Consider the following 144179-nt stretch of genomic DNA (forward strand, 5'->3'; position numbering starts at 1 on the left):
TTCTTTTAAATTCTACTCAGTTCTAAAAGATTTTGGTTGTATTAAAAATGAGCAGCGTCTCTTTCTGATTAAGTAAAACAAAGATTAATTGAAATTCAATTTTTGGTTAGACGAACATTCATTCTATTACATTTGATGTGAGTTAAAATTCAATTTTGAACAATAAAAGTGAAGTGTATTGCATGTATTTCTGCCTTAGCCCTGGCTACAGGGCCCCGGTAACTTACTTAATATACCATGCCTTGCCTTCAATCTTCGAGTTGAACCGAACCATTGCTTCGGTCACTCGTCTGGTCTGTGTTAATTCTATATTAGCTACCAGTTTGTTTGGCACTCTAGGCTTCCTTGAGAGGTTTTCCACCTCCAGCTCACTCACTTCCTATGCCGGACTGATGAGCGCTAATAAGCACGAAACTGCAGTCCTCGGATGAATTTGACTGAGCTGGCGGTGAATTTCATGTAAATTTAATTACTGTTTGCAATTTAAAATACTTTAGATTTAGTGTCTGACAAATTTTAACTTTTAAATGCCAGAAAAAAAATTTTAATTTAACTACTAACCTTTTAGATACTTGTAATTTTTTTGATTCATAAAATTATTTTATGGATCTTTTTTTTTATTATTACAACTTCAATGTAGCATTTTTTCTTTAATTTGTATCGCGTTTTACTGCTGCATTACTGAGCACAAAAAGATAGAAGTTGAAACAGTTGTTTTACCTTTGTTTGAACATTATTTTCTCAAACATCGTTTTTCTATTTTCGATAAACTTAAGCAAAAATAAAATAAAAATAATAAACCGAGTAAAAATGAACTCAAAAGTTTAAAACTTATTCCCCTTCAAGTGCTTTAGAAATATTAAATTATATTCAAGCTAAAATATCTAAAGTATAAAATCAATGTTTTTTGCTCATTGAAGCAATAATGATGCTTAAGAAGCGAGATGTCGTATGCATTAGTTTTTAATTCATAATAAAATAGTTAACATTTTTTTAATGTAACTTATCTGTAAGTCTAAGTTCTTTAGCTGACGTCCGTAAAAAACTAGATATTTTATCAATCATAAAGTTCTAAATTAATTTTTTTTAATATTCGTGACATAAATATTTAGTTGGATAAATATTTTTTTCTACTAATTTAGTTTAGTTTTTTTTTTTTTGGAGTTTATTATTTTTTAAAGTTTAATTACTAAAAGTGCAAATGACGTGTTATTAAAAGAATTCATTAAAGAAAAGAATAACGGGAATTCTTTTATTCTAAAAGTTTGTATTATTTCAATGAAAGGTATACCGAAAATGATTATGGTTTACTTATATAATTATGATTAAAAAACTTTTACCTTACTTTACCCATGCAGTCGTCTCCTCTAACGTTTGCTAAAATGAAATTCAAACGCGTCGGTTTAGTATATGTAGGTCCAGGTCAATCAAATCATGTTCATAAAATATAGTTGAAGTTGTTTTGCTGTATATGAAATTATTCAATATTCCGTATGTTACATAGAGTGCGCTTGATACATTTTTTAACACTTAATCTGTGGACGATATTTTAAAGCAATTTCAATTTCACTAAAGTAGTTACTGTTTTTTTTCTTTATATTAAAACGATTGATATTCTCTTAAACAGTAAACACTGGCCTATGGGAATTCGAAGTTGTAACGCCGGATCTCGACAACATTTTTCAAATTTGGTCCCTTTCAACTTTTTATACTGTTTCTTAATCCCGTTCTCCGTTTTAATTAACCCAAACTACATGTATTATTTTCAAAACACCATGTAAGAAGATTTCAGCTTTCAAAACGCTAATGGCAAAGTGAAAATTACTAGCAAACTTTAGAAGGAAGAATAACTTTTTTAAAGTTCTAAGAGCAATGCAAAACGGGGGGGGGGGATATCAAAGAAAATAATGTAAGGGAAATCGGCAAAAAGTGAAATAGCGGGGCAAAGTAAAATGGTAAAATATTTTTAGTCTGCAGGGCAATCATCAGCATCTAGCAATTATTTAACTAAGTTCTTAAACATATAGTTGATTACAATCAAAAAATAAATATATGCAATCATCGAGGTATATGATAATACAAGTCATGTTTGAAATCTGATATACATATTGTAATGTTTTAAAAGTTTACAAAAAATATTTTTTGCTATTATAAAATTGTAAAATTTTTGAAATTAACATCTTGAACAATTATTGAAATCTACTGGTGTCCAACGCAGTATTAAAATTATTACAATTGGGCTTGTATTGATTTTCAAAGTTTAACACAATTTGTCAAGTGCACAAGAGGTAAAATAAAATAGTTCATTTCGGTTAGTTGGTAATACATTAATTAAATAACTTTTTGTTCCTTCATTATAATTTTTATTATTTCGTTTACTTTTCTCTCGCATATTAAGTAATTTATTTATTATTTTATTGTTTCATTGTCAAATAAAAATTTTTTTATTCATTTATTTGATAGTAAATATTTTAAATAATCAAATTAAAAAAATCATTAGAAGAAAAATTTTAATGTAAATATTTTAAAATAATATTTCAATGTAAGTTTATTCTAAAGAACAATGCTCTTTCTTTAAGCACTGAAACTTTCAAAGCAAATTTCTAGTTTTATTATACTTGAAAACATTGGTTAACTTAAGTTAACTTTTTAACAAAATAATTTTTTGCAATTTCAGTTAGTTCTTCTATTTTCACCAATTCATATTCTTTTACTTATAGGCAATACATATTGAATTCCTTTAAAAACCTAATGAAAATGAGGTTGTTTCATCGATAAAATACTGGAAAATCGCCCGTCAAGAAATGTCGTATGAAAATTGCTTCTTCATTTGACCGAAGCATTTGCCTGTTTGGTGATATTTTGATAGTTGAAATTTTTGCCCTAACTCCAGTGGATTAACCCTAAACTCCAGTAGATAGCATTCATTGTTGACCACGTTTTCGCTTCTTCATTCCCATGAAATGACAGAGTCTTACCAGTAAAATGGTTAAGTTACTGGACCCAGTTCAGTCTCGTCAAAATAAAGCATTTTCCTATGTGTCAAACATTAACAAAAAATATTATCATGTGTGTCTCGATTTTCATTGTTGGTGACGTCAGGGACGTTACTCGATTATTCGCTATTATATATATGAGGATTATCAAATTAAGGAAGGAAAACGAATGTTCGGATATTTTATATCCATAAATATTATTTTTTTAATGAGCAATATCATACGGATATTTTCATTACACATAAGATAAAATACACTATATCAGGATGAAAACAGTGATAAAAGTAGAAAAGTTTAAAACTTAATATGAATGTACCATATAACAAAGATATAGTTCTTTAATAAACTACAAAAGATTCACATACCAACGTAAGTACATTTCACATTGATTCTTTTATTTGTTCGATGTTTCTCTCTTTTTTTTTAATGAATTGTCATGAAGTAGTTTTTTCTTCCTCGCATTTGTTTCTTGTTTTAAGACACAATTTAGCCACTTCAGTTAATTGTTAAAGTATCCACTTTCTTACATAAGAGATACGTCCTTCCTTAATGGAGAAAATTTTAATGTACCGTAAATTTTACAAATTACCCAGAAAAAATAATGAAAAATATGCAAAAAATAAAGAAAAACGAAAATAAAATATTTTTCAGTTTATTAAACTTAAAATAACATTTACGAATTCAAAACAGTAATAAATATAAAATTTCATTGTCAAAATATATTTCATTTTTCTGAAACTCTTTCTTTTTTTGTCTATGTCTTTTTTTAATGTTTCAGAAAACCTGGATAGGAAACGCATAATGAAATTTTGTAAATTCGGAAGCTGTGTCGTAAGAGATTAAGTATCTGTGGGACATATCACATGCACTATCTCATCAGCGCATTAGACCATGAGGAAATAAAACGAAGGCATTTCAATATCATTCGAAAAACAAGAATAAAATATTAAATAAATAAATGCATTGAACATAAAATAAACTTTATAACTTTTGAAAATAGAAATTATGAAATTTCACCGACTAAAAATATTACATTTCCTGAAATTTTATTTTTAATCTTTTGTTTTCAATGTTTCAGAAAAACCAGAAAAGAAACGCAGAGTGAAATTTTGCAAATTCGAAAACTGCGTTATAAGAGTAAACTTCTCTGTGAAACCTGCCAAATGCAATATTTCATCAATGCCATGAAGGAATGAATCGGAGGCATCGCAATTCAATCGAAAAACAGGAATAAAATAAAAATATATACACGCATTGAACTTAAATAAACTTTAAAAAAAATTGAAAATTGAAAATTTCATTGACGAAAAATGTTTTATTTTTCTGAAATTCTTATTTATAATTCTTTGTTTTCAATGTCTCAGAAAAACTAGAAAAGAAACTCATAGTGAAATTTTGCAAATTCTGAAGCTGTGTTTTAAGAGCCGACGTCTGTGTGGAAATTGTCAAATGTATATTAAGACAACAGTTATCACATTGCAATTAAATCGATAAATTAGAATAAAATAACAAATAAATAAATGTATTGAACTTAAAAATAAATTTTATAAACTTTAAAGAAAAGAAAGCATAACATTTTTATAAGGAAAAAATGTTTTTTTTTCTGAAAATTTAAATTTTTAGTGCTTTGTGTTCAATGTTTCAGAAAAACTGGTAAAGAAACGTACAATGAAATTTTGCTAATTCGGAAGCTGTGTTGTAAGAGGCGACTTCTCTGTGGGAACTGTCAAATGCATTATCTCATCAGTGCCAATGCCATGACGGAATGAATCGGAGGCATTGCAGTTCAATCGAAAACCGGGAATAAAATGATAAACAAACAAATGTATTGATATCAAAACAAATTTTATAAACTTTAAATAATAGAAAACATAAACTTTTATTAACGAAAAGTGTTTTATTTTTCTGAAACTCTCACTTTTAATGCCTTGCTTTCAATGTTTCATAAAAACTGGAAAAGAAACACATAAGGAAATTTTGCAAATTCGGGAGCTATGTTGTAAAAGCCAACTTCTCTGTGGGACCTGTCAAATGCATTATCTCATCAGTTGCAATGCCATGGCGGAAAGAATCGGAGGCATTGCAATTCAATCGAAAAAATAGGAATAAAATAATAAATAAATACATGTAATGAATAAGACAATAAATGGACAATAGAAAATTCCATTGACGAAAAAAGTTTTATTTCTCTGAAAATCTTATTTTTAATTTTTGTTTTCAATGTTTCAGAAAAACTGAAAAAGAAATGCATAGTGAAATTTTGAAAATTCTGAAGCTGTGTTATAAGAGCTGACTTATCTGTGGAACCTGTCAAATATATTATCACATCAGTTATCACACTGCAATTCAATCGAAAATTTAGAATAAAATAATAAATAAACAAATGTGTATTTAACTTAAAACAAATTTTATAAACTTAAAATGAGAGAAAGCATAAAAATTCCATAACCAAAAAAGGTTTATTTTTCTGAAATTCTAATTTTTAATGTTTTGTTTTCAATGTTTCAGAAAAACTGGAAAAGAAACGCATAGGAAAATTTTGAAAATTCGGAAGCTGCGTTGTAAGAGCCGACTTCTCTGTGGGACCTGTCAAATGCATTATCTCATCAGTGCCATTGCCATGACGGAATGAATCAGAGGCATTGCAATTCAATCGAAAACCGGGAATAAAATGATAAGCAAACAAATGTATTTAACTTAAAACAAATTTTATAAACTTTAAATAATAGAAAACACAAAATTTCATTAACGAAAAGTGTTTTTTTTTTTTTTTTTTTTTCTGAAATTCTCACTTTTAATGCTTTGCTTTCAATGTTTCATAAAAACTGGAAAGAAAAGAAATGCATAGGGAAATTTTGCAAATTCGGAAGCTATGTTGCAAGAGCCGACTTCTCTGTAGGACCTGTCAAATGCATTATCTCATCAGTGCCGATGCCATGACGGAATGAATTGGAGGCATTGCACTGCCAAAAGAAGAACACCCTTCGGCTGAACTTAAACAGCCGGGCGATGAAAAAAATATTCGCGGGGAAAAGAACTGAAAGAAAATAACTCGAAAAAAAAAATATTCTACGCGTAGGGAGGGTGGATAATAAAGCAATGAAGAAGAAAGGGGGTTGAAGCGAAAGAAAATAAGAAGATAAGAGAAGGTAGGTAGCACGAATCACTGCAGTAGTCAAAGGTAAACCTGTCACACGCACCAGTTTCCGGCCTCGGGGTTTGTGTAACGGCCCCGCTTTTCGGATGGCCTCAGATTGCTTCGCGTAACCAGCTCGAGTAGCAGGTCTCTCCTCATCTCTCCGTGTTGCTGTTGTCCCGGCGATGTTTATGTGCCGAAACTTTTTCAAGATCGTACCGCGTGGTTGATGCAAGCAGTGCAAGATTCGCTCACAATAAGTTGCTTGAAGATTTTCAGCTGGATGGACATTGGATTAGTTGGTTGAAAATATTTATTGATGAATCGGGTGTGGTGGAGTGATTTGTGATTGAACGTTTGTGTCATGAATTTCAAAGTGAATCTTTAACTTTTTCAATTTGTGGTTCTGAGTAAAGTTACTGTTATGCTGACGAAAATGATTCGTCTTGTACTTATTGCGGTTTTGTGCTTCAGTTTTGTGGTGTCTACTGAACACGTAGAACATGGTGTTGTGCACGATGAGAAAGGACTTGATGTTGAAGCAAATATGAACTTAGAAACTCGTGGTGGGCATTTGGATTCTAGAACTGATTTAAGAACATCTGAAACTCCACATAGTGACCATAGGGTGATTGAGGAAGAGCATATTCCGACGGAAGTGACTATTCATGAGAATGAATCGACGAATGTTGATGAAAATAATAAAACTCTAGGTTTAACGACAGATAAAACCGAGCTTAAAAAGGACACGAAGAAGAAAAATAAGCCATTGTTCAAGAAAAAAGATAGGAATATGAGTGAAGAATTAACTACAGAAGTTGTTACTCCTGAACAAATTCCGGAAATTACAACAAGTATTCCTGATTCCGTGCATTCAATGACAGAAACTGAGGCTTCTCTAGTAGATTCAACACAGTTTGATGAAACTATGGCTAAAACAGCAGAAGATGAAGAAGTGCCTAAGACGTACAACCAAGAAATGACTTCTACAAATTTACCAGATGATACAACTACAATAAAAAACGAAGTCCTGGAAAACACTGAAACGGAACCTTCAAATGAAAATCAAGTTACAGAAACAACAACACTGTTAAGCCATCAATTAAAAACAACAACTTTACAAACAGAAGTTGAAACAATAGAGGATAGTACACATCCTACAACTCATATAACTTCCGAAATGCCATCTGATGATGAAACAACAACAGAAAAGCAGAAGGAAATAGAATTTACAACACTCCCTACTGCTGTAAGTACCACGGAAGACAATGCTCCAATGACCGTGACAGATACTTTGAATATTCATGAAGACACAAATAATGAAATGAAGAAATCTAACAATTTGGACAGCTCAGAAATGAAGTTTGATGGCTCCTCAACAGTTATGCCGGAAGATATTGTTACGAAAGATGATAAAAATATTACTTTGAGCAATGATTTAGAGGACACAAATTCATCCAAAAGCGAGGATGAAGAAAGTTTCATATCGCGCCAGAAGAAGCAAATGAAATTGGAGAATTCTGGTGATCGGTGTTTGTGTGATGAACCAAAGAGACCATTTGAGTCTTCGGCATGTGTAGGAGAACGAACAACTGCTGACCCTAACTGCCCCTGTAGATTTGTTTGTGCCGGACAATCAGGACAGTCCTGCTCTCCTGGAGAACCTTGTGACGAAGAGTTTGGACTGCAGTGCAATCCTCAGAACAACACATGTCACGGTAAGCATTGTTTTGAATATGTTTTAATTGAAAATAATTTTATAAATTCGCCTTTTTATAAACACAATTATTCAAAAAATATTTTTGAAATATGTTTTTAATCTATACTAAATTGCACACCTTGAAGCCCAGCAAAGTATGCAACTTTTTCATGGATGTTTGGGGCATGAAAATAAAACTTTTGTTTCATTAAAATTTTAGTGAAAAAGATTTTTAAATTCTAAAATAACCAGAAAGATTTATTTGGTAAAGATGAGCTTTAGCGAACAGTTTTTATAGAGCCCAGAACGTAGTATACTTAACCTTTAGTTACGCACATTTAGTATTAACTAAAAGCATAAAACAAAAAGAAAAACATCGCACAAAAATATTTCATTTCTTGCCTATAAATTTCTGGGATGCATTTAGACCTCCTGGGCAGTGTTTGATTTTCTCATTTTCCTTTTTGAATTTCAATAAACTGCATGCAATTTCAAAAGTGATTTTATTCTGTTTAAAGAATAATCTTAAATTATTACTTTTATGCGTTTATTGTGTGTCCAGGAAACTTTCTTTATTTCCCCTTTTGTATTTAGTACTAGTTTTAAAAAAATATTTTGGTTAATATTATAGATACTCATTTGATATAAGTTTTAATTATTCAATTCAGTTTAAAAGAATGTACCTGTAATACTTAGATATTATTTTTCATTGATAAACTGGTCCCTAATAAAATTCTGAAAGAGGAACTTAACTATTTTTCATGTCGTTGAAAAATTTTTTTATTGGATGTTACGTTGTACATCATGATACTTAGGTTAAAGGGTTAATATAAGATATTATACAAATGTTTGTGCACTGGTAATCTTTTATCATTTCTAGTCTTACTGATGTCAAACTATTAAGTGACTGTATACTAAGAGATTTTTATTTATTTAATTTTATAATTTGAACACAAGATAAGTTGAATTATCAATTCTGAAGCTGAAAATTTTAAATTTCCTTTGTCTCTCTTCCCCTTTTTAAACTCTCAGATTTAAATCGAACAAACTTTGTTGAAAAAAAAACACTTTACAACAGGCATGTACACTTTTTTTATTGTTATTCCGCTGTCTTAAGGATGTTTTTTGAACAATTTTAAATATTTTTACATTAAAATCTACGGACAAAATTCTAACTTTTTCGTAAACCGTATAACTATTTTTTAAGGCGAAATCTGTTTTTAAATTTTTGAGATTCTGTACATGTTTTTAGTTTCATGTTTCAGGACATGAGAACATAGTTAATCATATAAATCTCCTGTACGAATATTTTGGACAGGGAGGGCGGGAGAACCCTGAAACAATAAGAGGGAGGTTTTAAGAATAACACTAATAGTTAGATTTTAATGAAACATTATGCCGAATAGTTTGGGGAAACAAATCTTTTATTATGTTAACTTTACAAAGTTTATTTATGTCTCTAATTTTGTCTTAAAGAAACTTTTTTCGTCAATGTTTTTTCTGTTCTCTCAAAAAAAAAAAATAAATAAATAAATAAATAAATAAATAAAGGTGATTAAAATTAAATAACATTTAATTACGAGATACAATACAGAAATTACACACATAAAAACTAAAGTACATTCCACTGGTTCTCTATATGGCATAACTTATACAAACCTAACCCATATATCTTATTTATAATCCACGCAACAGCGTTAGCAACATAGCTAACATTTTAAAAAAATCTTCTAGTTTTGACATTCTATCTTATCTTTGATCTAATTAATCCTATTACCTCAAACACTTCTTATTATTAACTGAAAGTCAAGCAATTTGCATGTGCTCCGATGAAAAGCATTCAAACATTTAAATTAGGTGAAAATATATCAAGAGTTAATTAAATTAAACTCGAAAATTATTTAATAGAAATTGTATACCAAATGTGGCATCTTGCAATTTACTTGGTTTCGTTTTACAAACGTCAAGTTTTAGCTTCAGAAACTGATTTAACCTTCAAAAATTTGGTATTGGCCTAACGGAGCCTTAGAGAATCGAGAGAGAGAGAAAGGGATGTCTGCTGTTGAAAGAAAAGTCAATGTTGATTTATGAAATATAAGGCTCTCTCTTTTCATACTGAAAAAATAATATGCACGATGTGTAAAGAAAAACTAAGTTGTATCAAAATTAGTATGCGTGCACTTAAATTTTATGATGGGACCAAAAAATGGTGTAAAGCATATAATAAATTAAAATTATATTTGAATATCTGAATATCTTTTTTTTCCCACAAGCATGATGTTTTTACACTTTTACATCAGTTTCCAACCTCCTATAACCTATGTCATTTCTTCCCATAAAAAATTGCAGGATAATGAGTTGTGATTTGATTTTACTGATATCTAGAAAGAAAAATAAAAAGTTTTTGAATGACCCTGTAAAATTACCGTTTTTAATATAGGAGGTTTGATATCTTAAGCATCCATATACTTCTTCTTAGTTTTTTTTTTTTTTTTTAGTCTATCAGTACCACTAATCTTTTAGAATTAAGTTTTTGCTGAAACTGTAGCTTTTTGGTAGAACACATCAAATAAATTAAACTTGAGAAAAATAAATCAACTATTAAAATTTCGATAGTGCATCAAGTAATAAATATGTATATTTATCACTACTGGCACCCGCACGGCTTTGTCCGTAATAAAAAATTAAAAGGTCTTTTGGTTCGCCTGTGTATTTACAAATAATGTAATGTGAATTTTCTCGCTAATTGGCTTGCACCCATGTTACGGTTCCACGTTATGATAATTTCGTAATTTACTTGTCCGTCTTATGATAATTTTGTTCTTAAAAATGGAATCGAAAAAGAATCACATCTAATTCTCAAGAAATCTCTTCAAAGTGCGCACCCCCATACTACAAACTAACTTTGTGCCAAATTTCATGAAAATCGGCCGAACGGTCTAGGCGCTATGCCCGTCACAGAGATCCAGACATCTTACAGACATCCACATATCCTCCGGACATCCAGGCATCCTCCGGACATCCAGACAGAGAGACTTTCAGCTTTATCATTAGTAAAGACTACCAAGGCTATCAGTTCGTTCAATTGTCGAAAGTTTTACTTTATAAGCTGCTTTAAATTTTAAATATCATTACATATTATGTTGCATGAAATTTGCTGGACGTTGTGAGCAGTAATCGATTTTTCTGAATATTAATAAATTCACAACTAAATAAATATATCACGTAAACTTACTGGAATCAAATCTGATTGCTGTTTGATCGAAAGAAAAATCTTAATTTTCTTTGAAGTATGAAACCATCCTTGACACATTTTGAAGGAGTAAATTTTGTTTTGGAGGAGTAAAATTTACGAGAACAGTGAAGGCCATAATACGTAGTGATAAATTCAATAAGAAATAGATAAATAAATAACTAAAACAGTAAATTTCTATTGATGATTTCATCAATCGCTAGGAAAGAAGAAATGAGTATTATTCTGGTTTTGTACAATTAGAATGATTTAGATTTATAAATTATAAAAATAACAAAACATTCAAATGTAAAATTATAAAAACTCTAATTTCTTTCCCCCGTCGTTTTCCACGATGTGTTTTTTTTTTCTTTTTGCGAAATACGAAGCGTGAAATTGCACTTGGATAAATTTTTTATGCGTATTTCCGATTTTCAATGTGTAAAATTCGCTCATAAAAGCGTTAAAAATATCTCTGGTTAGAAATATCGTTTATTCTTTACTATAAGTTGTGTATTTACAAAAAAAAAAAAAAAATAATAATACGCTGAAAAAATTAACAATGATAAAACAAAAAGCAGGGATATGACTTTTACGATGTCGCGTGAAATCGTCGTGATTTTCTTTTACAAAATGCGTTTGTGCTAAAAATTTTAAGATATATTCTGATAAAGCTGCCTACGATATAAAGGAAATATTATTTAAAAATTATATTGAAGCTTTTCTTAAAAGCTTATTCGGTACGTCATTTTTGAGGATTCACAGATCTTATCTTTTTTTTCCCTCTATATTTTATAATAAAAGCTTTCCAACAAAATGCTTCAGATTATGTCTTTTTTTTCTGATATTTTACCACTTTTATATCATTCTTTGAAGTAACAAGGAATGCTTCAACCGAAAACTAATTTGTTTTTAAGTGATTAATTATGTTTTTAATAAATTTTGGCTCCAGTAAACAATATTTGAAACATGAAATATTTTAACTGATTGTAAAAACTTTTAGTATATAGTACAAAAACAAAAAATTGTTTTTTTGCGTTTTCAATGCGACTGAAACACGACAAATGAATTTCTCTTATGTAAGGCCCGAATTTTATGCAAATGCATACACATTTGCATATTTTCTTCTCTTTTGACGTTAGTGCATATAAATGCACAAAACCGACAATTTTAAAAATCATCACCGACACATACTACATTCTTCAATTGAGACTGGGATAGTTATTTCGCAGTTTTATATTTATTTATTGATGTTGAAACTTTTAGCAATTTCAGATTTTTTAATCTCTTGTTGAATCAATAGCAGAATAAATCTTCAGGAGTTTGGTCGGTTTTATGTTCACAGTAGAATATTTAAAATCATCATTCAATATTATGAACGTAACACATCATATTGTTTCAAGTACAATAGTATTTTCACTAAAAATCGCAGAAACCCTAATTGAACTCATAATTCTAACGGCAAATTAAATATAGTTAAATTCCTCTATCTCATTTTGAAGATAATTCAGAATTACTTTGAAATAAATACCACTTCCTGAACATTTTTTCCCTGCAGAGATATATACGTAAAATCATTCTATCTGTTCAATCAAAAAAAAATCAGAGGGGAAAGAAAAGGAATATTCATTTTCCTTTTTAAACAGGTGAGTATTATAAATAAATAAATCCTTCTTAGGGTTTTACTTATACCGATAGATTTTATGGCAAAATATTCATTTCATTTAAAATAAATTCAATAATATGTAGGTAATCTACTTGTGGAATAAATCTTAATCATGATACGCGAAACATTTCCTCCAATTTAAATCAAAATATCCAGATGATTTACTGATTAAAATATGCTCTTGGTATACGAAGACCGCGAGTACATTTTGTTCAAGAATATCTTCCACGCATGAGCAATGATTAGATGTAAAGCTCTTGCTCATCTCCGCACAGTTCAATGATGCCCATTCTATCATGGGAATGAACCGAAATTGCAGAACATTCGACATACCCGACACGCACCTTCAGCTCTTCTCACGTTGTATTGGTTTTTTCGAAGAAGAACCTTTTGCAACATACAAACATCAACTTAAATAGTTTCTGCTGCCTTAATTTCAGATTTCAAGGTTGTTCGTTTATTTCCTTAGTTTTTCTTTAAACTCATTTTAATAATATTTGTTTAGTTTTTAGTTGAATACTTGTGGGGGTAAAAATGATTCGCGACTAATTGTATACTAGGCACATTAGTAGATTCAGTTGTATCTGGAGCAGAGATTACTTTTTCTAATTTTCATTAAAAAATTCAAAAAATACATGAAAAACGTACCTTATATACTTCATTACTCCTATTTTGAAACATTTTGGTTTATTATAAAAGGAAAAGAAGCTAGTCAACATAATGTATATACATAAAATGAAGCAGTGAGAAGCAAAAGGATATAAGTGGATTATTAAAGATTTGAGTTCAAGCCATAGCTAGGCTTTCATAGAAAATATTTTTCTAGAGAAGGTTTAGATTCTTAAAAAAAGGTTTTACTAATGGCTATCCATAAAATATAAAATTGAAATTAAAAAAAAAGAACACATTTGCAGTTTCAGTAATTTATTTTCAAGAACCGACAGAGACAAAAAAAATTTAAAAACAGTTAATAACTGCATGGATGTCAAGTAGCATTCAATTTGTAAGCACATTTTTGATGTTGTGCGACTCCAAGCAGTTGTAATATTGTTTTTAAATGAATATGTTAGAAACATCTCTAAAAATCTAAGACATTAAAATTGATGGAAAATGAACTTAATTGAAATAACCAAAAAAATATGTATTTAGAGTTTGAAATAAAACTAGCAGGCGAAATTAAAAAAGAGTAAACCAAAATATTAAATTGTCAACGTTTGTACTCATATTGCCATTTTTGATATCGTTCAAATTTAAAAAAGCATATTATACTATAAAGATTTTTTGATTTTCATTTCTCAAATAAAGCAATGAGAAGCAAAGGAATGTAAATGACAAAACTAAAAATTTGAAGATAGCTAGCACAAATTGCAGAACCTCTACTCTGCTTTTGTGCAAGAAATAGTACGAGCAGCCCTGTTATATGTTGCTATAGAGCGCGATTTAGAAAACAAATCAATGAAACCCTACCTAGGATCTGAACTTTAAACGCATTTATTCAAAATTTTAAAAAGCCCCTTTTCATACCTTTGTATCTCTTTGCCTCAAATGTGCATTGACCTGCTCAATTGTTTTCTGTTAAAGAAAATATTCTTACATAAAATTCGTGCATATGTAGAAAATTTATTAAGTACCATCATTCAAAAAGTCCCAAGCTCAAAACATAGATAGATTGGTAAGCAAACAAATAAATGGAATTTAAAATTTACTATTTCCCAATTTGTAAGCTTTTTAGCAAACAATGACATTTGCATACAGAAAGATATAAAAACAATTTCATTAAAATGCACAATAGTCTCTTCTTGTTAAGAAAAACAAAGACATAGATAAGTTTTTTCACAGAATGTAGAAACACGTGCAAGCACACATTCAAATGCATGATTATCTTGCAATCATTGTGCGATGAACAGTATTTCCCGTGCAATTATCGAAATTGCCATTTTTCTCGCAACATCCAATGGCGTCTTCACGTGCGCATCACTGCCATTATTTTTACACGGCTGAGTTGTTTCCTTGCTTGTGCTATCGAAAAATTAACAAAAGACCATCCTCAAACTATTCTTTTTCCTCCTGCATGAGAACGTTATGGTTCTGGGGTTCCGAAAGTGGATTTTAGATTAGTTTTCCTTCTTTTAAATCACTTTGAAAGTATTGAAGGTGCTATACTGCAAAGGCAAATTGAATATTTTTTTGTTGGTGTAAACTCATGCTCATGGTATGAAGTCGCTAAAAGGGATTGTGATAACATGAATATTGTGAGAGATTTCCATTAAATAGGTCAAACAAACAAAATCGCTTCTGTTTTTTTTTTTTTTTTTTTTTACATCTTGTAAAAGAAATAGATAATGACTTGAAACTGAGCAATATCAAAGAAATCTATCTATTTTCGTAAGTGATGTAGTATTTTTTATCTTAATTTGATTTTAATCCCTAAAAGAGTCGTGGATTGAAATCAAAGAAATCTATCTATTTTCGTAAGTGATGTAGTATTTTTTATCTTAATTTGATTTTAATCCCTAAAAGAGTCGTGGATTGAAATAGCGTTCAATATGTTGGCATATATATGACATTCCAAATGGTAAAGTATGTAAATTTTTATCTGCTTTATCACTTTCTAACTGAAAGCACAATTGTGTAAAACGCCTACTGCATTCCGGTCAAACATTACGCACCAATTAAGTCTTTCAGTGTATTAGCATTTAGTTTAAGCAAAAATGTTCGTAATACTTTTTTTTTTCTCAAACTTATGTCACTGTACTATAAAATACGTCATGCATTTTTTTTTTTAAAAATCACAGATGGTTTGTTAGAAGATAAAATCTAATTCAGCAACTCAACAAAGATTATTAACTGCAGTTAACTACGTGAAATTCAATGATTTTTAATGGAATTTTAAAGGAAGGACAGCATTAAAAATATTGTTAAATGAAACGTATAATAAATTATATTAATCATAAATATTACTGCTTAGGGTTTTAATACTTGTTTTAAATAATTAATGGACTTGTATAGAGCGTTTTTTATAATATTGATTGGTTACTAAAAAACCTTTTTCAACTCTTTTATGCTTTTCAATGAAAATCTTTTGCTTTTTGTGAATTGGAGCTAATATTCCAAACAGTTTAGTTAATGTCATTTCGAAAACTCAATTGAGTCATGTATTCGAGTTTAATTACTGTTTGACTCATACTACTATAGAATTTGAGTTTAAAACAAATAAATACTTTTTTTTTTAAATCAATAATCGAAATTCAGTCAGAAGAGATTTCATACGATGAAGCATTCTGCTGATATAAAATGCACGGGTGTAATAATGTATGAATAGGTTGATATAAAAGAACACGTTAATAAAGAAATAGCAAAATAGAATGTATGATTCAAGCTTCTGCTGGTTTCTCAATGGAAAGTCATTGGGACTGTGTTTGTTATTTCTGTGCATTATGTTTTCTCATACTCAATCTTATACTACATGAAAAAAATAAGACCAGAATGGGTAATCCATTTTACTTACTTAACCTGGTAATTATTTGAACCAGCCTTTGGTAAATAGAGCAAGTATTTTTCGAATGTTGCATTGTTTAGTTATAGTAATTGCTAATAAATGTATGCGGTGTAATATTTTTTTTTAAATATGCAATGTATTTTTAAATGCAGTAAAATTTTACTAAAAATTGCGTATAAGCTGTAAAACTTTTTTTTTTTTTTGCTCGCTCTTTAAAAAGAATAAAAAAAAATTCAGTACATCTATTATTGCTGTTCTAACACCGCTCATAGATTGATGGGTGGTCCCTAATAAATGAAAAACATTTTTTTCCTTAAAAAAAATGCAATGTAATTTTCAAGTACCACAATTGTAAAAGTAGAAATTTAAAACATGTGACGGGCAGTTTTGTTCGGTTACTTACAACAAACAGAATATTTAAAAAACCTCTTCTTTTTAAGTTTTTTATACAACTTTGCTTTTTAAGGTTTTTATACAACTTTTTTTATTCTTTAAAATACACATTTTGTACTTAGCGATTTTTAGATAAGAATTAAATTCTTTCATTGTTGCGAAACACTATTCATTGCCGAAGCTATTATTATATTGGTCATTTTTCAATAAAGATTCGTCATTATAAAATTAATAAACTTTCCATTACTAAATGATGAATGTTTACGAATTTCTAAAAATTGCAGAGGAGAAATCAAGAATTCTTTCTTTTTGAGAACTACTAGCGGAATTGCACGAAAAGGGCTGAAATGTAAATAATGGTGGAATATTTTTTCTAAAGTATGTAAAATAAATGCTGCACTTACTAAAAAACATAAATTTATTGTCTATTCAAGCTTTATATTTTATTGAACTTGACGGGAATTATGCGAACACAATTTTTAAATATATTCTTAAAATAAAAATTAGAAATTTGCAAAAAATATCGATTGGATTTAAAGTGAAAAATCCCGTGGCTGAAATGTAAATAAAAGCTGTGTGTTTTGAAAAAAAATCAAAATTAATACATAATGCTAAAGAATCAAAATGAAACAGAAAAAAAAACGGGTTGTTTCTCTCTGACTCTGCAAAAACGAATAGTCTTTTTTAATAATTAGCGAATATCAGCAATTACAATATCTAAATACGCTCATCATTCTCTCAGAGGCATCAGACAGAAGCATAATTTTTTTTTAATTGTGTGCCACAGTACTAAGGATCCCTGTATACTCAATTTTGGAAAGAACTTTCAGTGTCTAATTTAGAGAGATTTTGCCCAAATAAAAATCCCGCCTTTGGAAACTTTTTGCTAAGAAAAGTCGACAGATGTGTGCTCCACAGCCCCCTACTCCTCCCGTGAGTCAGTGCTCATTCCGATTCGCGCTGCTCAAGCTAACAAAGGGATCGTTAAGTTCGCTTTTCATGAGAAAGTGTTGCATGGCGTACAACATTTTATATTACTGTTCTCTGCTCTGAAAGTAATACATCGTTATATTCTGCAACTAAAAATAGATTAACGACTATGAATTCACATTCAATCCTCATGTTTCACACTTAACTTTCATTAAAAAGATTTATCAAACGATCATAGTTTAACTCCCAGTTGTTAATGTTTAAGAGTTTTATACATTATGCGCAATAAGTAATTGTTCGTTGTTGTTTTTTTTTTTTTTTTTTTTTTTTTTTTTTTTTTTTGTAGTAAGTCTATAACTTGCTTCTTCAAATCAATTTCTTATATTCCTTCAAGCTTCAAGTACCCGATCCTTAGCACATTTGCAGAATTCTCTTTTGGGACACTTAATCACTCTCAAGCAATAGATACATAAGCAAAACAACTTTAAGCTAGAATCAGTCACAAATTGCTAAATGGACACGTATATTGGGTTATGAGGGTTCCGCTCATTTGTGGTTAAATAGTGAGGACCTCTTTCTCCGTGTGAGCTAGACTGAATCTGAATGTTTGTGTATATGCGCACACTTAACTGATATTGCAACTTCACAAAAGCTTTTCATGGTGAATTCAATAATTCGCCAATTTATTTTATTGTTAAGGCTGTAATAGTTTCCAATTACATATAGGCAACATTTTCTTCGTTTATATGACAGAATTTTTTTAAATACCATGACTATCGTGCGAGTCAGAAATTGGAGGCTCTGCTTCAGCTATTTAAATTATTTTTAAATCACACCAAACTGGAACATTTTGCCGACTGAAAAAAAAAAAAAAAACTAGGCGCGAAGGGTGCCTTATTTTTATATTCTAATTTCGAACCCTGCTGCCTGGGATTAGACTATTTTTCGGGGTAAATGATTTTTCCTACTGTTAAATAAAACAATTCATTTGAAATCATATGGAAACATTATGAGACGTAGAATGAGTGGATCAGTTTTGAACTCAACCTTAACAAGCACGAATCAAACAAAAGAGATCAGGTCAATGAAGCCTAATGTGTATATCCTAATTTCGAATTCTGCTGCCAGGATACAGATTATTTTCTGGAGTAAATTATGTGCCTACTGTTAAATGATACAGTTCATTTGAAATCATGGCGCAATACTGTCAGATACAGGAAGGGTGAATCAGTTTCTGACCAAACTTTAACAAGAAAACATCAAATGAAAAAGTTAAGCTCCAATGACGCCTAACTTTTACATCCCACATTCGAACCCTCCTGCCAGTCCTCTGATTATTTTCTGTAGCAAATTATTTCTCCTGCTGTTAAATCATGAAGTTCATTTGAAATCATGGAGTAATACTATCAGGTTCGGGAAGTGTGTATTAGTTTTGAACCAAATTTTGATAAGGAAGAATCAAAGAAACACCAGCGACACATGCCTGAGTTCCGAAAGCAGTTCAACGAACGTGTTTATTGTACTCGAGATGTCACTAACTGGATAAAAGCCGACTTCCTACTCGTAGTAATTATCCAGTGTTTCAAAGAAGAAAAAAAAAGGAACGAAAACTTCGTCATTTTTTACCGGAATGAATGCGTGGGAGATACTTTTGTATCGAGCTGTTCCATGCTTCACTGGAGAAGATGTTTATCATTTCTTAGATTGTTCCGATGAAGATGGCACTACGTCGTTTATCTGCTTTACTCATGGTAATTGTTTTGGTTGAAAGACTGCTCGACGGCCTTTCAGTGGCGCAATTCTGTAATTTGTGCCGGAGAACTAGTTGATTCTTTTGCCGGTGTTCCAATAAAGCTTGTCTCATTGCCTGTCCAAATAACCTGGAGGTTTTTGAGAAACTAACATTTACAATGGTGTCTTGTTTCTTTACCACTCTTCTCAAAGTTTAGGTCATGTGCATATATTATCCCCACATACAAAGATACAACTTTTCAAGCTGGATAGTTGTAAAGTAGTATAACATTTTACAAAATTTATATCTATCTTGGAAATAATTATAACAGTGGATGCTTAAAAAGACATTGTGGAATAATTTATTTTAAAAAAATCGAAAAAATCTTATACGAGTACTTGGGAAATTTTTACAGGAATTGGAAATGGAAGAAACTGGACAGATGCGTTTATTCTAATATAAAATGTGAAAAAAAAAAAAAAAAGATTTCTTGCTTGTCCAGTAGCTTTAGCAGTTTTAGACCCTTGCGCTATTCTACTCTGCCACATCAATAGCACAAACTAGAAATAATTTTTACCTTTTGCTTCGGCATAAATGAAGCTGTCCCATTTCATCTGCCGTCTTATTCCTCTTGTATGCTTTTTCAAACAGCTAGGAGAAAGTCGGGAAGAAACGGGACAAGAGGAGGAGTAGAACAACACTAAATTTAAGCCTAAATTTGTGAGAAAGTATTTCTAGCTTCTGCAGTAAATGTAGCTGCAAATGTCAAACTCTGCGACATCTACTGAAAAAACTAGCGATAATTTTTCATTTTGTTTCGGCAAAAATGCAGCGCTATCACATACCTTTCAACTCTCTTCTGTTAGAGATTGAACTGAAAATGTTCTCTGTTAGAGTCGCATACTTTGCAGTTTTTTAACCACAAAAAGGCATTCCAAGAATTTTGAAAGTATAAACTATAAAAAAATGAAATACGATTAAAATGCAATTAAATTCTGTAATTGAAATATTCTTTACTCGTACAGTAATAATAAGTAAACAATGCTATAATTTATGTTATGTATTCGGTAAGTATTAATGAATAAATTGCTAACAATACATAGCTTCTATGCAAGTAATATTCATATTCTGATTTACCCTGACTAAAGCAGAGGTGCATAACTGGAATCAGAAAAGTAAGACGAACGCCTTAGTATGTCAAACCATACAATAAACCGTGCAATTATAAAAACTATAAAACGCATTTCCTTTTTTTTCAATGACTTTGAAACTATCTGTGTTTTGATTAAGAACTCATTGAAAATTCCTCGCGCACAAAAGCTACTATATTTTTGTAACCGACTCAAACGTTGACTAAACTCTGAAAAGTATGTTAAAAAATACCAGTTCATCAATCTGTGTGTTGATAAAGTTTTCTGTCGCAGAAAGAACACACGAAAGAATAAAAAGTATAACAACATGATCTACCGAACTATTTCGTTAGGCCATTCGGCTTGGTATTTACGATAAAATAACTAGAGCATTGATCTACTATGTTTTTATGCAATAAAAAAAAACCGCCAATTTTCCAGATTTTATGATTTCCAACAGCATTTCTTTGGGCTAAAACTATAAAGTCTTTTCTTTAAACATATCCTTTTAGCTTACGCTTCGAGCGGTGCTCCTCGTTTAAAGATGAGTCCGATAACTTTAACTTATTTATGGAATGGCCTATAAAACCATAATTAATTGGGTTGATATTTTCCAAATATTTCCTTATTCTAAGTTGCTTGAAAACTAAGTTTTCCTCAACAAATAAACGTTGATTTTTATAAGGTGACGTTTTTGATTCGATTTTGGCACGATTTATGTTCACCTACTAAGGTTTTGCACCTATTACCAACATGGGAGTTTGTTTATTTTTATTTCTTAATGTATACACATTTATGCTTGGCCGTGATGAGAAACGACTGTAAGATAAAGATTCTTGTTGTTGATAAGATACTTCGTTAATTATTATTCAAAGTTTTGAAATCACAATAACTCGTAGTTAATTAATAAAACCGATCATATGTTAAAATTTTAAGATAGGAATGGCTGTCTTTGGAACACGATAACTCGTAGATTGCTCTACATTATTTAGTGAAATCGATGAAAATATTACATTTAAAATCTTAAAAATAGGAATGGTCGTCTTTGGACCACGATAGCTCGTAGATAGCTCTATATTATTTGGTAAAACCGATGAAACGATTCTATTTAAAATGTTTAAAAAATAGGAAAAGTCATCTTTCGACCACCATAACGCACAGATAGCTCTATATTATTTAGTACAACCAATGACGCGAATGCATTAAAAAGTTTAAAAAATAGAAATGGTCGTCTATGGACCAGATAAGTCGTAGATAGCTCTATATTATTTAGTAAACACGATGAAATGCTTTCATTTAAAATTAAAAAGGAAAATCAGAATGGTCGTCTTCGAACCATGATAGCTCGTAGATAGCTCTATATTATTTAGTAAAACCGATGAAACGATTTTATTTAAAAGTTTAAACTCTAGAAATGGCCGTCTTTAGACCAAGAAAATGGAGAAAATTTTGAATGACGTTTGAAGAGATGAACCTGTCTAATCGGTGGAGTACTTCAAGTATCAACTGAAAAAGGGCTAAAAATATTTTATTTCTTACCGAGTGTAGGTTGCGTTAAAATAACAGAGAAAAAAAAATGGATCAAAATGGAATGATGCATTTTATAATCAGTTTAGAAATTTATCAGATTATAATCAGGAATTCAAATTCAAAATATTGTTTCCTTCTCTGACCCTCTTTAGTCAGTGGCAGGTGCAGATATGAAAAAAAGGACTTTTGATTTTCAGTGAGAGGGGGAAGAGGAGCAATTAAACTCCCCCTTTTTCCTTTCCTGTCTTTAAGTCGAGCTATAAAGTTAGTGAAAAACTTAAGAAAATCTATAAAAGAAATAAAGTGAAACGGAATGCTTTGAAATGTATCTTTTTATCCAGCATAAATATGTAATATGATTCCAAATTACTCCTGCTAAAGACTTGAAAAATATTTAACATTTAAAAAAAGCGTTGCACTTTTGAAGATTTAATCATTCAGAATTTACGTTCTAAAGTCAGGCCATTTTAGGAAAACTGTCGCATAGAAAATCAGGTCACCCACCTAAAAATGTAATGTGTCTATAAAGTTCAGTAGAAGTAAGTTAAGGCGAATAAGAGATACATAGGTAAGACACTGAAATTGTAATGTCGTCACCCACTACAGCAAATGATTAAATTTGAATGTGTATGCTTGCAAAAATAATGGGAGCAAGCAATAAATATCGAATGCAGTTTCAACTACTTGTGTGAGTCTAGTGAAATTAAGTTACATCATTTCTATGTCAAAATTTTCTTCTCATTGTTATGTTTTCACATTAAACTCCATGTTAATCATCAACGTTTTACAAATATGTTATTTAGATTTTTACATACTAAATCAATATCTTGCTATAGTAATTGATGTACAGAGTACAGCCGATATTTTTATGATTGTTTTACCATGATTTCTGAGGTGTAAAAACGTTCAAAGTGAAAAGCTTCAAGATAAAAATAAATGGTGCAGTCAAATGAACTTTTTTTTTTTCTCTCATCGTCTCCCTACTTTTTATTTGAATGTCTTTTAAATTTAATCTATCTTATGTTTGTACACATAAGCGTTCCTCCTTTTTTTCAACCACTGGATGAAAGGTCAATCAAAAAGTTATAAAGGACAAAAATTAATTTAATCAGTTGAACTAAAACTTATCTGTGCCGCAGTTTTTAGTTAGTTCTTAACTGTTGCCCTACTTTAATAGATAGTTTTTATGTACTCTTAGCGTTAATTGAGAAAGCTCATTAAAATCAAATGAATTTTACCTGTTTTTCTTATGCAACAAAAAACAAATGTGTAATCATCAGCATTTTTTCTCTCGAAAATTTGTGCGAGGCCAAAGGACACTGACTGGAAGGCAGTTTGAATATTCCACAAATATCCCAGAGGGTTAAGCACATTTCCTTCTTTACTTAGTCAGGCCATTTACGAGCATATTTTATGTATTAACCTTGGCCTTTCGTTTTTCATTATGTAGAAGAAACCAACTATAACAAGGAGCTTTGTACTTTTTCGTGATGATATTGATCTAGATTAGGTATCACGGATCAAGCTCGTCAGAATTGGGTTGCAACTTTTGAAAAGAAATTAAATATACCCAATTAATGAGATATGACTTCAACCTGTGGGTATGAAAGATTTATTTTAAATATTTCTCTTTTTCAACATTGCTGAGGATAAAAATCTTTGAAATTGCAATTTTTGAGGTGTTTCCCCCTCCATTTTTGAGAATTGTCTGAATTTTGTTACTATAAATATTATTACTTAAGCACGTTTCATTCGTTGCTTGAGATATCATACATACGTTCATTAAATTAACTGTAACCAAGCCAAAATTTTGCAGTAATCATCGAATATTTGAGAATTTTGTGCATTTAATTTATTCAACTTAATACTTGAAACGATAGAAACTGCGAATTTATTCCTAAAAATAATTATAATAGTAATAGTAAAACAAAATCTGTTACTTTTAACAGAAATACTTACTCGGTTGGAAATACAGAATGTACGCGTTTACCTTTTGTCCCTCATTTATTTTCACAACATGATTTTACGAACAGAAGACAAAATACCATTCATTTTTCCAAATGGAGCAGTACATAAAAGTTTTATTTATTTATTTATTTAGGGAGTGAGAGAGTGAAATCATTTAATAAAATGCAAAGAAAAACGCATTACGACGTGGTAGATTTTAGCATTTTGATAGAAGCATTTTTTTTCTTTTTCTTCTCTTTTCTTTTCTGTTTTCTTTTTATTTTTCTTTTTGCATTCATTAAGATTTTTTTTTTGTCAATTTTGTGACTTCGAAATCAAATCTGAAATGACAATGAATTGACAATCTGAAATGAAACATTTCATGTGGTTCAATGAATCTGAGAGTAAAACCCGCGACTTCAAATTCTAACTAAGAAAAATGCGAACTAATTTGTGACTATGAAAAGGAAATGGAAATTAAGGAAATTGGTCTCTTTCCTTCTCGGTCTTGATTGAAAATGCAATCGCAGAAGAAAATTCACTTATGGAAGACATCCCAGCGACCATAACGGGCATCGCACAAGTGAGAATGTAATTGCGTACATTACAAGAAAAGGGGATATGCTCGAGTGGATACGGTGATCCCCAAAAGGTATCATTTTACGGAACTGGCAATGAAAAAACCATAACTGTTGGAATGTAATAGATCCTTGATCCAAGCTTCGCGAAGGTTTTGGCAAAATGGAATGCACAGATGGTTTACCGGATTTCGTCATTAGAAACTGGTCTGCGAAAAAAGTTGCAGCTCCTTTGAAACAACGAGAAACTTGATGCTAAAGTTAAGCGTTATGTTTGCTCGAAAATGCTTTTTATTAGAAAGTGTAAAAATAGAAGAAAAAAAACTTCTTTTTCCAAACTATTTTCTCGGGTAATTAAGAATGCGAACAAATGTTTATTTCTTTATTTATCTTTTTCATTTTTGTTTTTATTTATTTACATTAGATGTATTCCACCATATTCTTCTAAAGCATTAGAACGCTTTGACAATTTTTTACACTGTTCTAACAGCTCTACAGTTCATAGCTACAGCTCTAAACTAGGAATTCTGAATGTCACCAAAAAAGGTAACCACTTTTGTCTTTTGGTGGACATTTTTTTTATTTTTTAATATATTCAGCTCAAAAAATAAGTACAGAGTTAGTTTACTCCGAATTACGTTGCCAAGGTTTAGTCAATTGCTGCGCTGAGTGTCTCAGGAATTGAAGCATGTTGTCGTAGCACGATCTACGATATGATTTTTACAAATAAAGAAAAATGTGGTCGCCACTTTTGGCGACTGAGACTTGATGCTTTTGGTAGCCATTTTCGATGAAATGCTCGCCCGTTGGTGAATGGCGACCGCTAATCTACAGCTTCAGGCTCCGCGCTTGCTTCGCTCCCCAGATCTTCTTCGCTACCTATGGTGGGTTGGTGGCTTTTATTTCAAAGGTGTACCCAGGTTGCTTCAACGCCCTCAATGCCTTCGGTGGCTGAGACTTGGGGATATTTCTCCAAATTCAGCTACAACCCGAGAGACAATTAATGTTTTCAATGGCGTAGTTTTTATTTAGTACATCCGATACGTAAAGATCTTACGAGAAGAGACGGTCAGAATGTCTTCCTCTGACAGCCTGTTCACAGCGGTACCTAGAATTTCATGTATACGGTGTTGAAGATATTGACAGTTTGGAGGAGATAGGGTTAGAGATAGACGAGTATAGAGTTCAATGTTAACTTGCCGCCTGATGCGACTTGCGCAATATGGTCTCCATCAAATTGCTTCGCAATACATCATTAGAAATGTGTTCGTGTATACACAAAGTAAGGATACTAAACGTATTAAAAGTTATTATGACAAAGGTTACAATAAAAAATGTAATTTTTATTTGTTTACATTTCCTGAACATTCTAGAACTTTCAAAATTTTATTCCCCAAAACTCGATTTATTCCCGCGAAAAAATACGTTTTTTTCCATCCCTGGTATGTGTTTGTTAATGAGTTAGTGCATATAATGTCTGTTTACATGTATCTTGCACATCCTTTTTCTCTTTGAATCCCTGTCTTTCAACAATTTAAAATAAATAAGTTATTGAAACTGGCTCAAATAGATATTTAAACAACCATTTTTTCCCTAATTGATGCAAATTAGTTTTCATTTACAGTCCAATTACTTTCCTCAAAACCGTCAACATCCTTTTCCAAAACGATGTTAAATCTCTGCTAAAGGAAGCTACGGAGCTGTGAGGATACGCTATTTCTCTCCAACAAATATGGAAATGTCTTATAACCGGCTGACAAACATTATCGGCGATCGAACGCACTATTTAGAAAACATGGTCACTGAACTTCTTTACTACCGGGAGCCTTCTACCCCTCCGTCTTTTTCCAACTCTTGCCCCCCTCTTCGGCAGGTAAGGGAGGGGCCCGCGCTGCAAACGCCGATGACCTCCACGCTTTGCCCCCGGCGTGCTCCTAGCCTCGCGTCGAAGGCAGGGTTGCTACAAACAGAGTCACACGCGACGTGAAGCGAAATTTGGCGCGAGCGAGCTATTTAATTTTCAGAAGCATCTATAGAAAGATGAACATATGTATTGTGATATTGCACTGGCATCTGCAATGGGAGGGGCGTGAAAAGAAAAACGCTTTATTGTCCTGACTTCGCTACAGGGCCGTGGGGAATTCGTTGGACTCTTGGCCGGAGAGTCCAGGGTTCGATGCCAGACGGATTGGAGATCCACCGTGTTCATTAGTGGTGACTAGGACATGTTATATATGAGGCAGTGAGAAGCAAAGGGATGTAAGTGGACATTTTCAAGTTTTGTGTAAAACGAGTAAAATGATAATGTCCTAGGTAGACTTTCATTGAAAAGTTCTTCTAAATCATGCTGTACAGCACCAACTACCAGGGGTCCTATTATCATCTTTTGCCCCAAGACAGAGGAGAGGTTCACCTATCATGTGTACCGGTTATCTCCAAATTTTTAATTTTGCTACTTACATCCCTTTGCTTCTCACTGCCTTATATGTACTGTAAAATTGCACACGCGTCTGCAACGGCTGGGGCGAGAGAAAAAAAAAAAAAAAAACGCTATCCTCCTGTCTTCACTACATGACTTCGGCAAAGGCGCAGGACTCCTGTCCGGAGAGTTCTGATTTCGATGCCTGTCTGATCAAAGATCCGCCGTGTTCGCTAGTGATGACTGGGGAATGTTAGCAGTGTCGTGATCGCAAGGTTCTCTATGTTCCGATTAAAAATAAATACCACTAGAGGGTACTGGATCAGGGATTTCTCGTCCTTCTGGCCTGGAAAAAAAAAGCAGAACCTCTTCCAACCGGCTAAACCACGAATAGTGTTAGGTATGGGAAACTTTGTAATGTTTCAGCAACAAGTTTCCTAAATGGGAAAGAGGAACAGAAATAGACGTAAAAATTATTCAAATTGGCTGGACTGCAACTAACAACTTAAACGTTTTCTATTTTTTTTTTTTTTTTACTGTTGAACAGTCCTGAAAGCAAAATAAAAATGTGTGTGTGTGTGCGTGTGCTCGAAGATGGGTGGGTACTTCTGATTACACAGCCGTAGTGTACTCCAAAAGCAAGCAAAATATTAATCCACATCGGTGATAGTCTTCTTTCATTTCATTGATTTGCATTTTACTAAACTGTCGTACTGGTACTAAATTGAAAACTGACTTCAAGAGTCTTATTGGAAAGTCCAATTTTGGATCTAAAAAATATTAACTCAGAACGCTGAAATTTTCTATTTCATTTGGCAACTTTCTATTTCATTTCTACTTTGCCAATTAATATTGCGATTCTGTCATATGTGTATACAATACACATTTATATTAATTGTAAAATGAATAAGAAGCAACTAAAATATTTTTTTTCTTTTTTGACCTAAGCAGGAATTGACTTTATTATTATTACTTTTTTAAAAATATTACTTGTTAAAATTAAACATTAATCTGAAATTGTGCAAAGTTTCCCAGAAATGTTCAAAGTAACTCGAAATGGCTAATCAAAGGGTAGAATGGAACAAAAGCAAATGAGTGAGTTTTTTTCAATCAGCTTGCTTTTACCTTTAACATCAGAACTAAATAGGAATACTAATTTAAATCATTCAAAGAGAACAGCAACTAAAAAAAATACTTATGGTTTAGCGAAGATCTAAAGAACCTATGTAAACTTGCCCTCTGTTTCAATGAGCACCGTGGACTCTCACTTTCAGAACAAAAAATATAAATAAAAATAAAAATAAAAAACATTCCCGTTTGCGGAAAAAGCAAGAATTCGAAAAAGCAATTGTATGGAAAGAAGATTGACCATTAATAATCCTACGTGCACAAAGACACGCGCATTTTAGACTACTTTCACCTTTCCTTGTAAGAAGAAAATTTGCAGTTTCTTCTCCATTCATTCAGTGGTTTTCAATTGTTCCATTTGAATTCGGTTCCTTGTCTCGCCGCCCATAACGGGACGATAAACATTCTCAGACCAGAATAATGAACTTGAAATATTTACCGCTTCCGATGCTCTGGTTTCCTAGTTGTAAATCAGACGATGAGCTATCTAAAATTTTTCAACATTGTGTTCTTTATGTAAAAAAAGCAGTCGAAGAACTTTTTTTTTTTTGAAATGCCAAAAATAAGTCAAAGAGTATACTGTTACAAATAGAAGCAACTTAAAAAATTAAAAACTCAGCAAACAGCTGTTTCGTGGCTATTGAAAACAAGCCTCTTCATTGGTGTATAAAAGAAAGGAATGGCTCATGAAATCCAAAAACTAACGGTCAAGTGAACCATTATTATTTTTTTTTATTCACTGATGAGGAGGTTTGTTTTTAATAGCCTCAAAACAGCTGTTGGCTGAGTTATAAACTCCTTTTATTGTATTTACCTGTACTAATATATAATACGTTGAGTTATTTTACTCATCATGCTCTGTTTCAGTGGAGCAGCGAAGAAGGTTTTTTTTTTTGTGTGTGTGGGGGGGGGGAATACCCACCGGAGCAGTTGGTATCAGCATAAATGCAAATTCTAATACAGAAGATTATGCACATGAAAGGACTGTTTTGATCACCCCCCCCCCTCTTCAGAAGTTATTTTTGATCAAAAATTCCCTTCAGAAGGTATTTTTCATCAACAACTCCCTCCCAAGAAGGTATTCTTGATCAAAAAAACCCTCCAAAAGGTACTCCTGGCTGTGCTAGTGCTCTGTTTTAACATATTTTTGAAAAAATATTCTTGAAGTTTAACTTCTTAAAAAAACTCCTTAAAAGGGTGGTTAATTGAATCATTTATTTTAGAAACCAGTCAAAAACCAAAACTTCTAGTTTCAAGAAAATCCTTATATCATCATATTAGATCATTCATAACACATGAAGTTACGGGAAGAAATATAACTAAATGTGTATTAATTTAAGTTTAAAATATTGTAATCCATATATAAAATTTTGCATATTTTGTAAAAACGCTTTTCCGACATTTTCGCTTGACTGGTTACTGAAATAAAAGGTTTAACTACAGCATCAGGTATATAACTAAGTGAATCTTCTTTTCACTGTTACTAATTTTTGAAAGCCCTCCCCCTATTAATTTTATAAAAATAAAACCCTTTTTGATTTGAGAAAAATATTAATTTTTTCTAATTTATGATACAGTATCTTATTTTAAGAATTATATCTACTCTTTACTATCCTCGTCGGAATGTTTTATTATCACAACTTTATGTCCATTAACGACGTGTTTCCCGAAATAAAAGCAAATATTCATCTCCTGCCTTGGCTCACAGTAGCTGGCTTACATACTAATATGTGCACTGATCCAAGGCAGACATTTTTCTGACTAAAATAAACCTAACAGCAGTCAGCATACGATAGTTTAGACGCAGTGTGCATTGAATAATAGATTATGTTTTGAAAATATATAGTACATAACAATAATTTCGAACACATTTTGCACCACTTTTATGGTTGTAACATTTTAATGTAAGGGAAAGTTGCCCACCTAACGTTTACTATGCTGCCGTGGTGAGGTATACGACAGTAACTACAAATTTCTCTCTCTCTCTCTTTTTTTTTTTTTTTTTTTTTGCATTTTTATCATCTGTTGCACGTTAGTTTTACCATACAAGCTTGCTTATTTGGTATCCGCTGGAAAAAAAGGTGCGAAAAAAACCTGTAATGGGGTCGTTTCCTTCAGTCAAAAGTAGTACTTTTTGTCACTGAAATTGATAGAATAAGCAAAAAAATAATAATAATAACATGGACCCAGAAAATACTTTCATTTTCCCAACAGTTATTTTTTAATTAATTTTTTTAAATGTCCGATTTTTGAAACAAGGCGTGGTCTTGATGACGTCACAAATGATGCACTTTAAGGGCATCTTTCTACCGCGATTCTACGTTATTATAATCAAGAAGCGAATTGAAATTGCGCTTTATGCTTACTATCAACCATATCGTTGCCAATACACGTGAGTAAAGATGCGAATTAAATATTTTATTCTGTGAATGACAACATTGAATGGCATTTCATCATTTGTGATGTCATCGGACAGAAGCATAAACATTGAAAGCACGTAGAATTAAGTATTTTTTTAAAAACATATTAAACTTAAACAAATTATTTAAAAAATGGACACATCCTATGTTTTTAAGCATGCTCTTTCAGAAAAAAATACTTTTAAAATTTTGGAAACGGCCCCATTCCAACATTTTCCCCATTGTTAGTATCGAATCCAACACGCATTTCTTCAAATATCTCGAAAACTCATTTCTGCAAATACTGTCGTTTACCTGCCCACGGCAATATGCACACGCGCATTTGCTAGTTAAAAGGTAATTTTGCTAAAATTTAAAAAGCGTTTTACGCTGAAAAATTTTACTCTTGACTCTCCAATTGCCTAGCTTTTAACGTGAAGCTTTAGTGAGAATTACTTCTGACTATTTTCAACCATGTTTACAAGAGTAAATAAAATGAAGAATGCAAATAGGCTAGTTTCTATGAACGAAATGTTGTAGACAATATTCTTGCAAAAATTCGGAAATGCAATTTGTATTTTAACTTAAAAATCTATTGAAGCACCAAATTTAACAATGGCTTTAAGAAAAAGGACAAAAAGAAAGGTTTGTAAAGCAGCATTAAAAATACGATTTACATTTTTTAGTGATGTTTGTATTTTTCCTTTTTAGCACCACGACACTTAGTTATTTCTTATAAATCGTTGCTTTAAAAATGAGATTTTGTTTATGGCTTACAGCTTTTTTTTATATAAATGTCAAAGTTGACAGATAATCAAATTAAATTTATTGATTAGATAATCGATTCTCAACCGCTGGTCAGACGGACCGGCACCGATTCGGAGGAAAATTTGGTCGGTCAGATATTCTTACCTGCTCGAGCAAAAAAAAAGTCTCCTTGTCAAAATAATAAGAAATAAATAAAATAATAATTGAATAAAATACATACATGAATAAAAATTAAATAAGTAAATAAAAAATTGAAACATTCTATTAGATATTTTTTACGTTACTTTTGTGATTACTTTTCATTAAGTATGATTTTTTCCATTAAACTTTATACCAAGTGAATTGTAGTAAAATTTCAACAATTAACATGCGTAAAGAGTTTTTTTCCCTACAATCTGAAGTTTTTGTGCTAAAAAAACCGGTCCTCGAAATGTTTTTACAAATTCTTAATGGTCCACGGGTCAAAATAAGTGGAGAAACACAGGATTTTATTCAAACTTTTCAATTTTTGAGTGCTTTTAGAAATAAGCTTACAAAATGTTATAAATTCATTTTCCATTTTTCGTTATAAATTCAAAACAAATTATTTCATTAAGTATTTCAAATTCAAAATCTTATGGATTATACATTTCCTTCAAAAACGGGTTGTAGAAGTACAAAACTTCCAAATCTCAACTTGTAACACATAATACATCTGACAAAATAAAATACTTCGCCCATGTTTACTAGGCCAATGTTAAGCAAAATTCATTCCCTCAGTAACTGCAACACGATGGGCAGGGAAATGTGTTGAAGCGGGCACACCCTTCTTCATGTGGCGCAAGGGGCTGGGTGGGGTTCTCCCGCAGCCTTGGACTCGCTGTGCAGGAACTACTCTAGGATATATTTTCGATCGGAGATTGGCGCGAAAATCAGTAATCCTTCGATGGCGTGGCTTGTCAATATTTACCTACGGCTAGAACTGAGAAGAGGAGTCTAGTGTGTTGTTTTTTGAGATTTCACAGGAGGGTTTTAATAATTTTCGATGTGTGTCAAAGAAAAAAAGAGAGAGAGAGAGAAGGAAAAGAAAAAAGTGAAAAAGAGAAAGAAAAATACAAAAAAGCCAGAAAGGAAAGAAACTGTTGCCTAAAAGCAAATTCATTAATTTTCAAAAGCTTACTTTTTTTTTCTTTTTAGCAGAATAGAACAAAGGCAATAATTCTCAGCAGGACTAAGGACAGAAATTCCTTGTCCCTACGCATCTATAGCTAGGTTCCTATATAAAAATTAATCAATGCAAATTTTTGAAAAAAATCATTTACAGGTATACCTACAACTTAAGAATGCTTAAACAGTGAAATTTCGTTACAACGAATACCAATACAACGAAATTTCCATATCAACGAACTACATTTTCAGTCCCTATGTAACTGCATTACATCATTGAATTTTATTTCTTCTAAATTTCCGTTACAACAAACAAAATTTGCGGTCCCTTGAAGTTCGTTATAACGGGATTTCATTGTATGTGTCGAAAATAATTTATTTATGATGTAATTAAGACACCCAAATTATCTTTTTCCATTTATTTTGCTCAAACTACACCCAATCTGTTTTGTTATTATATTAGTCAGAGCCTTCTTGAGTCCTATTCAGTTGCTCCTGTTGCCTCCCTCTCTCTGACTTAGAGCCTGTCACGCATTAATCTTTAGCTCCAATTATATTAACAGAGATAAGAGAAAACTAAGGAAAGTGTGCGTATACATAAAGTGTGTATGCATATAAGAGATTTCAAAGTGCTTTCGAAAGATACAAAAGCGTTAAAAAAACAGCTGAAAGAGGAAACTGGCGTTGAAAAAGCTTTAAAAGGTGTAAAGTTCTGAAGCATAAAAGTTACAGGTAATACAGCTTAAAACAACGTCTCAATCGTATTTATCTGTTAATCCTTGTTTATGAAAAGTGGAAATAAAACTGAAATGACATTGTAGGTCACGTCTAAAAGCGTTGCAGCGTGAATATTACCGGAGGATTCACAATATCTTTTTGGAGCATTGTAGCATTAATTCTTCTAACGTTACATTACGAATAGAGTAATGCCATAAGTCACGGAATGACATTTTTAGAAAACATTTTCAGGTGATTGCAGGGAGGCCGAAATTCAGGTATTTTCTTTTTTGGTGGGGGGGGGGGGGAATATAAGTGGCAACAACTCAAAGTTAAAACATTCGACATGAAAAGAATTTCGAAAGTAAGAAAAAAAAATTATACATTAAAAAAAAACAACCTAGCGTATAAAAATGCCATTTCATGAAAAATCTCAGATTGTGCTGAAATATTTTAATAAATAGTACTCAAAAATCTTGTTTTTTGTGTAGGCTGTTGTGTTTTAGATATTAACACTGAAATGCAAAAAAAAAAAAAAAAAAGATTTAAACAGCTTTAATTTAATCATTTGAATCTCTACATTTTGTCAAAAAAGTCATTTCGTCATTTCTGAAATTGTCCAGCATATAATTTCAAGGTGAAATAACATGAAAAACCGAAACAATAAAATTGAATTTAAAAAAAAAATGTCATTTTTCACATTTTTGCATCTTCCCAATTTTCAAACTATTTCTTACTAAGTTTATATTTGTTCTTCTTGACTTTTTGCTGCCAAAATGTTTCAGAAACGAGCATTTTCTCCCAAATTCTTTCTCATACTTTCCAACTAAATTCTCTAACCGTATTTTTATATCGTATTACTTATTTTAAATTGAACAAAATAGTAAAAAATGCTGAACTCCAGATGAAAAAATACCTAAAATAAAATACAGTTTTGACGTAAAAGAGCTGTAAAAAAAAAAAAAAAACCTAAATTATTTCGTACGTTTAAAGTAGGCTGACTTTTGAAGCTCAATATTATCTCCGTTAAGCCAAACAAACGCTATTTATTGAATAGAGGATACTGGTTCCCAGCCATTTTTTATGCATTTAGACCTTTTTCACTACGCCATTTTTTCTCTTTTCCTAATTCCAGAAATGATGTTGTGTTTACAAAGTTTGCTACTCAGGTTTCAAACTGTTCTTTGGAGTCAAAATATAGAGCAATCCAAATGTTTTATGTCGCCAAACATTTCGATGGGATGGAATTCTAAAATGCTTTTTACGTTATCTGCACCCTTAAACACACTTATTTCGTGCATTTTTTTTAAAGATTGCCATATTTTGAAATTGACATGCTTAGACTGAAAGACCTGCATTAAAAATATCAAGCAAGCGTGAAGAATAGTAAAACTACACTTCAACTAGCCTACTCCGTATTCAAGGAACTATACCATGAAAACATCCCACTTAAAGATACATAGCTTAAACGAATCTAAATTAACTAACAAATAGGAGTTTTGTTTCCAAACTTTGACCTTACTGAGGTTACATACACAAACAAAAGACGCCAGAGCAACTTCATGGTGATGGTTATATTGGAACTTGCTTCCAGGCAAATTTTTGAAGTATGATTCTGGTCTAATGACAAAGTGCACGCTTGCTCGAATAGCATACATTTCCATGCTACTCGAGCGGAGTAATAACCGGAACAAGTTGAACTTCGGTTAATGCTCAGTAGGGTTAAATACTTTGTATACAATTTGTTTAATCCAAACAAACATCTTTCTCAATTTTTTCTTCAGGATTAGAATTGCAAAGTTCCAGTTTTTTGGTTTAAATTTTTATCTGGCAGAAGTTAGAATGTTTATATTGGCACGCGATAGGGTTTAAATACTATAAGAACAATTTGTTTGAAGACAAACCTCTTTCTCTATTTTTATTTTATTATTATTATTTTTTTTAATAACAATTGCAAAGCTGTAGAGTTTTGGTTTACATTTAATTAAACACAAGTCGGGGAGTTACTTTCACACGTGGTAAGATTGAATACTTTACGTGCAACGAGTTAGAGATGAGCAATATCGCTCTTTTTAATGATCCGCTAATCAAAGAATTGTTCATTGGTTTGACCCGTACACTGAATTCGTTCATTTGAACGACTTCTTTCATTTAAAAAAAATGCAAGGGATATCTCTGCGAGAGTTGCTGACGGACTGACAGACATTGAAAATATTTCATTTTTTCGTTGTATTCTTTTAAGAAAAATCAGCTAAAATTACCTAACTGTTAAAAAAAATATCACCAACAAAAATGTAATCAAAAAATATTATTTTAGGTGTGTATAAATCAATAACTTATGCAAATAGCAATTACAGTTCATTTTACAACCTATTTCTTTATAATCGAGTGGTAAGACATCTCTTTCCAATTAGAAAAGTCGATTCGTGCATGGTACAAAGTTAAAGGACCTTTATTTAATAAACATTAATAAAATTGGTGTGTAGTCAAAATCTTTGCGAAATCTATCTTAAAAATAAATAAATAAATAATTGCCAAATACTGTCAACAAAAAAATTAGAGGGTGGAAATAAAACAAAAAAAAATATTTTAAATATGTAACATGAAAGCAACACCAAAAGACATGAAAAGAAGTTTTAATTAAGAAATTAAACAAGAGAGTGAGAACTAACTATAAAAAATAATTATTCATCGTTCAAAAGAACGGCCGCTCATTTTTTAGGAGATTGTACTACTTCTTTCATTTTAAGGAGTCGATATTTCATTCAGATCCTTTCGTTCATGAACGACACATCTCTGTAACATGTTTCATTGAAACAAACATTTTTCAAAAGAATAATAGCAGCAAAGTTTTAATTTTATTATTTGATAAAGGGGAAAAAATGCAGTTGGGGCAAAAACTTAGCGTGTGATTTTCTTTATCAAGACACACATATTTCTTTATTTCTCTCAAATAAGAGTAGCAGAGTTTCAATTTTTGTATTTATATATTTATCTTTCAGAAGTTGGTTCAAACGTTGGTGCAAACGTAACTTTGTATGTAGTATTGTTGAGCAGTAAGGGTATAATTAAATTTATCTAGAAAAGCAGCTCTTGTATTTCTCCGAAGTAAAAGTAGCAGATTTTTTATTTTTTATGTCTTATTTTTTTTTTGTCTTTTATGAAAAAGAAAACGCTGTAAGGTTAAACTTTGTATAATTTTCTTTATCAAGACAAACATCTTTCTCTATTTTACTAGAGTAAAAATAGCAGATATTTAATTTTATGCGTAAATATTAATCTCACAGAAGATGGAAATTTAATTTTGCACAAAGTTGGATAAAATACTTCATGCGCAGCTTTTTTTTCCCCTTTATGTTCAGCATTAAATAAATAAGAGTCACCAAGTTCAATTTTTAGTTAACGTTTTTTTTAACAAAAGATACATTTCATTTCATGCATAGTAGGATAAAATACTTCGTGCACAGCGCGTTTCATAAAGACAAACATTTTTCTCTATTTTTTTGCAAAACGACTAGCAACGTTTTAATTTTTCGGGAAAATATAATTCAGCTGCAGAAAAAAAAGCATCGTATTTTGGTACTGTACAGGCAGAGTGTGTGTTCTGAACAAGTATCGTTTTCTGTTTCCACAAAATTATTAAAATCAAACCTTACCGCATAATTATTAATTTTTTTAAGATAAAAGATAGCAAAAAAAAAAAAAAAAAAAAGAAAAAAAAAAAAAAAGAAAACTAAAAATATAATTGGCTCTTAACCATTGCCTTCTATTTTTCAATCTACGATCTATGCTTGATTTTAATTTTAAAAAAAGGTTACTATTTCTGAATGAAATGCGCAAAAATCTTGAACTTCCATCTTGGGGGAACATCTATATGGCTTTAAATATTTTGTGATTTTAGTTCACACGAAGTTTTTATACTATCCATTTCTTCCTTACTGTATATAAAACCCTGTATATAAAAAACACACGCACACACATACATATGTTTGAAAAACATTTTCCTTTTGTTATTGCTAAAGTTGAAACATGCTGAAAAGTGCCTTTAATGGAGATCACTAATAAATAACAATTCGAAAAAAAGAAACACTTGAAAACTGTGAGTTAAAAATAGTTGCAAAAAGGAAATAAAGTTTGTTGGATATAGAACATTTTAATTTTCAACGACAAATGCCTATTCATTTGTATTTTTAAAGTATATTTCTTTAACTGATTGTGTTCTGATTTTATGCAAAAAGTAAAACCTCTGATTTAGCTCATCTCTCTGTCTCACGTAGATTAACATTTTAAGCGTTTTAAAATTTAGTCAACTAGGTTGAATTAAGCCACTTTTTTTCTGAAAATGAATAAATAAATACATTTGTGCTGATAAGTAAAAGGAAATTAATTCCTTTTACATCTATTAATGGATTTAGAATTCAGCATTTTTTAAAGTTCCTTTTGTTCTCATGGGAAAATCGTGCCCCAATTTATAACTTGTTAGAGGCATTCATTTTCCTCCCTACTTTAATAGTTGACGAAATCAAAGTTTTTTTTTTTTTTTTTTTGAAACAAGTGTAAAAGTACCGATTGATCAACAACGTTCGAAAAAAAAAATTAATAAGTGATAGAAATCAAGAATATTAACAATTAAGTAACAAGTTGATGACGAACCAATATTCGATTTGAAAAAATAACTAATAAGAAGAAAATGTTGAATTTTAAGAGCAAAACTAAATTTAGGGGCAACTATTGAAATTGAGATGGCTTTGAACGCAACAGTTTTAACTATTTATTTGAAATGATTTTATTTTTACATTCATACTACATTTTTTATATCTTGTATGTAATAATTTAGCTTTAAGATGATAATTGGGAGTTACATTTAACGAATTTAAAATTTGAAAAACACACACATATTACATGCTTTCACGCTAATTCTGTTAAATTACTACAGAACTTCAGTTTGATGAACTCTAAAACAAAGAATTTTTTTAATTGTATTGTATATTGCACAGTACAAAGTACCACGTAAAAACCAAGCATGTTTAAAGAATAACATTGAAACAATTCATTTAAGTAGAAATTAGCGTTCGTATTGAAAAAGTGCTATCTTATCACTACAAATGTTTCAGACAGTAAATGTAATTCCTATTTGTGTGCATGGTGTCTATGAGCGGTTCGTGGAATGGTTGTATATTTCGTTCAATTAGTTGAAGAGCTCTGTGAAAGATGGAAACAGATACTGGTTTTAAAAACACTCTAGAATCCCAAAACACTGTTTCAAAATCTCATTCTTAAAGATTTTGCCTATATATTTAACAGCATGTTGGAATCTCTTAATAATATTCCATACTTTGAATATTTTGTGGAGTATGGGTTCGGGATATCTTGTTCGTGCAAATAATTAAAGATGATATTTTCTTTGTACAGTCGAGACCGGTTAATGGAATAGCCTATTTACCACAATAAATAAATAAATAAATAAATAAATTCTAATATGCGGGATATTCCATTATCCGGGATCAAAATAACAAACTACTACATTGGTTTGATGCACTAAAACTTTTTACATTAAGCGGGATATTCTTTTAACCGATATTCTAATAAGCGGGCTCAACTGTAAAAAAATGTAATGTCTCAATGTAAAAAAAAGCCGAAAATAAGTGGAGCTGTCCCCTTCTTTTACCGACATCTTCAACTAGAGAATTGAGATTTTTCTGATTCCAACTTTCTAATCACCTGATGTGAAAGTAACTAACATTTAAAGTAAAACATATTGTTTTGGATTTCTTTCTTTCTTCTTCTTTTTAAAATTCTTACTTATTCATTAAGAACTATTAAATACTATAATAAATAGAAACTTTACGATTGTAATTTGTGATTTCTTTTCTTTTAGGTAAGTCCACGATTCTGTTTGATATCTGGTTAATTTAACAACTGCTAGAAAGTAAGTGAACCAAAGCTTATACTTTTGTTTTATGTCAGATTAAAGCCCGTTGTGGCTAAAAGGTACTGCCTGCCAGCTAAAATTTTAAGACATTTTCACAAAAAGTCACCGCAGATTGTTTGCAGAAAACATATTCCAACATGTTTTTAATTATTGTTGATAATCAAAGTGCAATAATGCACAGATTTCTAAGTTATGACCTCAATCATGTATCATAAGTTTTAAGCAAAATTTGGTTAACTTCCAGACTTTCCTTCACACATGAACATTCATTTATTTTTGCTCACAAAATGAAAATTTACAGCAGTAACTATCCCAAAGAAAAGTCCAGGGGCAAAGTCATTTTTTCAGTATTGATGACAAGACTTGAATATAATCAGGCCCGGCTCTTGGGGTACGCGACAAATTTTAGGGGCGGCAAATTTCGAAATTGAAATTTTTTTAAGAATACAAATATCTGTTTCAGCGCTATAAGATTCACTGCTTCAATGCTAAAAATAAAATTTAATAATAATGATAATAATTCAGAGTGCAAAGCATAGTTCGGAATTGAACTAGAAATCCAATTTACTACAAGCGGAAAATTGCGTGATTTAAAAATCATTTGAAAATACTAATATCTGTTTCAGCGCCATAAGATGCACTACTTTAATATTAATAAAAATATAATAAGTGTGTACCAGTGCTTGGATATGCAAAACCCAGTTTGCAATTTAACTAAAAACTATCAAATTGTGAACACTTTACTATTATTTTTATTTTATTGAAATATCATTATTTCTTTTACTATTATCATTATTCGATGGGGGGGGGGCGGCGGTACACTTGTCAATATCGCCTAAGGCAGTATCGCCTAAGGCTCAAATATCCAGTATTATTATACTCAGGGCCAGTACTAGAACTAGCCCTGAATATAATAATACTGGATATTTGAAAGAGTTATCAAATTTAATCAAGAAAGATCCAATGTTACCATAATCAAAGATATTTAGATTAAATATATTTCATAAGAAAGGGTTTTAATGACAAAAAGTGAAGAAAACATCTTTAATGAATAACGATAAAATTGGCTAATCTTAGGGTTAGAAAATATTATATACTTATACGGAAAAACATAAATTAAGAATGGGAACTCAAAGAACAATGACTTAATTTTTTTCAGTCATTTAAAACATACATGGACGAAACACATTTCTAGTTTCATTTTTAATTAATTATTTACTTATTTAGTTTTTATTCCGATTTTATCCGCAAATGCGCAAATAAATAATTGATCTTTTATGTCAAGGAGTTTGAACGTAAAACATGCTAGCTTACTTCGACGTTTATTTATTTTTTTTTCCCTTTTCGAATAAAGCGTTGAAAACACTTTTCAGACGCACTGCATTCCCACCTAAAAAAAACTCTTTTTTTTATTTTTTTTTCAAGAGACATAACAATAAGATGATGGAAGTTCTACGTATAAAACTTTGGTCCTGAAATCTTCCGATTCCCACGCATTTTGAAATACACCTGCTTCTGTAATTGAAAAAAAAAATGAGACTCTATTGTACCGTAGAACATTGAAGAGTTGTTCAACAACATCCATTAAAAGCGACAAAAATGTCTCCCACACAACATCTCTCCTCCCCTCCGAAAGATTGCCATCTTCTTAGCCCTTTCAACAACTTATTCCGCTCGGCAAGACCTAAATTCATGCAGTTAAACAGCAAAAAATAGACAAGTAAATAAATTTAAAATTTCCAAAATGTCGGTAAAAAGAGATTAAAACTGCTGCATCTGGCAGCAGAATCGCTTAACACGACGTGAGAACAGATGTGCTTGGCAGGAACGAGTCTTACATTTACTGGTTTTCTTTTCTTCAAACGAGTTCATTTACTCATGTGCTATTCAAGCTACCGGATAATAATTTCATCTTTAACTGTAATTATGTCAGTAGTAAAATCTTCATGAATAAGATCCGCATTTTTTTCGAATGCCATCTGAATTTGGACGATATACTTTATTTATTTATTTATTTTTTTTTTTTTTTTTTGTTCTTACTAAGAACGAAATTCTAATGTTTAAATAATGTGTGTTTCATCATTGATACTATTATTGAAAATCTGCAGTTCCGCTAAGACTTTTTACGTTCTTTTAAGTTTATATCAATTTCAATAAATTTTAAAATGAGCTTTTACCATTTACCTCTTTCTCACTTTGAAATGGCTATTTACTGCATTTTACTTAACATCTAAACATAATATACCTTACATCAAACCATGCTCAACACCAGATGTTTGATTTACTCGTTTTGTCACTCCATTTTGAGCCTGAAACAAAGTCCAGGTAATGTTGAACAAGTTTTTGGACAGCTTGGCATACCTTTTAGTTAGATAACTCAACTTGATTTAAGTACGTTTCTATTACATATAGGTCAACCACTTGGTTAATACGAGCTTTTATCTTTTGTGGCTTGGCTGGTATTTTCAGAAGTTCCTAATAGAAAATGTTATCAAAATGTCCATCACAAACGCAATGTGCACAATACAAGTACATAACGCAAAATATTTTTTATCATTAATTGAATTAGAAGCATACCTTTGTGCGTAAAATGTAAAATAAGAAATAACAACTTCAAATAGCACAAATGGCAGATTACTGCAGTAATCTGCAATTTGTGCAATTTGACGTTGTTATTTCTTATTTAAATTTTTAATCATATTTTCTAAATTGATATGTTATTTTTTCTCCTTTTAAAATAAGACCAATTGCTTCTCTAAAAAGCTACATACTGTGAGTCGTGATCTACTAATCTCTTTTCTGGAAATTGCCAAGCACATGGTTTTCGCCAAGAAATAAAAACACAAAATAGAATTCCTTCTAAAATCTCGCCAACTCCTCTCGCCAATTCTAATTACCTTAACCTTGTACCTGAGTCTGAGCCCAGGTGCGAGGCTGCCCTCCAGTAGAAAAAAAAGATGCGAGAGCAGAACATCAACAAAAGCAAAGAAATGCAGCCAGGAAAGTTTAGGGCAAAAAATATGAGGGGGGTCGGCTACCGTGCGACGCTCTATACTCTTCAAAGCTCTGCCCCCCTCCATCGCCCCCCACTGCCTCGTTCGACATTCTCAGCGCGAAAACAACTTATCTCCGCTCTCTCGTTCGTAATTGTAGGGTTGACAACAAACGGGAGTAGAGAAGATCCCTTCTAGGGGGAGGAAATCAAAGAAAGGCACCAGGTTGATGAGGGTATTTTTTTCCAACTGCAAGTTTGCTTACAAACAGATTTTTTATTCGTTTTTCCTTCTTACGCACTTTTTCTATAGTCATTACTGCGTTTTCCCTGTAGCTTTTGTATTACTCAACACTGACCGCAATGTTTGAGTGTGTATTTTGAAATTTAAATGAGGGTCTGTCAGTCACCCAGCACCGTTCAATTATTATATATTACTGTAAAGAAATGAGAGCTTATTATACTCCTGAACTATATTTTCGCTTTTTTTTCTTTAATGTTTAGCGGAGCAAACGTAATGAGGCACCTTACTTAGATTTTAAACGAAAAGCCAGTTAATTTATCTTCGTACATTAACAGCATGCCTTATGTATTGCTAAGCTACAGGATATATAGCAGGATAAGCTATAGGAATAAAATACAGGAGTGAAATCAGACGTCCCATTAAAAATGGTTGGTATCTCTTATGTCTGGGGCTATTATTGTTTTCTTTTATATTCCAAAATTCTTATTTCTGATGCTGGCTATTTTGATGTTAACATCTCTTTGTGATGTTCTCATGATCAGGGTTATGATCACCAGGCTTAGATAAAATAAAAAGTTTTCTGCGAACACATATCCTAACTGAAAGATTTTCTGCAAGTAATTCTTTTGCGTAACTCACCCTTGAATAAAGGATTAAATTTATATTCAAATATGAAAGAGACAAAAAAAAAAAAGCTTTAAATCATTTATTTTTTATTTATTTATTTTTTTGCAATAACATATAGTTAGTGCTTATTTTTCACCAACTGAAGAAAACTGACAAAACCATTATTCTTTTTATACATGTGCTTTAAATAATTTTGGAGAAAGGCTTTAACAGAAATAAACTGGGATTTCTTTTTTTTTTTAATTCCTTTATTTATTTATATTTTTTTTAAATTAACGTTTGCAGTTTCAAAAAAAATTCCGCATTGCCAAAAATTTTCTGCGAACGCGCGTTCGTCTATATTATGCAAGACTGATTATCACTCTCTTAGACATTTTGAAGCACAAATTAGTAGACATATCATCGATTAAAAATAAAACAATATTTTTGTCCAAGTAGAGTTAAAATATTATAGGGACATTAAAAATTCACATCGCTCAAAAAGAATTTGAGACACGTATTTCGGGATCCCAATGAACTACTTTTCAAATGCAAAAAGTAAGAGTTGATGGACGAGCAGACATACTACAAATGAGTCCGAACCTCAATGCACGACTGCACGTTTAATCGTGTTTTGTGCATGTTTGACTTTGTAATATTTTTTTCAACTAAAATTATAACAATGAATAATCAGAAGTAGTTATGTTTTAATACAGGGTGTTTGACAAATGAAAAATAGTTGTTCCGAGAAGAAAAATTCGCAACGCAAACACAAATAAAAGAGATTAAAGCTCCGAAGTATTATTATTTTTAGCATTATTACTGATATCTTTGAAAGAAAATGAATTTTAAAAAAAAAGAAAATTTCAAAGTTTTGTTTCAATTTAGTGAGAGAAAAATCAATGCATGGTTCTTACAAACTGTCAACTGCCGACCGTTATCTACCTAAACTTTTTAACTACCATGTACAAAATATTTGCTCTTTAATTTAAGTGTTTCATTCTATTTACTTTTACTGTTTGCCTTTATGTTTCAAAACAAAATTAGAGCATGGTAAAATCAATCTGAAAAAAAAAAAAAGAAAAAGCAGTAGAAAATCCTAATTTGTAGCTGTTATACTGAACATTAAATACTTTAAACACTCTGCATTCCTTATAAACATTCTCTAATGTCGTAGTTCAATTACTTTTTACTCGTTACTTTAATAAAGCGAAAGTAAAAATAATTGGCAACCTGAAGACTTAATGTATGGAGTAATTAATGTAACTACCTATCATCCATCATCGACGCAAAGGAATTAATTTCGTGCAATAAACGGCGCATATGCTGAAATATAATAACTACCTATCATTCAAAATTAAGACTACGTTGATGGATGGGACCATTTCCTGCATATGATCTGGTCAAGTTTTTTTTGCTAAAGCAACCCATATGCAAAATACAAAGCTTTATTGAGTAAGTCGTTGATATGACTTAACAAAGAAACGTTACGAATTATTATGAAGGCAATGTGATGTTCACTAGACATCGCAATTTTCTCAAAGCATTTTTTTATTAAAAATTTTATAACCAGTTATTAAATCAAGGAAAGTGAGATTTTTCATCTAAACATTTTTCTTGGTTTCTGAACAAAATCAAGGTTATAATTAAACCTCTACATTTTTTATGCTGCATATCTAAATAAGTACATTTATTTGAAAAACTCTTTTCCTATTCAGGTATTTTGTTTTTAATGCTTTCTGATTGATATACTTGCAATAAAAGAAAAGAAAATAATAATACTAATAATAGTATTATAATAATAATTTGTACTTAGTAAAGAAATAAAATTTATGGATCATTTCATTGTGAGCAGAAATGTTAGTATATAATATCGAAAAATTTAAATTGTAATTTTTTTAGCTAAGTGTAACTTTTTTACAATTGTTATAAAAATTGTTTAGAAGGAGAAAATTTCGCATATAAAGCTATTTGTGCAAATAAATGTATTAAAAACGAAGTATCAACTACTTGCATTTTTCGCGAGTCGTGTACGTTTAAGTGATGCTCTTTTTTAATAATTAAATTGCCTTGAAAATCTTCAATAACTATCAAACAGATATTACGCAAATTTCATTTGTTCACTTTTTGTACTATGATCAAAACTTCCGCAGAGTGCAATGATTAACAAAGAAATGATTTTAAGTTATGTTACAAGCGTATAACGGCTCAATAAATATTAAACCATATATTTGTTATGGCGGTATATTTAAGCCTAGTAAAACAATAAACAGTTTCAATGCACTTCAAAAGTAATAAGTCTTGATTATAGCAAGAATTAAGCATAATATTTAATCTTTTGACGTTCAATTCCTTGTTTTATGTCATCCATTATTCAACTTTTAAGAACAGTCATGTGTTTTTTATTATTTAACTAGCGTTCACAAGGATGAATTATTTGACACGAAATCATTAAAGCTTTAACAAATTAAGTGCCATTTCGTGTGCAACACGAAACCAATTGTCAAATTCTATTTCCTAGTTTGAATATTTGTTCTCTTAATTGTCTTTTTAAAATCAAATCTTTCATTTTTCAACTCAAAAGAAATTCTGAACGTTTGTTAAAACCTCGTTGCTTTAAATTGATTTCCTGCTAAGTTTTTTGCTGGGTAATAATGGTCGTTAGAGGAAAAGTTAAATATCATTTTATGCTGTTATAAATAATTGAAAGGTTCTTACAACTGCATAAATTACTTTTCTTGTACATTAAAATCCACGGATGTAATTTGAAAATAAGGTAAATCTCCGAAAAAAAGATTGAATATTAAAGGAACTGCTCGAAGCACCTCAAGAAGGAAAACTCAAGACGGGAGAAGAAAAAAAATGATCGGAGTCCAACGACTTCTGCAAACATCCTGTACTATCTGACCGCGAATTTCCACGAGAACTAAAACAAAGACTAGTGGCTGGCCAGAAGCAGTCGTCGGTTTTTTTGCCATCTGGAAGGCTCATTGGCGAAGGACGACATTAACCCCGCGTTCTTCATTATTTGGGGATAATAATAAAGCTGGAAGCAAAGATGGCGATGGTTCTTTTTTAATGGATTGCCCGGGAGTAGTGCGAATGAGGTGCAAGTGAAAATAAAAAGTTCTTTCCAGCATATAATGAGTCTGGCTGTGGGTAAAAGAAGCTGTTGGAATAAAAGGAACGATGCTCTCTTGGTAATCAAAATCGCTGGGAAAATATTAATGAATTCGGTAGACATGGGATATCAGCAGGGAAATAGTGCAGTTGCAGCTAGGTGTCTTATAGCCTAGTTTCAATACTTGAGGGATGAACTTTTTTTTTTCAGTTCTCCTTTTTTTTTTTTCAGTGGAAAGTATGTATGTCTTTCAAGAAAAACAGATCATTCCAATTTTTTAATTTGCTTAATAATTGTACAAGGATCTATAATTTTTAGCTACACTTTCTGCACACTATTACGAAAAGGACGCTCAGCTTAGAAACATTTATCACTTCATTTTTTTGTTAAAACTAAAGTGTTTTTTTTTTCATTCATTTATAAAATTTAATACCTGTTAAGGTTATAAGGAATATAATTTTCATCTTTAATATATAAGTACAGGTTACATTATACGAAGCTCGTTTATTGCAATGGGGTGAAAATTCTTGAAAAATTGTTTTACCGTACATTTGCAGTTCGGAAGTACTTTATATTTTGTGATATTAATTATTTTTTTTGAGTTAAAAACACTGTGCCATAACATTTTTTAAAGATTAAATACTATACTCTAATTTTAATACACTATAAGAAAAATATAAATGCATAAATGATTTTAGATTGCTCCATGACAAAATTGATTTTTTTTTTCGTTAAGAGCTTCATTCTGTTATTTCTAAATGATTTTACTTATTAGGGCCATTCCATGGAAAACAGTCATTTTGTCTCGCACGTGATGCCTCATATATTTTATAAAAAGCAATACTTTAAAATATTAATGAACAATTTTTTTCTGCTTAACAAATTACATACTTATGTATGATTTCTTAAGCAAAACATTTCGTTATTACCCTTTAAAATTATTACTTTTTAATGAAATGTATGAACCGTCTCGTGTGGGACAAAGGGTTTACTTTTTCGTGGAATAGCCCACTATAATTCCCAGAAATTCAAAAAAAAAAAAAAAAAAATGTAATTTCTTTATTACTGCACTTTTTCCCGTTCCAATAAAATATCTAATCATTTCGACTGTACGGATTTCGCATCATTTAAATAAAACTTTAGTTTATCTATTTTTGCAAAAAGTATGAACAGGTTTTTTTCTTCTTTGCATTAAAACTTTTCAACCAAGTGCAAATCGGTCAAAACATTTAACCATTTTTTTAAGTCAGTTCTGCAGGGGGGGGGGGTCCGGAACAAATCTTTTATTTCGCCATTTTATTGTATTGGAACTCGTACTGAGTTGTGACAAATCTAGACAACAAACGTCAAAAACACGTAAAAACTAAAAAAAAATGAAAGATTTTTCGCACAAAGTTAACTTTTTCCGTCAATTTGCATAAAAACATTTTTTTCCCTTGCTCGGAATTGAGGCAAAAACATTTTAAATAGAGCGTCGGCCTTCTTCTGTCTTTACGACAAGTCGAGAGCAGCGTTATTTTATTATACACATCCGGTGCTTCAGGATCGCTTCGCTGCTTTCGATCGTGTTGCCAGATTCTTGAACGCAATTTTACGGCCGCAATTGGGATCTGAATGTGAGGGATTGCCAATTTTACATAATGATGAGAGACATTTGAAGTTCGTGGAACTTGTTTCTAAAAGGCTGCCGTCTACAGTGATATGTCTCATTTTATTGAAGTAGCTGTGAGGTTGTCGAACTAAGAGTTTCGTTATTTAAAAAAGACCAGTTGCCATGACGTTCATAATTACTTGGAATTAATTTACCACCCACATTGTCGAGGCAGGGAGCGTGAAGAAAAGTAAATATTTTTCCAAAAAAAACTATACGTGAAGAAAAATATTATTACATAATTTTATGAAAAAACTACCTCAACATGTAGTTTATTTTATAATAGCTATCGATAGATTTAATAAATTCAGACTATCTTGAAAAAAAAAGTCTTATTAACCAGTTTTTTTTTTTTTTTTTTTTTTTTTTGTGGGACATTCAATACTTTTTCATCAAGCAATTTAAGATTTTGCAGTAGTGTTGCCATTTAAAAAAATCAATGATTTGACGCTTACATGTTAAGTCAGTGTGTAGTTTGGAAACAAATGGTAAATTCGATTGATGAAATTAAATTTTATCTAAAAATAAACTTCTATGTGCAAAATAAATTTCGGTATCTCATTTTTTTCAATAGCTTTTTTTAAAAAGATTTGCGAAGATATCTGCTAAGTAAATGTTACGATATTTTAGAATTTTGATTACAATAAGAGCTTAATTCGTTGAAATATATTTTAACTTTTTGCCACTTTAGACATACTGGAAATGATAAATGAGGCAGCGAGAAGCAAAAGAATGTAAGGGGCCATTTTCAAGTTTTAATAAAACGCGTTTAAAGATAAGATCGTAGGTAGACTTTCATTGAAAAGTTTTTCTAAATCATGCTGTAGTAACAGAAACTACTGTTAGAAACTACCAAGGCTACTAGTCCTCTCTCTTTCCCAGAGGAGAAATTCACCTACCATTTGTACTGGTTATCTCCAAATTTTTAACTTTGCCAGTTATATCCCTTTGCTTCTCAATACCTCAAATGTGAAAATTTTCTGCGTACGGCAATTATTTTAAAAACGTGTTCAACTGTTGGTAAAACATGTTTGAAAATTAAACATTGAGTTAACAGTATTTTTTGTGACGGTTTAGTACATATTTTAATACTAAAAGCGCTTGAGTTTGCAAGAATCAAAAGAAAAATTACAAAAATAGTATTAAATGAATAAAAATAAGTAGAACAGAAAGCACACACACAGAGCTGAGGATAAGAGATGATTGCAGAGAAGAAGGAAATCACAAGTTTATAGCTAGTATTTAATTTTGCGAGCATGGTTTGATAATGCAAGAAACTCCGAATGTGAGCATGTGATGCAAATTTTTGACAACTATTTAAACGTCAGTCAGCTAATTAACTTTTTTCATTTTTCTTGATTAAAATTTATCCGTTTTCAAAATAATATCAACTGTTTTACAATACTTATCAATATTGTTTTCCTTAAATAGTGAAGAAGAAATACGTACTTAGTAAATTCATGAAGGGATAACACTTTTCTGTTAAACACACTTATGTACAACATATTTTTTACAGTTCAGTAAATATTGGTCAAAAATATATTGTAACACTAGTCTTGCTCTGGTTTTCTACTTCTGATTTGTTTCGATTTCATTTCTTCAATGTAAAGTTCTTGAATGAAATTAAATTAAAAAATTAGAACAAAATGTAGATGCTACTTATGTCCTTTAAAAAAAAAAGTATTTCACTGCTTGCCGTGTTTAATACATAATTAAACACTAACTGCGCATTTTAGTTGCCCCCTCTCCTATGGCGTTTAAAGTTCGCTCCAGAATTTAAAAAATGTTGATCCAAGTTAAAATTAAAATTGGAATACAAATCAACCAATAAAACATTATATTTACCTTAATAATCCAATTTTTAAGCTTAAATGTAGTTTTAACCGTTTATTTTTAATTATGTATTTATTTTTTAATTTATTTAAACAGTAATTGTAAGAAAACCTTTGAATGTTTCTTGAAATGAAAAAAGAGCAAAAATTAAAATTTCATTGACAGTGTCTTACAACGAAATTTTATTATTTGCAACATTTCTTAATTTAAATAAGCGATTTAATTTTAATTTTCTGTTTTATATCAAAAACATTCCCTAAGGCTTTCTTTTTATTTGCTACTTTTAAAGGTACTGCCTATCTGAACATTATACAACTTAAACGTGTAACTATTTACTTTTTAAAAAAATAAAAAGAAAGCAGAATTTTTCTGCTAATAAATTAACTTTATGTTACAGAAAAATATGTTTTTTTTTTTTTTTTTTTTTTTTTTGAAAATTTAAATTATTATTCCCAGCAATGAACCTGCAAAATGCTTACAACAGCTCATTTTCAGTTTCCGCATTTTTGGTTGTAATTTAAAAATAGTTGCAATGCGGAATGAAATTCCTTTGCATTGTACTTGCTCTCGGAACATTTCAAAGGAACGAAAATCATTGAAGGGTTGAATGATTTTTGGACAGTAAGCCTCGAGAAATGAGCCTATTACTAAAGCTTCTACTAAAATGTTAAAAATAGCTGAATCAGAAATGGGAAAAGAAAGTACGCAAAGAATAGCACAGCCTGAATGAAAAATGCAGCATGTACCTAGTACTATTGAAAGATTTAACAAAGTGTTTGTAAAGTAGAATGTTTTCGTGAAACAAAGAATAGTCGTCTTTTTAAAGTCTGCAGCTTCGGTGTTGAAAAAAAAATTGTGAAATTTGTTTTTAAATGTCAATTTCTCTCACAGATAAAAATATTACTTTTTTTTCAATTGTTCAAAAAATACCCTTAAAATAACCAAATAAAACTATTATTTTCTGTACATATTTTTAATTCAACAAATCTTTCAAAAAAAAAACTTTGCCAGAATTCATATGTGAGTTTAATTCCTCCCTAGATGCTAATGTTCACTGTTTTGTTAGTTGCTCAAAGTTGAAAAAAAAATAGTTTAAGTCAAAAACTGTAACATAAATGCAAGATGTCCCATGAAAATTTGATCAAAAGCTACTTTCTCAAATTGAATTATTCCATCTAAAGTTGTCTCCAAGGAAAACAGTCAGATAAGCACATTTACCCACATCTCGATTCTGTTTTCAAATTTTTATTTTAAGATGTTATTCTTATTTTTACTTCTTTATAACTTTACTGGACATTTAGCCTACTTCAATGGGTTTTTTTACTGTAACAAGAAGACACGAAGGTAAGCTAAAAGAAAAAAAAGGATCATTCTAAAAACTACCGCTTCATTTTAGTTAAATCTGCCGCACAAATCTCTAACGCGCATATGTCAGATATGTAATGTTTATTTTTGTTTGTCAGAAAAGAAAAGCAGATATTGCTGAAGTACAAAAGAGTTAACATCTTCTACGTTGTCATACGACTGTTGGAAATTAAAAAATTTTTACCGTTGAGGAAAGGATTACTCTTCGCATAGATTATTAAACATGTGCATAAAATCTTTGTTGCTTTGATTCGATTCAGCCAATCAATTTTGAACTTTTCTGTCTTCGTATATCGTCGCCTCAGAACAATAGTAGGATATCTTACTTCTGTTTCTGGGTTTAGATGTCTTACGGTTGCTCTGAGGCGACGATATGTTGTGAAATAAATGCACCATTTACTTTCACAAGTATAAGCATAACTAATAAAATAATTAAAAACAAACTTGAGTCTACTTCTGAATCGCAACGTATTTTGTAATACAATAAAAAATTACATGATCTTGAAAATACAAACTATTACCTACAAGTAACGTAAAATTTACTTAATAGTAGACTAACACACTATTTACCAAGACTCTTAGAAAATACTAAACACTCATGCACTCTCAATACTTCAAATAATATAAAGAAAGTCATTAAATCTTAGATCTTCCTTTAGTTTTGTTTTCCTATAAACAACTACTATGTATTTTCTTTTTAGTTTAGGTCTTATATTTTTATTCAAAGATTTTTTCTTTCTGAATAAATAATTTCTCATTAACTTTCTGTAATTATTTCAGTGGTACATATTTTGTGACCTAATGCATTTACATAAACAATAACAGTATGTCATATAGCCTGTTACGTAAAAATTACAATAACATTTTTTTTTAATTATGGAAAAGAATGATTATCTATTATTTAAGGTGATAAGAATTATTAAAATTAATTTCCACATGCAGACGATCGTATAGGAAGAAATTATTATGAATGTGTCCTTATAGTAATGGTCTCACCTGTCTAATCGTACTGTGACTGGACTTCATGGTAAAAACTTTACATATGTAGCTAAATATGAAAACATTATTTTCTTCTTTTTTTTTTATTAATGAAACAATCTGTTGTTCAAAGTTTACTTTAAGCATTTATCATTTCAACTAGACATAAATCATCTGAAAAAAAAAGTTGAACAGTCCAGCTTAATTTGTTTTTACTGTAACTTCCTAGTTTTAGAAGACATTGTCATAAACATACTCAATTTTTTTCTTTCACACTCACTCTCTCCTTTGGATGCATACGTTCCATATTTGTCTTTAAAAATTTTAAGAATGTTCACAATTAAATACTTATTTCAAATTTCAGAACACCATTTGGAAATTGGAACTGAAGGGGAAAAAACAGATTTGCGTGCAAAATACTAGTGAAAGCCATCTGCGCCTAACATTTTCATCGCGAACGTTCTCAATTTTATTCTTTCCGTCGAGGAAGTAATATTCACTCAAGGTCGGAATGAAACTTTTTAAAGTAGGTGGCCAAGTCGCTTGCCGCTATCCGTAAGTAGGCCAACTGATATAAAGAAAAATTAAGGATAGACGATAAAAAAAATCAGTGAACAGTTGAACTGGATCTGTAGCTTTGGAATTGATAGCCTACGGAATAAGTTTTCGCTTTTTTAACACTATTTCTCGCCAACTTTCAGTTGTTTTTCGAAACTAATACCTCTGGCAATACTATCTCAGATGCAGCACGTATTAGCGATTGTCAGATTTTGAGGGCTAAATACCCATTCCTCCTCCCACCAAAAATTTTATAATCCTTACCTTATGCCTAGAACTTAAATATTTTGGTGCTACGTTTTTGTTGCGTCTAAATTTCGTAACATTTGGATTCAAAATGTTTTGCAGAAACTTTGGTGAGTTGGGGAGAGGGGGTTGAAAGAACCTTCTCCAAAAGTAATTTCTGGCTACAGCCTTGGGATGTTCTAAATTTAATAAGAAAAACTTAAGGAACTGAAGTAGGGCGCTATTCTTTGAGCGGCATAGTAGTACAATGGGAATGACAAACCTCCCCAAGGAGGAAATAAATAAAAGTGTGACCAGAAACTTTTATTTTCAAGTACTGCAAAAGATATGTAAACCGTTGTGACAGACATAAGAATCTCTTTTACCCTATATTTAACTAACAGTTTGACTTTAAGTGTCATTTTCTTCACATCTTTCTGGTTTGCAAAGCTCTGAAAATCACATTTCGAGACTTGTGCATAAGTCACACACAATAATATTACAGATCATAACTCCTTGAAATAATTTCAGAAGCATATTATTTTTGCTTTTTATTGGGCATTTAAATTCAAGATTGCTATTATAAAAATAATTTAGACGTAGCATGCGATCAAAAAAAAAAACCGCTAAATTGAGGACATGTAAAAACTTATCAAAGAGTAAGACATGTAGTGTAAATATTGCACGTAATGTGCAAAATAGACAATTTTATGTTCAGTTTATAAAATTAAGAATTTTACGTGGAATGTGTAAAAGTATCAAGAAAAAAAACTATTTCCTCCCCTTCCCCCACCTCTCTATAAAAAAAACCAACTTATGCAGTATTTCATACTAACACGTAGACTAATCATTTTTCAAAATTACATTATCTTGCTTATTAATTCATTAAACGTAACTTCATGTATGAAAATAGTTTGCCCTAATCTAGTTACTTAATATATTTCCATACGAGAGTAAACCTAGTTTTGTATCCCCTACCAGAGTACATAAACAGCTATTTTAACTAAACATCGGACATTGAGTTCGTACACATGCATCTTACACAGATCCCAGCGAAATCGAAACTTTCCAAACAGCAAACAGTTTTTTCCTCACTACTTCTAGGTACAACTGTAAGGTTAAATAGGCAGTCTCGCTTTTCCCTCACCGTTGGCGGTGGTCATTTGGGCGAGCACACTTTGCGGTTGGCAACCTGCACCCAATTCTGAGATTTCTGGTCAGAACTCGATTTCTTGGTGGAGGTTAAATTCCCACAGAGAGAAGTAGGAGTTCGAATTGCGCATTCTCGAAAAGTTAAAACTCCTCTTAACCTGAACTTTTGTTCCAACGCTTCCGCATTTCCGCTGCTGACGCATATTTACGTTGGTTGACGGACATTCAAGTTCATCAGCATCGGGCTAGATGAACCCGGAAAAAATAAATAAATGATTGCTGATTTACAAAAATTGAATCGATTAAAGATAATTTTTAACTCATAATTTCAGCATCTTAGCGAAAGAAAAACAAACAGCGTTCAAACTATAATGTTTCAAACAAAACATTGAAAAGATAACTTTCTTAGAAATATTTTCTTACAGAATGAGCACATTTTTTTTTTAAATTTTGTCATTGCTAAAAAACTATCAAAACTTTTTATAATAACTTGTTAATTATGAATTTTAAACTCAGGATAGTCATTGAAAATCGTCCAAACAATTTCAAGATTTAGGACTTGCATAAAAAATTTTGAAGCAAAGATTTTTAAAAATGTAAGCGACACAAAGAAATATTTTTCTGTCAGAATTATTAAAGTCTGTAAAATATTTATCATCTTTAAGAGAAAGAGAGAGAGAGAGAACTTAAGAAAAAAAGAGAAATAATTTTATTATTTTAGTTTTACACATTTTCCTTTTTTTACTTCGAAGTTCAAGATAATTCATCGTTTAGTATGACTCATCCACATTTTCTGCATTAGTATAATACGATAGTTAATTTCATACGGAAAACAGTGAAAACTTTAAAAATTATTTTCAATCAGAGTTTTAGTTTAAGTTTTAAATCCATTTTTTCACGAATCTCCACATATTGGGAATAATTTGGCACCTCAAAGCAATTTTAGTAAAAGTCAAAAGCATTCCTTAAAGTGTGAAGATGAGCAATGTTGGGAGGAGACACAAAATGAGTACTTTTCAAACTTAGGTTTTTATTTTAAGAAACATAGCTAATTGAAATATTTAAATAAACAACTTTGTTCAGCTATTTTTGTGGCAAAATGACGATGTTATTTTTCCGTTTGACTCTTTTGAATGCAATTACGAGATCTTAAGTTTATACATGATGCAACTCTACTTATTCGGTTGACTTTGAACCAGATTGAAGAAACTTCGCTACACAAAAAAATGAGAGGGAGGGGGGGGGGAATAAGAGAGAGAGAACCCATAAATATTATCTTTCCTCAAATGTATCTATATGTAATGATTAATACCAGAGCTCGGTATGACAAAACATACTGTAATTACGCTAATGAGATTGCAATTAATACTTATCTTTTCAAGTTCTCTTCTATACTGCCAACGTGGGACCTCCAATGAGAAGCAATCCAATTAAAAGCCTCAGTTAAATTGTTATAAAATTAACAGGGAAAAAATATTAATCAATCGTCAACTGTCAGTTTAACTGATGTAGCAACCATAATTAAATCCAACTTACGTAGTGCTTAAAAGTTTTTAGCATGTAAAATGTAATTTCTTTATCACTCGGAAAAATAATTGTCTGCTCTTTTTTAAATTACCAAATGTTTCGATTAAAAAAATATATTAAACATTTTTGTCGAAATAAAATGCTAGCATTTTATTTTTTCTTTTTTCTTTTCTAGTTTCTGAGGGGAAAAGTAAATCAAAAATCTAACTTCAAAAATGTCTAATGATGCAAAAAAGAAAGATGTATTTTCATCTCAATTTTTCTAACAGATTTCTTTTTAATGATAATATTTACTATCGAAAACTGTAACACACAAAGTACAAGAACAGTTGTTGAATTAAATACCAACTTTTCTTCCAATAAAAACCTTAACTTCAAGTAGGAAAAACATCTTTTGTTTTAGTTCGCACGGGAAATTCTCAGCAGAAAGAGAAAACCGCAAAGCAAAAACACGCCCATTAGTGAAAAAAAAAAAAAAACCTTACCAAACAGCGTTTCGAAAATATTTGGCAAAAAAAGAGTCAAGGCAGAAAAGAAAAAAAAAAAAAAAAAAGAACCCCAAGCTGAAACGTTCGAACACACCTGAGGCAACAGAGCATTTAGGTTCGAAGGATGGCAAACATTAACTACACCCGACGAGACTCTGGAGAGGCTTGTCAACTGGTCCACCTGTCACTTACCTGTAAGGGGCCCGGTTGGGAGAAATCTATATATTTTTTTTTTCCTTACCTGAGGACCGTCTCAAAAGCCTGGAGGGATGAACATTCCAACCTTGGAGAGAGTTCTCCTTTCCCCTCTCTGCGTGGATGATTTGTCACAACGGACCGAAAATTCCAGCTTAGATCTGGTGAGGTGACAAAAAGTTGAAACAGGATGTCGCCAAGACCCACATAGTTTGCGAAGGGTGGAACGGAATAAAAAAGGGGAAACCAGCGAACACCTGTGAGGAAGAACTGAGAAAAAATCTTCGGAACGTATGTCAGGTGCGAAAAAGATCCAATAAAGAAATCGCATGGCAAAGAATTTGTTTCTTATATAATTTATACTGCGAAAAGTCTATGCCATCTATTATCATATTTAATTGCTTTTCATTATGATTATTCGATCCCAAAAACGTAAATTATCATGGATAATGGGGTCATTTTCAAAATTTTAAAAGTATTTTTCTCTGAAAGAGCATGCTTAAAAATATAGGATCTGACCATTTTTTTAAATAATTTATTTTGGCTTAATATTTTTGAAAAAAATACTTAAATCGGTGCGCTTTTATTGTTTACACTTCTGTCGTGTGACATCACAAATGATGAAATGCCATTCAGTGTTGCCATTCACAGAACAAAATATTTAATTCGCACCTTTACTCACGTGTATTGGCAACGATATTGTTGATAGCAAGCGTAGAGCGCAGTTTTAATTCTCTGCTTGATTTTCATAACGTGGTAACGTAGTAGAAACAAGACGTGCCGAATTGCATCATTTGTGACGTCATAAAGACCAAGCCTTGTTTGAAAAATCGGACAAAAAAAAATTAACTAAAAAAAACTGTTGGAAAAATGAGAGTATTTTCCGGGTCCATGTAATTTTTTTTGCTCATTCTATCCATTTCAGTGATTAAAAGTAGTACTATTGACTACAGGAAACCACCCCATTCTACGAACTATTATTTCTTCTCAGTGACATAGCAAGAAAATTTGATTTCAATTTTACATATAAGGCAAAACAACGTACGTTAGATTGATTAAATGATGAAAAAAAATTAATGAAATGGAATAACTTTAACTTTAATTATTGCAACTAAGTTTTGATCTTCAAGGGAGGGGTCTGGACCCAAGGACCAGGAACCCTTTCCTACACCACTGTATTTCTCAACTGAAACTTAACTAAACGCAGAAATCAAACTTCCCGTGTTTATGCTCATAGAGATTGCAAACGTTAAACGTGCTAATTTTGGAAGTATTAGTCATTAACAACAGATTGGAATAAAACTTAAATAATGCATTTTGGAGTTGTTTATTTAATACTAGTGGTACCCACACGGCTTCGCCCGTAGTAGGGAATTAAAAGGTCATTTGGTTTGCTTGTATGTTTACAAATAATGGATGGTGAATTTCTCACCAAATTGCTCGCCCATGTTACGGTTTCACGTTATGATAATTTGGTAATTTACTCTCCCACGTTATGATAATTTGTTTGGTAAAATGTTCTTAAAATCGGAATAGAAATAGAACAAAATCGAATTTTTGAAAAATCACTTTGAGGTGCACACCCCCATGTTACAAAGTAATTTTGTGTCAAATTTCATGAAAATCGACCAAACGGTCTAGGCATTATTCGCGTCACAGAGATCTTGACATAGAGAGATCCAGACATCCAGACATCGAGAGATCCAAACAGACTTTCAGCTTTATTATTAGTAAAGAAGTATATACCACGGTGTTTTCTAGTGAAACAATAGAGTTAATTCCTAACTCGGTGTGGCAATGGTCCATTTAGCTTTTCGTATGTGGGTATTTTGATTCAATATTCAGTGTTAGTAGTGCTACAGAAATTCGTTGGACATTTCATACATGATGAGCATGCGTTAGGGCTTACACAGACTTACGACTGCGAGAATAATACTGAAAAAAGGGATGAATAAATGAGATTGAGTTTTCAGCTATTTTCTAACAGAAAACCAAGAGGCTTAAAATCATGAAAATGCTATTATAAAGAGAGCATTTCTTTCCAAATGAATCGCTCATCATTCTTTTACAGGATTTCTGTGAAAACTTTCAAAAGATCTCTTCTTCTAATGCTCAGAAAAAATATATTTTTGCAAAAATTAGTAAAAATAGATTAACAGTAAGCGTGCAGTTCGTGAATCCTGCGTTAATTCTACATAAAAGATAGCAGCGCATTTTGTTTTTTAAATGATGCAAACTACTCATCTAACAATTTGCAACTTTTATCTCCAAAATCATGATCCATAGAGACTGCTTGAACCAACGACTTCTTTTAAAGAGTCTAAATATAGACTGAAATTCGGAATAAAAAGGAATCCTTGTCTGAGAAACGAGGTCATCTTTGAATTTATGCAAACACGTCTGCAAAGTTTTAATTATTTTTATGACCTTCTAGACTTCGTGAAAAACCATGTGATGGCGATGAGAAGAATAACGGGAACACTTTATGAAAAACAAAACAGACAAAACACGGAGCCTCATAATAAAATTCCACCAACAAAATGGTGAAACAAGAACAATAAATTTAAATCCCGTTACCGTGGCTGAGCATGAGGTAATATTCAAGCTATGGTCATCTACCTGGCCTCATAACTTCACATAATCAACTCAACCCAGCTTTCAGCGAACAAACCGGCATCTTTTACTTCATCACGTTTTTTGAGTTTTCCCCTTGTGCTCCATGTGCTCCTCCGCATGGTCCATTTTTGAAACTCGTTTTGCAAAAAAAAAACTTAGTTTACTCAACTTGGTTTACTTGACAGCTTTTTAACTAGCTTTCATTTGATATTCCATTTAGGGTTGGTGTTATAAGTGTTCTTATATTTTGTAAAAGGCCAAATGAAATCATTTCTTTTCCAACAAAAAGGAGGAAAATATTTCATAAGAGCTAGTTCAAGGTAAAATGTTTACATCGTTAAATTCCAGTAATTTATAGAAAACATGTTAGGTCAGTTCACGGAAAACGGACATTTTATCCTGCACGTGACACACAACTCATACATTTTATTAAAAAAATAATAATTTAAAAGCGTAATGAAGAAATTTTATTTTGCTACGGAAATTACAAACATATGTGCGATTTCTTAAGCAAAAAATGTTATTAATTACATTTTAAAATTATTTCATTTAAATAAAATATGTGCGGCTTTTTCGCGGAATGGTATTATTTTGTTTTTTAATAAAATCCAATGTTTTATAATGCGTCTTATCTTGATACAACATTTCAACAAATGACTCTAGTTCTGCTAAAAAATAATAAATTTTTCAAGCTAAAACTTGTTTTTCATGGCTAGACCAACAACGTAAAACGCGTAGTAAAGCGCGTAATAATTCAAACGATGATCTCATGTTATTATTTTTATATTTTTTTCGGTTGGTAAAAAGGACAAAAATTTTCTGTCTTGAAAAAGAATAGTTCATGGTAAAATGTTCACAGCTTTAACTACCTGTATTTTGCCGAAAATGTATTGGGCCATTCCATGGAAAGACCCAATGGCCCAATGATCATGAAAAAGCTAGATGAACAGACATTTTTAGCCAAAATTATATCAAGTCTAAAACCCAAAATATCTAAAGCTAAAATGAATCGGTCAAGATCATTTGTTCCGATTTTTTTTTCTTTTTTTTAAATATATATATATAACTTGGATAATAGTCGTACCTGACTAACAAACGAAAACAGTGTAACATCTTATTTTGAGCAAATAGCTAGTGTAAATCATAAGAACAACTTTTCAATTAATGAAACACGTCGTTTCAAATATTTCACTTACATTATTTTACGTTGTAAAAGCGAACATAGATTTTACAAAATTAAAAGTGTTCAATACATTTTTCCATAACCATATCGCAGAAGTTTGCCATCTTTCATCATCAACACGTTATCATCGTCCTTTTTGTTTAAAATGTTTAAATCAAGAATTTCATGAATAATCACGAAAGCTGTTGGGCAAATTATTGCAATTTTGATCATATAAAAGCTATTTTTATCTATCATACAACCGCAATGTCAAGCAAGGCACCCCATATCATCATTTTGTGGTTTACCGCTTTCATGGGGTAGTGAGACCAGTTCCACCCAGACCCATCATTTCAAATTTTTCCAAGGAGGACAAAAGTCATATATTCAACCTAAATTAAGTCAAAAAAAAAAAAAAACTACACAAACCACTCCCACGTATAATGTAAAATATTTTAATTTCAAAAAAATGGGGGAAAAGTAATTGTCCCCCCTGACCCTCTAAGTGACGGGCCTAGATCCATCTATTGCTTCCATAGGGCGGGTCGAGTGTAAAATATTTACAGCGTCATAAAAACTTGGAAACGTGAAGTTGCAAAACATAAATACATACAAACATACAGTGTTAACAACGTAACTATGCAAGCAATACAGAAAGTACAGACTTCAACGAACACTGAACAACCGGCCAATAACACAACTTTGTACAGAACATAAAAGTAAACGCAACATTAATACTCTGTTCGTGTAAATCTTTTCTTACAAAACAATAATGTAATATTACAAAAAGTAAATGTTTGTAATCTTCTTTTTTCAAATAAAATGAAAAATATTGTCAGATTATTATGCTTATACATGCAACGAAAATTGTTTTCAAAATAAATATTTTGTACTGACTTATGAATTTTTGTTATAATGAACACAGCAAATTGATTATTACATGATCAAAAAATAAAATAAAGGAAAGTAAAATTTTATGCAAAAATAAAATTAGAAAAAAGAAAAATGCTCATTAAAGTAGGAAAATTAAGGTTATTTTCTATATATCTTTATCATATGTGTTTCTCTCAAATAAACGATGAAATCGAAAATACGTTTATAAAAATGAAATTCAGCTGAAAGTGAAGAAATGCGAAATAAATTAAACTTGCCACTCGTTTTATTGCTTAAGGCTCAGTGGGTCACTCGTTCAAGTGGGCGGAAAAAAATCTCGATTTGAAAACCAGTTGTTTTCTAAAGTCACACACAAAACTGTCACGTTTCGTTCCTATTTTGTTCTTTCAGACTGCAATATCATTCTTCAATATTTCAAATAGATAATGGTATTATATTTTTAATCAGATCGGTGTAGAATGCAATTTCTAGTCTTAAGAAATGATTAATAATCTTTCCAATCTGCTAAAAAGAGAACACACAAACCTTGTACAATTTTGTGTTTACTCTGAAGCATTCTATCATTTTTGAAAGAATTAATAGATCTATTGAATTTCCCAATGAAATTTCGTTGAATAAAGTACAATACATTTTGTCACAAGATCTCCCTTCATCTCCCTGAACCCACACAGCGAGTAACTTCACTTCTAGTCTAAATAAGTAATAGGTTCTAGGAATATCGAAACTTTGAAATATTTTGTTGTTACAGAACCATTTTGACCTAGTGCAAAATTTCATGGCGTGAAGATGAAAGGCATGTAGTACTTTGATCATTTACCCTTATATTTCCTTATTATCTCTTTAATTTCTTTTTGCACTATTCTGTTTGCTGTTATTCCCTCAGTTATTGGAATTTTTAAATAATAAAGTTAAAAAAATATAAACCATACTTTTTTACTCACTGATAGGTTTAAAAAGATCTTTTGTCGAATAATGTATAGGCATCGAAAAAATATTTTTTTTCCGCCTAGTGCTTTTCCTTGCACAGTGTGTTAACATTTCCTCGCAGTGCAAGAAACGAATCTAAAGCCAAAGTTTCTATTTTTAGAAAAAAAATATGTCAACACATTAAATTATTTTAAAAGGTTTGAAACGATTTCTACTGAAACAGATATACCTAAATATTTATCCTCTCAGTTTTCTAAAGCTTGATTATTATTTGAAACTGTATCAGTAAAAGAAATAATAATAATTAAAAAAGGAAAAAGAAAAGAAAAAAAACCCGAGAAACTCCGAATGTTGCCTAGGACTAGAGAAATTTGTTGGAAAACATCTTCCAAATGCACAACGTTCAGTAAAAGTAACATGCTTTTACTAACCCCTGAAAAGATACCTATAATAGAGTCAGCTGGAAACGATCAAAATTTTATTATATCATTACTTTCAAGTTAATTCTCACTCTAAACTTTTGTTAGAGTACATTTTCCATTGTGCCCTGCAAAAGTTTCTATAGAGTGATAAAAAAATAAGATAGATTCATGGACAATAATTTTGCAGTTCACCCTTCCACGAAGTAATTCGTATTCTCTTGGAAAGCCACTCAGAGCCTACCAACTCTCACATCCATTAACTCTGATCCTCCGCATCATCCTTAACAAAAACGTTTCTGTTCCAACTTAAAAGCCCGTTTTTGTGACCGCTTTTCGACCCTCCCCTTTCCCCGATTATCACGTTTTTCTCGGACTGTTGCCCCCCTCCCCCATATTAACTTATTACCATAAGACAGTCGATCCCAAAGTGCTCACGAACTAGCTCGTGGAAGAAGGAAACAAAACAAAAAAGAATCGTGACTGGACGTCCGTGGCACGCGCCCGCAACAGGTCACGTGATGTATCAGATCGGATATTTTTTTTTTTTTTTTGTACCTTTCCTTTTGCTGTGTTTTATCCCTCCGAGGAGGTTAATGTAACCCACCCGAAATAAGATTTTAACTGGACAACGTGATTTACTGTTTTTCGGTGCAGTAATGTTTGATGCATTTCCGCATCAGTTTTTGTTTTTCTTTCTTTATTGCTACAGTATTTCGAAACTCAACGCTGGCATTTTAATTATGAATAATAGAGTTTACATCGCTCTGTTTTGGTGCTTACTTCTACGCATGTTTAATAAATAAAAGCAAGTAAACAATAGATTAAACAATCCATAAATGATTCGAAAAATAATGTTTCACTAAACAGCTGAATTGCGTGTGATTAATAACGTGATATATCACAGTAAAAGACTTGATTGATCTCATTTTATATCATTCCATTTGAACTCCTTGATGCAAGAACCAGGCAAGTCCAGATTCACACATTTTTGGTACGACCAACAAGTAACATCAGTGGCCAATAACAAACTCTGTTATCTTTCCTACATTATTTACTACAAAGCAGAGGTCTGATCTTACATTTGTGTCCTGTTGTTGTACCAATCGGAACATCTATATTGTCCACAGATAAAAATGAATTTTTAAAAAGGGAAAAAATTTTGGAATTCCCTAGCTCTTGCATCAAGTCCCTCAACTATAAAAGTACTAATGACTAGCTAGAATATTGTATAGTTTGGAGAAATTTAATTTTCTGTGAGATTATCTGGTAATTCAGCTTTTCTCTACCTTTTACCATTTAAGACTCAGTGTACAATCTTAATTTTTATCGCACCACCCTCCTTACAAAAAAAGAAAAAAAAAATCTTAAGAGGTCTTCTACACACGAGGTGTTAGTGAAATCAACATTTCTAAAAAATTGTCTGCCATCTAAATATGTCTGGCGTTTTTCGTTGCCTTCACACGAGGCAACTTAATTAAATCAATTTTTCTTCTAATAAGTCGAAGTCATTGTAGCAGCTGCTCTAGAGCGCAGTAAAAACTGAACCGAGTTAACTCTCAACTAGTTAACTCGTTGTAGAGAAAACGCTTGGCAATGTCCCGATGAGGGAAATCGACTAAAATTTGACAACATACATGGGGATGAGAATGGTCTTACGACACATATGTTTGCCCACTAAAAACAACAATTTCAAAGACGTTGAAAAAGTACTCAAATTTGAGTATATCGCCAAATCAATATGACTCCGTCCGACGATGTGATTTTTAAATTTGAGGCAATCAAATACTCATTTTTGAAATCTTGCACTTACTCAGGAATGAAACAGTATGTTAATTTTTGAGGCATTTGTGCTCAATTTTGAGTATGTAATAATTTCAAAATTTAGTATTAACTGAGTAATGAACTCATTTTTAAGTATGAAATAGTTCAGCACACTATTTGAGTACTCATAATCGAATTACAAGACTTTAAGAAAATTTGAAAGCATGAATGTACTCATTTTTGAATATTTCATTTTTTTCACTGTGGTGTACAGGGTACACCTGGCACAGTTTACTGTCGTGTGAACGATGACAGGCGGTTCCTTCACTTTTCTACTAGGTTTCTACTTCCTAATTAAAGCTAGCTCGAAAGTTGATTTCCCTAAGTTAGTTGCCTCGTGTGATGTAAACCTAAATAATAATTTTTTTTGAGTATTTTAGTGCAAAAGCAACCTTACGATCTTAACTATAAATATTATTTGCACGTATGGCCTGAGTAAAGCCTCATAATCCAGATATTGGCACTCAGTTCAACACAATTCCTTTGTAAATAAACGTTTGTTTATGTTCATCCATTCCTTGAATTAGCACATGGTCAAGTGTAACATAAAAACAGAATCATCAACCTCTTTTTCTTGAAAAGCAAAAAAGTCAGGAATCCAACAATTGGCAATTGCGTATCTGGAATGCGAAGGATGATCCCACGGTTACACTGAAGATGAATCAATTTCTTGAGCCCCAAAGACGTCTTTCAATACTTATCATTGCATGTAGAACGCTGATTTTGACATCGTTAATTAAATGGGAGACGACGCCTCTTTTTTTACCTTCGAATAGCCTGATGGTCGGTCATTGCTTCAGTATTGAAGGATATTGCAGAGTCAAGGTACTTTCTTTGAAGTTATTCTATCGTTAAGGATCTTTCTTTGTGCCGTCAATGACAGAGATGTTAAGGTAGATCAGTGGGATGCTTTTATCTAGCGATCTGGGAAATTTCGGAGCGTATTTGTTATCAGGCACATTTATTTAATGACAAGTATTGACGGCGCATTAATTACCATCAAGAAAATTTCTACGTTGTTGGGAAAACCACATATTTTTAAATATTTTACTTTAGGGCGGAATATTTTCATAGATTAGAGATTTAGGGTTTTTTTTCTTTTTTGACGGTTTCCCTTTAAAGCTAAATTTTTTTCTAAAGTAAACTGAGAGGAAAACTTATGCATTTCCAAAAGCTTTACAAAAGGTACTGAAAAAAAGAAGACAAAATCTCAAATTTTCTTGCACACGTGTACACGTACAGTAGGTACACTTTAATTTTTTTTACTCTACTTTTTCATAGCAATTTTGATAAATTGCTTGAATTTTTATTCAGTACGAGTGGCAAACTGTTATTTCTTGTCCAGAAGTGGGCCATCGTACACCAGAAGTGATTTGTATCAAAGGTTTCTTGTAAGCTTTTACTTTTAATTTTAAAAGACTGACAGAGAGTTACGTTTAATGTCTACAGAATCTAGCACAGTTAAACACACAGGCAGATTTTTTCAACTGCCCTTCGCAAGTGAACTTGATCGCAGTGCATTTTTTCGAAGATTAATCACTGTATAATTCATTGCGTTGCAAAACAAGTTTACTATAAATATGAAGTTAATTTGTAATCAAACAAAAACACGAAAATGTTAACACTCACTTACAATGCTTCTTGTGCACAGTTTACTTGAACATTTAGATAAAGATCATTTTATTTCGGGAAGCACAAGGATGATTTTTTTTATAACTATGATCATTTCCTTAGTGTCGGATTTAAAAGGGAGCGAGTCGGGCCTTTGCCCAACAAGGCAACTTCTGGTTGTTGCAAATTCACCCTATTTTGTTCGGGGGGAGGGGGGGTTCTTCAAAACCCGATACAAAAGTTAGAGAAAGATAGGTAAAGGCGACAGCTTCAAAATTTGCTTCGGAAAAACCGAAGATCCGGTACTGCAATTGTATATGCTTACAATTCTGCAGTTTATTTAAGTTTTGTTTAATTTTCATGGGTTGTAATTTTTACTGACAGTAGTAAGATGGTTAGTGTAATTGAAGTTGTTTCTACTATCAAGGTTGTCTCTAGGAACTAAATAAGTTAATTCGGCTCTGAAACCACGTTAGACAACATCATGGAAAAGTTTGTCTCTTGAACATCTGAACACTGCACTCTTATCCCGTTTCTTACTCAACCATGTGGCTATCTAAAAAAAAAAAAAAAAACCTTTGTGAAAGGTTCTCTTACAGACCAACTAAAACTTCGTACAACCAGTGATTGAGATTTTTTCAAGTGAACGATTTGGAGGACGAAAGCAAAAAAGAAGCTTTGCCATTCCTTTGTGATGATTTTGTAAGGAATCTGGGACAGAACAACAATAACTATTACGAAGATCAAAGGAATGAGAGGCTTTTGTTCTTTTCAGTTCGGGGATAGAACGGCTTTATGGATTCGATGAGATTTTTTTACTCGATTTACGAGGTGTTGTTTTTGTTGCTCAACTAAAGCAGTTACCACAATTCTCCCATCCACTGACTGGTATCGTTGACTTCCGGTTGAAAATTGTCTGTTGAGGAGACAGATATTGATCGGTTGAATGAAGTGGAGAAATATATTGCCATGCTTTAAATTTATATTTTTTTTTCTCAAGAAGACTCGAATTGGCTTGTTTTCTACGAGTTGTCAATGTAAGCATCGTTACAATTTGATAAAAGTGAGGGCAAGTTTTTGACAGACGAAAACTGGCTTATGGTCATTCTTATAGATTCTAATTTCCCACTGTCCCTCGTTTTTGTAGAAAATACCAATTTAAAACGTCGACACAAGCAGCTTCAACACAAGCTCATCTAAAATTTAGGCATGTTTTCAAGTTTGTTAGCTTTACAAATAAACTTATTCAATGGCATTTGTCTTTTGAAATTTTCATTGACAATTTCCTCAGAGATTTTCTTTTGAATTTTTTTCATTAAGCAACGCTTTACTTCAGCTCCAGCTAGTAAATAATCATACTCCTGTGAATGAGATTAGGTAATTAGAAATTGCTTTCAGTTTTCTAAGAAGAATCTATGATTATGTTGCATTTTCACTGAAAATACTTCTTGAAGCATCAAAGTAGAGAAGAATATTTGTGTTTCCTATTTAAATGGTTCGCAAATTCAGGGCCTGTTTCCAGTGTTAAGTACCTTCAGTTTTCTCCGAAGTTACTTCGGCATCAGAACATTACATGGAGATTTGACAGTATTGCACATTTTACCTTGTAATGTGCAACAGTTAGAAAAAAAATATGTTCGGCGATCAAAATACATTGATTTGGAATGTATAAATCGTTTAAAGACGTATAGGAGGGATTTCCGAGAAGAAACAAAGTATCTTTTTAGCAGAAATTTAAAGTTTGAGTATTCATCTTCAATCATATTAAGGTCTGTGAAGGATGAAACGTTAAGCAAACTTTTTTACAAGTAACTCGCAAAAAGTAAATTTGAGAAGTAAATCTCTGAAGAACTGTGACCAATTTTTGATGAAAGGTCAAGAATATTACTATCTTCGTAATCAACTTTTTCGTTAAAATTATTGCCCTAAATTTCTAAATCTTTTCAATAGTTACAAATCCTACCCAATAAATTCTTTAATTACTTTAATGTTTTCCAAGCCAGTGCTTGAACACAATTTTGATACTGGCACTTGCTGGGTCCTTAAACATGCCCTTTCGTTTTTCCTTTACGAAATGTGTGGATGAAAAATTTTGCATTCAATATAGAATACCTATTACGTTCCCTGGATAGCTCGCATTATGTTGTTTTGCGCCAATTTTTGTCATTGTACATCCAAATTTACCAAAAGAAGAGGAACATTTCATCAATCAAATTTTATGTTTGGAGGTTAAAAAATTTAATTTCTGACTGTAGCTTTTTGTTCGTAACTATGTTATGCATTTTATTTTTTAAAATAATTTTTGCCACGCGTATCATGTATATTCCGTGGAATTTTACTTATTTATAATGAATATAGAAAAAGTTATGCTAAAAAGCTATGCTTTCACAAATCAAGTCCGGTCATTTTTCATGAATATTGAAAAAACTTTAACTCAAAAGCTGTTTTCACAAATCAATTGCATTCATTTTGCTATAATATTGAAAAAAGTTCTTCTATAAAGCTATGTTTTCAGAAAGCAGTTTCCACCCTGGCATGACTCACAACTTAGAATAGTAAGAAACCGTTTTCCATCAAAACTGCTTAGAAATCGACCATTTTCGTCTAAGAATAAAAGTTTTTTTGAAAGTAAGCGACATATATTTTCATTTTTAATGAATATTGAAAAAACGTTTCGATAAAGATAAAGCTATGCTTTCATAAATCAGTTTCCACCCCAACATAACTCACAACCGAGAATAGTGAGAAACCGTGTTTCATCAAAACTGCCTAGAAATCGACCATTTTCATCTAAGAATAAAACTATTTTTGAAAGTAAGTGACATATATTTTCACTTTAAATGAATCATAACAAGAGACAGCGCCATAATTCTTCCGAGACTATAGTTTAGAAGGAAAGAGTCATTTTCACTTTTTATGATCTTTCCTTTCTTTAACCTCAATTGCAAATCCAAACACTGAGCTGAATTTCAAATGAAGGTAGACTCCCAGATAACACCTCACAGCTTGCGTAAGACACATGGAGTCCTTTTTTCTTTCACTTTAGTGCATAGAAGTAGGATTTACATCCTACAGAGGCCTCGTTTAGGTACTCGAAATTCAACCCACCAACGAAAATACGAAACGCCTTTTCTGGAGCAATAGGGATTCCTTTTAGCAAACGGAAATAAGAAGTGAAACCAGTTGTTTTATCTGTGATCAGTGCATAGCACCCAACTTCAATTTTTTGGTGGGCCGAAACTCTCAATTTGCCAAAATTAACTCGAAATTTTTCAGAGTGATGATAATTTTGCCGAATGGAACTCCAAATTTAGAGAATGATGATAATTTTTCCCAATAGAACCCCAAATTTTGCAGAATGATGATAATTTTGCCAAATCTTCAGGCAAAATTCATCGAATAAGTAAATTTTTAAGATGTCACAGTGATCTCCCATTGGGGCGCCCCTGGATGAGAGACATGTAATTTTAAAGCATTTATCAAATTTAATTTGCTCAAAAATATTCAGATTTTGAATTCCTGAAATGTGCATTTGTTTTAGTATTTGAAGACTGGTTATTGTGTGTTGAATTTATTTGCTCAAATGAGATATTTTCACGAAACCTCCGTGGGGATCGGGGAAACGACAACAACAGAATGATATTTTTAACCACATACAGGTATATTCAGTAAGTTACCGCCCTAAAGCCTGGGCTCAGTGCTAATTCCAGTTTGTTACTCTTGGCTTCCTTAAGAGGTTTTCCACCTCCAGCTCAGCCACTCCAATGCCGAGCTGATGAGTACTAATAAGCACGAAACTGCAGTTCTCGGCAGGAATTGACTGAGCTGGCGGTGTATTTCACATGCAGGTGTCCTTCGTAATTCGTTTCGTGTAGTATCGAAACTGTGCGAAACGAGACTTTTTTAAAAATAATATTTTTACTTATTTTTAATACTAATTATGTATGTGCATGAGAAAAAACAGGTTATATAAGATGTATCGTGTTATATCGAAACTGTGTTATACGAGACTTAAAAGTAATGTAAATCAATGGATGTATACCGTGTTGTGTCGAAACCAAGTTTCATAACAACAAAGTAAAAACTTATTAGAGTTATCAACAATTAACTTAATGTATTAAACAAAAATGAAATTACATCTTTTTTAAATATAACATTTGAGTTATATCAAAATCATTAAGTTCAAATTTCGTACCGTGTAATGACGAAACCGTGCTATAATAATCGTAAATTTGGTACCGTGTAATATCGAAACCGTGTTGTACAAGTACCGTGTTATACAAGGGACGCCTGTATTTGCCCTTTGTTCCTGGAACAATCACGCCCACAATGCCTACATATCTTTTTTTTTTAATACAAGAATTTTTTTTTAAAGTTTTGATACTTCATACTGTGAGACATGGTTCCTCATATTCGAATATATTACAAAAGGCCAAATTTTAAAATTCTAGGAAAGAAATGCAAATTATATGCGTAAAATTGTCACAAATATGCAAATGGGTAGAGCATGTAATCAGTTCGAGAGAAATAATTTTTCATATTGCAGACCAAGAAAAAGGAAATCACTAAAGCTTTGAGGTCATATTAATTAACATTAATAATAAAATAATTTAAAAAACATTTTAAAAAGTATTAAATTTATTTTCATTCAATGTCCTAACAAGCATTTGAAAAACGAAAATATCAAGCTTTTTTTTCACGGGTTTTTAAGAGTTTTAGTAAATAAAAGCAAGAAAAATAAATTAAGGTGGTGGCAAATGTAAATCAAAATTTGGATGAAAAAAAATTAAAATCCTCTTGATCCTAAGCTTTTACTATTATACCCTCAAGTTAAGGGTATATTTCTCAACCGATTTCGCCATTTGGGGTTTAGAAAAGCATTGCAAAGTTCGTTTTTTGATTATTATTATTATTATTATTATTGAATTTTTGTATACAATTCCTGTAATCCAAATAAAGTTCAGTACTCAGTCAAAAAATTCTTAAAACATTTTTTCGGGATTATAAGAATAAAATGGAGGATCTATGCTCGAAATGTTCTTCATTGTTGTAATATTTGAGCAATACCATCTACTTAAAATCCAAACTTTTAACTCATAAATTTTCTAAAATTTCGAACATTGATTAAATTTTTGAACAGCTTTCTGTTGTAGAAGAGAAATAATTTAAAAAGCTATTACTATAATAAAATACCCAAAAGTCACCGATACCTTACACTAAACGTTACACATTTCAGAGGTGATGGTCTATCAGAAACTCGTCAACTTTGTGCATCTTAAGCAAAGTTGCATGTTGTTACGTAATTTCGTATGAATTTCTCTGAGTTAAATATTCAAATCGGGAAAAGTTTGTTCATTTATTTATATAAATATTAACAACAACTTACATAATTAGTTCTCATACCCGTCAAAGATAAACAAAGGATAAAAGCATCGAGTATGACGCACCTTTTGACTTTGAAGAAAAAATTATAACATTGAGCGTAACACTAAATTCATCAGGATTCTGAGGTAAAATTCAATTGAGTTTAAAAACGTAAACCAATAATTTAAGCTATAAATTCCAGCTTTTTTCAAAAATTTGGAAAAACTTTGTTTGCAAACAATGGTTCCAATTATGAAGCATCCCAAAAATATCACTGGAAAACAACTATTTGAATTTCCTATCAATTAACTGCCCTTCACACAAGTAATATTCTTTTTTCCATAGCCAGATTAGTCTATTCAGGGCGCAGAGGGCACAGTGCCCTCCCATGACTTCCCATGCTTGGAAATATTTCCCATGCTTTTCGCGAAATATAAGTTTCTCCTCTCTGCAACACGTTTCATAAAAACATGAAAAAAAAAAAAACTGAAGCAACATAACTGAAATGCGTATACTTGAAGAAGAAATGATGAAGACTGGGTGCGTAATGGAGAAAATTCCTTGCTAGTCAGCCAGCCACAGCCACCTCAGTCTCATTTCAGCAGCAAGCACATTACAGCAAAACAATATGGTGCTCTAGACTTTCAATCTCATCTTCTTTTTTTTTTTTTTTTGAGCTAATTGGGGTACCGCGGTACCCCTGGTGACCCCCGTGCGTACGCTTCTGTATGTCGGATACATATATTAAAACATACACACATGGGTGTCCTAGGAGGTACCATCATATTGGGTGACTTTGCCCAACTAAAAATGAGTACAATTCTGAAATTGCTAGTTTTGAACTTGAACGAGATAATACTTTGCTAATTATCATTAATGTTTAGAAAAAAAATGGTTTCTCGAATTGAAAAACGGATACTTAGATGGTTTTTAGAATCAATTGCCTCGGTATCGCGACATAATCACCTACATCCGGGATCGGAATCGATTCATTCTCTTATATCCAATCAATACAGCGTTTTTCTTGTCATCTTTATTGATGAGCGTCGAGTTCTTTTCCCACAATTCGAGTCCTGTGCCTCGAGCTAAGGAGGCAGAAAAACTCGTCGAATCTGCTCATTTTTGATCTATCTTCAAGGACAATCGAAACTGTAGACCGGGTGGTGATTAAATTCTTACAGCCGAGGGCTGTTGGGGACGTAACTTTGTCGCAAGCTGTTATTAACAGCCATGTTAAGTACCTAATGAAACTGGAAGACCCATCGTTTGTTCCATGTTTAGTTAGTCCGCTAACTGTGTTTAACGGTCACATAATATCTGAGGAATGTAATTTAGCGAGAATGTAATATCTAATTTATTGTAAATATTTTTAGCATCTATGAGAAAATATTTCTTTATTAATATGTAACAAGGACAAATATCATTTTCATCGTGATCAAATCTCATTTTACATGCAGTACAATCTTTTCTTTTTAATCACCAAACATTCTTTCGAAGAGCAGACATCGTACAATATGAATTTTTTGAAATGTCTTTAATAAGTGTATGTACATAGCATAGAATTTCTTCTGGTAAGTTCTCCAGACATTAATATACATAAGGAACTATATTTCATAAAGTTTAAAATTTTTATGAATTCAAATGTTAGGAATATTTCCCTCGTTGTTGGATCTTTTTCAAATTTTAGTCAAAAGCTGAGTATTTCTCCCCTTCTTCCATGTTCCTCAAAGAAAAATAAAATATAAAATAAAAGCTTTTTTTTTTTTTTTTTTTTTTTTTTTTTTTTTTGACCATTTGAATCATTTGATTCTGGTTTATTTTTTCATTCTGCGTCGGTTTATTGCGATTTCTTTGAAAATGCAGTTCAAATGTCAATGAAGAACAAATTTTGGGTGAAAAGAAAATTTTATTCAATACTCTTCCAAAAATGCCATTAGTGTTTCTGTTAAAAAGACGATCATCTAGTGTTACTAATAACTCTTCGCAGATGGAGAAAAATTTTAGAGATAAATGCAGAAAAGCATCGCCGTCGAAAGAATTGTTTAACCCTCTTTTTACTTTAGTTTTGTTTTTTTCCACTTGAAAAATTCTTATTAATTTTTTTTAAAGAACGAAGAGATATTTCAGGAAACTATGCTCTGCTCTGTTCTACTGTTTGCAATTACTAAATAGGAAAAAAAAAGGGTGTCTGTGGTTTGAAAATTTAGTTGAAATTTCTACCGTTTCATTATCCACCCTTAAACATTCGTTATTACTTCTCTTATAATCATTAAGAAAAGGATTTATTTCAACAGATAAACATCATTAAAATATTTTTTACTTTTAAAATGGTGAAAAAGCAGTAGCGGACGAATGTTAAACAAATGTCTTTTCGTAGAAATAACCACAATTTCCATGTCGCAATTTTTTCCTTTGTAGAACTTTCTCCCTAATACATATAATTACATTACAAACGACAAGCGCCAGCTAAAATACGAACAAGTAAACGCAAAAAAGCCGAAAGATGAAAATAAAAGAATAAAAAAATAAATATAAAACTTTTCTCAGGCCAAGCCTTTTTTCAAATTCAAGTCGTTGAAGCAGATCAACTATTTTCTTTTTTGCCCATTATTAGCGCGGATGTGTTTCGTTTTATTTTGTTTGATGCTATCTTGTTTTTTGACTTTTTAACAGGCTTTCGTCTCAGAAAATGCTCTTTTACCCTATGATTTATACAACTGTTCGCGGTATTTTGGCTTTGTATTATGTGAAAGACAGCATTTTCTCGAGCACACGCTTTCTTTTTTCTTGACTTTTTTTTTTTGTGTGGGGGTGGAACGCACGGGAAGCAAATGATTGACAATCAGTCGCAAATTGGCCCTAGCGCAAATTGGCCTGAAATTCGGCTGCTTGGAAATAAAACTAAGAAATTGCCTCCAGAATGTGTGCGGAGAAGATTTTCTGCCATGAATACAAATGATGGTTGTTGCTTTTTTCATTGGTTTTATTCCTATTCTCGAATATTCCTCGTTAAAAGTTCGCTTTGAAAGATGCCGCAAAATTCCAGCTTTAAAGATATCAGAAGAAATATTTGGTCCATTTAAAATTATTTTGAAGAATAAATAATAATTTAAAGACATCTTTGTGGTTATTATTATTGCCTCCGATAAAGTTAGCTCTTGTGCTACCATTGTTGTCGTTCTTTGGCTCTGAAATTAAGTGTAGACTGATCAAACTCTAAATTTCAGAGATTTAGCAAAAATTAAATTGCTATGAAACCAAAAAAAAGAAAAACGGTTAATATTTCTGAAGATTTTAATAATTAAAAACTGTAGTTGTTATTTGGTTATTGATATTTATTATTGTCACTAGAAAGTCGCTGTTTAAGATATGCGACCAGTGAAAATTGCTTCTACTCTTCTACATTTTAACGAAGCAATTGCCTGTTTGGTGATATTTTGATGGTTGAAATTTTAACCCTAACTCCAGTGGATTAACCCTAAGCTCCAGTAGGTAGCGTGCAATGTTGACCACTTTTTCGTCTTTTCACTCTTCTCAAATGACAGTTTCACCAGTCAAAAACAGTTACATGACCGGATTCAGCTCAGCCTCGTCAAAATAAAGCCTTTCCCTCTGCATCTAAAATATTACCAAAAATATTATCAAATTATCTTGCCGCGGAACGAGTTTCATTGTTGATGACGTCAGGAGCGTTACTCGATCATTCGCTATTATATGTATGAAGATTGTGATTAAACATTGTTAAAGCACTAAATTCTGCAGACAATTTTAAACTGCCAGGAATCAAGGATAAATAGCTGATGCATTAAGAGTTTTATTCCTGTTAATATTCATTCTAAATTATGCACTTAGCTTACGTGATTCGGAAATCTTCAAACAACCAGAAGAAAACTTCTTTGTTGCATTTAAATAGCTTTTTATTTCGCACTGATGGCTTTTGCTATGAACTGCTCATACGAAGGAGAAAAAAAAAGTCTTTTAGATTAACTGTAACTGCTGATAAATTATTAGGCAATTTAGTTCCAGAACGAAAAATTTTCGTTATTCACTGATTCTTGTGAATTTTTCAACTTTTTAAAATTCTTCTCAAAAAATACATTCTGGCAGAACCTATTTGCAACTATTTTCCCTTTTCTTTATTTCGCTTTAGTGTACATAATTGCAAACTAAGAGCAGTTCCCAAAATTATGTTAAGGATTTTTTTCTTTCTGATTTTTGTTGAGGAGCCCATGTTAATGAATTAGCAGAGTCTACTGTTCACATTCTGTTGACAGCTAAAGTGTTGCACGCTACAGAACGTACACTAATAAAACCACGAAAAAATACCTTAACGGGAAAACGACAGATAATTTCAAAAACAAAATTCAAAATTGAAATTGTACGTTCATACTGGTAAATTTATATGAGATGCCAATTCTAGTGTCGATTTGGTGAATTCCCATAAAACCAAATAAATACTATTGTCACTATTTCTAGTTAATGTCTGAAACTTGTTCCTATGAAACCGGTTATAACAAACGAATGCTTCTCTTCGCTGTATAAGGTCTTTTTATGTTGTATTTTTGCACTTTTTACATTTTTATTTAGTTATTGTAATTGCAATTTTAGGTGTCTGCAACAATGTAAAATTTCTAGTTTACAAATCCTGTTCTCTACATTCACTGTACGTTATAAACGAAAGAAAATGTCTAAAAACTCATTTAAAAAGTTATGAATTTAAGAGACATGACTTTGAAAATTCGTACACAAGTACACGCATCGATTTTTGAAATGTTTTAATTTTGAATGGGTGTACTAGGAGGGGTAACCCTGTGGTGTCCACGTGAGATTTTTTTAAATATATCTTTAAGGTAGGATAGGAGCTTTAAAGTAAAATGAACTCAGAAAATTAATTAATTTCTGTATTTTTGTGTGTTTATCCATTAACAAATTTTATTAAAAAATCATAACGTGGGGAGAAATCTACTATAAAAAGACACAGTTAAATTGAAATGGAAAAGCAAAAAAATAAGGGGGGGGGGTTGCTTAGTATGACTCAACTTTTTCTTTTTTTTCATTTTTTTTACTTAAGTCATGAAGTTGTCGTTCGGCAATGCCCCGATTTTGCTTTTTTTTTTCTTTTTTTTTTGCTGAACACTTGAATAAATAAAAAGCAATTATTTTTACCTTAGCGAGTCCGTCTCGGAATTTTTTATCTAAATGGTGCAAGTTATATACCGTCCATTTTTTTTATGACACAGATTCGTTCCCGTTTTATTTGTTCCTGTGTTAGTCGAACCATTTAAATGAAAATAACGTCATTACTTTCTCAAAGCTTCACTTAATGAAACGAAGTGAAGAGAAAAAACAAATAAAGCAATGTTGCTGGAAGGAAAAAAAATCGTCTGCAAATAAGAATCCCATCATATCCCGGACATAGTTTTGACAAATTGCAAACATAGGCCCGGCATTAGTGCTGGCGTCTCTAAACCAGTAGCTGCTCTCTATCACGCAGAATCGAGGTGGGTATTAAAGAGGGGGTTAGGTGAGCGAACAGGTTATTGGTAATTCTTTTTTTAATCTCTCCTCACTCATCTTCGCTTTCTCAAGGTCAAAGTAAATGAGTACCGAAGGTTGGATTGCATTTTGAAACTAAGGAAAGCCAACGTTGTAGGGGGGGGGGAGAGTAGTGGTGTGAAAAAAAAAGGTATATTTTTTCTTTGTCCTTCCTAGAAAATAATTAATGCAAAAAAATGAAGTTAAAAACTTGAAAAAAAAAAAAACTCTGGAAAAAAATTTAACTAAACTAAATGGGTAGCTCATGTTTAATCTTATCATGTTATTAAAAATTGCATTTTATCTTTTATTTTTAATTAACATGGCGTTATTTAAAAATGTTTCTCCTTAGATAGTCCTTCGACCTTAAAAGCAACGATTAGCTCTATTCTTAAAAAAACAACTCCATACCAACTAACAATTTTTCAGAAATATCTTTTAATGATAATAATAAAGGTTTTGGACTGCTCATATTCATATTTCCCTGATTAAATAAAGCATGTACCCCTTGATTTCATTTCTAATGCAATTTTTAATTAAGAAGAGACCATGTTGGTTCAAAAATATTACTTTGCATATTAAAAAGCATAGAAAATATAAGTAACTTTATTTTCAACACGACTGCCTTCTCCTACGCTGAACAACAAAAAAATTGCATCAGTTAAAAATGTCAGGGATGAACAAACTGCTAATCTGTGTTATTTAAGGTGTTCAAAAACTAATTGATAATAATTCAAAACATAGTTGTTAAAATTCTCAGTAATCTTTTTACGCTGTTAAACAACCCTTTCCAGTTCTGCTATTCGATCTAAAGATAAAAATAATAACTCCTTGAGTCACTAGACTTCATTTTGTGTACTGTTACATAAAGGGATGTGGTTCATGATAAAAACATTATAAGAATCTAAAAGATACAACTTCATTGTTTTAAAACACAGCTGTTTTCTCTCTTTTTGAACAGGATATGCATTACGACGTAAAAAAAGGAGAATTACACCAGAGTAAAGGATAAATATGCAGCACTTTTCGGTTTTTCTCTGACAATTAAAGGTGTTCAAGAATTAATGGTTCTTAATTCAAAGCACGAGTGTTGAAATTCTCAATCGAGGTGCCCCAATGGGAGGTCACGGGTGACCTCCCAAAAATGTCCTTATTAGGCAAATTTCGCTGACGATTCGGGAAATTTGAAGACAATGTTGCAACGTTGAGATTGTTTTATTATTTTTTTCAATTAAATTATTTTTTACTGATGCTTGATATTCCTTTTCATTTGAAGTTATGTGAGTACGATATGCGTGCAACGTGCATGCTTTTATGTTACCGTTCAGCAAAATTTAAAATTTCATTAAGCACATTGTGTATTTTCTCCCTTGAAAGTTTTAGTTCCGAGAGCGAGTGTTCTCAATAAATTATTTCTGCATATTTAAATACAAAAATATTTTCACTTACTTTTGAAAAATGCAATAAAACTCACTTTCAAATAATCATTTTAGCCCGTTGAGAATTTTCTCATTACTGAAAGTTTTAGTTCCTAGAGCCTGTGTTCTCAATAAACTATTTTTGCATATTTAAATACAAACATATTTTCATTTACTTTTGAAAATATCAATAAAACTCACTTTCAAACAATTATTTTAGCAAGTTGAGAATTTCTCCCTACTGAAAGTTTTAGTTCCGAGAGCCAGTGCTCTCAATAAACTATTTCTGCATATTTAAATACAGAAAAATTTTCATTTCCTTTTTAAAAATGCAATAAAACTCACTTTTCAAGCAATCGATTTAAAGAAAACTAAAGGATCCTTGATAAGTAGCAGTTATTTATTTATTTCTTTTTTAACAACCAGAAGAAAAAAAAGTGACTTTATTTTTTGTCAAGTTGTTGTAAAAGAAGAGGGTTAGGATTAGAATGAAATGTTTACCCACTTTCTTTTCAGACAGAATCTCTTTACGCTTTAATTACCATCACCTTATCGTACCCTGCTCTTTGACATGTCTTTAAAATATAGTTTGAAAGGCAAATGTACAGCAGATTTTCTTGTGCGAGATCCCATTGTTCTGAAAGAACTATCAAATTTACTGTTCCAACAATTAACAGCTTCTCCTATTACTGTCAATGGCAAACAAAAAAAAAAGTAATCCGCTTCTTGCGGTCGTTGCCAATCCGTGTACATAATTACCTAGTGGTAATTAAAGCAATATAAAAATAAAAGAGAGTGTAATGAAGAAAAAGTCCTCCCCGGCAAGGTTCAAGGTCAAAGATCAGATCAAATGCCGTAAGTCATTCAAATGGCAGTATATTTAATGACTTCTTAAACACTACTTATTAATTTGTCTGCCTCGCTTGAAAAAATCTTGGCAGCATTGAAGATAAAGTGTGTCATGTTCCAGAGAACGACCAATCCCCAAATCAAGGCCATTTACGAAAATCATTTTGTTCTTCACCGTCGCGATCATAATTGCAAGACATTCCAATAAGAATTTATTCCACTTTCCCCCCAATCTCACCCCCCCCCCCCAACGCACAGATTCCCCCCCCCCCCTCTCTTCTTCACCGAGAGCGAAAAGAATTATCACGCAAGCTACTGTCACGCGATTTTATCTGGCGCAGATGCCCTGGCTTCCGACCTGTCCTTTGCGTTTCATGCACTTATTTTCCGAGTAATCACGCCTAATACCCCTTTATCATTTATTTGCGATGTATTTTATGACACGTTCGACATTTTTATTTGTTCCTTCTTTTCCCCCCTTTTTTCCACAGCTACCAGTTAAATTATCCATGGGAAAACATATTACTGCTTATTTGTCAGAAGGACAATAGAAATGACAAGTGTTAGCGGGTAAGCTCATAACAAATGAAAAGCAATTTTATATTTGCTGTTTATTACCAGAGGTTCCCAAACTTTAAAACGCTGTTAGCCATTTTTCAGAAACGCCATCTGGAGAAACTGACTTCATTCCGGACGCACAAAAAGTTTTCTGAGATAGTTGATTTTTTGTCGGCTGTATAAGACCTGAATTCCAACCAGGAGAATTGTCCAATTATCTGAGGTCCGGGTTTTCCTAAACGCCCAATTATCCCAACACTCTTCCTATTTTTTTTAAATTGATTTTAAACACGGCTGAACATGAAATATCGAAAAGCATTTCTCCAATGCATAAGAGAATACGTATAAGAAAAAAAAGGGGGGAGGAATCAAGACATCAGAGTTAACATCCTAAATCAGATTTTTTTTTTCTTGAAGTTCCAATCCGTTTCAGTTTTTAGTTCGAAATCATAAAATTTGTTAAAATTGCTATTATTTACACAAGCATATTTTTTTTCTATCATTCGTTTTTTAAAATCATTTTAAAGATTATTAAAAACTGCATAAGAAGTTTTATTGAAAATTGTATCACGAATAGAAAACTTGAAATAATTGTTTCTTTTGAAGCAGAATACAAAGCTCATCTATACTCGCGCAGGCCACATATTTTATCATTGTAAAAATAAAAATAAAAATGTTTAGTAGTCTACTTTCACCCGAGATTAGCTAACGAGATTATACACCAAAATAATTTAGTTACAAAGTATGAGCAAATAACCTGATTAAAAATCATGGCCTTACATGAAGCGGATGTTGGCTTAGCATAAAACGGAAATTAACGTTGGAAGGAGGGAGAAGGACTCGCCGTAGAAAGCGAAGTTTCAGTAGTCATTAAAATGTTTGTCTGCTTGCTATAGCTTTCCTAAAAGTGAAATCGAAAACGAACGCCCGGCGAGAGAGGCATTTCTGCGAGAAAAGAGCGCAGCAGAACGCCCGGGCGGAGTTTTCGGATCGCCCTAGGAATCGCTTGCCACCCTTTCGAACCGGATCCAAAACCCCGCCGCGCATGCGCCCGGCTTGCTGCCGTGCTGATGACCCAGGCTAATGAGCCGATGAGAACCGAAACTTCCATCGGCGCCGTCATTAGGCAGCCAGTAGCAGGAGGCGGTTAGAACAAGGGAAGGAACACCGCAGACGATGCATAAGCAATGATATTCATAAAAAGCGCCCCTTGGTGCCTTCAGTGGGTTCCGAAAATTATACAAAAACATCCCAAAAGCATAACTGTACCAAACGCATGCAGTGTCGAAGAGGGGGAGGGGCCATGCCACAGACTGCATCGTTGACATTTTTAAGAGGGGGGGGGGGAGAGGCGTTTTAGATCTGCAAAATAAGAGGGGCAACCCTTATACTATTACATCAAGTGGCGTAAGAGAGAAATGTTTTTTTGGGAGAGGGAGGCTCATATGAAATTTTTTGAAACAAAAGTCGAAAAGCGCAATTTTAGGCCCTTGTATGTGTGTTCATTAATATAATTTTGAGCCTCATGGGAGTATGATTCCCTCCCCTACCCCTGGTTACGCCAATTTACACACTTACCAAACGTACGATTTGAATAACAATATCAGAATGAATGATCCCCTTGGTTTTGGACCGTTTTCGGCAATTACAAAATATGACTTTAAAAAAATTTGAAAATTTTAACACTGTTGACAAAGTGAAATTCTCTTTAACTTAAAAGTGAATATTTATTTCAAAGCCGATTAATTTAAAATATTAAGTGTTACAAAAATATAAAAAACAGCTGATTACTGGTTTGCATTGAAGAGAGCTTGCCCATCGAAATTAAATTATCGATACTGAGTTGCTCAATAAGAAAAATTGTTGTTTTTCACTCTATCGTTCTAAATGATTTCTAAACTCAGGGACCCAGGGGCAAATCCAAAATTTCTTGTAAGGGGGGTCAAATTGCAATGTCAAGCGTGATGTACCTCCTTGGTATAAAAGTATCAGTTAAGTAGGGGTGATCATCCCTCGAGAGGGATAGTGTACCCCCTCATATGCTACGCCCCCTACCTTTAATGTTTTCAAAAGCGCAACCATGGATTATATTTTCTGAAATTTTTATCAAAAGTCATATTTTTTCCAGACTGGCTGGTCACGTTACCGTAAGCTTTGAATATATGAGATAACTGTTAAAAAATAGCTGGATACATTTACATGCACATTTTATAGTATACATAGTACATGTGTTTTGAAGTGGAAGAGGGTTCTGTGAAAACGTTAAGCTCATTAGAGGTGATTGTTCTTTTGAAACTAAATAAAAAAACTCAAAATAGCAATTCCCCAGTAAACGAACCCAGTCATATCTTTTGACGCACTGAGAAGAATTACCTTACAGAACGAAGTAAAAAAAGGTTAATATTAATTCGATGTTCTCTTTTTCTTTTTTTTTTTTCGAATCTAAAAATTTGAAGTTTGATGATAATCATAATGAAATTCTTGTCACAAGCGGGTCAACTGACCCTTTGTCCCTCCCCTGGATCCGCCCTTGCTGGGACCAAATTATTTTATACAAAAAGGTGTTCTTTGAATTAATCAGATGACATACAGTGAGTGGAGAAAACAATAGGTTTAATTGCGTCAAAATACCATAACCTTAAGCATTAAGATGAATTCAACAAAGGAATTTCCTAAAAAATAACGTATTTAGTACATTTCAAATATTCCATGGTTGATCCAGATTTTGTATCATTTAATTTAGCAGAGAAATGTATTGTGTCTCATAATTTTTTTCTATATACGTTCCATTTTTCAAAAGAGGTCTATTTAGCTTATCAAAAGAACGTGCAAAATACACCATAAGATTTTCGATGCATTCCAATTTAAAAGAACATATCAAATGAGTCGCATATCTCGCAGTTCCAAAATAACTATAATTACGAAGATACTTTTTTAAGGGAAATAAATCTTACCAGTTTAAAATATTTTAAAGACTAGCAGCCTTCAGCACTTCACTGCAAAAGATTTTTCGTTTAGCCTTTTTGATATGTCGGTTCTTATGTCCGTTTACACTTACTAATGAAAAGAGTTCTTGGTACTCTGACACATATGTATGGAAATTTCAATGTAAATTTCTCCTCATGTTATACGCTAAACAAAGAAAACAGCTGAAACTTTCTTTTTCAATGCATAATTTTAAGCTAGTTAGGGATATCAACTTCTATCACACATGGCCGTTTCAGGATCTCATTCATAAATTAAAAATTTCGCTCATACGAGTTTTCATTTCTTCTTTCCACAAAAATGCGCTTATTTTTACAGCAACATGTTCTGTTCTATGGTGTTAAATATTGTTATTGCATAAAATTTGTTATCTGGAGTGAAAATGAAAGCGTATAGTGCACACACACACACACACACACACACACACACACACATTGGTAGAATGCAAATTTTCCTCTCCGTATTAAGTCACTGGAAAGTTTGCTGTATCAGATTGTTGTATCAACAATTAAACGCTTTCACATTTGATAATATTTGTACATTGAACGTTCGTTATTCCTGTGTTTTTGACATTTCAAAAATGCTTTGCATTTTTTCTTCTTTTTTTAAAGCAGTTTTGAGCCAGTTATTTCAAGTTCACATAATGTGGTATAAGAATTTCAGATGAAAATATGGCACTGCATTTGTGTAGCGGTAGATGAGAATCTGTTCTTATCTCTGATATTAGTCAAATTTCGTATAGCAATTTCAGAAATTTAAAATCTTTAGGCTTGCACTGAAATTTATACTCTTACATAGGTCTAAAATTAATCAAATTGCAAATCAGTATTTTTAATATTGAAAGTTATGCAGTTTTGGGAATTAAATTTAAAAAAAAAAGAAAGAAAGCCATCTTTGATCAACTCAATTCGAGGGATTTCATCTCGATTTTATTGCGAAAGTCCGTCTTTTGCTTTCTGTGTATGCGTTCTTTAAACTCCAAATAAGTCAACATCATCAGCACTATACATCAAAATAAAATCACCTTTCAAAATCTATGTCGTTAATTTCGAAGAGATCGAATGCGATAAACAAGAAGCAGGAGTTGGTCTAGTAGCTAAGCGGAGGCTGTAATTATCAGCCATGACATCCATGAATCACAGAAGCCATTTTCCAGTTAGGTAGCAGAGATGTAATTAACTCAAATCTTCTTTCACCGTCATTCAATCGTAAAGGTTCATCAGACTTAGAATGTCGTTCTGAAAAATGTCAAGGACAAGTTCGTAGAATGATGAGCAGTCGAAACTGTTTGCGGTTACGCCTAAGATGGTGACAGACATTTCGAAGGCGGTTTCATTGCTTGTTTCCAAGGTGAACATCTGTTGTTACAGGGATTGAACCATTGAACAAGATCTCGTCTATCACCAATTTAAGATATTATCACCGAAGTTCTTGCTTTATCATCCTGCTTACATGCTCGAAAATGAAACTGAAACTGAATGGAACTGAAAGATGATCACATCAATTGAGGTAGTGAGAAGCAAAGGGAGGCAAGCGGCAAAATTAAAAATTTTGAGATAACCAGTACAAATAGTAGGTGAACCTCTCCTCTGTCTTGGGACAAGAGATTGTACTAGTAGCCCTGGTAGGTGCTGCTGCACCGCATGATTTAGAAAAAAAAAATTCGATGAAAGCCTGCCTAGGATCTGATCTTTAAACGCGTTTTACTCGAAACTTAAAATAGTCCACTTGCATTCCTTTGCTTCTCACTGCCTTAATTAAGGAATTAAGCTAACAGTTAAACAATTCACGAATTGAATGACACGGATGAAGTGAGCATGGTAATATAAAAGACAATTTGCAGATTCGGAAGGTCTCCAGATTGTTTCAGGGGCTTAACAAGATATGGAAGGATTTGGATTCAAACCCGCCAAAAGCCTTGGCCTTAAGCTATGCTCACCAACTCTTACACGCAGGATATCCCGAACTTATTGGGAGAAAGAAAACTCAGTTTGTCGAACGAAACTTCAAATTTTACAGAATGATAAAATGCGATCATGGAAATATAACTATGTACATTTAATGAGAAGAGTAATTATAGGCATTAAAATAAAAACATCAGACAAAATGTGCAGAATAGAGAATTTTTTTTGGGAAGTCACAGTGACCTCCCATCAAGGAGCCCCAGTTGCATATTAATATAGAGCGATTGTTATGATCCAAAATCGTTTTCCTCCGGAAAAAAAAAAAAAAACAGTAATCGCTTCCCTAGAAGTTTTAACCTGTCGCCTGTGTTCGTGTTAATAGACATATGGAGACAGGCCCGCGCCAAGTCTGATCGGTGCCGTTGTTGCCATGTTTGAATGTTTAAATTTGGAATATCGTGTACGTTTTTACTTCATATCTCGAAACTATTTCGAGTTCAGCAGCTCCTCTGATATGCTAGTAATGCGTTTTGGAAAAAGAAAATACTTTGAATATCAAGTTAAAACGCCACATTGAATATCTATCTAATTTTTAAGTAATGAATAATTGATAAAACTTTTATGCCTCCCCGGAAAAATTTTGAAATTTGTAGTTTTAAAAGCACAATTTTAGACAGTCTTTGTTGGAAGGAAAAGGAACGATGGGCTCCGCGAAACTTTGTAGAAGTTGAAGCCTTAAAACGCGATGCATATTTATTGACGTTAGAATAAGGGCTGAAACTCTTGAACTCTCCCCGGTCGTTTTTCTTTCTTTTTTTTTTTTTTTTTTAATAGATAGAAATCAATTTCTTCTCTCCCCTTCAATTTTTCTAAATTTATCTTCCAAAAACGCAATTGAAGATAACTTTGAAGATTTTTACGGGAAGAGGAGTGTGGAGCTCACCCCTGGATTTTTTTTTTTTTTTTTTTTGAATTTAAGTCTTTCCTATGATGTTAGGAGGAGAGGTTCAGAGGCTATTCCACTTAAATTTTTCTTAAGTAATATTGGTTTAAAAAAACCTAATTTCTGCAAATTGAAAGAAAAGCGGTTCAGAGGCCCTTGCCCGAATATTTTCTGAAATTGAAGTCTAAAAAAAGGCGATAGTAAGACCATATTTGGTAACATTAGGGCCAGTAATCTTTCGAAATGAAAGTTCCCAAAACGCAATTTTAGGTGATTTTCGAAAGCAGTTTCAAGCAATGTTGTTTGTTAATCGGGGTTCTCCCCTCGAAATTTTGCGAAATTAAAGATCTGGAATCGAAATTTGAGATGCTCGGTAATGCTTTTAAGGTAAGGGGGTGGGGGGGGGGGGGGGGAGAGAGAGATTCAAAGGAGTGGCATTTCTACAACTTTCTTAATTTTAGACGAACTAGAAAAATAATAAGTAAAAAGAAAAAAAATAAGATGGGGAGGGGGGGGGGGAGGTAACAGACCAATTAGCAGTAAATATTGAAAATTTTTAATTCAAAGGCTGCTTTTTAAAAGAAACTAAAGTTTTGCTCCAACATCATAAGTTTACCCCAACAGAGCTTGGCATCTTTTCAGCTCTGGGGCCGTCGGGAGGCGCACGACCTTGCACATAGGGATGGCGCGGCCCTCCATGGAGACATCAATATTTGGTGTTTTCCCTCAATAAAAAAAAAATGTTTTCAGTCCTCACATTGCAATAATTGCATCACATGTCACGACATGAGCGCCTGAAATGCTGCATTGTTTCAATTACGTATCGAATCCTCGTTATTTGCAAGTGTAAAAATCTCACCCGTTTTGTACTGAAATCTGACCTAGTTTCTTTAATATTAAATTACAATTAAATTGGCTCTTATGTTCAATTTTAAGCGCTGTTTCTGTGAAGTAATTATATTTTAATTTAATGTATTTCTTGCCTAGCTTAATTTTGATAATAAAGATGAAAATTCAGTAAAATATACATTTGTTATTAAGATGATTTCATCAAAAACGTTATTGCACCTTTTGTCAATACTTGCATGATATGTCAGTGTTTTTTTTTTTTTTTTGAATCGAAAATATTATCTATTAGCTTGGCTAGCAGTAAAGAGTATGTCATGATTACAGTACTTAAAATTGCAGTCGCTCTTATTATCTTGAAATTTATTTTAATTTTAATGCAGTAAATTAAATGTAAATGAAATATCTTAGAGAAGAAGAAATTGCCAATACACAGATTTGTACGAAACCCTTTTATTTTCCTTCAATTTTTTCTTCTCAATTTTTTTATTTAACTTTTATAGATTGTTTAAGATCTAATATAAATTTTAAGATATCAAACGGAAGTGCTCAGTGCGTTAAGGTACCATATGAATCGGAGCTTTATGGCAAGCGTAGATTTTCCTCGGTGTACAATTTTGCTTCTTATTGCTTTCTTGTCGTGACTACTCTTTTCTCAAAACTCGAATATTTAGATGCAACAAAACATGTAAAATACCGGCAAAAAAAAAAAAAAAAAAAAGTCACCAAGAACGATAAATAAGTAGATTAATCACATCCCTATTTTACAAATCATTTTTCTTTAGACGAACGTACTTAGAGGTTATGAAATAAATGACAGTCAATCACTTTAGGCGTGAAACCAATAACCTGCGTCGGCGCACGAAATTGGTTTTTACTCCTTGATAGGAGAAGAAATCTTGTGGCAGACATCCCCGACCCACGTAACAACTGAATAATATCTATATTGAAAACTTTCTTTTGTAGAAAAAGGAAAAAATGATTGAAGACCACCAAAAGGCATTTTGGTTAACTTGACTATCGAAATCCAAACTAATTGATAAGCATTTGGTAAGGGGTTGTTTTTAATGTGCATATGATAGGTGGATCCTATAAAGCACAAGTCGACTAATACAGCATTTTGATGTCAGAAAACACGAATAGGATACTGTATCCGCAAAGTTATCGCATTTTTGCATCCCTTTAATTCTGAGTCATGTGGTTTTCAATGCAAATGTTGGCAAAGTATAAAAATCTAACTAACGATTAATGGTGTTAAGGAAAAACGGACGTATCAAAATAGCTGATGAGTGTGCTTGTACTTTTTGGAGCTTTACAGCGGCGCAAAACCACAAGTAAGAGAGGTGATGCTTTGTGCGCAAGCCTCATCAAATCGGAGCAGAAGCTAAAGAAGAAGAATGGCAAACTAGATAGCCTGTTGTAACCGTCACTGTTACCATAGAAACAAAGACCGCACGGATGACGGTTGTTTACGCTACGGCCATATTTACGATTAGTTTTTACACTTCATAACTTTTACATATGATGCGTGATTTTATATGGTTTCACAACTTACTTTTGCATCTGTTCAACTGTTTTGAATATTGATGAACACAGCATTTTACTCGTCATTGAATCGGACCCCGAATATCTGGTTGTAATCATTTTCTACTAGTTTTTCTAAAATTTTAGAACTATTTCGTAAGTATAATTATATGCTGTCTTTGCTAAAGCAACTTGCAGTTTTTTGATATTGTTACTTTTCATCACATTGTAGATTTTAAATACGAAAATTATTTGTAAAGCATGAATTGTTTTGCTGATGATGTAAAAGTTATGGGGATTGTAGAAAATGAAGAACAGGTCAAACAGCTTCAAGAGGATTTATATTAAATTACTAAGTGGGGGGGGGGGGGGGTATGGCAGTTAATGTAGGGAAATGTCAAGCGCTACACTTAGGTCATGGAAATAAGGGAACTACTTTGATATACCCCCCCAAATCGGAAATTTGGCGACTTTTTTTGTTTTTGTTGACACAAAACTTTGTTGCCACAAAAATTGTTGCCACAAAACTTTTAAAAAAACTCAAAAAATGGTACAAAATACATGAAAATACTAAATTTGGCAACAGTAAAAACCTAAAAGCTGAAAAAACCTGAATTGGCAACACCAAAATAAGGAACAGCAACCCTAAAAAGTCCGTAGGGAATGCCAGATTTGGCGCGTAATTTTTGGGGGTGTATATCAAAGTTATACCGAAATAAGCGTACAAGTTATCGTTTACAGGGCATTAGTCAGGCAGAAAATGTTATTGATCTGGGTATCTTAATAAAACAGGACTTCAAGTTTCTTCAAGTGTCTTGTTGCTGAGAGTGTTAAGCAAACAAATTGAATTAAAAAAAAAAGAATAATAACATCATACAACTTATACGTTATTAAACTTAAGATGTGCAAATGTTGTGCATAGAAATATTTCTTTCTTCCATTTGGTTAATTTTGTATTTATAGTTTGTTGTCAAAAAATGTAAATAAATAAATGAAAGTGGTTATTTCCCCTCTTGCACTCATAAACATTTTTTTTTGTGACTATAGTTGAATTGTTCTCTAAATCTAAGCCTTTTCTTTTTAGGACCACTGTCAATACAGGTATTTGATTTGTCGCACAACTCTGCTAAAGTCAGATGGGTAACATTTGAGCCTGATTTGCATCCACAAGCCTTGGTGTTCTATGCAGCAGCTTATAGGGGAATTCATACTGAGTGGATTAAAGTAAATGTAAGTGATGATATTTTAGTAAATTTAATTGATTTCTGCTCTTTTTTCTTTGTTTTTTAAAGCTCTACTAACATAATTGCATGTTATTACAAGTTGAATTTAAAATCTAAACTTATTCTTTGAAACAGGTTTTTCATTACTTTAAAATGCTTAATAGCAAATGAAACTTCAAACCATATAGGACAATAATAAATCTATTTGTCACGTTATCCTACTCTTGTGTATTAAAAAAATAATAACAAATGATAGAAAGAGTATTTTGAAAAATATCTTTTTTAAGCACATGATTAAATCAATCAAGAGTTCACAAAATGTTTATTTTTTTACAATTCAAGATTTTTTTCTCTTTTTTACTTAGTGACAATTTTAAATGTGTAGTACTTAATACTGAAAAAGACTAATCCTGTCAGTTTTGCTCACAGTGCCTAGTTTTATGTCAAATATCTTATTTAGTAATATTTATTCATTTATATTGATTTATTATTTTTTAATAATGAATTTAATGACTGAGTTGTTGCAAAAACAGAAAAGAATTAATAACTTTATTTCACTGAAAAGGCTGTATTAGAAGTTAAGGAAGTGGCGCCATCTTTTGACAGAAGTATCTTATTTAAAAAACTCCACTTAACTAAGTGATCATGTCTTGTTTTATTGTTACTTTACATTTTCCTGATTAAAATCACCATTTAAACAATTTTACTAGTAGCAAATTGTATTTATTAAAGACATTTTTTTGAAATTTCATTAATTTTCTGTTGTTTTTAACTTTTGTGTTGCTTGTTGTCAAGTAAATGTAAGTGAAATTATTATTTCCTTAAAATAATGAGTGCCTGCCAAAGGTTGCCGAAATTCTTGAAAATACTAAAAGGTTAATTTTGGAAAAAATACCAAATAGTGCACTCCTTACCCTTTTCCATGTTTACTTGAAGATATTTATACCATTTTCTTTTTTTTTTTTTTAAATTGCAATTTTCCCTCAACCTTCATGTTTCAAAAAAAAAGAAAAAAAAGGTTTTTCCATAGTCAGTGGCATTTCTAGCACAAGTGACACACGGGGCAGTAATTTGCCACTTCACTCTCCTGCCAAAAAAGAAAAAAAAAGGAAGAAAACTTGAAATGTTTTGAAGTTATAAATGTCATGAAGTGCAAACAACTTTCTGGTCCGGTAAACATATGTAACTGCCCCTACCCTAAATAGAAATAGAATCCTTCATTTTGTTGGAATTTGGTAGATTAAACTTAATTTAAGGTATATTATGAAAAATTTTTAGAATTGATGTATTTATATTTTTTATAAACACATAAATCCATTTTGGGTGTTGGCCCTCCCCCTCCTCCAGATGGGTGTCACTTTGGTATCGCCCCATAGTGCGCTACTAAACATGATAATTAGTTAAACATAAAATAAACACAAAAATGACAGAAAGAGTGCAGAAAGAGGCACACAAAAAATATGTTCCAATGGTTCATTCTCCCCTTGTCTTTAATTTTCTAGTTACTTGTTGAGCATTAGTGTGAATCTGTTCAAAGAAATATTTTATCTTTCTTTTTTTTTTTCATGAATCATTTGTTCCATATTGGAAATAATCATTAAAACTTGGAGATTCTTAAACTTCTCACACCTACTCATTGCATCTTAAAAACAAATTGTTTTGAAAGTCCTGCAAAATTGGACGTAAGCATTTTAAAAAGAATGTAAATAAATTTATTGAACAAGTTTAAGATTTGATATGTTCAAGCTCTTGAGACTGTTTTGTTTCTGCAATCAGAAAATTTCCAGACAGTTTAAGTTTTAGGTTTGCAACTTTTATAACCTAATTCCTTTTTTACAATAATATCCAGGGACAATCAGAGTTCAGTTTGCGATTAGAATGTGTGAGACAGTATGAGCACTTGGTATTTTAACTACATGTAAAGTTTATTGAATTAATGAAATCCCGCTAATTATTTTTTGAATCTTTTATATGTTTAGGATGTGAAACCTGTTGTAACACTAGAGAACCTTTTGCCTAATCGAAATTATTACGTTAAAGTTGAAGAAGATGGCCGACAAGAAATATCAGCATTTAAAACTAAAGGTGACTATACTTTTAATCCCTGCATTTAAATGGTAAAAAAATAGAATAAATAATAATTATTTTTCTTATTCTCTGTGAAATTATTCTTTTATCACTTATTTAGTTCTTCACTTTTTGTTTCTTCTCTTGCCTTTTTTTTTCAATTTTCATTTTTTGAAAATTGGAAGAAAAAAAAAGTTGCATATCATTCCTCTTCAATTCTTCAAATAACTTTGTCATTGTGATGATTTTTAAAAAGTACATGAAAACTTTTCCCCTTTTCTTTAGAACATATCATTGGAAATATGCCAAAGATTTTGGTCAAGCAAAAAAGCCAAACAACTCTTACTGTTGTGTGGGATGACTTCCGCTTGCCCAGTTACCATTCAGAATATATTCTAGAATATAGACCAGCTGAAGAAAAAAATCAAGAGTGGACAAAAGTCAAGGTTTGTTAAATTTGTAGGATATGACGTACAAATAATAACACCTATTGTCATAACATTTTGATTTGTAATTTGTCCACTGTTTTTATGTAAAACTATACTGCATTCTTTTTATATTCATTTAAAGATATTGGTGTTAAAACAGTTGTATTTTGAAGGTTTTTTTTTGGTTCAAGCAGCAGTATTTAACATTATCAGGAAAATAATGTTTTAAAAATTATTAACTTTATGATTTTAGAATTCAGTGTTAACATTTAATATACTGTTACCATAAATCTGATGGAACAAAGGATATAACATTTTTCCCCCTTTTTTTTTTGAAAGAAAAAAGATGAAAAGAAAAAAACTAATTTTGTAGTTTTTGAAATTTGAATTTTATTTATGGAGCTCTCATTTTATTTTCCTTCTTGATTGAGAAGGAATGAGTATCCAAGTATGCTTGTGCATACATTAAAAAAAAAATGTTATTATGCTAAAAAGAAAATTTTATTTGTTATTTCTCATTCTGCTGAGTTTTTTCTTACTTAAAAATACTTGAAATGCTAAGGATTATCAATTTAAAGCATTAAATATTTTAAGTTCTTTAAGATGGATCTTTTACTTATTGCTTGAGTTTGTATAAAAATAGAACAATAATAATCAATTTTAGAAAAAAAAAAAAAAAAAAAAGAAATTGTTGATTTTATGTGCTAGTAGAAAAAATGTTTGTAAATTTTAATTGCAATCTTCTACTTTTAGGCTGGCACTCAAACAATTGTGACTGTTTCAAATCTAAAACCCAACAGACCGTACCAAATCAAAGTAGCTGTTTGGGAGGATGAAAAACTTGATCTTTCTTCTGAAGTTATCACTGCTTATACAGCAGGTATGAGATGATTTCCTTATTCTTTTGATTTCATCAATATGTAGAAATGTTAATCATTTAAATTTTATATGCTTATTTTGAAAAAAAAAAAAAGCACTTGTGTTAATTTTGAAAGTAGTAAGACAAATCCTCAAAACATTTAAATTTCTCACTTTGTTGTACTATTTGCTCTCACTTCATTTTTCCACTGTTTAAAACTTTGAATGTTTGTGGTTCTGAATATGAACTGTATACAGTGGCAGAATCACCAGTTTGGGAGGCATCACTGTGCATTTTTGAGAGGCTCCCTTGTGTGCCCCAGATCTATGTCACACATTTACCATGTGAATTTTTGAGTCCCCTTTGGGGCCTGTAGTTACAGGGTCCTTTCACTATTACAACATATGTGATGTTTCTGACTTACTCAGGAACATGTACACTTTATCAGTATATTTATTGCTATTAGTTTCAAGAACAGTATGGTTTGTTTTTTTGGGGGAAAAATCTTGTCTAATGTCTGACTGACTGCATTAGAAGAACTGCCAACTTTTAAAAATCTAAATTAGTAAAGATAAGAAATAACAATTTAAAATTGCAGATTACTACAGTCACGTGTTTTGAGATCACAGGAAACCCCCTTTTCAATGCAAAATAATGAGTTTATGAATGAAAAGACTCATAACTCAAGACTTTTGTTCTTAGAAACTATGATTTTTTCGTAGCAGTTGGCAGCTCTGCATTAGTTTAAATAAAATATATCTTTTGCACATTCCAGAATTATTTAAAAACATTCTGTCTTAAAAGTCATAAAAAACAAATCACAATGTCAATTATTACTTGGTATTGTAATTGTGTTAAAAGAAGTTTTCATTCTTATAGATGGCTGTATAAGAAATAACAAGATGTACAATGTTGAAGAAGAATTTTTTGTGGAATGTGACTTCAGATGTGTATGTAAAGGTAGCAATGAGACAGATTGTTCCCCTAGATGCGATGCTCCATACATGAAATATGGTGTAACCAATAATGACCCAATGTGCTATGAGAAGCCTGTATCTTCAGATCCTTGTTGTGTACTAGTGAAGTGTGCAGAATCAAAAGCAATTGAAGATGGTGATGGTATGTGTTTTTTTTTTTTTTTTTTTTGAATTTTCAAAACTATATCATACAGTGGGACCTCAGAGATCCAAACAGGGCTCAGTTCAATTAGTTTGGAAAATCCAACCTACAGTCCAACCAGGGATTGCATGGAATTGGCAGACCCCCAGTTCTGATGAGTCGATCTAAATGAGGGGAAAAGTAAAAATTTGATGCGCTTGTTCCGCTTATTTAAATGAGACTCTGCTTAATTTAGATGCTAACATACATCTGTAAAAGATGGCATCCCTGAAAACTAATAGGTGCGTCCATTTTTGCCTGTAAATTAGATGTTTGCATTTCCATACAATTCGTTGTCAGAGAGAAATTGGAGCAGATCCTTGTTTGGCTTCCAGAATTTTTGGATTTACGGGATGGCCTATTTAATCTCCTGTTATCTGCTTAATGGTGATCTGAAAGTACTTATTCTTAGTTAATGACAAAGCAATTTTTCACTGATGAAGCGTATTTATCTATCTGTGTTGTTGTAGCAGTAATATAGTTTTAAATATGCACAATCTTTACTAATAATTAAGCTGAAAGTTTCTCTGCTGGATCTCTCTCTCTCTGTCTGTCAGAAACTCTGTGATGCACATAGCGCCTAGACCGTTTGGCCGATTTTCATGAAATGTGGCACAAAGTTAGTTGTAGCATGGGGAGTGATCCTCAAAGCGATTTTTTGAGAATTAGATTTTGTTCTTTTTATATTCCAATTTTAAGAACATTTTCCTGAGCAAAATTATCATAAGATGGATGAGTAAACTACCAAGTTATCACAACGTGGAACTATAACATAGGCAAGCCAATTGGTGAGGAATTCACCATACATTATTAAATATACAGGCGAACCAAAAGAGGTTTTAATTATCCACTACAGGCAAAGCCGTGCAGGTGCCACTAATATAATAAAGAAGTACGAAGTGAATGTACTAACACTAATGTTCATATGTATTGGTGTGATATACAGTTGTAAGTGTAACACGCCAGTTTATTTCATGATTGTAAGCATTGTATTCAAACTTTAGTTAAAAGTAGCTGTCATTGAAAAACTAAATTAGCTCTTAAATCATAGTTATTGGCCTTCCTTTCACAAGCTGTTCGGATTATTTGGAATTTGGGATCTGCAAGATTTGGATTTCAGAGGTTCCACATGTACTAGATTTTGTGGTGCAGAAATTATATCAAATTACTACAAATGTGTAACTTCAAAATTCTGTGATATTTTTAGTTAAATAAAGTTTTAAAAGTCTATTATCTCTATTTCTATGCTTGTGCAACCTTAAAATAAAGTTGTTAATTTTATCAACAATTAACTTTATAACTTCTAATACTTATTTTATTTTTCGCATCAATTAAAAAGTTTGTCCTTCTAACAATCCACTCAAGTCAAATCAAGTATTATAAAAATCATTATATTGTAAAAGCGTATAATTAGTTTAGAACTATTATTTTTTGAACAAACTCAACCTTCTTATAGTTACATAAAATCCTGAAACGAAGAACCATTAATCATGAATTAGAATGAAATACTATTGTTATTGTTATTGTTATATATATTTTTAAAAATCTGTTTAATAGTATGCTTTTTTATGAACTAGATATTAGTTACTTATTTTTTCAGCACGTTGTTAAGGCTTTTTCCCATTTATTTTCAGAAGCAAAGAATAAATCGGGAGAATGTCCAGAAATCTTTGAAGAATCAGGGTTTGAACCTAAAGCTTGTTTGTCTGATTGTGATCATGATGGGGATTGCAGTGGAATCTCAAAATGTTGCCCCAGTTCATGTGGTGGTGCAGTTTGTGTGCGTCCCTTGATCCCTGAAGGTAAATAGCAACTTATTCAAGAACTTTACATATAACGAATTCTAACATACTAATACGCTTAATAAAATCATCAAAATATTCTTGTGTATATTAAAATTTCATTTTTAATTTAGATAGTCCTGAAAGCAAGTAAAGTAGTTTTATAATTATGGAGAAAATATATCCTATCTCTTAAACTTTTGTTTCACAAGGGATTTTTGTTTGGATTTGAATACTTTTCTTATCTTGCTTGCAAAATGAATTTAATACATTTTTCTTCAATATATTTTTATGTGAAATGAAATCAAAGCATTAATGTGTTCTTTAAATTAAATTGTGATTCTGTGTAGTTCAAAGCTTTACAAAAGCTTCTTATGCTAATCATATGCAATGTATAGCTTTTAAAGTTGCTTGTTTTTAAAGTTATGAATTGTAAGATTACTCATCACAACTGAAACATCTACCCATATATTTATTCTTACATCTACTCATTTATATATTATTTCAGATGTATGCGAACATATTTATTGTGGACCAAATGCTAAGTGTGTTGCAGAAAAAATATCTTGTGTATGTTCTGATGGCTATGAAGGTGATCCTCATGACTTTTTAAAGGGATGCATTCAAAGTAAGTTTTCTGTTAAATAATGTGTTAATTGCAATGGCAAATGGTACAGCAAAAAACTTATAAATAGAGATGCTTCTCATATTAAATCAGCAAAACCTGAAGGTTTATCATTGACGTTTCTTTTAATTCTCTAAATTCTGTGAAAAAAGGGGGGAATTAATTATTTTTTAATTTTTTAAAAGCAGTTTTTGTGTAGTAAAACACACCAAAAAAAAAAAAAAAATCCCTGAAAAAATTTATTAATTTTGACGTCAGTCAAACCATTCTGGATTTAAAACTGAATTAACACCTTTGTGCTTGAAAAGTAAAAACTAAAAATAACCGTGTATAATTGCGAAAAATTGCAGAGTACTGCAAAATTGCAGCAATCTTAGTGCAGTGATACATTGTTATATTTTGTTTTTAAGATGGAAATTTACTTAAAATCTAGCTTAAAAACTTATTGTGTCAATTAAATACATGGGCAGATTTATTGGGGGGGGGGGAGCAGCTTTTGTTGGACCTTATACATAGTAACAACCTTAGAGCAGGAATTATCAATAGAAGGAGCTTGGGCAACGACCTCAAGTCATGTGACTTAACAACAACGAATGGTTGCGTAAAACTATCGAAAGAAACCTGATTTTTTCCAATGCTCCACTTTAAAATCTATCACGTGACTTGGTGTCTTTGTTTCATGAATGTAAGTCGTCACTCACTCCCTTTAACAAACCATGGTAACAACACACCTTCCAAAATCTTAAAATTAGAATCATGGGGTTTTTGAGCAATCACGATTGCTTTTTGCTTTTATTTGACTGTTTTGATGTCCTATGATTTTATTTTCCCACCAGCACTCTCGGCCGCCTCACGATGCTGCTCCTCTAACGAGCAAAGTCTCCAGGTTGCGTCAATATCCTACACTGACAGGCATACATACATGCACATACACACACATATGCACACAAACACATACACACACTCAAACACATACACACACCTACACACAACAACCCAGACACTCATGCCTGCACACACACACAAACACATATGCCTACACATATACACATTCCCCCTCCCCCCACACAAACATTCATACACACACCCATACCTGCACACAGACACAAACACACATGCCTACAAACACACATACACATAACCCCTACACACAAACACACATACCCCAAACACACATAAACACACACGCCTGCATACACACACACACACTCGTGATTGAGAAAAACATAATTTGAATTCAAGAGGTCAAAATTCAAATTAATTTTTCTTTTTTTTAATTTATTTTCTTTTTTGAAAAGTTCATAGGCGAAAATTAGGAGAATAGGTAATGTCCTTTTCTCATGGGAGAAAAGAATGAGAAAAAAAAAACACCATACACTGTATTACTAGTCGAAAAGCTGTCACTGGGGTGCTGAAAATGTGTTTAAAATGACTGTTTTGGACTTGAAACCATTTTGGCAAATGCATAATGAAAATATAGGCTAAAAGAGCTGTGCATTCAGCTGCAATACTTAAAATAATCGACAATTATTTTAACGAATTACAAGCTAAAAACGAAGGAAAAAAACTCCATTGAAAAAAATTAGATAAATCTTTGAAACTCCTAAGCAAAATATGCTTCAATTGTATTTCTTATCAAGTGCATAAATTACAAATTGTTCAAATGGGCAGTATGTTAACACTCTTGTTACCTATTTTCTTAATATGTCCACCATTTCTTTTTTAGCATTCACTACATTACAAAGCACATATAAAGTATAACTTTTAAAAAAATTTATTTGCCTATTTTTTCCATAGATTTTTGTCTATCTAATTACCCCTTATAAGGCTTCAAAATGTAGAATTTTATATCCTTTTTACAAAAATTTCCTCCAGGGGTCAAACCCCCAGACCCCTTAAAATTGGACGTATTCTATTATATCCTATTCAAAAGGGAGCCTTGTGTCACTCTTTTCATACCAGTCCCCCTCTTAACGTCAATTCAAAAAGGACAGCATGTAATAACATTAATAAAAACAACATTAAAAATGTAAAGCATGGCCTTATGCATCAAGGAAAAGACGAAAGACATGGGTGACATGGGTTGGGGGGTATTTAATGTTGCTGCACAAAAAAAAAAATCCTTGTCAGCCCCTGGAGGAACTTAGTCCTAAATCTGCCTATGATTAAACAAGGTTTTTGCAAAAAGATAAATAAACTGCCAGAAAAAATATCACTTGAACTTATTTTCATTAATGTGTTTCAGGTAACACGACAAATGCCACTTCAAGTGAAGCACCCAAGATAAGGACTGCCTTTGAACTTGATTTAAGTGACAAAAAAATTCCAGACAGTTTGGAGGAGTTAACTACAATCAGTTCTAAACTTACCACTCAAGATCCTGCTTCTGGAAATGAATTAGGTGCTGATAATGTGGACGTTAAAGAAAAAGAAACAACAGAAGCACCATTTGAATTAGATTTATCTTCAAACATTCATAATAATAGCAATTACCCATTGAACTTAAATGCTTCAACTGATGAAACGGTTAATCCTACGGAAGAGCCAGATGATGAAGAAAATTTGCATTTCAGAAGACCCCAAGATATTGAGTCAGCTCAACCCAAGATAAATGATCTTGATGATGAGAATGTAGAAGATGACCTTAATTCATTGCAAAATGGAACGTTAGGTAATTTCAAAGCCTTAACTTTGTTTCATTTGTATATATATCGTTCTTGATATGAATATTTCATTCTAAAATAAGAGTTGCTTACACTGTAGTTGAAGTTGAATGCATGCAAAAATAGCATGCTAAGAATATTTGAATTAAGTTGTCCTTTAACAGTGGTGAACTTACAGATATGGGAGGTACAATATATTTTGGGCAACTTTGTCTATTGCAGAACTAAGTAAAATATTTATCATGTGCATTTTTGAATCCCTTTTAGGATTCCCATAGTCATGCGTACCCTTCATGGATGCAACATTTGGGACATGGTAAATCCACCACTGTTCCTCTATAATGAAATATATGTATTGCATATTAATTACTTTTCTTTTATACTTTTTCTACTGAATGTAGAAACAAACCTGAGGTCATTGGTAAATGAAGTGGTAACCTTGAAACTTTCACTTTGTTTTATTTTTATTATACATCTTCCTTGAAGCTCAAACTTCATTCTAAAATAAGAGGTTTTTTACCCTGCAGCTGTAGTTAAATGCATACATGCATTAAAAAATAAATTAATAATAATACAAAAACACTCATAATTTATTATCATTTGAATGAGTTTTAAAAACCCTTAATCTTTTTAACACATGCACAATTCAAAGTTTTATTATTATTATTATTTTGTTTCCTTTATACTGTTTACATATCAAAAGTGCTTGAAAATATTTAATGCAAACTTGAATTCATTCTGCAAGCCTGATGTTCTACTTCTTTAATTGTTAGAATTATATTTTTGCATTATTTATGCTGAATCTGAAAATTTTTCCTGAATGTTTTATTCAGGTAATCTATAAACCCTCATCTATAAATTGTTCAAAGAACTTTTCTTTGGAATGAATTTGCTAGTAACCTTTGTAACAAGCAGTCCTTTTTGTATACTTCGGCGACTCCGTAGTTTTCCCCCAAGGACTTGTTTGGCAATTTAAAAAAAATAAAAAAATTGTATTGACGTCTTTATAAGCCTTTGAAATATATGTAGATACGGCTCTACAACAACACCTATATTATTTAAACCTTGCTGCCCTTCACTTATTTCATTATTGAGATTTTTTTTTAAAACTCCTTCCATATATTTTATGGTATCAATACTTAAGTCTCATAGGTACTGTCAGTAATTTTTGCTTACTGAGAAGATATCTCAATAGATACATGCGTATTTTTGGTAGTTGCTATTTGCTAAGATATTATCTGTAGCTTTCACCAATAATCACTTTCTGGATTCACAAAAAAGCATACCTGTTTAAAAATGTTATGCCTCATAGCAATAACTTCATCATGTGTGCTGTTAACTTGCTAACTATTCTTCAGTAAATTAACATAAAAACTTATTAAGAAGTAAAAGTGTGGATCATGAATGCAATCTATTTTCATTTGCAGATCAACCTGTTTTATTTGATGGATGTGAGTACAATAACGTCAAGTATGATAGAGGTGTTCAATTTGAAGATGGCTGTGAAGCTCGTTGCTACTGCGAAGGTCAGGGAAATTTAACATGTGTTCCTCGTTGCAATGTCCTCTCTACTGGTGGTCCGGCTTGTCGTGAAATACCCGATCCTGATGACCATTGCTGTAAAATCATGGTTTGCAGTTTTCCTGGTAATCCTGCAGAACCAGAAGGTAATTTTTTTCATTGATAAAAGTTTTTTTGAAAGGGGGGAGGGGGGTGACTTACATAATATACAGTATTGACAATGGTTTATGAGTTCAACTAAATAATTATTTTAAATAATCTTAATGAAATCTTACTCTAACCAAATAAATAATTTTGTTACATGTAAGAGGATTGGATAAAAGTCATATTTGAAAACTTGAAATTCTTGCTCAACGATTTGTGATCTTATAATATCAGTTAATAACTTTCTGCTGTTTCTGATCAATTAAACTTAAGGCTTTTCTATTCAATTGGAAGTTATAGAGATACCAGTCTTTATGTAAAATTTTTACTTTTTATTCATTATAAAGTCCAGTATCCATTGTTGCAAAAATTTGAGCCACTAACTCAACCGTGAGCAAATACTGCCTTACACAGATGCAATACAAATGTCTTAAAAGGATCTGAATGCTTCCTGGTGGAATAATCGAAATGTGTTTGAATGTTATTCAATTGCATTGGGATCAGAGCAGTTGCTTAAACTTAATTAATAAGCTCGATCATGCCAAATGTATGCTTTCAGAAAAGTAAATATAATAAAAAATGTTGGGTTTTTAGGTCAAAGTAGAGGTTTGCAAAGTCTGATTTTGTTGTGTTTTTCCCTTATTTTTTCCCAGATTTTATAAATTAATACATGTTTATAATATTTTTAGGTTTGCCTCTCAAAATATTGTCTGCTTTAGCTCAGAATGGTACTTCTATACGTGTTCGCCTGGGGTTATCCATGTCCCAACTTCCAGCTATGGTTGGAAGAGACATATTTGAAGTTTGGTATAAAAAATCTTCTGACAGTGAAAACCAGCTATCCCAATGGAATAAAAAGCTGATTTCCGAAAATGAGTTGAATGAAGTTCAGAAAGGAGTATTTGAATTTGATATAAATGAATTGATGCCTCAAACAGATTATTACATTAAAGTTGGTAAAGACAATCATGGAACAACTAGTCTGAAAATGAATGATTTCAGCAATACCGTTAATGTCAAGACATTTCCTGCTGGTAAGAGCTATTTATTTGTTTTTGTTACAAAAAAGTCTACTTTTTAACCAGTTAGCTTTAATTTTGTGTAACCAAGCTGGGCACACATAAAAATATAAAAAAAAGAAAAAACTGAAATGCATATAACAATTGATTTGGGGGCGGACACAAGGGAAGGGTGATGGAGGTCATGACTCCTGCTAAACTTATGACAATACAGTAAAACCTGTCTACAACGATACTGTTGGGACTTTAAAAAAATATCGTAATGGACAAGTTATCGTTATAGACAGTTTGATTATTCATGCTGACATTTTGCTGGGTACCAAAATAATATTGTTATAGACAGGTTATCATTATAGACAGTATTGTCATACGCAGGTTTCACTGTATTATCCACCTATTATTATTTTATGGAATCATATTTAAATTATTGCATTTAAGATGAATAGATGTAAAGTATAACATAAAATATGTAATCTTACATTGTGTTAAAATACTTTTTGAATGAAATGAAAGTATTTACTATAATCTGATAAATGATTTTAAAAAAAATCAATGAAATCCTATCTAGGATCTGAACTTTGAACGTGTTTTACTCAAAACTTTCAGAAGACCACTTACATTCCTTTGCTTTTAAGTGCATCATTTGACTCTCCTCGGTTCTCCTTGAATCATATTTAGCCTTTGAGCCTTGATGAACAAAATGTAGTTTAAAAATGCATGAAATCCTTTTTATAATTTTACAAGATTAATTTTTTTATGCTGTATTTAAAAAAAAATGATTCCCTGCATATAGGTGTAATTATTTATAAATCTTTTTTCTCCCATCTAGCAGTGAAGACGGTTTTCCAGGGTTGCTTCCACCACAACAAATCTTACAATTTGGGTGAAATATTTTATCAAGGCTGTGAGCATAAATGCATTTGCAGAGAGAAAGGATTCATTGAATGTCAAGAGCGATGCGCTATTTACATTGATTCCATTGGTTATGAAGGTTGTGATTGGATTCCATCCCAAGAAGATCCTTGTTGTACAATTCCTATGTGTAATCGAAGGAAAATACCATTGCTTCCAGATGAAAGAACACATGTTTTAGGTTCGAACATTATAATCTACTTTAGTTGTTAAAGACATAAGCATACAATTCCTTTATTTTTAGGAAAAAAAATCTTTTTGCTTTTTCATCAATGGAAAAATGCTACATTTCTGAGCTGCAGAATATAACTAACTTAAGGGGTATTCTAGTCTAGAAAATTCAAAAAAAAAAAAGATTTTTTTTCTTTTCATATTTTTAAAGTTTAGACCTTCAAGAATAAGCCTCTAAGAGGATTTACGGAAATATGAGTTATTTTCAAAGTTATAGTTAATTTTGTTAAGATAAAGTAAAAGTCAGCAAACGAAATCAGCAGCATGACAAACGCTCCGAGGTGTGAGTTTCTAAAGCTTCAAAAGAAGGCAGAACTGCTCTCATGGCTGAAAGATCTGCCAAAATGTAGCTTCTGAGGTATAGGAAGAAATAATGTATAAGGCAGGGATGGCTGTTCAAAAAAATATAAGTAAGCTTACCATTAAACCACTTGGACAGCCCGAAATGCGACTGCAAACTTTAAACGAGTTTTTCTCAAAACTACTTTTTCCAATACAGTTGACAAGATATCTCAAGTTCTAATGCACTGATTTATTTGAAATTTGGTACAGACTTTCTTTATACTATCAGTTTTGTCTCCACGTAGGAGTTTCTGTATTTTTGTTTATTTAGTATTTTTAAAAAGTACTAAAGTTGAAAAAAAGAGGCAAAAATGACCCTTTTTTTCAAAAAGATTTCAATTGATGCAAAAATATTTTTTTACAAATCGGCTATGTACAGACGATTCTACATCCTTGTTTAATAAGAATCAACCTTAATTTCATGTTTCCGATCACCAGGAGGATTGGAATCTTGTCAACCAGTAGACACCATTTTTTCCCCCCCGAGTCCCCACTTTGTCGGCCTCTACTGATATCAATTTTGAATTTTTTCCCCACTATTATACACTTTTATACTTTTAAAATATCAATACCAAACTGATAAAAAATTGATACTGAAAATGTTTACAGTTTTTTTTTATTATCCCACAAAATCACCTCGAAATCGAGCCGCTAGATTAGAATACCCCCTTAAATTAGTTTTCGAGTTATGAATTTGGCATTTTTAATCTGATTTAACCTGAATCCATTGCAACTTAAGGTTATTATTAGTCTGGTATAATTTTCAAGTATTTGTTTTGTGCATACAAATGCAAGTTTCACAGCCAATAAAAGGTTGAAGCCATATGCCTTTCACTTGTCTACTTCTCAAGTGAAGACTCAACGTTCAGTGGAAGATATGAATTTCATTAAGCTGAACAAATGTAACATTGAAAATGAAACAATCTCTTTAAACTGTCGTAAAACTTCTGTTTTGTAAAATGTGTCCTACTGGCCTTCAACCAAATACTGTAAACAAACTCTTTTGTTCAAAAGACAAAGTATGAAACTACTTAAAAGTTTTCTGCAATGTTTTTTTTTTTTTTTTTTGTGATGAAAGCTGCTGAGTCTCAGTGCTTCAGTCAAAATGAGATAACAGTTTTCCCCTGATTCTATGAAAAGAGAGTTTTTCTATTTTTAACTAAAATGTTAAGCATTGTTAGTTTCTTTTTTCTTCACAACTTTTAGATGAAAAAAAAAAAAATCAGTAGTGTAAAAATTAGTAGATTTTAATTCATTTACCATATTACTGAAATTATGTAGTCTGTTCATGTGAATAATATGAGTCACATTTAATAATTTATTTGCAAAATTTTAACTTAAATTTTACTCAATGCATTTTACAAATGAAATAGAAATTTATACAGCAGCTTTGCATATGCTATTGATGTGCATATAAGTTACAATGAAACTATTCCTCTCTAATTGTAAATCTATTAATTTACAAATGAGTGAATTTATAAATTTCTCATTCTTATAATATTATTTATTTAGGAAATACAGATAACCTATGTGTTATTGATTCAAATGAAGCTTACAGAGTTGGTGATATATGGGAATCTGGTGATGGCTGCAAAATGAAAATTTGCAGATGTACACTTCTGACCAATGGCAGCACAAGCATTCAGTGCCAGAGTGACTGTCCTCCTTTACCACCTAATGCTCATATTCCAACATCTAGGTGTCCTCATCCAGTTCTTATTAAACCTGATGGCCCTTGTGACTGCCCGTATGTTTCTTGCACTGAAGCTCCTAGACGTAAGTACCAGTCAATTTGTATTTTTTACTCTAAAGTTTCTTCGCATGTATTCATTTTATAATTGTATCAGCACATGTCCCCCCAACCCCTTTTTTTCAAGATCTTATACAGGAATAGACCCTAATTCGGGATCCCAAAGTCTGGAAAACCTAATGTCCAGTACTTTTTTCCTTAAAAATATATATATAAATTTTTTGCACAAACCCCATAAAATCCTCCCTTTTTTAAAAAGTTTTAAAAGTTCAAATTTGTTCATGTTCATCAATTACTTGATGAAAACACAGATTTGTCAGTTCAGCTATTATTTTCAAACAATTTTCGATGCCACATGTTATGTGTAAATGAGCGTTTTGCCGTTATCGTGAAGAAATCTTTAAACGTCCACTTTCGGTTAACGATAGTTCCTTTTTTCTTCTCATAAGTATGCGCTCTAAGAAGCTTATGGAATTATTATTTTTAGTTAAACCAGGATTTATTTGTTGATTTGATTGACACATTGCATAATAACAAAATTACAAAAAGCAACATCCGCGGACCGCTACAAATTATCTCCGACTTTTGTTTTAGTATAATGAAGTGTACTTACATTCAGATTGATCAAAAAATAAAATTAATTTAGCAGGAACATTAGCGAAACTGGAAAAAACGTGAAAAATACTGCAACGCATGAGAGTTATCACTATTTTTTGAGTCAGAATCCCAAATCCGAAAAATTCCAAGATCCGGAGTATTCCGAATTAGGGATCCTATACTGTAGTATCATTTTTCTAAATAATTTGTTAGCAATTTTTCCATTAATATTTGCGAGTTTATTCACATATCTGTATTTTCTATTAGGTATTGTTCAGCCTCCTCGCCCTCAATGTGAATTCAAAGGACAAAGATATGACATGGGCCAAGAATTTCATGATGGTTGTATTAATTTATGCCATTGTGGGCAGGATTTGAGAGTGAACTGTGCTGCAATTGAATGCCCATATCACTTTTCTGCTGAGTTTTCAAATTGCTTAGAGTGGGACATAGATCCAGACTTTTTCCCTGCACCACCTCACTGTTGTGCACCTGCTAAATGCAAAAATGGTAAATGTTTAGCACTAAACCATAAGTTTTCTGTTTGTTTTGAAAGTTTTGAAAATCCGTCATCTACGAACATCAAAAATTTTGTATATCCATATTTAATCAGTACAAATTAAAGTTTTACTGTTCCAAATAAAAGAAGAAGCTTTTATATTTTTCTTAAATAAAAGTTAAAAGTTATGGTAAAAAAATGTATTTTTAATTCAGCCTTTCTGTTTTCAAATATATATTGTATGGAAAAACAGTTTGAATGTTTTGCCTATAATGCTCCTTCTATGAAACTTTTTTGTCATAGTTTCATTGTGCTTGTAGTTAACTGTTCAATGCACAATGAGAGCATTTTATTACTTTTTTATTTATGTCACTAAGTTGGTAAATAAAATTTTTTAAGCTGTTAAGAAAAGGGCTTTCCCATTATAAAACGGTTTGTTCAGTTGAGATATAAAATTAAACACTGGACAGCTTTGTGATAAAAATGAATCTAGTTCTTTGTTTTATTTATATTTTCTTCATTTTTTTTAAAAACTTTTCTTTTGAACAATTCATTTATTTTCAGTAGAGAATTGAATTACTGTTCTCTTGACTTAATTGATAATATTTTTTTGAGCTATAAACTACCTGATGTTAATGGAACAAAATGCATGTGTTTCCTGTATATACTTTTTTTGTGTATTTATGTGCAGTGCAATGTAGGTGTTGTTTTAAATGCTACACATGTTTAGTTTCTGTAATAAAGGGTTCATTTTTACACTTTAAACAATCCATTTAAAGTCAAATCTGTAGTAGTTGCAATTTATGAGAAAGGATATAACAGTGTTTTTATTGTTTTCTTAAATGTTTCAGATGGTTCATGCTTATTTAGTGGACAAAAATTTGAAAATTTTGATGATATTCCCGCTGAACTGTTGCCATGTGGTGCAAGATGTGTATGTGTAAATGGAAATGTAACTTGTGAAAACAGATGCCCACCCATTGAAGATGTGCCACCAATTAATTTGCCATGTTCTCCAAACTTAGCTTACAAGGGCTATGCTGAAGGAGAAACCTGTTGCTTGCAATGGATGTGCAAAGAGCCTATGAAACAAGGTGAGTTTAATTATGTATTATGACACTGAAAGATACTATGAAATCGTTTGTATCATATCACTGTACATTTTAAAGAATATATATATTTTTTATTGGCTGAAAGTTTACTTTATTAATTGTTTTGGTCTCATTTGTTTTTAGAAAATAACCTTATAAATAAATACAATCATTTGTCAAATGTATACCACCTCATTTCTGTTAAATGGTGAATGTAAAAAAAAAAAAAAAAACATGAATTGCAAAAATGGTCTTGAGTGTCACAAAAAATTCAGAAAGCTTTGCATTTACGAACACAATTTTAATGATCCACTTATCTTTTATTAAAAAAGTTGTTTGGCCAAAAAACTTTTTTTATCCTTTATGTTAAATTAAAAAAAAAACCAGTTAAATTTATTATTTTCTAAAAATAGTTCTTAATGCGGAATTTTGCTTTATAGGCATTTGCTCTTTATAGTAAATAAAAGTAAGATTTCAAAGAAATTCTGAAAGGAAGTCTGTGGCGGACGTGCATCCAGGAGACCCCATAGCACCTACAGCCTTGAAATTTTGTACATAATGACTTCGAGCCCCGGGGGTGTGCACCTGGGGTTTTATTTTTTTAAATTCGAATTAGTTTTTTTGTAATTAATTTTTTAAGCTCAAAATTGCGTAAATTGCCTATTTTTGTCTATTAAAGGAGTGAAAAATTACTTGCAATTTTCATATTAATCTTATTTATATCGTTGGAAAGGGTAGAATTTTTCGCGTTCTATGCAATTTATTTCAATGCTCTAACCTAAATACAGCGGGAGTTATTTGTGTTTTTAGCTCGAACATTTTTAGGCTTAGCTAAAATTTAGGCACTACTTTCTTCATTGACTTTATCATTAAAAAGCAAAAGAATTGTCCCACAGTTTTCTTTTTGACACCACTAAGAAACGTGTTTTTTTACTCCAAATCTAACTTGACCTATGGTCGAGAAACTTAGTTTCTATCTCCAAAGGAAAAGAAGTTACAAGCTGTTGAAATTCAAGTTAGAATAATCGCATCTCCATTAAAATTATTGACGTTTTTTTTGGCGTTGCCATAGTTAAGTCTTTTCAGTTTGCATGTTTCTTCTTATTTATTATTCACAAACTTAAAGGGTTTTGATTTTAACGAAAAATCTTATGCTCAACTCAATTCAAGCCCCGAGCTAAAGAGCAAAATATATTTCTAGAGACCAGGAATATGAAAGCGGCTTTTCAAGCGTACAAAACTGCAGTTTTGTAATGCTCAGGAGCCCCTTTTCACTTACAGCTGTGCAAGTTGGTGCAAGTTATTTTGAAATCCAGCGAAGAGGTGCTTTCTGATCCAAACATAATACGTTTTTAATCTGTTTCTTTTTAATTGACGATTTTAATCTTTGCGAATCAAATAAGATTGCAAAGCAATCTTCAGGGGTTGGTGAGCGTTAGCGAGCAAGGTGCAGAGCCCCCTAATTAAATACATATTTTTATTATTTATTTATTTATTTATTTGAAGTTGATCAAATTCTCTATAAATTACTTTAAATTGAGATTTTTAGGCCATTATGAGATCAAAACAATGTGGAAATTAATTATATAGCTCTCTTTGGTGAAAATAAATGCTTGACTGGATAAAAATAAAATTCAGTGCAATTTATACGGAAATGACTTTTTAATTCACTGCACATTGTATTAATTTAGTAATGAAAGCTCTTTAATGTATTTATTGTATCTTTAACTTTTAACTGATTATTGATATTAGGTAAGTAGATTGATATTTTAAAATAAATTTTAGAATGTTATCAAGGATTTTTTTTTTTTTTTGAAAAAGCTATAAATATTTCAATTACATTTGGAAGAGACAGTGGATATAATTGAATTAATTAACTTTTGGAGTGCTTTGTAGATACTCATATTGTAAAAAAAATGCACTGAAATCATAGTTTATGGAACGTTTACAATCTATTGATGTGTTCAGCAATATTCGCAATATATCTTTTATAGTTGATTGTTATAGTATGTCTGTAGTAGCTATAGAAAATTGCTTATAAAACATACAAAATATCTTTGGTGTCAAAATAATTTTAATTACAACATGAATGGATATTGCTTGTAAAGTTGCAGTGGGTTGAATGCAATTTGTATGGGATAATGCAGCAAATTTATATTATTTGTAAATAAGGCTATATAGTCTTAATGGAAGTTGACAAATTTAATTTACTTTCTGTATTTTATTTGTTAATTGAATTTATATCAGATTTAATTTATTTTTTGTTTTATGTTTTTTAGCTCTCATAAACTACCAAATAGAATATGAGGTATAAATAAAAAATTAACAATTTGAATGAACTAGCTAATGCATTGGTATTATGTAGATTTGAGTTTTCTGTTCAATGGACCTAAAATTTTCTTTAGAAGTATCAGTAGATATAATGGCATGGTGGTACTTGTTGGACATTTAAATAATGTTAAGTTTTAAGTGGCATTTGGATAAAAACAGGAATGCTTTTACTTTTCTAACTAACACTTCTGTTTTATTATTTAGCCTTTTGCCTGTTTCAAGGAGCTCGTTATCTGGTGTCTGAACAATGGGAAGTTCGTAAGGGATCTCAGCTTAGAACTTGTATTTGCCACTTAAGTACTACGGGTAGCCCTGAAGTTGAATGCAGAGGTGGTTGTCCACAGATTCCACAAAGATTTCTTTTGCCCACAGAACAGTGTCTGCGCCCTGTCATTGTAACTCCAGATGATCCACTGATGTGTCCTTATGTTGTTTGTAACAACACAATATCAGGTATTAAAAAAGCTATTTGTGTCATGAGATTTATAAATTGTATTAAATGGTGTATGGCTTTAATGGTGTGTGATGCATTGAAGTAATCAAACTTTGCAGCTCTAGATTCAACACAGTAATTATCTACCGTGTTAGTAATAGTCTAGAATTGACTTTGTTCCAGTAATTATTATGTTTGTGGGGTTAAATAGTAAAGTTTTAATCAAAATGAAAATTTTAAAAAGCTTTCATATGCAGAGCAGAGTTCTATCTACATCCACATATTACTTTCAGTATGTTGCCACAGTCTCTGCATAAACTTATTATTATTATTTTTAAATATGGTTCAAATTAAGATAGCTGGATTTCAAGCAGCCAAAACTATCCAATTGAATGATTTGCAGGGTTCAAAGCTCTACTAAAGGATGAAAATAAATTGTAAAACTTGTGAAGGAACTTCAAACTCACATTTCTAAATTCAATAAAACTAAATCACTAACTCTTGTTTGGTACTCATGAATAGTTAAAGTAGAAACATTGAAATAATTATGGCTTAGTCTATATTTGAAATCAATCTACTCAAGGTGTTTGGGTCAACCGACTTTAAATTATAAACCAAATTGTAGTTGCATTTTACAGAGAACTTACTGTGCATGTTAACAGTGCAAGTTCCACATATATATGCATTTCATGTTTTGATCTTATTTTATTTCTTGCAGGACAAGAACTGTATAATGTCAATGTTGTTGCTTTGAACTCAACTGCTGTGCGAATCAGATTTACCTTATCAAACATTTTGGTTGGCTTAATTGGACATGCTGAATTACATTTCACCACAGATCCAACACTGCCTTCCAGCCAATGGCACGTACAGAAATTTTCAAGGCCAAAACGATTGTTTGACAGCCCTAATATTGAATATATTCTGAATGCTTTGAGACCAAACACAACATACTTCTTACAAGTCAAAATCAAGATTGATGCTTTGCAAGGTGGGCCGGAAAGCGAAGTGTTTAAGCTGAAAATGCCCGAAGGTGAGTATTTTGAATCAATCTGAAAAGCAATAAGAAAGATTGTTTTTTTTTTTTTTTTTTTTTTTAAAGCTTTTTCTAAATTAAAGTTTTTTTTTTTTTTTTTTTTTTTTTTTTGCTGAGGTAGAAGTTGTTGAGTTTTGTTTTATAACAAAATTTTATTTCAAAATATTCTTTTTGCAAATCAAAGCGAATTCATTTCTATATTATCACATTAAATTTTTGATTCAAATGTTAGTTAATCCATTTTTTCTCCTAAAAATAAGTAAAATTACTTTTATATAATCATAGAGTTATTTTTATTTCGATATAACTAGAGGACCCGACAGACGTTGTTCTGTTCAAACTTTGTCAATTGAAAAGTTGAAAATTTTCAATAAACTATTAAGTGTTTCAACCGTTTTGTTGAAAAAAATAAGTAAATGGGAAATGTTTTAAGCTGCTTGGTGTCAGAATACACTTATTTATTATAATTTGATTTATCTAGTGCCCACTGAGCAGTTGTTTTATCAACTATTTTTTCTCGCGTACTTGAAAGATTTTCATAGATTGTATGGTTTGTTCCTCCAGCCATTCTCAAAAAATAAAAATCATCCTCAGATATTAAGTATAAAAAAATAACTTTCAAATCTAGTAAAAACGGGAAATCGCGCTGCAACGTCCCCCATATGAAAAAAAACAAAACAATCGAGTGGATATCGTTAAAAAAATGATAAATGTAAAATCAGTTCCCCGAATAAGCGAAAATCAATCCCCTCCCCCCTCCCGATGTAAAATAAACACTTTCTTCAATTAAATAGACTAAACACTCTTTAAAAACCAAAAACAATTCTTTGCAATTTAAAATATTTCACCAAATGAACAAGTGATACAATGAATTACGTTAACAGTAGTAAACAAATAATCACGCAACCATATTGTTATGGCCAAAGGTCGCCAAGCCACCAAGTTCCTGTAATCCAGCCGATCGGTGACCGAAGCGAACTCCGACCGATTAGCGGTCCCATCTTTGGAACGAAAACTTCATATATTTGCCTAATTTGTTCTTTCCACCAAAGATAAAAAATCTTCCACTGCACTGATCTTGTGTGTACAGAACTCCCTGTTGTAGTTTATCTGCACGAAAAAAAAAATTTTTTTGTCATCAAATTCCACCAACTTTTCCTTTAATAATGTACTGATTAGTTTGATAAACCATAAAGTATTTTTGCCATTGGTGCCAAAACTCAGATGGATTTGAACTGAGAAACAAATGTTGCTATGTACAGTACTATCCGATCATTTGGTTAGGAATACCTAAAGCACCGACCCGGTTACATGGTTTAACTACGACGAAAAATACGCGTTTTGCGTGAATCTAGTGAAAGAAATCCAATTTCTTCCAGTACTTTACTTTAAAATATATCTATGGACCTAAAATTGTTGCTTTCAAGAAATGAAGGCTTCACTCACTCTCTCTACGTTTTACCTATTCTCAATTGACATGTCACAATAGGAAATTTCATTACCAAAAGCAGAGCTGGCTTTCTTATTGTCCTTTGGCAACGGGTTAAGTATTTATTTCAATTCTCGCTCAACAATACGTTAAAATAAATATTAATCATTTGGGAGATAAACCATCCAATGTTTAAATTAATTAATTAACTAACAAAAACGTTTCCGATTCGATCCATCGTGCTTCGAAACCATGCTTGCCACAACTTAATTACACACAAAAAATTTGATCAAAATCGGTCTAGCCGTTTAAAAGCTTTATGGTGACAAACGTCCGCACAGAAGATTTTTATATATTAAGATGGACATCTTAATAACATTGGCCTTTGCAAAATTGTAGCATGTACTAAATATATGTTTTTATGAAATGACTTTACTGTTTTAATATAGCAATTTAAAACTTTGATTTCAATCAAAATTTGCCTCATTTGATCAATTTTGGTGCTATAATAACCAATCATGCACATGTTTGTATATATCCGATGCTGATCAAATTTTACTTAACCATTCAAATCATTGTATTAAACATGGATCTTTCTAGTCACTTAAAAGAGGAATAATTTTTTTAACACTTTACAGGATTGTATAGTAATTGATTGTATTTTTTTTCCTGTAGAGTAAGTTTTAAATTATTTCAACTTTTAGAAGTTTTTGTAAAAATATTAATTTTTAATTTCAATTCCTAGATATCATGCCATTTACAATGAGCACTATGCCATCAACTACCACTACTAGTACAACTACTGCTGCAACAACAATCACTACTACAACTACTACAGTACCTCCTATGATGATAATTGATGCCAAAGCAGAGGCACATGTGATTGATGCTAAAACAGTAAGAATATCTTGGAGGAATTTCGATTCACAAGAAAAGAAGTACATTTATGCACTTCAACTAAAGTATAAACTGCAGAACGAAGCTGAAGATAAATGGATCACAACTCCTATGATCCATAGAGATGTGACATCATACTTTCTGCATGATCTGGAACCATCCGCAAATTATGTTGTAGATATGATCTATACGCCTCCAAGGGATGTGCCAACAAAAATTATTTCTGGGAAAGGCTTAGAATTCCAAACAGCAGCTAAAGCAAAAGGTAAGATTTATATTATAATTTGTTTTCATAATAATTATTGTTAAAGCTTTTGAATGTTTATCCATGTCTATGTGGGAATGATAGTGAAAATTGATAATTTAATGTAAATTTTATATTTTTCTTTTTGCAATATGTTTTTTTTTTTTTTTTGTGACAAACAGGGACAAAAATCCCATTTCCGAAATACGTTTGCAGTATTTTGCAATTTTTGTGCTTTATAAGGTTGGATTACTGATTTTTTGAATTTTCAGCACAAAGGTATTTATTCGTTATTTATTCGTTATTTATGATGTACTGGGTTTGATTGTGCTCTAAACCTTTTGACAGCAAAAATGTCTCATATAATATGCTTCCAAGATTTAATTTTAATTAACAGTTATTTAAAAAAAAATCAAAAATCTTTCAACATTCGATTACAATTAAAATGATAAAATTTACACGTTCAAGACGATTAAACTAAATGAAAAGGAAAGAATAAATAACATTATATTCGAAAAATTGCGTATAGTTTTCTGATGGTCATGGTTGTATTATGAAAGCAGACTATAACGATCAGTAGACTATATATGACTAAAAATCTGCTTTATTTGTGATACATCAAATTTATGCTCAATTAAAACAGTATTTAAGTAAAGCATTTAGTTTATGCATAACCATAATGATGTATGATTATATGCCTTTACTAAACTTATATTTATTGTATTGATTGAAACATATTTGTGAATAAATATTATTACACTAGCAACAGCAGGTACAAGACAGTGGTTGAGATAAAAAACTCAATGTAAATTTTTTAAATACTCAGCAAAAAATATCTTAAAATTAATCAATTACTTAATGAGTATTTCATAGTTCCTTAGCTAATTGTTTTTACTATAAGTTATTTTAGTAATGACTTTATTTCAGTAACACTTTAGACTTTTACATACTGCAATGGAATTTCAAAAGCTTTTATACCTGAAATTGTGTTTTTAAAAATTTGAATGTGATTCAAAATGATTTGTGTTTAACTTTGATTTTGAAATGTTATTAGTGTGATTTTCATAATTTAACCAACTACATTTTATTAAATTTTAGATAATTATCATCTACAAGTGTCTGTTGAAGAAAGCAAAATTAGTTCTGATAAGTCATCATTTTCATTTGTTGGTATTCCTGATCCTGTTACAAAATATGTGCATGTGGTTAAAGTTATCTATAAAACATCTGATGGAGAGCAAGCTTACAGTTTCAAAGTGCCTAAGTCCAATTACGTAACATTGGACCACCTCAAGCCTGGAAAAAAGTAAATAGTTTTTAATTTTTTGTTGCTTTGTTAAAAATTAGGTTTTGAACTGTGTGTTGCATTGTGTTTTTTGTTTTTTCCTAATGAAATATAAATAATGTATAAACTCAACGTAAATATTATCTTTTTGCATTGAAAAGAAAGCAGTAAGATTTGAATAAATAAATAAATTAATTAATTAAAATAAAGCAAAATGCTATGAGATATGAAATGCTGTGAGAGAGAAATATTTTATTTATGTCATCACACAATGTTTACAAAAGAAACTTCCAGTTTTCTAAGTTCTAAATTTGTTTAAACATTGGTTTCTTGAAACTTATATTGTTAAATCTGTATAAAAACTCAAATATCTATTAGTTCTTTTATCAGTTAGAAGAAAAATAGTTTAAATTTTAATTTTTAAATTAATTGAATTAGTTTCTTAAAAATGGCAATGTGGGAAACGAAAATTCTTACTCAAGACAAGAAGAGACTATTACTGTTGGTGAAAGTGGTGCTTTTCTCTATTGATGCAAGCACTGCTTAAATTAGAAATCTATCTGTTTGTGTACAAGATGATTTTCCAAGAGCAAGAGTTTTCTGGAATGAATTTAAAACTAAGAAAAAAAATTTAAAATAATAATAGTATAAAAATGAATGATGTGTTAGTTTAAGTTCTGGAACACAGTTCCAGTCCTCCAAAACTTTCTGAAATGTTGGAGCAGCTTGTTCAACTGCCAGTATAACTCTTATTCATATTTGCATTTTATTTCTGTGCATCAAGTCAGATAAAAGCTGAAACTTTTGTTGAACTCATTTGTAGTTTAGGTTTTCTTCTTTTAAAAGAATTCATGTACTTTTCATTAGGCTATTATATGCAATTCAGTGACGCAGCTCTTTTATTTCATCCTGAGAATTTATTCTGAAGGATCTGATGAACTTTATACTGAAACAGTGGCCTACATGCCTCAATTGCAAACGCCCCCCCCCCATAACATAGGGCTCCAAAAGGGATACAAAATTACAAATTTACAATGTTTATATTAGACTAAGCCAACCCCCCCCCCAAATGCATTAGGATGCCCCCCCCCCATTATTGTAAATAAGCCCCTGCACTGAAAACATTTTCAACTCCTCTTTTTAATGCCCATTTTTATTATCATGGTTAGTATTTTCATTTTCTTTCCTTCACTGCAGATGAATAGCAGCTGAAAATATCACGTTTTTTTATTTTTATTAATTTTTTTATTTTAACTTTTAGACATTTTGTTTCTCAATGAAAGGCTCTTTTAATTATTTTTCTCTCATTCATACATGTGTTAATTTGGTATTTAATTCAGTTATGGATTTTTGTGCAATGTTTCTTACTAATGGTAAATTTTTTTCAATGTGAAAAACGTTGTTTACACTAATGCTTGATTTTACAGATATTTGGCTCAATTAGAGTTATATCTTACAAATGGGCAAACCCTGACATCCAATGAAGTTGAATTTATTACCAAACCTGCAAAGGCTGATATGAATGTTGCTGCCTCATCAAATGTCATAAGCCAAGAAAGTCAAGTAAATGGTGAGAAATGTTTTTGAAAATCTGCTACATTCTCTAAATTTTGCATTTTCTTGTTCAACACTGAGTTCCTATATAATTAAAGCAAACTGTTTGTGTATGTGTGTGGTAGTCATCTCCTGGTTTGATAAAAAGGTCCAGAAATATGACATTTAGAATATAGAGACGTCCCTCGTACAGCACGGTTAGTTCATTCCATGTATTATCGAAACCATGTTGTACAAAACTTTTTTTAAAAACAACTTTTAAACTCTTTTTTTTTTACATTAATTAATCATGTACATAGTAAAAATCATGTCAATATGTATCGTGTTATATCGAAACCGTGTTATACAAGACTTAGAAATAATGTAAATCAAGGGATGTGTACCGTGTTGTATCGAAACCAAGTTTCATAAAAACAAAGTGTTAGAGTTATTATCAAAGATTAACAGAATGTATTATACAAAAAAATAAAATTCCATATTTTTTAAATATAACATTTGTGTTGTATCAAAACCATGAAGCATTAAATTTAGTACCGTGTAATATCAAAACCGTGTTATAATAATAGCAAATTTGGTACTGTGTAATATCAAAACCATGTTGTACAAGTATCGTGCTATACGAGGGACACCTGTACATGCATTGTAAAGACAGCAGTATTTCAGCTATTTCTGAAAAAATAGAAATTATAACACTTGTTATGACATAGAATATGCTGTTGTAGTCTAGTACAGGGTGGGCTGCTGGAACTTCCTTTTTTGAGAATAAAATAAATGCTTAAAAATTCTTTATTAGTATTCTTTTCCTGTCAAACATAATATGAGATCATGCTTTACATTGTTTTGAAAACAATATCGTGTAAGTGTTGCCCTGCATTTTCAATACACTTCAGTCTAACTCTGAAGCTTCGATCAATTCTTTGGAGCATGTCGACCGCTATATTAGCAGTTTAAGCTTGGATGTGGTTCTTTAGGTTTTGCAAGTTTTGTGGACGAAGGACCATCGTTATGAACCCGCGACTTCAGATAACTCCACAGGAAATAGTCACAAGGCGTAAGTCACATGGAAGTGCAGACGAAAGGCATGTTGCGCCTCGACGATCAAGCGGCTGTTAGAAAAATACGCCTTCACAGTAAAAGTGTGATGCTGTCTCAACCAAAGCATGATGGCAACTGAAAGCATGATGTAACAAAACTTCCCATTCAGATCTTTCCGTTGAGCCTCTTCCCACCACTCTGTGATGCTCCACACTTTTTGTGAGCTTAATTCAAAACAGGAAGTTCCTGTGTCCCACCTTGTATAATCAGGTCCAGATCTATAAATTTTATGCCCCCCCTGAAAAAATACTGCAGAGCACCTAACTGTCTTCTGGATTTGTATGCCACTAAAGGCCGTGTCCCCCCCCTGCAGGGTCTGCAAGTGCATTGATCCGGAACTGAGTATGATAGAAGTCCGCTGTTTAGAAATACAATCAGTATGCCCCCGTTGTTTGCTGTAGAAGTTTTGCCTTAAGAGACTTTATCACCTTTATAGTCCCTGTCTTGGGCCAAGTGATGCCCATTTGTTCTTGTACCTGTAGAAATTCCAGGCGGATCATCACTTTTGCACAGATAAAGACTGCAGATTCTTGTGACATGCTGCCTCCAATCCCTAGCAGCAAGCTTCTGTGGTACTGGATTACAAAAATGTATCCCACAAAATGACAAGTATTACAATTTCAGTGGCTCTTATACTGAGAAGTAGCTGAAGTAATGCTGTAGGTGTATCTCTTGTGGTAAATCTTTTCAGGTTTTGATGATTTTTACGAGGCATGCAAAACTTGCTTTACAGAGGCTCCCTATAGTTTTGCTTGATCGAGCTAAAAAGTTTACTTCATCGAATTTAGTTTGTTGACTGCTATTTCAGTATTACTATTTTGAAAGAGCATCTTTTAGATCTGGCACTATTTAAAACAGCAGCATTTTTGTGTCTTTACATTTTGAACTGTGACATTTTAGACACTAAAAAATTTAGAACAGATATGATCAACTTGTATAAAGCAAGTATTTGTGATGTCCATATATAGTGACTATTGTGTGTAAAATGAATTTAAAGAGTCAACAGATCTTAGTTGTAAGAAACATTAGCGTGAGATAATTTAAAAGTTGCTGTTCTCTTTTATAATTTTCAAAAATATATTTCACAGTTTTTAATGATATACATATATTTTTTTAATAATAGGTAAACAAGCTGAGCCTTTGCATAGTGGTGATGAAGTAGAAGATGAAAATAGAGCCTATTTTATCGCCTTGGTTGTGGTTGCTGTTGTAGCTGCTGTTGCTGCCTTTGGGTTCATATTACTACTGGTTATCTTAGTAAGGCGGCAAGCATCTGCAAAAGCTCCAATTTCAAGAACGCCATCAGAGTCAGCATATGACAATCCAACATACAAAGTAAGAATTTAACCTGTTTTCTTAAACGAACCAGAAAAATATATTTTTGAAATCGAATGAGTATTTAGTTAAGACCTGAAAATGTGCCTAATGCTTTTCGATTTCCCATTTCTTACCTTTAGTCAAGAACAGTTTTATTTAGTTATTTTCTTAAACTCATACTATTTCATATGAATCAAAGACACAAAACAATAAGTAATTCTAAATGTTTCTTTTAGTGGTAGGTTTTCATTCGCCTTTCTCCTCAACAAAAATCTCGACAATGGTGGCAAATAGTAATTTGAAATCAGCGTACTAAATTAGAAACTAGGATATGAAAGTTAGACATTGTTTGCATCCAGGTTTTTTTTTCAGTTTCCAAAATGTTCTGCTTACACATGCTTTTAAAATAGGTGATATGTGCTCTGCCACAATAAAATATATGCATCCAGAATAAATTGAACTACAACCATGAAACTCAGCAAGAATGTAGACAAATAAGAGACATGCAAATGATTTGAATTTTCTCATCAGTGAGACAAGGATAGGTGTGCTATGTGTGTATGAAATGTGCAACTAGGGAAGAAGATTAAAGTGTGATTACTTGTGCCATAAGGTTATTCAGATGAAACTGTTAACTTTTATGTACTCTTGCAACTGGGATGTCCTTTCAGAGGTGACGGATGGCAGTATGAACAGTTGTTGAACTTTGAATAGGGGTATACACTAGGTCTCAGAGAAGCAGGTTGGTTGTACATTGGTATGGGCAGCAATCTCGGTTTGAGAAATTAGTAGTAACTTGGTATTGGCGAAAATGGATCATGCAAAGGGCAGTCCACTGTTGCGGAAAATTAAGGAGTCCTAGGAACATAAATGAGCACAAGGATCCCGCAATCATATCGAATGGCCACTTTCGTTCCAACAAAAATATTAACACCATTTCGTGAAGATAGCTCATTTCCTTTTATGTACATCCTTCTGTGTGCATATATTTTTTGTGGCAGAGTTTATTTTAAGCAGAGCAACCAACTCTTAAATTTTACAATGGTTATGCATTTTTTACAAACTTTCTCAAAACATTGCAACTTTATTCTTCTCTTACAAACTGTTGTACTGGTGACTAGTCAAAGTAAAGGATGTATAACAAAGTTAAATAGCACAAACTTGCAGAGAGCTACAGACATAGTTCTGTTTACAGATGCGCTTTTACAGAAGTCTTTACATTCAAAAGCTCACTTTTCTGCATTGAAAAAAGATTTCTTTAAAAACCCAAAACACATGTCTGCAGTTCTTGGTTTGTGGTTTAGCATTGTTATATTTCTTATACTTTTCTGCAAAGGTATTTCTCTATTTCTTAAGTGAATGACCAATTTCCCTACTTTCTATTAAAACTTTTACAGAAATTGGCAACAACATTTAGATGTTTGAATGTGTTCTGATGCTTATTTTCATTAGCACTCAATAAAATGTATTGCAATAGATTTAACCATTAATTTAATGGTTAAACCGATACAATTGTAGTCGTCAGGTAATGGTTTTTTTAATAAAATCTTAGGTATTGCAAACAATGAATGGATGCAAAATAGCAACAGTCAAAAAAAACTTTTGGGCGAAGTTTGACTGACTACAGTTAAATTTAAGACCTGATTGTTCTGCATAAATATTTAGAATGATAATTGTTCAGCAATCTAGATAGGGGACTGGCAAGTAGATTTAGTTGGGGTCTGGACACTTTTGAAAATTTTTATCTTGGTTCAGAAAAACTCTCATATTCTATACTTACCATTAGAAACTTAAATGAATCTAGTTATTACTTCTAAAATACTAGAAAAATTATAAAAGTTGTTCCTTAAGATATTATTGCCTAAATAAAATTATTTTTAAATAATTTATTTGTGTTATTTAGACTTTTAAAACATTTCTGACCTTCTTCGGTCCGAACCTGGACTGCAGTCCACCAGTTGCTGACTGCGGTCCATCAGTTGCCGACTGTGGTTCGCCAGTTGCCGACTGCAGTTTGACTGTTTGCTGACTGCTAATCTAGAAATGATGTCTTAAAAATATACCACTTTGGTAAGAATCATTATTCTACCGAGCATTGTTCTGCCACACTATTTCTTTACATTCTCTAATTCCTTAATAAAACTTCTTTTTGGGAATTGTTCGAAACTCTTAGTTTCCTAAAGAATTTTTACATACAAGTATTTAAACTGTTTCATTATTATTATTGTCGTTTTCAAAATAAAAAAGGTATGTTTCTTCTTTCTATACTCATTGAATGTAGTTTATTAATATGTTTCAGACTTATGATGGAGAGAGGCCGGAAGATAAGACAAATGGACAAACAATGCAAACCACTCAAACGTAGCCACTAGCATTTCTTAGAACTTTTTAACTAATGGAAATGAACTGAAGCTTGATTGGCGGAACATTGAAGATGATGTTGACATTGTTTGATGTTTCAAGTTATGGTTGCATAGTCAGTTACTACTGCCATTTTCCTATTCAGCAACCTTGGAAATTGAATAACAGGTTTTTGAAATGTGGAAAAACTGTTTTTAAAGTCCCAATCCTGGCATTCTTTATAATTAAGCATAATCGTCGCTAAATTGTTGAAAGAATGTATTTCATAATTTTCCCTCAAATAATGAATTTTTCAGTGTAATAATTCTGGGTCAGTTTCTTAGAAAGTTTTTTTTCTTAGTAATATATATATATATATATATATATATATATATATATATATATATATATATATTGTCGACATCAATGCAAGGTATTAAATATGAAAAGTGCATTTTTCAGTGTCGAACTAAAGAGATTGTATCAGAAACGATATAATTATAATACAGAGAACATAATTCTTAAAATCATTTATAAAAGTACTTATTTGTATAACATCCTCGGTGTATGGGCTAACTTCATATTTATATTACAAATGTTTTTTTTTTTTTTTTGTCTCCAGAAAAGTAGTTGGTTTTAACATTGGATGCTTTGCATTATTAACTATGATATATATGTATAAGTCATAGACATTAAGAGCTTTAACTTCTTAAACTGATCACTTTCATTAAAAAAAAAATTCCTTTTTGATTCATCAAGACATAAATTCCTGTTTGAGTTCAACTGAAAACTTTATTAATGAAAATTTATTTCATTATTTTCCCCCTTAAGTACAAACATCGTAAAACCTGAAAGACGGGGAAATATGTGTGCGTAAAAATATAAAAATATTTTTTTTTGTATGGAATTGTGATAACTTCAACAAGTGTATTATGCTGTACTACTTATCGTTTTGCACTGGCTAGATTTATTACTTAGAAGTTACAATTAAATTACTTTGGAAAATGACTAGGTGCCAAAATTTTCTTAAATTTAAATATGAATGTGCTTATTTATTTTTGTAACTTGTTTTTCGATAAATAATGGGAGTCTTTATCATATGTATTTTCATTTATTATTTTTTCAATTTGAGTTTTTTTTTTTTTAAATCACAAAATTTTAACTTTTTCAAATTACTCAGACTTTTATAAAAGGTGAACATGTGAGCTTATAATTCATGTATATTTTTGTAATTAAAAGATGAAATATCTATTACATCATGTGCACAAAAATGGGAAGTAGTTTGAAATTAAGCATCTGTTTTGTTTTTTGAAACATCAAACGAAATTGAAATGCTGTAATGAAGACCTGAATTATGATGTAAAAATCATTCAATTGTGTTTAGAAAATGTCTCTTTTAAAAAGAGATTTTATTGTGATATTTTGCTCAAAAATTAAATTTTTTAAAAAAGAATATTTTTTACATTTTTTTTATTGTATATGAAGTATAATTTTGTATACGTGTGAAAAATGTGATCTGATGATCTATTTTAATAAATGCGTTTTGCATGAAATAATTTATCGTCCCAAATTGCAACAAAAGTAATTTTACTATTACCTTCAGAAATCATAAAAATCTTTTATAGTGTGTCAAACGTCTTAAATTCAAACACACACTTCATTTTTTTTACACAAAATGATTTTCATGTTTACTTTCTATTTTTTTTTTCTTAAGAATATACATCTTTATACTTTCAGTGTTGTAACTAAAGTGTTCCTCTTATATCTCAGTCATTTAAAAGGGGAATTAAGTTATAACTACTTAAATGTTTTGTTATATATTGTACAGTAAGAGATTTATATTTTATATATCTGTATTTTTACAGCATTTTTATGATGTAAAGCACATTGTGCAATGAAACAGATCACAAAATGAATGTTAATTGCTAAAAGTTTGTATATAGTTTGAGTCTTATGAGGACTACATCATTTTTGTATGTGAACAGGTGAAAAATATCTGTTGTAAAAATAAATATAATTATGGTAATCTGTGGTTTATTGTTTTTTTTTTTTGTGCCTAACACAATAGATCTTATATACACACACATAATTGAATTTCCTTTGCGGATGATTATTGAAAGTTTAATATGTTGAATCTAACTTGATATCACTGTAGAAAGACGATCTTATTTTAACGACGATATTTTCAATGCCAATTGCATGACATCTGAGAGATATAGTGTGACTCTGATAAGTTGCTCTATGGACAGCGGTGGGCAGCAACTTGTCGATCGCCATCGACCGGTCGATTTCGAACCCGTTTTCAATCAATCGCAACAACATTCTGAAACTTTTTTTTTTTGGCACCATTAATAAACATATTTTTCTGAAACGAATTTGATTCAACTTCTAAAGCAAAAGTTATTTAAAACATTTTCAGAACTTTTTATTATCGCTGGAAATGCCACATCTTTCAATATTCAGGAAAAAATATGTATTTCAGAGTTTTGTTCCTGAAAAATGTCTACAAACAAAAGTTATTACAGGTTTACAGATGAAATTTGGCTTGATCGTTATACAAATTTTTGAGTAGGAAAACATTGTTTTGAACAACATTTTACCAATGGCGCAGAGAAGGGAGATTCCCCCCCCCCCCCCCTCTGCTAGTAGCGAAACTGCAAATTTTCGGCCCACCCGCAAATTCTGGCTTTGGGTCCCCTACTAAAAATCGTATTAATCTATATTTGTAGTGCAGTTTTTCAAGTTTGTCGGCCCCACAATTTATTTTCACACATAAATACACAGACTTATTTACAGATAGAGGGAGGAAGAGAAAAAGTGGGGGGAGGGGGGGGGGCATATTGAGTCTTTAGTCGGCAGAAATCTGGAGAGTTTCCACAATGAGGAGAAAAAGAATAAGCAATATGAATTTAATTGTAAATATAATATACATGTATAAAAGTATGGGATCGGGGAGAGTTTCTAAAATGTTAGTTTAGCAAACGGAATTTTCGACTGTATTGAGAATAATGAAGGTTCAGAGCTCTTCGTCTTGAATTTTTCGAATTCGAAGTTTTAAAGGCGTAATTATAAGTTTTTTTTTTTTTTCTTTTTTTGTAACATAATGGAAAGAGGTCAGTGACTCTCTTCCTGCAATTATTATTGAAGTTTGAAAAATGAAACTTTAGAAGATCTTCGATGATGTTAAAACAACGGCGGTTGGGGGTTACTCGTACCCGAAAATTTTTGATCAGATTCAATTTTTTGAAGATGTTATTTGAGGATGAGATTCGGAACTCTGCCTGTAGGAGATTTTTGAATTTCCAAAAAATAGCAATTTTAAACGTTCTTCAGTGATGGTAGGAGGATGGAGGGTTTGGAGGTCTTACCCGTAAATTTTACGAAAGTTTTTACACACGCAGGACCGGATTTTTAAGTGTGGAGGCCCCTAATCAGGGTTCGAAAAAATCATATTTTCGAAAATATCCGATACATTGATATATATCCGAATATTTTGATATATATGTATATATCCGATATTTTTGACAAGTGAAAGTTAGGATATTTGGTAAAAATTTTACTGTGGGGGCCTCTTTGTTGTGGAGGCCCCGGAGCAGTAGCCCCGCCTGCCCTCCCCTAAATCCGGCCCTGTACACACGTGATTGTGTACCACCTTTGGGGAAGGAGTTAGGGACTCTTCCGAAAATCTCATCATATTTAAGTTCCAAAAACGCAACTTTGGACAAATCTTTGTTAATTTTATGAAACGGTGTCGGCGGCACTGCCCAAGAAATTTTTATTAATGGAACTTCTAAAAATGCAGTTGTAGGTCGCTTTTGAAGACGTTAGAAGATGGAATTAAATTGGAGGGACTCTGTCCCAGAAATTTTGCTACATGGCCACCTTTGATGACGTTAGAGGGAAAGATTAAATTGGGGACTCTGCCCCAGAATTTTCGAAATTGAAGTTCCAAAAACGCAATGTTAAAAAGAGAGAAAGTTTTGATAACTTTCTTTGTACTTTTTCGAAATTGAAGTATTTAAAATGCGATTCTTGCCTTTTTAAGTTACCTTGACAAGTTATCTTTTTAGATATTCGATTTCGGAAAATTTCGGAGCTAAGTTCCAAACCCCCTCATTTCTTGCCCTCACAGCATTGAAAGTGGTGCAAAAATGCGTTTTTAGGATGTTATATAAAGGGATGGGGGTGAAATGTAAGATTTCAGGAATTTTTTTGATATTGAAGCTCCCAAAATACAATTTCAGATTTTCTTCGATAATTTTAAAGAAAAGGGGACTCGGAGTCTTTCCCTTGGATTTTTTTTCAAAATTGAACTCCTGAAATTGAATTGCCTTTGATGACCTCACAAGAAAGATAAGGTTTCAGGCTCTCCAGGGATTGTTTTAAAATCAAAGTTTTAAAATCACAAATCAAATCCCAAATTTTAGGCGATTTTCGATGATATTGGGATGACGGAGAGTTCGAGTCCCTCCCCCGAATATTTTTCTAAATAAAAGCACTAGAAATGCAAACGTGAACTATATTTAAAAATGATAAGAAGAGAAGGTTTTCAGGACTCTCCCCCGGATTTTTTTTTACTATTGCTCCAAAAACTCAATTTTAGACGATCTTGATGATATTATAGCCCTAGGGGACCCCAAAACTAATATAAGCTTTTCAAACCAAGTTTAATTTATGGAAAAAATTAAATTGAATAAAAACAAAGTTCAAAACTTTTCAGGACCTTTCCTACTTTCCCCCCCCCCCCCCAAATCCAGATCCTACACAAAAAACCTCTCTTGACTGTCTTTTTCAGGATCCCTTAAGTAAGGACTTTTTCCTTCTTTTTCAGGGATTTTCCCTTCTCTCCACTTTTTGCTCCGTGCCGTGCCAAGGTTTGGTTTTCACACATGGAAGGTGGTCCGTGGGCCCTCCCTCCCCCACTTTTAGGCCGATTACTCATTAGGCCGTGACCCAGAGCCCCTACTATTTGAGAGCCCCAAATTAGCCAAAACTTTTAGCAAATGACAAAAATTGTAATGTTTGGCTACAAGAGGACTCCGAAAAAATGTCCACCTGTAGCTCCAGAACCAATATAAGCTTTTCAAACTGAGTTTATTTCTGGAAATTTTTTTATAAAAATGAATGAAAACCAAGCTCAATGATTTTCGGGCCCCTTCAGACTCCGTCCCCCCCCCCCTGCGTTGCGGAATCGTGCGGTACGTTTTCAAAGCTTTTCAAAGTGAAGTGGTTGCTTGGTGAGCAAAAAGCTTGCAGCCAAACAAGATAAACAATTAAAAAGATCTATCCATATTTCTGAAGAGTTGAAGGTGGGAGGAGATTCTAATGGAAGTAGCTGTGATGAAAAGGGAGAAGAGGGAGGATGATAGTTTGGCAGATACTTGGCGTTCAAACTAGATATCATAACTTTTTATGGCTGAGGGTTTTTGGGTTTAGGATGCAGGTTTTCTTTTTTGTGCGGAAAAGTTAAAGGTATTCTTGGCGGGGAAATTTTTACAACAGGGTTGTTTTTGATGAGATATCACATCTTTTTGCATTGATATTATTACTTTGTCTGTATTTTTAGAATTGTGAACTTCAAGTCAGAAAATTTTCAATTGAAACAACGCTGTTTTGTGTTTTTAAGGAACAACAATGGCTAGCCTAATTTTACGTCAAGTTATTTTCTGACTATTAAGATTCTATGTTCATTTTGCGAGCATTGGACGGTTTAAATTTTATTGCAATCCTTGTATTCTCTCTGTTGCAAAGAAAACTTCTTGGATAATAAAATACTATATTTTAAATTATATTGTTTTCGAGTATTTTACAACTTCGCAATAAATTCTTTTACAGTTTCTTTATTTGACAGATTATTCAACATTTTCATGAAGATTTCTTTAAATGTTTTACATCTTGAGGGCTATTTTAATCTAGCTTTTCACTTTTTGTTTAATTACATTTTTTTCTTAAATTGTGGATTATTTTACGTTTTATGGGATAATTTTAATTGTTCGATGATTTATCTTTTTCTTGATAGAAGTCTTTGTCTTGTTTAATACCTAGTTTTGTTTAAAAGTTCATTTAAAAAACGAAATAACGCATGTTATCACCAAGCAAAAAAAAAAAAAAAAAACTATGCCATTAAATATTTTAAACTAGCCGCCTGCGGCGACCAGCTGGTCCGCCTTTTTACGCCATTCGCCTTTTTATGCCAGGGCTGCCGCCTTCGGCGACTGCTTAAACAATTTAGCGACGACATTAATCAATGTTTTTCTCTATAAATCAGTATTATTATTCGTTTTTTTACGCCAATGTTGCCGCCTTCGGCGGCTGCTTAAATAAATTTCGTGGCGGTGTCAATCAATATATATCTATCTAAATCATTAATAATTTGAATAAAATATTTTCTAGATCTGTCTCCAGTTTCGTCGTTTGGAATATTTTTAAAGGAGGGGGAGGGGAGACACAAACGACGTACTCTTCATGCAAATTTTGTCGAAAAATAACAAAAAGCACTTCCACTTTTATGTGAAAGCATTGTTTTTTCAAAGTCATGGTGTATGTGGGGGAGGGGAGGGGGGCATTGACATCCAATGTGCAAGCAGCCACCTACGGCGGCTGTTTGGCTAACTTGTCATTTACCTTTTTACTTCAAGTTTGCCGCCTTCGGCGGTTGTTTAAATAAATTTGGCAGCAGTATTAATCAATCCATCTCTATCTTTTTTTTTGTGCCATTCACATTTTTACGCCAAGATTGCCGCCTTCGGCGGCTATCTACCTTTACAATCTATCTGTACATTTTCTTATCCATCTCTATTCATATTGACCTCCTCACCCATTTCCTAATAAAAACAAAGAACACTCAAAAACCGCTTTTTTTATTTAAGTAGAGCAAAAAAAAAAAAAGAAAAAAAGAAGCTCAAATTCCCCGTAGTGTGCAAAAAGCTGCGTTTGACAAAGATAAAAAAAATATGTTTTTATTGAATTAATGCGCACAACTATGAAATGTAACGTAATATAGATACAGCGAAAGGTCCAGCTTGGGGGGGGGGGGATGGAAAAAGAAATAAATGCAATCTCTAAATAAAACAAAAAAAAAAAGGGAAAGAAAAAAAGCAAGCGCTGCCGAAAAAACACGTGATCATCACGTCAGAAAATGTAGAAGTAAGCTATATAGTAAAAAAAAAAGATTAACATTGCTTGCGATTAAGATTCCATCGTAAATATCGAATCGAAACCCAAGTAGTGACGTCACAGGCATAAAAGATTGAAGAACGCTTTTTTCGACTGATGCGTGAAAGGACATGATGTGTTCAGCATTAAAAAAATTGTAAAAAAAAAAACTATTGCGTATTTTTAAGAACTTTTTTCTTCTGAAGAGGGCGAAATGTTTTTACTATTACCAACTTAAATTTCAGAAATGAGGCTTGGATACTTCTCGCAGGATGATATTAGAAAAAAAGAAAACCCAGAAAAACATGCAAATTAAAGGTTTTTTCAAAAATTCATAAAAAACAAAAACAAAAATTGCTCTATCTTCAAAATTTTTTTGTTCATCATATTTAAAATTAAATTTCCTACACTATAGTACCAAAAATATTTGTCTGGCGCGATTGGTTCGGGGTCTGTGAGGTTAAAAGTACTAAAAAGTGCTAAAAATCACATAAAACATTAAATAACTTTTTTTTCTAATTAAAATATCAAAAATCGAAGCCCGAGGTGCAAAAACTACACCTGTATACCAAATTTCATCTTTCTAGGCCTTACCGTTTTCCCGGGATGCGCGCCACACACACACACAAACATCTTATATTTTATTATATGTATAGATTTGAATGTGTTGAAATCATTGCGAATTTTCAAATGAATAATTATTGTCACTCTTTCCCTCCCTTGCCGCTCAATAATTTTTATTGTTGATTGAAGTTTTCTTTAAAGACGTGGGCCTAACCTGCGATCTTCAAGATAAGTGTGGTAGGCAATTATCCTAATTTATTAGGTCTAGCTTACTATATTGCTTAAATCTTAAGTTTTTAACTGAGACTGATCAAAAGAGCCATTAAGCTCTATACCATCAATGACGCCATTCGAATGAAGTCAGAAGATCTATACAACTTTGCTCGATGTCAAATTGCGGATATCCCAAATTTGCCAGAGCGAATGCACATGTTGCGCGCGGACTAAGCTCATTAAAAGTCTTGCTTAAATTAATTGCAAAAATTTTTTAGCTAACAAATTACTGCAAAGCACGGATATCCACACACGTATTTCATATATTTTCAATTCATTATGTGTTCTTTGTGAAAAATCCATTAATTTAGAAAATAAGCAAACCAATAAAAAAGTGCTATTTTTCGCTTTCAATTAAAAAGTTATATGTGCCGTATTCATATGCGTACAGTTTCATATAATTTGTCACGTAAAATATTGTAATGGTTTAACCCCAGTTTTGCGCCTACATTTAAAATTTCTTCCCTCCATAAATATATCAAAAGTGAAAAACAGGGGGAAGGAAATTTCGTATCGGCAAAACTTTGGGGGAAGGGGGGGGGGAGGACAGCATTCTAATCTCATTCATAGATTTGTTTCTCTGCTTAAGTATAAACAAACAACATAGAATCTGAAAACAGAAAGCCCAATGAGCTAAGTCTGCGCTCAAGCGCAGTCGCTGTGGCAAATTTGTGATATCCGCGAATTAACGTCTAGTTGCAACTGTTGGATATGTTTTAGTCTTGATTGAATTTCATTTACTAAGACAACTTTGGAATAACTGTTAGATCTGTTCTAACCTTGCAATTGCAGACCGAGATAAACAAACCCTACGAGCTGAGAGTAAGTACATAAGAATTTAGGAAAAATTAGTGATTTTCAGACTTCAATTACTCCGGCCCATGATGTCCCTGGGGGTTGAATTTTTGTATATGTACTCAATGGCCCCCCAAGAATATGTATACAAAAAATCATTACCGTAGCCCCCCCGGGTCTGTGATAGAACCCCGGGAAGATACAATTTGGGGGGTTAAAATGAGGGGGGAAGGGGAGGGGGTCAAATAGCACAAAAGGCACATCAGTAGGGCACAAGGAATGTGTGTACGAAATTTCAGCTTGATTCATTTTTTCGTCTGGGCTGTAGCCCTGTCAAAGAAAGCGAAAACTTTTTTGAACAGCGATTTTATAACTTTAATACCTCCTCCCCCTGATGGTCCAGGGGATTGTATTTTGGTTTACGGCGTCAGTTGCCACTAGGGATTCAGTGTACCAAAAATAAAATCTGGGGGTCTTCATGGGGCTGAGATACACAGGGGTGAAAAACCCAAAAAACCCCAATGGGTCATTCCATGTCAAGTGATCCAAAGTTTTTTCCCTCACCTTTTTGTATTTCTTTGAAATTTGGCTCATCAATTGTACCCTTTGGGGTAATCAAACGTCCAAATTTTTAGATTTTTATCTCTATTATTTTTTTATTTATGACACTTTGATTTTTCGAAAAACCTTCTTTTTTTCATGGATGTTTGAACATAAAATGGACGATAACTCAGCACCAAATATAGATAGAAAGATTTGGTAAAAAGCATTTTAAAATACATTAGTTGCTGTTTAATTGGATATGCAACATGACTAATTTCAGAAAATTTTTAATTTTTAAAAAATGAAGTTTAAATTTTAAATTTAAATTTCTCAGAACAGGTGAAATGAATTTTTTAAAAAAAATTCTCAAAAATTTGTGTGTATTTTATCTTTATTTGTGCAAAGTTTCAAGTTGGGATCTCAATGAGATCATATTTTTATGAATTTTTAAGTAAAATTTGACTTATGAAATAATGACATTTTTCAGATTCTAACTAGTTAAATATAGGGTTCTCTTACTAAGGATGGTCTAGTAAGTAGTAATTGATCATGACTATGCTTGAAATGAGCTGACATGAATTTGTAAATTGGTACCCCCCCCCCCCTCCACACAACCACTTTTTATCTTTTTTTTTTTCAAAACTGAATTTAAAAAAAAAAGCTGGCACGTAAGAGTTATAATCATAATAAACTGGGATGCACGCTGCTAAACATCAGCAGTGACTAAGGCTTATAAATGGGGGGGGGGGGGGGAATCATAAAAACTAAAAGTCAGAAAAACTTTAACAGACAAATAGATCCACTCATTTGCAGCTTTTTTTTTCTTTCGAAAAGTGGGACGATATGGGGAGGGGGAAAGGGAGGGGGAAGAGCAATCTGGAATGAAGCTTAACAACATGGAAGGTTATGCTCAAACTAGCAAAATTTGTTTGATCTATAACTGCTTTTAATATATGTATAAATAGATCTCGCTGCATTGCTCTCATTTACAACTGAAACTAAAAAGAAAACTAGCATTAAAGAAAAGAAGACCGCCGCACTCCAAATGTTGTAGAAAGACAGTTTTATGCAGAGATATATATGATCTGATACTTAGATTGATTTTTAGTTTAGTGTGAAAAGAATGAAACAAAATGGGGGGAAACACTCCTATTTTGCTATGATCTTGGGGCAAACTATTTCTTTCCTCCCTCCAAAATTGAAAGTTGGCGCAGGGGTAGGGGATGAAATGAATCATAACTTTCCTTATCAGATAGTGAATTAATCAAGTACATTTTGTGAAGTTCGGATTGAAAAAGAAACACTTGGTCCGAAAAAAAATAGCGTCAGGTATGTGTGGGTGGGGGCGGGGGGATGTACTTCGTCTTGCTTTAAAGAACATTTATCAGCATTTATATGCTTTCTATTCATTTTGTTTTATTTTATTAATTTATTTATTTTTTGCGTTTTGAAAAAAAAAAAAAAAATAAAAGTGGTGGTGCTGGGGCGGGGGGCTTTTTCTTGCTTTAAAGAAGATTATTTAAGAACTTTTAATAAGTTTACTATTTGTTTTGTTTTATTTATTTATTTATTTAATTTTCAAAATGTTTTGAAAAAAAAAATTAAAAGTGGTGGGGGGGGGGGGGCTTACCAATCTACAAATTCATGTCAGCTCATTTCAAGCATAATCATGATCAATTACTACTTACTAGACCATCCCCAATAAGAAAACCCCATATTTAACTAGTTAGAATCTGAAAAATGTCATTATTTCATAAGTCAAATTTTATTTAAAAATTCATAAAAATATGATCCTATTGAGATCCCAATTTGAAACTTTGCACAAATAAATATAAAATACAGACAAATTTTTGAGAATTTAAAAAAAATTCATTATACCTTTTCTGAGAAAATTAAATTTAAAATTAAATTTTATTTTTTTTAAATTAAAAATTTTCTGAAATTAGTCATGTTGCATATCCAATTAAACAGCAACTAATGTATTTTAAAATGCTTTTTACCAAATCTTTCTATCTATATTTGGTGCTGAGTTATCGTCCATTTTATGTTCAAACATCCATGAAAAAAGAGGGTTTTTCGAAAAATCAAAGTGTCATAAATAAAAAAATAATAGAGATAAAAATCTAAAAATTTGGACTTTTGATTACCTCGAAGGGTACAATCGATGAGCCAAATTTCAAAGAAATACAAAAGGGTGAGGGAAAAAATTTCCCAAATTTTGGATCACTTGACATGGAATGACCCCAATTCGTTCTGTCGCGTAATCTTGTTCTTGGTCGCTTTATTTTCTTTCGTCTTTGGCGGTGGATTTGCTTCTGTTGGCTGTTGACGTTTGGTTTCCTTGGCGGGGCGGGACGCTCCCGCGTCCCGTGATCTTGGAAACAACCATTCAACTCATGAAATATACATATCATTATTGAAAAAAATTTTTTAGTACCTCGGATTGACAACGTTTCTTCTGTTTTTCTTTAATTTTAGCATTTTATTACACTCAAAATTACCCCTTCATTTTGTAAATCTGGGGTAAATGTGAACACTATTCACAATTAGAACGCACTACAAGTATATCTGCAATACAAATAATGTTGATGAAGAGAATTGCAAAATCCATGTACAGGAATTGGGTTATTTACAGGAATTGGGTTATTGCCCCGTTGGGGCAACAACCCCAAAACAGAGTTTGTGTGCAAAGAACAATATGTATTTTCAGCCCCCATTTTTGACACAGTTGGTGTTTTACCATTTCCTGTAGAAGCGTACAAGAATCAAATAACCTATATTTTTCATTGATTTGTGGATGTAAATGAACAATAGAGCCATTTTTTAAGTCTCATTAACAAATTAAAACATTTGAGTTTTTTCTAGACCAAAGTGGTAATTTTTGAGACTTGGTACGTCTGATATCTTTAAATAAACTTGTTACTTTTATATTTGTATAGAAAAGTTTAAGTCTGAATTTGCAATTTAAGTTTTCATTAAATCGATAAAATTTATCATTTTTAGTTTGTAGTAAACATCTATTATAGTTATTTCCCACTTGCTATTTTTAATAAATTTGAGAAATTTGTTACCGGTGTTATACAAGAGGAATTCCTAGCACTAAAAATGAAGGCATCACTTCCAAAGCAGGGTAAAAGTGAACATATTAAACAGATTTATTCGCATCTACCAAAATTCTGTTATATTACATTCTAAATAGCATTTCTGATTCCTTTCACAATTACACCAAAAAACATGTGATTTACAAATCTGTTCTGGCAAATTGTGAATGTCTCATAAAATTTTTATTTTCGCAAAGAATTTGTTAAAAATTTGTGTGGTATATCGTGATTAATGTATAAATTTGAATATACATTCTAAATTAATATATTTAAAAAAACCTCTTTTTAATTAATGACTTTTCTTGAAAACATCAAAAACCATTTAGAATTACCCCGGTCAACCCTACTTTGTTTTGTTCGCTATTAGAAAGTTACTTTACGAATTAAAGTAGTAAAGCTATGCTCTTAAAATGAGAAAAAACGTTTAATTGCACAAATTTTGCACATTACTGCATACACGTGCAGTGTTGCCAGATTGGGGAAATCTGGTGCTCTCTGGGGAAATTTTGGGAAATTGGTTTTGAGGGGAATTCTGTGGGGAAAAATTTTTTTCTTGAGGAGAAGCAAACCTCAGGAAAAATGAATTTTTTTCGTATTTAAATTCGCGTCAAGAAGTAGTAGTTTGTATCAAACAGCGTTTGTTTAGCTTTGCTCAACTTAATTGAATTCGCATTATGTGGAATATTATGGTACGGAATTCGCATTAATGTTCTACGTGAGTAACTAGTTGATACGTGGAACAGGTAAAAATAAGTGATGAAGAACGTTCTTGGATAAATATATACAAAAATCATAGTTCAAATGTACATACAGAAGCAGAGCAGTAAATGCGAGTAGGAAAAAAAAAATGGCTATTTCTTATCTCTCGGTCAGAAGCTTGTATTTATCACTAGTGGCACCCACACGGCTTTGCCCGTAGTAGAAAATTAAAAGGTCTTTTAGTTCCCCTGTATATTTACAAATAATGCATGATGAATTTCTCGCCAATTGGCTGGCCCACGTTACGGTTCCACGTTATGATAACTTGGTAATTTACTCGTCCATCTTATGATAATTTTGCTCGGGAAAATGTTCTTAAAATTGGAATAGAAAAAGAACAAAATCGAATTTTCAAAAAATCGCTTAAAGGTGCACACCCCCATGTTACAAACTAATTTATTCCCAAATTTTATGAAAATCGGTAGAACTTCTTGGTAGTAGTCTTGGCGCTATGAGCGTCACAGAGATCCTGAAAGACAGAGAGATCCGGACAGAGAGATTATCTTTCTTTACTAATGAGAAGCTGAAAAAGACAAAAAAAAAAAAAAAAAAGCAAAAATGGGAAGAAAGAGTTGGGGAATTTTGTAAGAAAATTTCTCTATTTGGGGAAAAAATTATTTTTCAAGAGACAAAAATATTAGAGGAAGTAGATTCATTATATGAAAATATTAGTGGAAAAATAATTTTTGAATTTGGGGAATTTTGATTGAAAACATCGCTTTTTGGGGAAAAGTTGGAAGGGAATTGGGGAAATCTGGATTTGACTATCTGGCAACACTGTACACGTATTTCGGAATTACAAAGAACCCCCTTTTCAATGTAAAATAAGGGAACTTATGGATGAAAAGGCATCCGACCAAAGCCAGGGCTTTTTCTTCAACGAATTCAAAATTTCAATTTTGAGACATCTCGGAACGCATTCCTCGCGTTAAGTCGAGGTCTAACTGTAGTTTCAAATTTTTTTTTTGAAATCGGGTCCATCGTTTGTGCTCATTCTGTATGTACGCATGTGTATATAATTGAGCTGCACTCACTTTGGGAACTCCCGAGTTAAACCACAATCCAGTCTACGAATCTGAGAATGAATGCCGACGAGATACTTCAGATTTTATACAGCCACATTCCTTTAATTCACACGGTTTCAATATAAATTGCTCAGTAATTTTATTCAGCTTGACGTAATCAGCAATAGAACTTAAGTTACACGTTTTACCAAAAAAAAAAAAAAAGTCAAATGAATTGCCATAGAATGTGATTCAAAAACACTTAAAATCTTATTCTACTAGATCTGATTTACCTATATAATAGGGTGGTTCGAAAAATATTCCTTTCGTTGCCTCTCAAAAGTTGTAGTTTAGCATCCTCAATTGGAGAAAAATAATTAAAAAACTTAGTTGACATCTTCAGTTCGCGATTAAGGTTGAAAGTTTGAAAAGATATGCTAAAAATTGAATTTTTCAAAAAATAAATTGTTGTTTTACATTTTTATAAAGTAACAGTCATAAATTGTCGGTACATAGCGTAGTGTGAACTAAAAAAATTATAGCTTTTACATAAGATATTTCGTTTACGCCTTTAACTGGGTTAAAATATCCTGCCCAATCTAAGGCGTATGCGCGAACTAAAGATCATATGTAAAAGCTATAAAATATTTTGTAGGTTCTAACTACGCTATATACTGACAATTTATGATTATTGCATCATGAAAAAATACAAAAAAAAAAAAAGAAACAATTTTATTATTTTCTGAAAATTGTAATTTTAAAACATTTTTCAAATTTTCAGCCTCATGCGTGAACTAAAGTAATCTTAGAATTTATTGTTTCCGAATTGAGGATACCGAACTACAACTTTTGAGAGGTAACGCGATTCCAAAATAAAGAAATTATTTTTTCGAAACACCCTACTGCATAACCTAGCTCGAAATTGAACATAGTGCGAAGCTTTCCCGACAGTTAAAGCTCATTGTTCAATTTATTTCCTCGTATAAATTTTTAATTGCGTTAAAGATCTCGATTGTAGAGCATTGAAACTTCAGTTTCTGCCAAAGCTTTGTCAGAATTTCATCCCTGTCAAATTTAGTCTAAATGAAAAATGCATGCAAGCCATTTGTTGCAGAACAAGTCTGAAAATGCAGAACACAGTTATGTCTAATAAGAATGTCTGCTTTATCTTTACTGTATTAGAAGTTAGAAAAGCTAAAACATCTTCGTCGGAAACTTCGCAATATTTTACGAAATGTTTAATTTAATGTGGTTAAATTATAGTATGAAAACATTCGACACTTGAATGGGTAGACAAGAAAGAGTGTGCGAAAGTTTTCAACCATTAACTGGCGAGACTAATTTTTGTATCGCAGGCCGTGAAATGAGGTGTGACCAACATATTTCTTTTTACTCAATAAAATTCAACATTTTAAAGTAGAAAAACTGAACATTTTTGTAGTTTTCTAAATATGTATGTCACCTACGGTACTGTTTTAGTTACATATAAATATGTGAAGATATATATCCACACATTAGAAGACTTTTGAATGCAAAAGTCCAATTCTTCACGGGTGTGGAACACCATACATCACCACTAAAATGTTAAAAGGCTGTTATCAGGACTCCATTTTTCAGCATACCCCCATAACAAGTATTTCGGGAGTATGTTTGAATTTTGGAAATGGACCCAAGTCAAATACGAGAAATTTCAAAGCTTAAGTTTGAAAAGATTAAAATCCTTAGTAATAAGGAATGGTTTAAAACTTGTTTTGGGAAGGTCTCGGGTCTTTAAAGCTCCCCCATACGCCCTTAAATTCTTTATGTAATTCTGAAATTGGATCTTTTATTAATTTGCGGTTACCCCCAACTTATGAGGAGTCAGTACCCAGTATACCGTCTATGTTAATTTGAACAGATTCATGTACCTTTCTCTGAAAATCTATTAAAGATACAATTATGAAATTTTTCTGTACCTTAAGTACTCGTTTTCTCTATACTGAAGTAAAATTTTACAGAAAGAAAGCTTAGTTTATATAAAAAAAATCTAATGTGGAAGTTACTGTATTTTGTTCAAAAAAAAAAAAAAAAAAAACACATTTTACAAAACGAAATCGGTTTCATAAAAAAATAATTTTCGAATATGAGAAAAAATTTACTTCAGTATGCCATTAGATGGATGGAGTAAGTGATAAAAATTTCAAAGCCTAACACTATTTAGTTTGAGAAAAAGGAACATTTAGTTTCAAAAATACCATTTCGAGATATTGCAATTCAAAGGGGAGAATCATACCTTATCAACATAATGTTTACATTTTTTTTTTTAATCTTATTTTAACTTACTTTTAATATGAGCACGATCAAGAAGTTAGTATTATTAAAAAGTTACTGAAATGGAGTTTCAAAAATTCATTTTTTTTTTATTTTTATATATTTTAAAAGTATTTAGGGCACTGACTCTCCTTAAGTCAGTGTTGCATCTACTTAAAATCTTAGTTGTAATTCCCTTACAAAAAACTTGCAGCATTAAATGCTAGTTTCTTTTTTCGAGATTACAGATAAGTTCAGGAAATCTGCGATATTGTATAAATCTGTTCCATACATTGCTAAATTTGAATCCATAAATTTATGGAAAACTAGTTTTAGAAGCACACACATCCGAAATAAGGTCCTTTAAACTATTTTTTTTTAAATTACAACTGACAAATCTGCCGAATCTCCCGATTTATTCGGTAGACTGTTTAATTTCGATACTTTCTCCTGAACTCTAATGAATCAAATATCACCTAAATTTCCTAATAGAAATTTTTCAGTGATTAGAATTTTGGGAAAAATTCTTACAGTAAAAAGGTCCCGATCACAAAAGCTAAAATTTTTCATACAATAGTATAAAAGTCTTCTGTCTGATAATTTTTAAAACATGCTTACTTTATTTTTCCTTCTTAAATATTTTTATTTAAAAAATGTAATAAAACGTTTCCGATTTTCTTCCGAAATTCCCGAATTTTTACCTGCAGCAAATAATGTTTATTTTGACATAAGAGGAAACCAATTTTATGCCTACTAAACAAAATCTTTAACCCAAAAAATTAAGCCTAATTTTAAAGTAGTAACCAGCATATTCTGAATTTCGGATTTTGTCCGTTTTCCGAACGCCAAATTTTTGGGTCTTCGAAAGGTTTGTTTTAGAAGCTTGAATTTAAATGGGACTTTTGTCTTTATTTTTACTCATGCGAACTAGTCTTAATTTTCAGTTTAATTTTGTCAGCTATGAAGAGAAACGGTCATCGAAGTTTCAACTGGTCTTTCGTTCATAAGACATTTCAATTCTCAACTCCAAATATTGGAAACTTCATTTCATGCATTTTAAATAAAATGTAAGAAAGACTGCAGGAAAACTTAATTTACCCAAAATATTTTACGGATTTGGAAACTACGCAGTGTCATTTTAAACACTTTTTTAGTATAACTGGAAGAATGTAATTTTATTTTTCTTTAGTAAAAACCTAGCTTTCACTCGATGGTAAATCTTAATTAGTAAATAAAAAGAGGTACCCGAAGTTTTAAATTAGCTTGAGATTAAATAAGAACCTCATCCAATAAAAAGTAAGTAATTTTATGATACTAAAATAAAGATTTAATACATAGGAACACAATTTAAAGTTAGGCAGTAAAGCAGTTCGGGTTATTTATTCTATGAGCTTCTTGGGGGGGGGGGGGGAAACAAAGCACAAATTTGTATTTTGTCACTTCAGGCTTTGTCACTTTTACGGAAAAAAAGCCGAAAATATTGCCGACACTGTCAATACCTCTCATCAACAAGCAATTAAATTGACATTTTAGTAGCAAAGTTTTAATATTGCAAATTTAGTTGCCTAATTCAAATCGATATCTTCGAGTCAAATCTTGAGACATTTCGAAATTATTCGACAATTACGATAAAGTCTATTGTTAGTTTTCGTAGCCCTTTTGAATTTTGTAGGCAACGTTAATAGGTTTTTAAATTACAGCTGACAATATTCACACTGCATCTAATTCGATCGAAAATAGTCAATTGATCAACTTAAAAGAATAGTTCCGTTGTAAAAGCAAATGAATATCATGTAGATTAAGCCCAAGAGGTGGCAGAGACATTTTGCAGGAATCAAGTCCAGGTTGGAAGATACTCTATATCAACATGTAGAAATTTGAACCATTATAACTTTTTAATTTACCTTTTTCAGATTCTGGAGAATCTTCCGGCTGTAAGACCGCGCGTTGGAGCATTACAAAATTATACTTATGCAATTCCTATGTAAGAGATTAAAATTAAAAAATTCAACATTTAAACAGTTTAACAAGGTCGAGGAAAATTCAATTTATTTCCCATTCAAAGAATGAAGTATCAATTAGGAATGTTTAGACTCTTCTGGCCGCAGAGACAATTTTCATGAGAAACTTAAGTTTTGAAACACACCAAATTTTATCCCTCAGCTCATACGAAGGTATAAAAAATTTCTACGTAGCATAGGTCCAGCCAACTTTTATTATCAAATTTCGAAATAGTAAAATTCAATTATTTTTTTTCCTAGTACAAAATACAAAATGAAATTTAAGATTTAAATTAGTGTTCAGACTTGACTTGGCTCACCAACAGCTTCGGGTTTTTTAACTCCTGGCGGCTGTGGTACATCATCAGAAGCGGGTGCAGTATCACCAGAGTCCCAAGTATCACAATGTCCGATCTTCATTCTCATAAATCGTAAAGCATGTTGAGCCTTGTCTCTGATGTCTTCAATCATTTCATTCATGACACTCAGATCAATGGAATTTCTGAAATTCATCGGAATCCTTTGAGGAATCAAATAGAACTTTGGTTCTGTTTTAGGTTCTAGTGATAATCTTGGAGCACGGAATTTGGTCGAATTTATTATCAAAAAGTTGTCAGCCGTCCACAGAGCTTGAAGATTTCTGTACGTTACATCTTTCGGCAAGTGCCATTTGTAATGTATCGAACGGGAATACATTATGTTACTGCAGTCCGTGCGAGACCCGTGTTTTGCCTTCATCTCTAAAGTTTTCTCGTCTGCGAAGGTAAGTACAACTTCCCCAGCCCGAAAACGATCTACGTACAGGACTACGATGAAGTGACCAGGCTCAGAAGACTCGGCAGGCTGGCGAAAACGCTTCAGAATATCGTAATCATCTAGATGGGGAGCTAATACGACCTCCTTACCTCGCACGCTACGACCAACATCACTCATCATTTGCATAAGCTCTAAAGGTTGGATTAGCTTCGTCATGGTAGCTGGAAAAAGACAAAGATTAGCACGTTCAAAACAACGAGAACAGAGAAGCTGCTGTTGGCGCATCAATATTTATGCATTTAGACATCCAATGGTATGTTCCACCTTCCATTAGCTGAGCTGACGTCACATGCTTTATCCACACCAAACTTTCATATTTGCGCATCTAAAGCTTTACTCCTATTCTTCTTTAGTTTCAGTTTCAATCGGGGGTATTCTTCTTCGTGCTTATTGAACAGATTTTTTTTTTGATGAGGACTACAATCTAAATGTTTCGCCTCCCTTACATATGATATATTTTATTTCATATGTTACAGAATACAAAACAAACGTTGCATGAAAGAACTTACAGCACAAAGAACGGAAAATACATCCGGAACTAGGGTGGAAGTCGAACCCATCGCCACAAGTGGGGAAAGCAATCGCTCAGACCACTCGACCACTGAGGCCCCAATAGGGAACATTTGCTCACGCATAATTTATAAGAGGGCTCCGTACTATGGGCATTGCTTCTGTTTCTTTTTGGAATTGTCCACAATTTTTTTCAAACCTTTTTGGACAGACAAGACAACACAAGAAAGATTTATAGCACGAAAAGAGAAAGCCACACTCAGAGCAAGGGTGAACTGAACCCTCGGCTTCCTGTATAACACACAAGCAAGAACAACTACTTGGACCCGGAGGTCCCAACTCCAATTCTTCTTCAAGGCTCTGTTTACCTGTGCAAACGGGTTGGTTCTTGGGAACGCATGTTCTTCCACCCCATTATTCTCCTTCATAAGGTTTCCTACTGCATTAATGAAAATACGAAATTTGAAAAGGAAAAGCAAGTACAGTAACTTGATATTACTTCCTTTACAATTACAAAGACATAATTATTAAATCTTTGGATCTCCGTGGCTCTGTGGTAGAAGCTTTGTCTTCTAAGCCGGAGGTCGTGGGTTCGGTTTCCACCGATGTCCTGGGTGTTATTCTCTTCTAGTGGGTTGTAAATCTTACTTGTGTGTGTCTGGAGGCAATGCGCTTTGTACGCAGTCCTCTATGTATGTGAAGCTGTTTAGCTTCCGTATAAATAAACAAAAATATTGCATCTTTCCTATGGGATAAATATGTTATGTAATAGTTTTTGACCATTTTCTTTTCAAATTTGCTCCTACTCCCTCGTAACAATAGGTTAGTGCGAAAAACTAATGGCTCAGATTTAACAAAAAAAAAAAAAAAAAAAAAAAAGAAAGAAAGAAAGAGTAGTGACGATAGTAGCTGCAATTCTTAATAGGTACCATCATTTAGAACTCACTGTTTTATGAACGTCTTCTCTAACCTTTTCCGACGAAAAGATCTTCCGTCAAAAAATTCCTTTGGATTCCCGGAAAATCTTTCAAATGAATTGATCATCTAACTTTAGTTGGGGGCAAACCCAGTGGTTGGAAAAATTACTTTTTTTTTGTAGCGAACTACAACTACTTTATTACAAATGAAGTTAAATACCACTACAACTACTTTTTTCAAAATGTAGCAACTACAAACTACTTTTGAAAAGTAGTCGCTACGTCGCTACTTTTTAAAAAATAAATAAATGAAAAGCATGCACATGCACACCATCTCAGGATTGAACGAAAAAAATTAAAAAACTGGTTTGGATTAATAAATTGGCTCATTTGAAAATGGAGTATTACTAAGAATTGTTTATTGTTTCATACCTTTACCGAGCCAATTTGTCATTCCAAATATTTTTTTACGATTTTTACGAGTATTCGACGCAAGAAAGGATTTAAAACGTTGAAGGAATTCTACATTCAAGTTTTTAATTCTTCTCTGACAGTGAATATTTCATTCAAGAAGTGCAACTCGGCTACTTGAAAATGTAAATAGTAGGTACAGTTATAATTTGATTAAAATTTTATATATACCTACATATGTGTACATAAAATTGATTTAGATGATGAAAAACATCTTTTAATCTTGTAGGAGTTAATTTTACAGGCACTTATATTTTGTAGGAACTAGTTAATTGATTTTGAGTTTCAAGCTAGGGTTTCCGCCCTGGACACCATCTCCTTTCTTACGTTACTGATAAAATGAAATAAGAGCCTTTTTCAATTTCACCAAATGACATTGAAAACTTACAATGTTTAATAATTGACTTTTATTTTGTCAATATATCGACACAAAATCAGTAAAAAAGAAAAAGTAAAGAAATTTTAAAAATATCCCAAACGGTACGAGTATTTATAATCGAATATTAATAAATATCCGAAAGATGAAACATAACTAAAAATGCTTACTTTACTTCAATGTGCAAGTGTCGACTAGCGCGAAATGGCAAAATAGCGAGCTTTTCTCGAGTAACGAATTTTGGAGCTAACGCGAATTCCTAACCCCTTAACACGAAATATTTCGCAAGAGAATCGCAAGGCTTAGGTATCACCTTCTTTAATGGGTACTAAATATTAGTTTCGTGAATGGACTTTCCTTTTAGCATCACTGAAAGCAAATGTACCCCACACTGTACTAGTCGAAACATCGCTATGTTAATTTTCAAATCGCCACTCCGCATTTTTTCATTCTAAATATGAAGTTGATGAAACATTATTTCACACAAGCGGGCTATTTATCTAAAGTTTCAAACGGAATAATAGAAAGTTTCTGACAACTAAAGAAATTTAAAGATTTTCGATATTCTTGAACAACCAAAAAATGCGTCGAATATAATTACTGTATCTACTATACAGTACTGTTGTAGTGCTGCATTTTATTATTGCTACTTACTATACGTACCGTACTGTTTCATTTTATGCCATTCTTTCCCATTGATTTTGTGCACCATAACTGTATTTTTATTCAATAACACAGCTTCTTTTTAAATATAGTAAACTTTCAGTTCTCTACGCTTAAATTCGGAAAAATGAAGTTAAGAATGGGTTAAGATAGTTTGTGTGAGGGGTGTTTACAAATGTCTAAAATAATTGGCATGTTCATAAAAAAAATTGTGTAGATACTTTTTACCTAAACGCGAAATTTCAAACTAAGTGGGGAGTCTTGGAAAGCATCCCTCGCGTAAGTTGAGATTCGACTGTAAATGCGAATGACATTCATACCTTTTTGCAAAACAAACGGGCAAATTTTGCATGAAACGGAAAACATTTCCGTTATCATACATTTCTATGACACTGTAATATTTATTGTTAGCCAGCCAAGAGGGCAGTTCAGTGTCATTCTCTTCTATAAGATTTGCAGTAGCTTCCATATTAGGAGGATATTGGCTCAATAATCTCATTGACATCTAAAATGTTCATCCACGGGACATTCTCTGCTGACAGAATACACAAACGGGGTACTACTTGGCAGTTGTCGCTTATTCTTTTCTTTCTAAGTGATGCTCTATTGAAGGCAAATGTTGAGGAAATGTGAACGTTTCGATGCCAAATAAACTAGTGGCGTCTAACAGATAGAACATATGACTTCAAAATATGTCTGATGTCAGCTCGTATTTTTCAGAGTCTTACGAATCTGATTGATGCAAGTTTTATTCGCGTAACACTTGCACGAGTCAGATTGTTTGAATCCTCTTTTTTTTTTTTTTTTTGAAACTTTATTTAAAAGTAGTTTTCAAAAATCGCTACAAACTACTTTTTTTTGTAGCGAACTACTCGCTACTCTACTTTCTTCCGTCGTAATGCTGCGATTCGGATCTGCGTAACCTTCACAATGCTGCCTTGTTAGGTTTGCCCCAACTATAGATTAGGTGGCATATCCATAAGGGTAGCTCCGATAAGCAAATTGGCCAATTACTGATTAATCGGTTACTGAATAATCGGCCGATTAATGATGTTTTTTAACCAATACCATTTTTTCCAACAGAAATTTTTTTTCCTCTTATAATTTCGACTAAAGAAATAGTTAATAGTTTATTTCTGAGAGATGATTTATTTTGTTCCACTTTCCTTATTTTCCCAAAATAATTTCAAAATTTCTTCCAATTTCGTTGAGTCATTTTTTATATTATTTTTAATAAAATTACATTATTTTAACTAGACAAAAATTTAAAAAAAGTTAATAACCTGTGGTCTGCAGGCTAATTTATGAGAACTTTAAATTTAAATTAATTTTTTAATTATTAGTATCCATTTATCCAAGATTTTTCTTTAAAAAAAATACATGGTCATCTATGCTAATCTATGTATTGTGGCAAAGAAGAAAAGTATCGACGTATGTAAAATGTTACAGCATTGTATGCATGTGTGTATTTGTTTAAAATGGGTAAAAATAAATGAAAAAATGACCTAACTTCCAACCATCAGTTAGAATAATAATAATAATAATGCAGTAATAATAAATAATAATGAAGTAATTAAAATATGTACATATTTGTTTCCAAATAAAAAGATACTTAAATAAATAACTAATGCTTTGTTGAATCAAAAATAATTAGTTTAATAAGTATTTTGTAAAATGTATGGTGTTATCTTGTGTTTAGTTACAAAGAACAAAATAACTGGAATAAAAAGAAGTGTTATCAAAAGCCAGTTTCAGGGTATCGTAAGATAAACTTACAAACT

At 31.9% G+C, this 144179-nt stretch overlaps 1 protein-coding gene across 1 annotated transcript; it reads left to right on the plus strand.

The window, feature by feature from the left end:
• The first annotated feature begins 6568 nt into the window (after positions 1–6568).
• Positions 6569–120484, plus strand: LOC129220928 (uncharacterized). Its single transcript, XM_054855364.1, has 23 exons — positions 6569–7850; positions 88376–88521; positions 90494–90599; positions 90867–91027; positions 91763–91889; positions 92748–92987; positions 94664–94828; positions 95316–95435; positions 97678–98103; positions 99523–99762; positions 100450–100794; positions 101609–101872; positions 103777–104040; positions 104879–105121; positions 105962–106204; positions 108737–108985; positions 109684–109998; positions 112176–112592; positions 113670–113877; positions 115284–115426; positions 117629–117840; positions 119726–119892; positions 120122–120484. The coding sequence occupies exons 1-22, from the start codon at positions 6569–6571 to the stop codon at positions 119849–119851; spliced, it is 6042 nt and encodes a 2013-aa protein (XP_054711339.1). The 3' UTR covers positions 119852–119892; positions 120122–120484.
• The last annotated feature ends 23695 nt before the right edge of the window (positions 120485–144179 follow it).

The sequence above is a fragment of the Uloborus diversus genome, chromosome 4 (genome assembly GCF_026930045.1).
Source record: "Uloborus diversus isolate 005 chromosome 4, Udiv.v.3.1, whole genome shotgun sequence".
Taxonomy (NCBI): Eukaryota; Metazoa; Arthropoda; class Arachnida; order Araneae; family Uloboridae; genus Uloborus; species Uloborus diversus.

Bases quoted from the DNA above. Each gene is read 5' to 3' on its own strand.
- LOC129220928 (XM_054855364.1), top strand. From the start codon at position 6,569: ATGATTCGTCTTGTACTTATTGCGGTTTTGTGCTTCAGTTTTGTGGTG. The intron at 90,600-90,866 runs GTGACTATACTT...CCTTTTCTTTAG, and splicing joins ATCAGCATTTAAAACTAAAG to AACATATCATTGGAAATATG. The intron at 105,122-105,961 runs GTAAATGTTTAG...TAAATGTTTCAG, and splicing joins ACCTGCTAAATGCAAAAATG to ATGGTTCATGCTTATTTAGT.